Source organism: Stegostoma tigrinum, chromosome 13 (assembly GCF_030684315.1).
Source record: "Stegostoma tigrinum isolate sSteTig4 chromosome 13, sSteTig4.hap1, whole genome shotgun sequence".
In the NCBI taxonomy this organism is placed as follows: Eukaryota; Metazoa; Chordata; class Chondrichthyes; order Orectolobiformes; family Stegostomatidae; genus Stegostoma; species Stegostoma tigrinum.
The window spans coordinates 10,544,097-10,688,275 of NC_081366.1; the positions used below are offsets into that span (position 1 = coordinate 10,544,097).

The 144,179-nt window shown below is 43.3% G+C and overlaps 2 protein-coding genes across 3 annotated transcripts in view; one reads left to right on the forward strand and one right to left on the reverse strand.

Moving 5' to 3' along the window:
• The window catches only part of LOC125458180 (calcium/calmodulin-dependent protein kinase type II subunit alpha), a 230,534-nt gene extending 220,531 nt beyond the window's left edge, over positions 1-10,003 (forward strand). The window contains exons 15-18 of the mRNA XM_048543163.2: positions 2,407-2,482; positions 2,996-3,090; positions 5,180-5,408; positions 6,218-10,003. Of these exons, the coding sequence (XP_048399120.1) occupies positions 2,407-2,482; positions 2,996-3,090; positions 5,180-5,408; positions 6,218-6,221 (404 nt within the window). The 3' untranslated portion in view covers positions 6,222-10,003. The remainder of the gene's footprint in view (positions 1-2,406; positions 2,483-2,995; positions 3,091-5,179; positions 5,409-6,217) is intronic.
• A 33,926-nt stretch (positions 10,004-43,929) lies between these two features.
• On the reverse strand, positions 43,930-102,297 carry cdx1b (caudal type homeobox 1 b). Of its 2 annotated transcripts, none has more exons than XM_059650559.1 (3): positions 101,741-102,297; positions 53,266-53,411; positions 43,930-49,950 (listed from the first exon to the last, which is right to left on the reverse strand). In XM_059650559.1, exons 1-3 carry the CDS (start codon positions 102,171-102,173, stop codon positions 49,744-49,746), a joined length of 786 nt encoding a protein of 261 aa, XP_059506542.1. In that variant the 5' UTR covers positions 102,174-102,297; the 3' UTR covers positions 43,930-49,743. The 2 variants fall into 2 exon arrangements, with proteins under 2 accessions (XP_059506542.1, XP_048399600.1); XM_048543643.2 differs by having other exon boundaries at positions 53,266-53,414.
• Between the last annotated feature and the right edge of the window lie 41,882 nt (positions 102,298-144,179).

The window sequence follows — 144,179 nt, forward strand, 5'->3', positions numbered from 1 at the left end:
ACCTTGATTACAGCTCACTTTACGCTGCACTGCGCTGATATTTTTAACACAGTTTTCTCAGTTTTGGCACCACTGGAATGTAAGATCACGGGAGATTTTCCACAATTTGATTTCAGTACCTCTCAAATGTCTGTAAACTTTTGCGCTAATTTAGAAAAATCACCCAAGCAATGGGCCCCATCCTCACAAATCCAGTTTACAAGGATAAGAGACTTTAGTTATGGGAACAGATTGAAGAAGTTGGGACTGTCCTCCTTGGGGAGAAGAAGTTTGAAAGGAAATTTTTTGGAGGTTTTCAAAATCCAGAGTGGATTGTGTCGATGGGGTGAAACTGTTCCTACTCATACAAGGAAGAGATCAGGAGGTCAAAGACTTAAAGTGGTTTGCAAAAGACACAGCGGTGAAGGGAGCAAAAAGTTTTTCATTCAGCGAGAGGTTATGGTGTGGAAGTTTGATAGAGACAGGTTCAACTGAGGCATGCCAGAGGGCAGTGAATGATTATTGGATAGAAATAACATGCAAGGGTATGGGGGGAAAAGCAAATGGTTCGCATGAAATGATGATACTCAATAACTGAGCCGAATGGCCTCCTCCTGCTCAGTAAACTTCTGTGATTTTGAAATCACAGAAGTGATTTTGAAATTTTGTCCATTCCATCAGGGTGAATTCATTAGCATCGCACATTCTGATAACGGTCCATGTTTTAGGCCTTTGATGAAGGTTCAAAGATTAAGTTAAATATTTTGGGTAGAGCATGTTAATTTTGAAAGGTATTAATCTTTCCTTTGATTTACTAAGGAACTGATTAGTCGCATGAGAAAACGATTTGGAATTTTTTTAAGATGTCACTTTCAAACATTTGAAATTGACTTACTCAAGGGTAGTTGAGCGGTATAAAAAGCTTATTTTTTTTACAACAAATCTAATTCCAGCTGCATTAATCAAAATTTATCAAATTAGTAATCTTCAGAAGGAATATTATCAAAGCAATGAATTTTTTGAAAAGAAAATTATATTTTGAAGTGCAATATGATAGTTTCATGGCAGCCTTTGCAAATGGATCTGAGTGGAAATTCAGCAGAGGAAGAAAACTGTTTTCAAAACAGGCTTGGTTTTGGACTTGGAGAAAACACTGTTAAGAAAATAAAATTGACTAAACTTGCTCCCCCTGTCTACTGCAGTGTACAAGCCCTTACTGGCATGACCAAGACCTAATTGTCCTAGAGTTAAAATGTCTTGCACACTCTTTCAAATTCATTCACATGCTAGCCAACATTTAATGCCCATCCTTAATTGCCCAGAGGGCAGTTAAGAGCCATGCTTAAGCCAGACCAGGTAAGGCTGGCAGTTTGCCTCCCTAAAGGACATTAATGAACTAGATGGGTTTTTCTGACAATTTGCAATGAATTCATTATACCCTTAATTCCAGTCCTTTATTGAATTGAAATTCCACCATTGGCTATGGTGAGATTTGAACCCAGGTCCCCAGGACATTACATGAGTCTCTGGATTAACAGTTGGCGTAATGCTGCTAGGACATCACTTCCCATTTCAATGACGCCACCTGACCCTGGTGATTCTTTTAATTCAGTCCCCTCTAGACTGGACAGGCCTCCTGCAGCTGAGCTACTGCTGGGGACTTGAAGCCTAGGTTTTACTATTAAGTACTGCTGGAAAAAGGAGGCATTTGGCAAAACTTTTCAACTTGCACCCATCAGGACAGAGAGAAGAATGTCAAGTTTCAAAGGGAACAACAATTTATACTGCAAAAGAAAGAAGTGTTGATAGGTTGGCAGATCATCTTCAATTGTTTGAGGTGTGCCATACGGAATGGACCAGGCATCTACTGTTCCCCATTAGAGCTATTGTTTCTTACTGGTCTAGCACACCTTCTGATTACAGAATGCTTTGATTACATGCCCTTTGTCAACAACGCTACTCAAGTTCTCCCCTGTTATTTGTTACTACTGGGCTCAGATGCGCTGAGTAATGAGAGGACAATCTACAATAGGCACCAAGTGAGACAGGTGGAGAACGATGGAGATCAAAGGACTAGGGAGAGATGGAGGCATGTTTGGATAAAGAGAGAAATCCATGGACAGGAAGAAAAGGAAGTGCGGATAGTGGGAGGAATCAATGGAGGAATTGATGATGGGAGGAATGAATACAGAGAGCTGTGAATGGATGGAGGGAGAGACAGCAAGAGAAATGGCTGACAGTTATAGGGATATATTAATGGAAAAATGTAAGGATGATTTATTGGGATTGCAAGGAAGGGTTGGAATTGTTCTAACCTCAAACCCTACAACTCCAGTACACAGTATGTAGAATGCACATCTTTTAAAGGTAATGTGTGTGTTGTCAATGAGTGTCATTTCAGTCTTACTCTTTCTGTGCTAATTGCAGTGCGTAAACAAGAGATTATCAAAGCTACAGAACAGCTGATTGAAGCCATTAGCAATGGTGATTTTGAGGCATACACGTAAGTTACTTTCCCAATCAAAACATTTGCTTTTGTTTTAAACCAATTATGCAAAAGGTTTGAAATAGTCATCCGAACAGAAACCATGGATCAATAATGCTGAGAAGTTACAACTGGGATCTTATGTTAAATTGGTCAAATGTAGATTTTCAATTCTCTATCCTATCCTGGTGCTGGAAGGCTACCATCCATCACTATCTTCTTTACTACCATTGTCCTCTTCTATCTGTTCCTCCCTTCTATCCATTTTACACCTCCCATCCCTCATTTTTGCCATCCTCTCATCTTTTCCTTTATCTGATCTTCCCTCCATGCCTCCTTCTATCCTTGCTTTCTTCTACCTCTTCCTCCTTCCTGTCACTATGACAGATCATAGCCAATGTTTATCACTTCCTCTCAACATCGTTGTGTCATCTTTTCAATGGATGCTGATTGGTGTACTTCCAACATGGTCTGCTGGTTCCTTTGCCAAGAGAGGTGAACCCTCACTGTTTCAATTTGTTGATCTTTCAGGAAGATGTGTGACCCTGGGGTCACTGCGTTTGAACCCGAGGCACTGGGAAACCTGGTGGAGGGACTCGATTTTCACAGATTCTACTTTGAGAATTGTAAGAAACCATTCTTGTTCCATGTGAGTTAAATCAATGCATTTCAGCTGTTCACTTCAATACGGGCCAACAATAAAAGTCTTTAATGATGTCCAAGTCAGTAAATTCCCAACCCATTGTGATACCGAGCCCTTACAGATTTGGTGAAGCCCCTACTGAAGCTCTGCTCTGTAATGAGCGCCATGTCTTAATTCCTGCAGTTTTTAAAGGGTGTGAAACACAGAAACATAGAAAATTGGAGCAGGAATAGGCCATTCAGCCCTCTGAGTCTGCTCCACTATTCAATATGATCATGGCTGATTGTCCAACTCAGTCCCCTATTCCCACTTTCTCCCCATATCCTTGGATCCCTTTAGCCATAAAAACTATATCTCAATCCTTCTTGAAAACACACAATGTTTTGGCCTCAACCACTTTCTGGGGCAGAGAATTCCACAGGGTCTACACTGACTGAAGAAATTTCTCATCATTTCAGTCCTAAATGACTTGCTCCGCATCCTTAGAGTGTGATCCCTGGTTCTAGACTCTCTGGTCATCGGAAACATCCTTCCTGTGTATACCCTGTCTAATCGTAATAGAATTTTACGGATTTCTATGAGATCCCCACCCTTGCTTCTAAACTCCAGTGAATACAGTCATAACCAATCCTGTCTCTCTTCATATGTAAGTCTTGCCTCCTAGGAGTCAGTCTGGTTAACATTTGCTGTGCTCCCTCATTGCCAAAACATCCTTCCTCAGATAAGGAGACAAAACTGCACACAATACTCCTGATGTAGTATCACCAAGGCCCTGCATAATTGCATCACGACATCCCTGACCCTGTACTTGAATCCTCTTGCTTTAAGGTCAACATACCATTTGCCTTCTTCATCATCTGCTGCACCTGCACACTTAATATCAGCAACTGGTGAATGAGATCTTATTACACCTCCCTGTTTCCCAATCTATTGCCTTTCAGATAATCATTTACCTTCTGGGTTTTGCTGACAAAATGAACAACCTCATATTTATCCACATTATATTTAGCCTGCCATGCATTTGCCCACTTACTCAAGTTGTCCAAAACACACTGAAACTTCTCTGTATCCTCCTCACAGCTTACCCTCCCACCCAGCTTTATGCTATTTGCAAACTAGAAGATTTATATTTAGTTCCCTCATCTAAATCATTAATATATATATACATTATAGCTGGGATCCAAGCCCTGATCCCTGCAGTACCCTACTACTCATTACCTGCCGCTCAGAAAAAGACGTGCTTATTCTTACTATTGGTTTCCTGTCTCCTAACCAATCCTCTAAACATGTCAGTACATTACCCCAATCCCATGCCCTTTACTGAACATGTCAATCTTTTTGTTGTGGGACCATATTGAAAGCTTTCTGAAAGTTCAAGTAAAACACATTCATTCTGTCCTACTTATCAATTCTATGAGAGGCATCCTCAAAAAATTCCAGTTGATTTGTGAAGTACGATGTCCCTCTCATTAATCCCCATGATGTTGGTCTGATCCTTATGGCCTGGCGTCATGGCTGAGTGGGTAGCACCCCATCTCTGCAGTCAGTGGGTCAACTCTCAGCCTAGAGACAGACTGACACTCAGCACTGAGGGAGTCCTGCACTATCACAGGGATTATCTCTCAGATCAGACATCAAATTGAGACACCAGCTGACCTCTCCAATCCCTTTACACTATTTCTTAAAGGAGAGCGGTGGATTTCTCCAGGGTGGCGAAAATATCCTGATGGCCGATGTTTATCCCTGACCCACGTCATTAACAATGAGAGAGGTAATCTGGCTGTTACCACCTCGCTATCAGTGGAGGCTCACTGTGCACAGTGTCCAGCAATGAATATACATCAGAAACTAATTTATTGACAGCTTGCACCAAAGTCCTGAGACATACATGGCACTATACGAATGCAGCCCTACATCTCTATACAAGTACACTATATTGTTGCTGTCTTGTTTGGAGGGCCACACAACATTCTGTGTCAACCTCTCCCCACCCTCCAAGCTTTCACTAGGTTGATTTTGAATTCCCAGCTGTGTGCTCACAATGGCTGACAATTCTTTATTTCGGTTTCCAGTGTGGTCCAAGAACAACAAGCCAGTGCACACTACCATTCTGAACCCCCACATCCACCTGATTGGGGATGAAGCTGCCTGCATTGCCTACATCCGCATCACACAGTACATAGACAGCAGCGGGATCCCACGCACCGCCCAGTCCGAGGAGACACGGATCTGGCACCGACGTGATGGAAAATGGCAAATTGTCCACTTCCACCGATCGGGATCTCCATCTGCTCTGGCCAAGTAAGTATTCAATCCTGGGATTCTGTGGCCAGGGGTCCTGAGCAACTATACCTGGAATTACAGACTGGCAATGAATTGGAATCGATGGGATTGAGAGGGGGGGAATGAAGGGGATTGGCGTAGACTGGGACAAAGTTTCCGAGTGAAGGTACCTCCTGCCTTTCTTCCCAGCTCCCAGCCAGGCTCTCAATGCCTTCATTCCGACATAAGGGTATTTCTTCTTGTCTTCTGGTTTCTGTCCCTGAAAGGGTTTGCCCTGTAAATGTTGGCTGTCCCCAGCACTTTAAGTGCCCAGGTCAGGCTGGCATTACCCACTGAGAGACTGCTGCCCAGGTGAGACATCAAACTGATGGATGTGGAAGTTGTCACAGGATTATTCTGTGTAAAAACAAAAATTTCCAACACAGTGTCCTGTCTCAATATTTATCCTGTAACCAGCATCTTATTTCTATGGATGCTGTGTACCCCACATAGCATCTGTGACGGTACAGACGATAGGTATGAAGCTGGAAAAGCACAACTTCAGAGGAGCAGGAAAGTCAACGTTTTGGGTCCAAGCCCTTCATCAGGACTGGGTCTGTGTCTGTGTACATTTCCTCTGGGTGCTGCAGTGTCCTCCCACAGTCCAAAGATGTGCAGATCAGGTGGATTGGCCATGCTGAATTGCCCATGATGATCCAGGGGATGTGCATGCCAGGTGGGTTAGCCATGGGAAGTGGCGGGCGTGCGATGCTGCGAACATCCTGAGGTGGTGAAAGGATGCTTAGAAGTACTACTTTCTTTCTTCTTTGACCCAATTCTGTCTGCAGCTGAAACTCCTTCTCTCCAGTCTCCTGCTGCTATCCCTGACTGACTTGCACGCAAGGACAATATCTCCTGTGTAACCTCACTGCTGAACTCATGTCTCCCCCCCACCGGACAGAGAGAGAGGTGGAATGCTTGGCGGAATCACTGCTGGGTTGAGTAATCAGTTCCTCCGCTCATCACCCGCGTGTTTGCAGGGAGAATGATAAATTTCATAACTGATCATCCTTTTTGTATCCTAAGAGGCAATATCTGTCGTTCTGGCATGTTTACAGTGATATCTATGATTCCAATCAGTTTACGGTGTAGTTGTATTTAAATTTGTGATAGTTAAGTGATGACTTTATAACTTGGCTGCGATGCATGTTTTTTACTGTATTGCCGGGCGCAAAAAAAATATGAAAATTACGGGCGTTTGCAATCTCAACATGAACTTGGGGAAGGAGAAAACAGGCATCAAAATTGTCGACATCCTGTCATTGGGATTATTCATTGGAGAGCACGAGGAGCAAATGGGATGGTAGGAAGTGCTAGTCTAGTTAAGACTGGGCTCGGCAAGGGAACAGTCCTCTGTGGGCTTAACAGAGGCTGGAATCAATGTCTCTGAGGTGAAATTTTAATGTGATTAATGTGCCCCTCCTTAACCACGACTGCACTTTGAACCAGTTGGAAGCACTTTGTGATATGTTTGAGGGATTGACTATCCTGTACTTTGGTGTGATTAATAAGAAGGGAAAACCTTCCTCATCTCAAATCAAAACAACGGTCAATAAATGACTGTTTTGCTCTAAGAGGGCTAATTAATGCATTGCCCAATTTGGCCGATTGCAGTTTGAAAGCAATGATTTTGAACACTGTTTGTACGTTTTTACATGGCAGTCCGTCCACATGAGCTTCCTTGGATCTTTTGTGACACTGGCTTTACTGAGACTTGCGATCGTTGGGGGTAAATTGCTTATTTCTCTTGTTCTCACAAGCTGGGAGTGTTGTTTGGCTTTATAAGGGTTCCCAATGGAAACTTCAGGCAGAGGATCCTTACCTTCTACCAGACCATGGCACTAAATGCCACTGGCATAATCTGCACTGGCATGATTGAGAATGAAACATTCAGACTCATTGAGTTTGAGCTCAATCCTTCAATTATGACTGAATCCCATTGGAGGCCTCACAAATGCACAGATTGCACTAACCTAAACAAGGGCTTTCTCATCTTTGCAGCAGATGTTGGCCCTCCAGCTACGTCTGTGAATTTCCACTTTTTATCCCGCTCCTTCTTCCTCACATAGACACACCTCCCCATCCATCCCCCCCACCCCCATATCTTCCCCCTAAATCCCCTCATCCCCCGCCAAGGACACAAATCCCAAAGCTTCTGCTTACATGGTTCCTGTCACTTAATTGTTACCAATTCAGCACAGAAGGCGGCCATTTGGCCCATTGTGTCTTCCACACCCACCCCCACTTCAGGTACCTCTTTCCATATCATGGCAACTCGCTATGTGAAAAAAAATCTGTTCATCTCCTCGCTCAGATTCTTATGCTGATTGTCATAAATCTGTGTCATCTGGGTCTGACCTGTGATACCCAAAGCAAGTTAGATCCACAACATGCTCCTAATTAAGATCTTTCTGAAGCGTTGGTGAGGACCCTGACATTTCCCCATCTCTCTGTCTAATGGGTTAAGGAAATCTGACACCACTCTTGCCCACACAACTCTGCTGTATTACACAGAATGAGCCAGAATATGTTGTTGACTGATGCCAATTCCTCTCCCTATTCCCCATGCAGCATCAAGACACTCTTGCTGGAGCTCCCCAGCAATGACAAGCTTCCCATATCCTCTCACTTCCATGGGAAAGGCAATTGGACTCGAAAAAGAACAGGGTTGTGGGAGAAAAAGGAGGGGGATGCAAGATTATGTTAATAATGGTCAGCTCTTCCAACAAATCAGCACAGGCCTGAGCAGTTGAAGCATCACCTTCTGATCACTCCTGTGGTATTCAGCAGCCACTTCTTTCTGATGGTCATTGGTGACCACTCTGTTGACCCTTAGCAACCTACCCATTCCTTACGGTTCTTAACAACTCATCCCTTTACTTGACTTTTTGCAATCAGTCCATTGACCCTCACCAACCTGTCTCTTCTCGTGACCCTCTGCAACCTATCTTTGTTTGTATGGCCCTTAACAACAGTCTGTTAGTCCTCAGAAAATAGCCCTTTCTGATGGTCTGTAGTACCCTGGCAATTGACACTTAGCATTGTGTCTTTTTTTATGTGGACCTTGACAATCATCCCTTCTCTTAACTCCTTTGATGCCAAGAAATGAGTCCAATGACCCTTAGCAACCAATCCCGTCTCATGACCCTTCACAACCAATCCCTTCTTATGAATCCTCAGCAACCATTCCATTAGCCCTTGGCAACTAGAAGACGCTTATGGTTCTCAGCATCTTGACAATTGACTCATAGAAACCTGTTCCTTTTCAATTGGTTCTTAGCAATCCATTCTTACTCTGACCATTAGTAACCAGTCTCTTGGCCCTTAGAAACCTGTCTATGGGCTCTTAGCAACCTGCCCCTTTTCTTAGCAACTTGTCCCTTTTCTTGACTTTTTGCAACTAATCCATTGGCTTTTAGAAACTAGCGTTTCCTTTGCAATCTATCTCTTGGCCCTTAGGGACCAGTCACTTCTCATGGTCCTTGCGAACAAGTCCATTGATCCTCAGCAACTGTACCCCTAGTTCTTAGTTACCTGTAGTTTTTCATAGCCCTTAGTAATTAGCCCTTGGTCCCTAGAAACCAGTCCATTGGCCCTTAGTAATCAGTCCATTGGCCTGTATGATCAATCCCTTCCCATGGCCTTTGACAATCTGGCTCTTGGAGCTTAATAACTAGACTTTTAGATAGCTGTCCCTTTTCATGATCCTTAGAGCCAATCCCTTGATCCACAAGCTAACCAACACTGAAGATAGAGAGAAACCATTCACAAGTTGCTTTGAAGAATTGACACTTTTTTTTCAAACTTGTCAGGAACAGTGTGCCCTCTTTGGGCTTTGAGGCTGTGGTCCTCTGACTTACAAGGCAGCTTAGTAACTCATAAAATACTGCACAGGTCACATACAAGCTATCTCCTTTAAGATACTACTTGGGTGAGGCCACACAAAGAAAGATTAGGAGACCATGGATTTAAATGAATAGACCACACACAAGACACTGAAATTAGAGAGGACATTACTGCGAGGCTATTCAGCTCTTGAACCGGTTTCATTGGGACAGGAGGAGGCCATTTCAGCCCCTCGAGCCTGTTCAATTGGAACAGGAGGAGGCTATTCAGCCCCTTCAGACTGTTCCACAATTTAACCAGGAAGCTACGCTTGGATGAGGGTGGGAATGGAAATGGGTTGTTTGCTGTTTTTGTATCACAAACTAGGAGAAAGAGTCATTTCATCACTTCTGCTTGCTTATTTGAGAAAGTGAATCAATCAGACAATCATGCACCATTTCTAGTGTTGGTTTCTTTGCTAGCCTGAGCCTTTGCACTGGACTCTGGACCTCACCAGAGATCTGCTTTCGTACCTCTGTATTGTATTGCCAATTAAATCGATGCCTTTCTGTACATTTTCGTAAGTGACTTTACTGTAAACTGTTGTGACGCTGAAGAAATTAATGAATTGAGTAAAGCTTCTGACCTTGGAATATGGTTCAACTCATAGGTAAGGTTGCCGGTGAATGACTTGTGAATATTTTAATTGGTGTTTCACAAATAAAGAGATTTTATCAGTTTGTCTTGAAGGAAGTGTGTTGATTTATTTCATTCTTCAGTGGAGAGAAACAGGCCATTCTTCCTAGTACCCATGATCTACTCAGTACTGCACTTCTTATTCCTCACGTCACTCTGTCAATGATATGGACCAGAGCAGACCCATTGTAAATATTTTAAGAATGTAGCCTAGACCCTAACGTTTTCTTATTTTAAAGGCAAATGTGTTCCAGATGCAATTCAATTGGTCAAGGGAATGGAACGCTTTGCCTGCAACGGTAGTAGATTCACCAACTTTAGGTACATTTAAGTCATCATTGGACAAGCATATGGACGTACATGGAATAGTGTAGGTTAGATGGGCTTGAGATCGGTATGACAGGTCGGCACAACATCGAGGGCCGAAGGTCCTGTACTGTGCTGTAACGTTCTATGTAATACTCGATTTTAAGCAGGACAGAGTTTATTTGAGCACTATTAGTTAAAATACAACAAAAGAAAGAACTTAGAATAACAACTCTATTGGAAAACTGAACAGAATAATAGATACAATAACTATTACTAATTAACTGCTCCAATACATTAACATCCCATAAACACACCCCTTGGCAAAAAGGCAAACTCAGAAATATAGATTTGCCTCATAAGTAATCCAGCAGCCCAGAAGGAGAAACATCAAGAAAAAACTCAGAGAGAGTGGCAGCCAAGAGACATTCGCTGAAGCTTCCAACCCTGTTGAGTCCCCAACAGCAACTGCTTAAAGGTCAAACTAAAAGAGAAACTAGAAACCCTGATCTGTGAGAACTGGCCACACCCATCCAAGATAACAAAGTGTGGAGCTGGATGAACACAGCAGGCCAAGCAGCATCTCAGGAGCACAAAAGCTGACGTTTCGGGCCTAGACCCTTCATCAGAGAGCACTGTTTCTAATGTTCCAATTTAAGAAAAGCCCAAGGCCTCACAGTCTGTTTTATTTATTGGCTTGTCCAGTAGGCAACTCAATACTTCTGTCTTAAAACCTCTCTTTGACAAAAAAAAGGACAAAATAATGAACTCTTAAAAATCAGCATTATCACAATCAACAAACCCTGTTGTTCCCTTCTGCTGCTTGTAATCACCAGGTCTTGCCATATCACAAGCATGCTCTGGGCTGGAAATGTTGGGGGTAAGAGTATGGATGGTAATGTTCTGGGCCAGTAATCCAACTGAGGTTAATAATCTGAGGCTTTGTTCAAACACTACCCCAGAAATTTCAACTCAGTAAACTAAATCAATGATTAAAAGGTTGTGTGTCTTTGGAACTCCCTTCCTGAAGATGTTGAGGAGGCAGAAATCATTCAGAGGCCCATCAAATCCTCGTTTACTTTTAAGGTCAAGATGGATAGGTTCTTGCAAAGAGAGGAGCTGAAAGGTTATCGCACTATGTGGGAATGGGGATTTGAGATTGCATGCAGACCTGCCATGCTCTTGTTAAATGGTAGAACACACATGAGGGTCTGAATGGCCTACAGTTGCTCCTGACTCTCATGCTTTTTTCTGGAATTATAAAGCTGATCCTTACATAACTATCACTATAACTTCTCAAATTCACTAATATCATTCAGCGAGGGAAATCTGTCGTGCTTCCCTGGTCTGGCCTACATATGAATCCTGACAAATGGGATTGTCAGGTGGCTCACAGTGAGGTTGAGTGTCTTGGGCTACAAGAAGCTTTAAACGGGATGGTCAAATGGGCAGATAAGTGGCAGATGGAATTTAAACTTAGAAAGTGTGAGGTGATACACTTTGGAAGGAATGATTTGACAAGGAAGTATTCAATGAACAGCATGACACCAGAACAATCTGTGGAATAAAGGAACCTAGGAGCGTTTGTCCATAGATCTCTGAAGGCAGAAGAACATGTTAGTAGGGTGGTGAAAAAGACATATGGGGTGCTTGACTTTATCAGTTGAGGCATAGATTACAAAAGCAGGGAGGTCATGTTGGAGATAACATGGTGTGGAGTTGGATGAACACAGCAGGCCAAGCAGCAACAGAGGAGCAGGAAAGCTGACTTTTCGGGTCTGGATGCTTCTTCAGAAATCATGTTGGAGTTGTACAGAACTTTGGTGATACCACAGCGCCATTTCTGTGTGCAGTTCTGGTCACCACATCACAGGAAAGAAGTGATTTCACTGAATGGGGTGAGAGCAGATTCATTGGGATGCGGTCTGAGATGGAAAATTTCTGTTATGAAGAAAGGTTGGATAGGCCCTGGGTTCTTTTCATTGGAGTAGGGAAGACTGAGGAGCAATGTGATTGAGGTGTACAAGATTACGAGGGACATGGATAGAGTGGATAAGTGGCGGATGTTCCCTTGGTTGAATTGAATTAAATTGAATTGAAATTACTGAGATATCATTGCATATATTTAACAAATAAATGCAGTGAAAATTGCAAAATGTCGTTATGCTCTGGTGCCATTTTGACTCACAGAAGATAATAAGATTTAAGACTGAAATTAAGATACAAGACTTAAATTTAAGTAAAAACAGTTCATCTTCGTCCTTCTCATGCTCCGGTCAACACTGAGTGTCGCGGGGGGGGGGCGGGGGGGGGGGGGGGGAGTGGGGATCTCCAGGCCCACTAACACCCTCTGCCCGCATCAGAATCCATTCCAAGAGTATCAATCCAGGCCTACCCCATCACTGAAGCCCTACATGTAATTCCGACACCAAACATAGATGCTGCCTTCTCCGCCACAGGGTCAGTCATGAAAGGACACAAGTTCAAGGTGCGGGGCAGGAGGCTTGGTGGGGTGTGGCGGAAAAAATGTTACTCAGAGGGTGGTGACATTCTGGAATGTGCTGCCTGGGCGGGTGGTAAAGGTGAGTTGCCTCACACCCTTCAAAAAGTACCTGGGGATGTGCACTTGGCACGTGATAATACTCCAAGGCTGTGGGCCAAGTGCTAGTAAATGGGATTAGGATGGAGGTCAGGTGTTTGTCATGTGTCGGCGCAGACTCGATGGGCCGATGGGCTTCTTCTGCGCCATATGATCCTATGGCTCTAAAGATGCTGTTGATTCTTAAAAACTCCTGACAGTCAAGTGCCTGCTAACTCAACCTGAAAATATATTCGGTGACCCCACCCACACTGCTCTTTGTGGAAGAGAATTCCACAGATTAACATGCCTCTGAGAAGAAACAAAATTCCCCTCATCGCCATCATTTAAGTGGGAGACCCACAACTTTTAAACTTAGTCCTCTAGGTCTAAACTCTCCCACAAGGGAAAGTTTCACCATTTTGCTGGGTTAGTCCCAATAGTTTCTTCATACACAGGATCTGGGCATTGCTGAATAGGCGAACATCTGTTGGCCAGAGGACAGTTGAAAGTCAACCACATTGCTGTGGGCCTGGAGTCACATGTAGACCAGAGCAGGTAAGGGTGACAGCCTTTGGGCCCCATATCTCAGAAAGGATGTATTGGCCCTGGAGCAGGTTCAGAGGAGGTTCATGAGAATGGTCCCAGGAATGGAAATCTTAACAGATGAGGAAAGTTTGAGGACTCTGGGACTATACTCATTGGAGTTTAGAAGGATGAGGGGGGGATCTAATCGAAACTTACAGAATACTGAATGGTCTGGACAGAGTGGATGTTGGGAAGATGCTTCCATTGGTAGAGGAGACCAGGACCTGAGAGCACAGCCTTAGATTAAAGGGAAGACCTTTTAGAACAGAGATAAGGAGATACTTCTTCAGCCAGACAGTGGTGAATCTATGGAATTCTCTACCACAGAAGGCTGTGGAGACCAGGTCATTGAGTACATTTAAGACCAAGATAGATAGGTTCTTGATGATCAAGGGGATCAAGGGTTTCGGGGAGAAAGTGGGAGAATGGGGCTGAGGAACTTATCAGCCATGATCGAATGGCAGAGCTGACTCAATGGGTTGAATGGCTGAATTTCTGCTCCTAAGTCTTGTCATCTAATGGTCTTATTTTCTTCCCTGAAGGAAATTAGTGGCTCAGATGTTTTCACAAAATCAACGGTGGTTACTTGGTCACCATTAGGACAGCTCTTTCTTCCAGATTTTATTAAATTCAAATTTCACTGCCTGGCTTAGTGGGATTCAAAGAACGCTGACCTGGGGCCCTGAATACTGTCTCTAGGCCATTGCCTTCCTTTATACAGGTTCAATAGGATCACCTCCCAGTCTTCTAAGTTTCAATAGATACTGACACAAATCTCCCAAACTGTCTTCGTAAAATAAGCCCTTCATCTGAGTAATGACTCAAGTGAAGCTTCTCAAAACTACTTCGAAGGCAATGATGAAATAAAAACATAAGTTGTTGGAGAAATTCAGCAGGTCTGGCATTATCCGTGGAGGGAGGAAACAACTCCAATGACCCTTCTTTGGAACTCAGATAACTCTGAAACATTAAGTCTGCTCCCTCTCCACAGATGCTGCCAGACCTGCTGAGTTTCTCTAGCAATTTCTGACTGTTTTAGATTTCCAGAATTCACAGCTCTTTGTCTAAAGCAGTTATATCCTTTTTCAATAAGGAGACCCAAACTGGGTACAGTACTCCAGATGTGGTCTCACCAAGGTACTGTACAACTGCTATGAAATATTTTCACTCTGTATTCCAATCATTGTAATTAATGTCATGTCACAACTCACTGGGGTAGTTCGTTGGAAGTCAAGTCCTGATATTTGCAGAAACATCACAAAAGTTAAATATTTTAAAGTCAGTAAATAAAATCCCAGAAATTTCTGAAGAAGGATCCTGACCTGAAATGTTAACTTTCCTTCATAATTTTAAAACGGACAAAATGTAAGGGCAAAATCTTTGAAGCCAGCGTTCTATTCGCTTAACTGCTCGCTTGACATTTTGTGATTAATGCACAAAGGGACACGGACCTCTCAGGTACCATTGGAATCTCCCATCATTTAAATAGCACTTTGCTTTTCTATTCTTCCAGCCAAAGTGGACAAATGTACATTTCCACATTATGCACCATCTCCTAAATGTCTTTTAGATTTCTTTGCTGAAGTTTTCCCTTCTGTTGACAATTTTGTAGAATCACACGGTGTAGAAGAGGACCATTTGTCCCATTGTGTTTGTATCTGCTCCTCAAACACCATATTTACCTACTGCCGATTTCCTGCTTTCTTCCCATATCATTAGATGTTATTTCTATCCATGTAATCATTCGATGCCCTCTAGGATCCTTCAATTGAACCCGCCTGCACCAAATTTCCAGGCAGTGCATTCCACACCCTAACTAAACGCTGCATGAGAAAAGATTTTCCTTACATTTACTCTTCCTGAAACCACTTTACATCTGTTCTTGATTTTGGTCCTTTATCCTATTGAAAGGGTGAGCAGTTTCTCCCACTTTTCAGCCCACTCATGACTTTGCAAACCTCTACCAGATCTCCTCTCAGCCTTGATAACAAAGTGTAGAGCTGGATGAACACAGCAGGCCAAGCAGCATCTTAGGAGCACAGAAACTGACGTTTTGGGCCTAGGCCCTTCTCAGCCTTCTTGTCTCCAAGGAGAACAGTCCCAACATCTTCAATCTATCCTAATAACTGGTGTTTCTCTTTCCTGGAACCATTCTTGTAAATTGCTTCTTCCCTCTTTGTATTACATTGGTATTTTTCCTATTACATGCTGCCCAGAGCTATGTGTAGTATTCCAGCCGAGGTCAAACAAGCAGCTTATGCAAGTTTAACATCACCTCCCTACTCTTGTACTCTACGTCCCTCTTAAGAAAGATAAGAATAGTCTATGTTTTGTAGCTGCTCCCTGTATCCGCCCTGCTACCTTCAATAATCTGTGCAGATGTATACCCAGAGCCCTATCCTCCTGCACCCTCTTTAAAACAGTGCCCCATAATTTGTCTTGTCTTTTAATGACCAATGTGCATTGCCTCATACTTCTCTGCATTGAACCTCATGTGCCACATATCTACACATTCCACCAACATGTCTTTGACTTTCTGTTGTCCTATGCTTTCCTCCTCACTGGTTACAAATCTTTCACGTTTCCTGTCATCTGCACACTTCGAAACTGTACCTGCACACTTTACTTCCCTACCTATCAGTTAATTTAGCTCCTGTACCTTCAATCCTTTCATCCAAATCATTGACATACGTTGTGAATAGTTGAGACCCCAGCACTGATGGGGGTCACCCTCTGATATTCCACTCATTACAGCTTGCCAACCAAAACAAAATTATCCCTAGTGTGTACTTCCTATTGGCCAATCAATTGTTTGCTAATACACCAGCCCCTACATCATGTACTCTTGGACAGTAAACATTGACATTGCACTTTATCAATGCCTTTCAAAAATCCAAGTACTTTAGATCTACAGGTTCCCCCTTATTCAACTTATTTGTTATTTTTTTCATCACTTTATGATCTTCTAAGTATCCTGCTATAACACCTTTGCTAGCAGATTCTAACAGTTTCCCAATGACAGATATTAGACTAATTAGTCTGTGGTTTCCTGCTTTCTGTCTCCTTCCTTTCTTGAGTAATGTTCTTACTTTTGCCACTTTTCAGTCTCCTGGGACCTTCCAGCATCAAAGGAATTTTGCATGATGATAACTAATGCAGCAAATAACTCTGCTGCTGCTTCATTTCAAATTCAAGGATGTAGGCCATTCAGTCCTGGGGATATGTCAGCCATCAGATCTTATCATTTCCTCAGACACTTTTCCCAGTGATGGTAATTTTTTCAAGTTCCTCCCTCCCATTCATCTCCTGATTGTCAAGTATTTTTGGGAAGTTCTCGAAGTCTTTTAAGTGAAAACAGACACAAATACTGATTCAACATCTCCACCATTTACTGGCTTTCCATTATCAATTTCCTAAATTCACGCTCTTGAGAAACAAAATTAGCCTGAGTTACTTTATTCCGATTTAAATATTTGTACAAACTCATTGTCAGTTTGTATATTCCCGGCTAGATTTCTTTCGTATGGTTTCCCTGTATTTCTTTCAACCATTTTTTGTTGGTCCTTAAAATCTGACCACTGTTGTGATCTATCACTAACCCTTGAAGATCTGTAATGTTTCTTTCAGTTTGATATATCCTTAAATTTTCTTTACAGCCATAGATGTTCATCTCTTTTCTCACTGGGTTAAATCTTTGCTGAGAGCTATTAAATATCACCTTAATAGTCTGTCTCTACATCTCTGTAGACTCTTATCTCTTAACCTAGTTTCTAGTTCACCTTCACCATCTCAGCCTTCATATCATTAGTTACATTTATTTAGTTTATACCACTAGTCTTAGATCGATATCTCTCTTCTCCACACTAAACATGAAATTCTACTAAACCATGACAGCTATTACATTGAGGTTCCACTACCATGATGTTATTGATTAATACTCTCTCAATCATTATTGCCAGAACTTGAAGAACCAGTTGTACCACCCTCTGGCTAAAGAATTTCATCCTCAACTCAGTTCTAAAGAGTTATCCCTTCACTCTGAGGCTGTGTCCTTGCGTCCTAGTCTCTCCGACTAGTGGAAACGTTTTCTCCACATCCACCCCATCTAGGCTTCTCAGTACTCTGCAGGTTTCAAGCAGATTATCCTTCTAAACTCAATGGAGTATAGACCCAGAGTCCTGCTCCTCATATGAGAAGCCCTTCAATCCCAGAATCATTCATGTGAACCTCTTTTTCCAACACATCCTTCTTAAGATACAGAGCCCAAGACAGCTCACAATACTCCAATGTGGTCTGACCGCACTTATACAGCAGTATATTTCTGCTGTTGTACTCTCTAAATGAATGCTAACATTGCATTTGCCTTCCTCATTGCTAACTGAAACTGCATATTGACCTAAACCAGGGCTCCTAAGACACATTGTGATTCACAAAGCCTTTCCTTATTTAGAAAATAATCTAGGGCTCTATTCATCCTACCTAAGTGCATAACCTCATGCTTTCCCACATTGTATTCCATCTGCCATTTCTTCTTCAGCCTCCCACTTCCTCAATGCTACCAGTATCAGTCTTATCCCTCTGTGTCCCCACCTTAATGAATTTTGGGCATAGCATGACATTGAGATCTCCTTCCATCATCTTCGCCTCTGGGCCCATTTCTTTAGGCGAGAGTCCTCTCCCCATCCCACAGACAAGTTTATCCAGCTCCCACACCCCCCCTCGATCTGGACCCCTCTCTCTGGCTTTTTACCTGCTCTCGATCTGTTCATTGAGAACTATCAACATGATTTTAGTTGTTTCAATTTCTCTGCATCCCTCACCCAGTCCAACCTATCTCCCTCTGAACTGACTGCACTCCATATGCTTAGATCCAGCCCTGGCTTTGTTATTAAGCCTGCCGATAAGGGTGGTGCTGTTATAGTCTGGCGTACTGACCTCCACATTGCAGAGGCTGAAGTCCAGCTCTCAGATACCTCCTCCTATCTTCCCCGGACCATGACCAGGCTATTGAATCCACGATGGTCACTGACCTCATTTAATCAGGTGGTCTCCCACCTTCCCAGTGCGTCCAAGCTGATAGCCCCCAGTCCTGCACAGCTCACTTTTACCTCCTTGTGAAAATCTACAAACAGGACTGCCTAGGCAGACCAATGATTTCCGCCTGATCCTGATCCACAGAACTCACCTCTTCCTATCTCAACTCAGTCTCTTCTTCCCTGTTCTAGTCCATGACCATGTACATCTGCAATTCCTCTGACACTTTACGACAGTTTCAAGGCTTCCAGTTTGCCAGCTCTAGCTGCTTCCGCTTTACCATGGACTTGCAATCCCTTTACACGTCCTTTCCTCACCAGGAAGGCCTTAGGGTTCTCTGCTTCTTCCTGGAGCAAAGCCTTGAGCCATCCTCACCCACCACAACCCTTCCCCGCTTGGACGATCTTGTCCTCACCCTCAACAACTTCTCTTTTAACTCCCCTCATTTTCTTCAGGTAAGAGGAGTTGCCATGAGTACTGCATGGGCCCAAGTTTTGCCTGTCTCTTCGTGGGGTACATGGAACATTCCCTGGTCCAGTCTTACTCTGGTGCTAACCCATAACTCTTTCTCTACTATATCGATGGTATCATCGGTGCTGCTTTCCCCTGTCATCCAGAATTGGAAATATTCACCAATTTTGCTTCCAATTTCCACCCCACCTTCACTTTCACTTGGTCTACCTCTGAATCTTCCCTTCCCTTCCTTGATACTTCTGTTTCCATTTTTGGGGATACACTGGCCACTAATATCCATTATAAACTCATCATCTCCCACAGCTACCTGGACTTTACATCCTCACACCCTTCTTACTGTAAGGACTCCATCCCATTCTCTCAGTTCCTTCGTCTCCGTCTGTTCCAAAGAGGCCAACTTCAACAAGGGAGACTCCAAAATGTCTACCTTCTTCAACCGAGGAAGATAGGGCTCTCAACTGGGACTGACCATCTCCCAGACTTCTGCCCTGATCCCCTCTCTTCGTTCGCATACAGTGATAGGGTTCCCCTTGTCCTTACCTACCGTCCCACCAGCATCCACACCCAGAAGATCATTGGCTGCCATTTCCATCATTTCCAATGAGACGCCACCACCAAGCACATATTCTCCCCCGTATCTTATCCACCTTACACAGGGGCCATTCCCTCTGGGACACTCTGGTCCACTCCTTCTTCACTCTCAACAGCACCCCCCACAGCACCTTCCTGTGCAACCACAAAAGGTGTTAAACCTGGCCACTTACCCCCTCCCTCCTCACTATCGAAGGGCCCAAACATACATCGCAGGTGAAGCAACACTTTACCTGCACTTCCTAGAATCTAGCCTACTGCATTCGCTGCTCACAATGTGGTCTACTCTGCTTTAGGGAAACAAAACACAGACTGGGTGACTGCCTCACAAAGCATCTATGTTCTTTAGCGCACCACCCTGATCCCTGGCCAACATCTCTGCCTCAGGCTTGTTTCAGTGTTCCAGCAAAGCTCAGCACAAGGTGAAAGACCAACACCTCATTTTCCCCTTGGGGACCCTGCAACCCTCCGGATTCAATATTGAGTTTAATTATTTTAGGGCCTGAACTGTCCCACGTCCCAACGACCCCCCCCCAACCCCCACCCCCCACACACCAGGCCTTGTTATCACATAGTCGGCCATTACGCACCACTTATTGTTAGCCACTAACAGTCTCCATTAACACTAATCACCCTCCTAGCCAGATCATAATCTACTCATTTGCCGAGCGAGTTTTGAGAAGATTTGTAGCTCAGGTTGAGGTTCTGGATGTGAGTTTGCTTGCTGAGCTGGAAGGTTAGTTTTCAGACGTTTCATTACCATTCTAGGTAACATCATCAGTGAGCCTCCGTCTGAAAACTGACCTTCCAGCTCAGTGAGCAAACTCACATCCAGAACTCATTTGCCTGTCCATCTGTTCTTCTCTCACTTTGGGCTCTATCCCCACCCATCATTTACACTCTACCACCTCCCCCTCCCTATCTTCTGCATATAAGCTAACATTATCCCAGCTGCCATCAGTCCTAAGGGTTGCCAGGCCTGAAGCATTAACTCTGATTTCTCTGCACAGGCGCTGCCAGACCTTCTGAGCTTTTCCAGCAACTTCTGTTTTTGTTCCTGATTTACAGCTTCCGCAGTTCTTTCGATTTTTATTGCATTGTGTAAGTGTTTATCACTTTTAGCTGTGGTGGTTCAATGCATAGTCTTCATGACATTTCAAGCACCCCTCGCCTCCAGGGAGCTGAGCTCGTAGTCCAGGCTGACACCCCAGCTGCCAATACTGAGGGAGTACCATACCGTCAGTTTTTTGGTCTTTCCAATGTACTATTAAGCCAAGTCCCCAGCTACTCTATCAAGCAGATGTAGAAAAAAACCATGGTATTTTTCACAGGGAAACATAAGAAACTTCTCCTGGTGTGTTGAACAACACCTGTCCTTGATCCAACACAGTTCTTGCTGTGTGTGGAAGCTTGAAATGTGAAAACTGGCTGCCATGCCTGTGCTGTATTGTTATATGTTCTATGTCGCCAAATTTAAGTTCGAAAAACTAGTGAGGCTTTTTTGTTCTGAGTGGCCGGTATTGTGTGTAGGTAACTGGTGAGCCAGGAGGTGGAGCAGTTGTCCCATCTCTGGAGTTTATGAATCAGGCAGCTGAATTGAAGAGGAACCTGAAGTCGGGATTGAGAGCTCAATTATTAACTTGAGTTCTGGGAAGGTTGTCAACGCTCAATGTGGACTTGGGAATGTAAGTCTTCAGTTGATTCTATCCATTTCCTTCATTCTCAACGACTCAGTAAGTAAATGCTACATATGCTGAGTTTTGATCCCAAAAACTTCTGCATTGCAACACTTCAGCCATGAGAGGGTTAGGCAGATTTTTAGGCAGTAAGGGAGTAGAGCAGCATGGGATCAGACAGCAAAGTGGATTTGAGTGTTATCAAATCAGCCATGATCTCGTTGAATGGCAGAGCTGACTTGATGAACTGAATGGCCCACTTCTGCTCCTGTAGCTTTTGGTCTTTTTCCTTTTTTTTATAGGTGTGGGCGCTGTTGGCAAGACCAGCATTTGTTGCCCATCTCTATTTTCCACTGACTTGGTGGGGCAAGGATATGGGCCAAGTGCTAGATAGTGGGCTTAGAATAGTTAAATGGTTGTTTTTGATGGGTACGGAGATAACGGGCCAAAAGGACTTTTTCTATGCCATAGACTTCCATGAGTCTATGACTGTGACAGTCATGAGTCACACACATTGCTGTGGGTCTGAGGCCTCATATAAGTCAGACTGTGAAATGATGTAGGTTTCTGTCCATGAAGGACACCAGTAATTCAGATGGTATTTTATTTTACAAAACAATGATCTTAGTCATCATCATTGAGAGTAGTTTTCCGTTCTAGATTCATTAAGTGAATTTCAGCAGCTGTTATGCTGGGATTCAAACCCATATACCCCATACACAAGATAATAAAATGTGAGGCTGGATGAACACAGCAGGCCCAGCAGCATCTCAGGAGCACAAAAGCTGACGTTTCGGGCCTAGACCCTTCATCAAAGAGCAGAGGTCTAGGCCCGAAGCGTCAGCTTTTGTGCTCCTGAGATGCTGCTGGGCCTGCTGTGTTCATCCAGCCTCACACTTTATTATCTCGGATTCTCCAGCGTCTGCAGTTCCCATTATCTCCTCTACCCCATACACAAGGATTATTAGCCCAATACACCACCATCTCATCCAAGGAAACAGCACAGGCTGGATGGGCCAAATGGCTTCTTTCTGTGCTGTGAGCTTCGACAATTCATGCAGCAGGAAGGATTCAAGTCCCAAAAGCATGAGATAGAGAGAAGGTCCTTTAAGAGCGAGAGAGCAAAAGTCAGAAAGGCAAACAAATTGTTATATGTATACTTGAAAATGTGCCAGCAAAGGGCCTGCCAATCCCAGTTCCCCATGGTATAGTTCCTCTTGTGCTTTTTTTATTGATGTCAGTTTAATGAGTTGCAGGGACGAGGAGATAACAAGTACAGATAACAATCTTTATCAAACACCATGCCTGATGATGCCTTGGAGACGTGGGGCAGTCAGCTCCCCATGTGACTGCCAAGCTGACACTAACTGACACTGCTGGAGTATAAGCCTTTGAGCTTCAGTTTCGAGTTACAGACTGATGATAAGAAAGCCACAGATATACACATGCAACCACATCTTTATATCTTCAACTTCCCACAAGGAGTTAACCACCATTGCCCCATAAACAATAGTGAAAGCTTTACTAATGTCCATCAGCCCTTTGGCTTGGAGAGACTCAAGTGAGAGCCTGGCGTCTGCTGTCCAAGACATCACGACCTCTGTCTCTTTCTCTCATTAAGCAATATAACTCCTGGTCAATTCAATAAAGAAAGTATTTGTATAGTGACATCAGGATGATCCAAATCACTTTACAGCCAATGAAACATTAAGTGCGGACGTTGGCATAATGTAGAGCAGCTAGGACAGCCAACCTGTGCACAGTAAGATCCCATACGGTGTATAACAATCTGGGGAGACCTCCCCTGTTTTTCTCTGTGAACCTGCAAAGGAGTCTCCAGAAACTGCCTGATGTGGATTGTCAAGTTTGATGTACCATCCAAAAAGGATGACAATGAATTTAGTGCTCTGCATGACAGATCATTGCGCAGCGTCCCACCTCAGTGAGGTGCAATAGGTTAACATCAAACTGCACCAGTGCCACATTGTCTGTGCACCATCAAACAGAATGCAGTTACAGCTTTTGCATCTGGAAGCCAAATGTTTCAATCGATGTCTAGCCAGCCTCCTGTCCTCCGATCTCATCCACACTAGAATCCCTACAGTGTGGAAGCAGGCCATTTGGCCCACTGAGCCCACAGTGACCCCCCAAAGAGCTTCCCACCCAAACATAACCCTACCCTACATTTCCCATGGCTAACCCACCAAGCCTGCACGCTGTGGATGATTAAGCTTGGCCAATCCACCAAAGCTGCACATCTTTGGACTGTGGGAGGAAAACCCACACAGACACGGGGTGAATGTGCAAACTGCACACAGTCACCTGAGGCTGGAATCGAAACCAGATTCCTAGCAATGCGCGACAGTAGCACTAACCACTGAGCCGCTCTGCTGATAACAAGGTGTAGAGCTGGATGAACACAGCAGGCCAAGCATCATCAGAGGAGCAAGAAAGCTGACGTATTAAGCCCTGACCATCCAGTCACCCTCTGTGTTCACTGGCCTATATTCCCTCTTGATCTGGCAACATGTTGATTTTTAAAGCCTTCCTCATCTTTGCAGTCTCTCTATGGCCAGAGCTGAGAACGCCGGTCAGGTACAATGCCTTCTCCAACATGGAGAGATTAACATGGATTACATTCGAAAGTGTAGATTTGCAGGAGCACAGAAAGTCTCAGAGGGTGTGGGATTGGAGGAGATTACAGAGTTGAGGAGGGGGGAGGCTGTGGAAGGATTTGCAAATGAGGATGAGTATTTCATATTGTGGTTTTTGTTTAAACACAAACCAGCTCAGGCAACTTAGAAATGGTAGGTGAATAGGCTTGATGCAAGTAAGCACATGAACAGGAGTATCTTGGATGGCCTCTAATATATGGATTGCGAGAGTCTAGCTGGGAGTTCAAGTTGTCCATTCTAGACATGAATGAGTGTTTCAGCAATGGCATAATTATTTGTCTTTTTCTAATTTCAGTGATTTATCATTGTCCTGTCCAACCCCAATCAATATAGACTCATTTTCTGATTCAGGGCATCTTTTTAGCAGATCAACCAACTCCATGAATCAAGTCATGGCAAATGATCAAATTTGACTTGAATCAAATTGCAATCAAAAAGTTTATTATAAAGGATTGGAGTTGAGAGAATAGCTAAGGGGAAAATCTGGAATTTATTGTGGAGTTGGGTAGTTTTATTGTGGTGGAAGTACATGCTTTCGGTGGTGGCATGGATAGATCGGTAGAAGCCAGTCTGGAAGCACATCAGCCATGCCTCACAGCTTTGTATCTCTGTAACTTCTGTGATCATTCTTGTTCTCATTTATTCGCAGAATGTGGGTATCATTGGCTGTCCAGCATTTATTGCCCATCCCTCGCTGCCCTTGAGAAGTTAGCGGTCAGCTGCTTTCATGAATGGCTTGAATCCATTTTGTATCGGTTGACCCATAATGCTGTTGGGGAAGGAGTTCAGGATTTTGACCCAGCGACAGTGACGTAAAGTTGATACATTTCCAAGTCAGGATGGTAAGTGATAATAGGAACTGCAGATGCTGGAGAATCCGAGATAACAAGGTGTAGAGCTGGAGGAACACGGCAGGCCAAGCAGCATCATGGGAGCAGGAAAGCTGATGTTTCAGGCCTAGACCCTTCATCAGAAATGGGGGAGGGGAAGGGGGTTCTGAAATAAATAGGGAGGGAGGGGGAGGCAGACAGAAGATGGATAGGGGAAAAGATAGGTTGAGAGGAGACAGACGAGTTAAAGAAGCAGGAGCCAGAAAAGGTGAGTGTATGCCTTTACTGGCTTCATCCATGCCTCTTTGACCTGTCTGTCTCCTCTCCACCTATCTTCTCCTCTATCCATCTTCTATCCACCTCCCCCTTTCTCCCTATTTATTTCAGAACCCCCTTCCCCTCCCCCATTTCTGAAGAAGGGTCTAGGCCCAAAACGTCAGCCTTCGTGCTCCTATGATGCAGGATGGTGCGTGGCTTGGAGGGGAGCTTGCAGGGGGTGGTGTTCCTATGTGTCTGCTGCCCTTGTGCTTCTAGATGCAAGAGGTTGTGGGTATGGAAGGTGCTGTCTGAGGATCTTTGGTGAATTTCTGACTTCTTGAGTGCCCTTAGTGTTAATTGTTTCCTCACTGTTAGCAGTGAACCCCAAGTTTTGGAATTCCTCCTTAAAACTCCTGCCCAATCTTCTAACAGTCCTTAAAATCTATCCTGTTTGACTAAGCTTTAGGACATCTGCCTTAATCTAATGGAAGGTTTGAGTTAAAAGGAGGGGCTGGATAGGCTGGGACTTTTTCACTGGAGTGTTATACACTGACAGGTGACCTTATAGAGGTTTATAAAATCATAAGGGCCATAGATAAGGTGAATAACAAGTGTGTTTTCACTAGGGTTGGGGATTTCAAGGCTAAGGCACATATTTTTAAGTAAGGGGAGAAAGATTTTAAAAAGATACCAAGAACAACTTTTTTTACACAGAGAGTGTGGAATCAACTTTTAAAGAAAACAAAAACTGAAAGAACTGCGGATGCTGTGAATCAGAAACAAAAGATCAAAGTTGCTGGAAAAGCTCAGCAGGTCTGATAGCATCTGCGAAGGAAAAAGTAGAATTAGCATTTCGGGTCCGGTGACCCTTCCTCTGCCATCTGATGAAGGGTCACTGGACCCGACATTTTAACTCTGGTTTTCTCCTCCACAGTTGCTGCCTGACCTGCTGAGCTTTTCCAGCAACTTTGGTTTTGTTCCAAAGAAAATGGTGGATGAAGGTAAAGTAACTATTTTGAAAAGACATTTGGGTAAGTTCATGGATAAGAAATGTTTGGAATGATACAGACCAAATGCAGGCAGGCGCAGTTTGGGATTATGTTCAGCATGGACTGGGCTGGATTGAGGGGTCTGTTTCTGTGCTGTATGACTCTATGACTATTACCATGGATTAGGTGGAGATTTTATTCGGTAATGTTCCTGTGAAATGCCTTGGGATGTTTTGCTGCGTTTGACATGCTGCAGGAATGCATGTTGTTGTTCAAAATTGCAAACAGCTAAACCAAACTGAAATGTTCCTCATACCACATTGAATTTCACTGGAAATTCAGCGTCACCTGCAAGGCCAGCATTGATTCTCTTAATTTATTCCTCTGTGAGATGTGGGTAGCATTGGCAAGTTAAGTAATTGTTGTCCAGCCCTAATTGTCCTTGAACTGAGTATCTTGCTGTGCCATTTCTGAGGCCATTCTCGCCCCTATTGGTGTGGGTTTGGGTCGTATATAAGTCAGACCTGGTAAAGGCAGCACATTTCTCCTTCCCTAAAAAACATTGGTGAGCCAGTTCGGCTGCGATAACAAACAAGGTTAATTTTGTGGTCACCATCACTGAGAGTAGTTTTCTGCTGTCATGCTGAAACCAGAGCCCATTTAACAAAGCATTAGTCTGAGACCCTGGATCACTCAGTTTGTGACAACACCACCTTTTCTCTCTTACTGGAGGTCACTGCAGGCGACAGTCAAGAGTCAGCATATGGCTGTGAGCCCGGAGTCACTTAGAGAGCCAGACCAGGTAAAGTGAGCAGGGTACATTCTCTAAAGGACATCAATTTAGGTTCTTAACAACAGTCTGATTATGCTGTGGTCTCTTTTATTGATAAACAAACAGCATGGCAGTAGCATGGTGGTACAGTGGTTAGCATTGCTGTCTCAAGCACCAGGGGCCCAGGCTTGATTCCACCCTTGGGTGACTGGCTGTGCGGAGTTTGCATTTTCTCCCCAGGGTCTGTCTGGGTATTCTGTAGTGTGAAATGCATGGGCGTGTGGAATGCACTGCTGGCTATGGTAGTAGAGTTGGGGACTTTTAAGTGACTCTTGGATAGGCACATGGAGGATAGTAAAATGCAGGGTAGATTGATCTTAGTAGGATAATAGGTCAGCACAACATTGTGGGCTGAAGGGCTTGCACTGTTCTATGTTTTAGGTTCAAAGTTAGATGGATTGGCCATGCTAAATTGCCCGTGGTGTTCAATGATGTGTAGATTAGGTGGATTATAGGAGAATGGGTCTGGGTGTGATGCTTTAGGGTCAGCATGGGCTTGTTGGGCCGAAGAACCTGTTTCCAAACTGTCGGGATTCTATGATACATTACATCAGAAGAAGTAAAGCTACCAATGACTACAGTATGTTCACAACCTCATGGTCTCCCAACGTCTTTCCTAGTTATGCGAGATATCGTGATGTGCAGTCACTGTGTCCTGCCAAATAAATTTCGCTTTCCAGATTTTCGAGTTGAATTCTCAAATTCCCATCATGGGATTCAAACTCAGGTTCTCTCGATTATTAGACCGCACCTCTGCATTAAATTAAAAGGTAATGACTATCTGATTGCACCTCAAGTATGAGGCTATATGTTGTGAGTGATTTGTAGGAGTTGGGCATTCACAGCTCAGAAATGTCACCCACACCTCCACCCTACACAGACTTTCTTGGAGGGACCCACCAATACCGGCTCAAGGCAACCACAGAACAGACAATAAATGCCAGCTATGCCAAGGGGGTATATTCCTGGAATGGACATTGGGGAAAAAATTCCAAAACGTTGCTTTCACCTCTCGGTAACATCCGACCCACACTCCCATTTCTCAACAACGGTGGCTGCAGTTGTGGGAAAGCATTGCTCCTCGCTAAGCAGGCTGACGAGGCAGTCACCTGGGTCATAGTCAAGGACAGTACAAGCCAATCAAGGTAATATATCTTTACAACCCCTCAGCCACCCCTATAAACTAACTTTCCATAAACCATAAATTTATTAGGAACTTTGTAATCATTAACCGTGTACTCAGAGATCTGGTACCAGAATTACCATCAATGTTTAGTTGCAGACATGAGAATCATCCACATTGTCCCAGGAACCACACCCGGACGATCCTGTGCAGCTTTGCTGTCCATTCCAAACAAAGGATACACTTGCCTTAGAGGGAGTGCAGCAGGGGTTCACTAAGCTTGTACCAAGGGATGGCAGGACTACCCTATGACACTTCCCTCACGCAACTCGCATTTATGTGAGCTTTGAAGGGTGAGAAGGAATTTAGTTGAAACAAATAAAATTCTAACAGGACTGGAGGATGTTTCCCTTGGCCAGGGAGCCTAGAACCAAGGGAGACAGTCTCAGGAGATGGGGCAGACCATTTAGGACTGAGAGGAGAAAATATTTCTTTGCTCAAAGGGTGGTGAACCTCTGGAATTCTCCAGGACAAAAGGCTTTGGAGGCAGAGTCATGGAATAAATTCAAGAAAGAGAGAGTTTTTTTTAGCTTTTAAAGGCAACAAGCAACATGAGGAGAAAGTAGGCATACAACATTGAGGTAGAATATAAATTTGAATAGCAGAGTAGGCTTAAAGGGTCGAATGGTCTAAGTTTCTGAGTTTCTTTAAACTGTGAGTGTCTGGATCAACTTGTGATTGAGCTGATTAAAACATTTGGGGATCAATTAGCTCAGTTGGTTAAGGTGCGGTGCCTTGGTGTAGCTTCAGTCCTCTCTCGGCTATGATAACCAAGAAATCCTGCCTCCTTGCTTTGTCCCACACTTAGGGAGCACAATATCCCTGAAGCTGCCTTTTGGAGAGATGCCGTCAATAGGCAGTGGCTAATTACCTGATTAATTCCCAAATTTAAAAATTGTCAGGAGAGTAGGAATTACCAGAGGTCAATTCACCCTCCACCACCTCATGGTAATTGCCTGATACAAAGATAATTAAGTTATTGACTGATCATAGCAAAGAACAGAAAGACTGAAATTTCTAAAGTGCTTCTAGTAACTTCAGAAGCCCCAAAGTATTTCTGAAACACGATCACATGATTTAAATTGTGTGGGAAAAGTGGCAGCCATTTTGAGCAGTCCCACAAACAACATTGTGATATGATCAGAGATATGGCTGAAAGATTAATATCAGCCAGGATACTACCAAGTGGTGGCTTGCACCTAACTGTGAGGCCTCAGTTTAAGTTCTCCTTCTGACAGACAGAGTCATCAGGGAATGGAGCCATGTTGAGCCATCAACCTGAATGATGGACTCAAGTCTTTAGAGCCTTGCTTGAATGTGTGATCTTCTGATGTGAAGTGAGAGAGAATGCTACCAACTAAGACATGGCTGACACAAACCAAAGCGCAAAACAAGTTCTCTCCGATGTTCTGACCCAGTTTTACTCCCTCAGATGACTACCTAAACAGATTACCAGTTCATTATCATATTGTTGCTTGTGGGAGCATGCTGTGCTCATATTGGCTTCTGTGTTTCCAACATCACAGCAGCACTGACATTTGATTGGCTCTGAAGAGTCCAGAAACTGTGAAGAAAGAATGCTCTTTCTGCACAGAATCCAATTGTGTAGAAAGAAGCCATTTGGCCCATCAAGTGTACACTGACCCTCCAAAAAGTGTCCAACATACACACAGTCCCTCCCTTATCCCTGTAACCTCACATTTACCAATTTACCTAACCTGCGCATTTCTGGACTGTGAGAGGAAACCGGAGCCGGTGGGAGAAACTTACATAGACACAGAGAGAACATGCAACCTACACAAACACAGTCACTTCAGGCTGAAATCAAACCCAGGTTCCCGGCACTAGGAAGTAACTGTGCTAACTGCTGAGCCACCATGCCACTTAAGCTACACATTGCTTCATTACAAGACAATTGTTGAAATGTTTCCAGTTCTCAGCAACTGTACAATTATTTGTCTTCTAATGGATGGTTTATGCTGCAATTTCAGCGATTATACATTGCTCTATCCTACTCCAATCAATATAGTGTTCTGATCCACTGTGTCTTTTAAACAGAGCAACCATCTGCGTAAGCTGAGTAATGGAAAAGGATCAAATTTGACCAAAGTCAAATTGCCAATCAAACAAAGTTTACAAAAGAGTTGGAGGTAGGAGGATCGTAATGGGGAAAATCTGGAATTTATGACCTTGTTGGTGACACAGGCAGATTTCCACATGTGAGACAGACCGAAAATAAAACATCTGTAGAAGGTTTTGCAGTCGCACGCAGGAATTACAAACCAGCATCTGTTTAGATTTGAAAATATCAACAGGATTTTACCTGCATTGCCGTAGTTCAGTTCATGTGCCAGGACTTAGCTTGCAGGGTCTCCTTGCTTAGCCATCCTAACACACCATCTTATCTTAGTAACTAGTAGCATGCAACATTCCCTGTGTGTTATGGAAGTGACAGCAGAGTGGTATTATCACTAGATAGTTAATCTGGAGGCCCAGGAAATGATTTGGGGACCCAAGTTCAAATCTCCACCAAGAAAGATGATGGAATTTGATCCTGGGGAAGATCTGGAATTGAGGCTAATGGCCATGAAATGATTGCTGGAGAAAATCCCATCTGATTTACTAATAACCTTTAGGGAAGGAAATCTGCCATCCATATCAAGTTTGACCTATGTATGACTCTCGATGTGGTTGATTCTTAACTGCCCTGTGGACATTTAGGGATTAGCAATCAATTTTGGCCAAGGCAGTGATCCCCACAATGTGTGAATGAATTCAAAAAATGTTCACTAGGAGCTAGTTACTATGAGAAGAAATGTCTGGGGGTGCCACATTTAGCTGCAGCAGAAATGAGCTGAGCAGAAATGTACCTGTCTAGAAGCCACACTTGATGAATCACACTTGATTTCTGAGGAAGGGTCTAGGCCAGAAACGTCAGCCTTCCTGCTCCTCTGATGCTGCCTGGCCTGCTGTGTTCATCTAGCTCTACGCCTTGTTATCTCACATTCTCCAGCATCTGCAGTTCCTACTATCTCTTGTTAAAGCTCTTGTACGTTTTGAGTTTAAAACATGGTTGTTTTGAACTTATGATAACAAAAAGCCATGCCCTAGATCTGATGAGAGATACAAATTTATGCATTCATGGAAAATGAAGAAAGGACAAATATGATGCAAATCCTACACTTTGTCAAGTTCACCTTTACACTCTGCTCATTCAGACAGGGGATACAACTGGCTTATGATTCACTTCCCCCCTCTAATGGATCTTGACTTGCCGTGATGGTAAAGGACGGAGATAGAGTCTGCTGACATGGGAAAACACAAGCTTTATTTAAGAACCATCTTACTGTGACTTCATATGGCCATGAAAATGTGACAGTTGCAATACATTGCATCATTTTCTGTGATGAGGTATGTCGTTCTCCCTCATTAGCATAGGACACAGTCAGCCCTAATCCCTTACATTACACGTCCCCTAACTCTTTGATTTGACCTGCTGTAATATAGCCAAAAGATAATATTATTTTCTATGGTCTCATAATACACCTGACAAGCGGCACTGACTTAACCTCAGAGCTCCATAGCTCAGGTTGGCATTCATAGAATCCCTACAGTGTGGAAGGAGGTCATTCAGCCCATCAAGTCCACTCCGACCTTCTGAAGAGTATCCCACCCAGACCCACCCCAACCCTGTAACCCTGCATTTTCCATCATTAATCCATCCAGCATGCACATCCCTGGAGACTGGGGGCAATTAAGCGTGGCCAAACCACCTAACTTGCACATCTTTGGACTGCGGGAGTAAACTAGAGCACCCAGAGGAAACCCACACAGACATGGGGAGATGTGCAAACTCCACACAGTCACCTGAAGGTGGAATCAAACTCGAGTCCCTAGCACTGCGAGGCAACAGTGCTAACCACCGAGCCACTGTGCCACCCCTAGCTCAGCACTGAGCGAGTTGCACACATCTAGATGGGCCAAATTTCAGACAAGGTGCTACATCCCTGCCCCTCTCAGTCATGTTATGAGCTAGCCCTGGGATCCATGTCAATATTTACCCTCCGGTCCAGCAATATCACCAGCACAGAGTGCCTGGTCATTTATCTTATTGCTGTTTGTGAGAGCTTGCTGTGTAAACTGGGTTTCTTGTACTACAACAGTGATAACACTCGGAAACCAATTAGGCTGTAGAGTGCATTGGAAAGTCCTGAGGTTGGAAGAAGTGCTATCAAAATATAGGTCTGTTAGTCTGTCTTCCCAGAGAAGCTCAGAATTGGAGAAATTCAGCTGAGATCAGTGCCAGATTCTGGAACTGATTTTTAGTGGAGGTGATGGCTTATTAATGTTCCTCTCAGTACTTAGTCAGCTCCTGATGTATTACTGTTTATGCTGCTTCATTTCTCTTATATTGCCAGACACTAATGCACAGTAATGTTCAGGAAGATTTATGTTACGCTGTGCATAGCTAACACAATTTTTAATAACAGCTGGTGGAGTCACTATATCATTTTAATTGATAGTCTCTTGGTGGGGAGGAGCATGTTGTGTTTGGCAAGCCTATGACCAACCCCCACCCACTAAAGAATTAAATTCACATTTTGCCAATGCCTAACAATGCAAATCCATAAACAAAACATGAAATGTATATATGGATCGTCATATTCAACATTGACTGTCTCTGAAATATCCAAGCAGCACATTGTCAACCCACCCCTCCCTCATCTTCCCTCAAATCTCTATTTGCCCTGCGACTTTATAGAGGAAACCTTACTCTGTATCTAACTTCGTGCTGTCCCTCTCCTAGGGGTGTTGATTGGTCCAGTGTAGAGAGAACTTTACTCTATATCTATCCCAATGCTATCCGTGCTCCATGAGTGCTTGATGGGGACAGTGTGGAAGGAGTTTTACTCTGTATCTAACCCCACTCTGTGACTGCCCTGAGAGTGCCTGATGCAGTCAATGTAGAGAGAGCTTGACTTTGTATCTAACCCTGTACTGTCCCTGTCCTGGGAGTGTCTGATATGGACAATATAGAGGGAGCTGAACTCATACATCTAACCCTGAGCTGCTACTGTCCTGGGAGTGCCTGATGTGGACTATATAGAGGGAGTTTTACTCGTATATCTAACCCTGTGCTGTCCTGGGAGTGCCTGATGTGGACAATATAGAGAGAGCTTTACTCATATATCTAACCCTGTGCTGCCCCTGTCCTGAGACACTTGGCCCTTAGGCTGTATCTAACCTATGCTGGATCAACCCCGGAGCATTTCCTATTTTTCTGTGCTGTTTGCCTGATGTCATCGGTAAGTAGAAATTGATCAATCTCTGTGTTGAACCTGCTCAACGACTGAACCGCCACTGCCCTTTCCAAAGATGCACCACCCACTGAGTGAATAAATTCCTCCTCACCTCAGTCTTCAATGGGTTTCCCACTTTTCTGGGATGCTGACCTAGTCAAGGGAAACATTCTTTTGTGCACGTCCTCTGTCTATCCTTTAATAGATTTTATAAGTTTCTTTGAGATTGCCTCCCATTTTTATAAACTCTGGAAAACAGAGGCTCACCGTCAGCAGTCCATCCTTGAAGGACTATCCCAGCATCCCAGGAATTAGTGTGGTTTACACTCTAGTAAATATATTCATCCTGGGTACAGGAACCAAAACCTGCCCACATTATTCCAAGTGTGGTCTCAACAGTGTTCTGTACAATTGAAGTAAGATTTATTTGCCCCTGTGCTCAAATGAGGGCCTACATAACATTCGGCTTCCTAATTCTTGCTGCACATACATGATCATTTTCAATGACTTATGAATAAGGACACTTTGGACGTTGAACCTACAGAAATATTCTGACATCACCGTTCCTCCAGTGAAGTGGATAATCTCACATGCATCCACATTACATTCCATCTGCCATGTCCTTAATCCCTCACTGATTTCGTTCAAATCCCCTTGAAGCCTCTTTGCATCATCCTCACAAACCGCATTCCTGCCCAGTGTTGTGTCATCTGCAATTTGACCTCCATATCCAGATCATTAATATAGATTATGAACTGCTGGGGCTCAAGAACTGATCCATGTGGTACTTGATTGTCCACAGCTGGCCAACATAAGAATAACTCATTTATTCTATCAACTATAAACATCCTGGGGGTTATCATTGACCAAAGACTCAACTGGACTCACCACATAAACACAGTGGCTGCAAGAGCAGCTCAGAATCTAGGAATACAACGGCCTGTAACTCAGCTCCTGACTTCCCAAAACCTCCTGCGAGGCACAAGTCAAGAGTGTGATGGAATATTCCCCACTTGCCTGGATGGGTGCAGCTCCAACAACACTCAAGAAACTTGGCATCATCCAGGACAAAGCAGCCCACTTGATAGGCACTACATGCACAAATCTCCCTCCATCCACCACCGACACTCAGTAGCAGTAGGATGTACTATCTACAAGATACACTGCAGAAATTTACAGGCAGCAATACATGGGAAAATTGTCACCTACAAGTTCCCCTCCAAGCCATTCACCATTCTAATTTGGAAATATATATCACTGAGTCAAAATCCTGGAATTCCCTCCCTAATGGCATTGTGGGTTAACCCACAGCAAGTGAACTGTAGCAATTCAAGAAGGCAACATACAACCATCTTCTTAAGGGCAACTAGGGAGGGGCAATAGATGTTGGCCAGCCAGCAATGCCTACATCCCATAGCTGAATGTTTTAAAAAACTTCCTTACTACAGTTTTCTTTCTGCTAAATGCCCTCAGTCCATGCCAGTATATTAGTCCTTATCCCATGTGCTTTCATTTTGTTCACTAACCTCTTGTATGAGAGTTTATTATTATGTTACATTATAGAATGTCCAAATACATTACATCCACTGGTTCTCTCTTATCAACTCTAACGGGCTTTATTACCATTTCATAAATCCATGTTGTTTCGGCCTAATCAAATCATTGTTTTGTAAGTATTCAGTATCACACTGCTAAAGTAGATTCTAATATTTTCCCTACTGCTGGCTAACAGGTCTGTAATTCCCTATTTCCTCCTTCCCTCCTTTCTTAAACAGCAAAGTTACACTTGCAACCTTACAATCTGCAGGCATAGTTGCAGAATCAATAAATGTTAAAAGAGAATCATCATTCACCCATTATCTATGTAGCTATCCCTTTTAACATCTAAGATCGAGTGCAGGCTTTTGTCAATTTACAATCCCAATAATTTCTCGAATAATATTTTCTGTCACAAATGCCAATTTCTTTCAGTTCCATGTTGTTTTTCTGTATTTTTGATTATGGACTGAAATGGGAAAAGAATTTTGCAAAACTCGAGGATTGTTGAGGGATTGCTGCATTTTGTTTTGGAAACACCTCTTTGTAACTTTTGTTTACACCATTGCTGCTTCATGTACTGTTAGGCGGTTTGCGGATGAGCTGATGCAAAGGTGTATATAAAAATGGAAAAAAATAGCTAATTTGTCTGTGGAATTGTGACTAGTTATCGCTGACAAAGATCTTCTGCCTGTCAACAACTATAATTCACTCCCAGGTAGCTGAACAGTTCGAGCTTGAGGACAACTTAGTGAGACGCCATTAGGTCCCTGAAAGATCAGGAGCTGTTTTCTGCTGAAAGAAAAAAATACACTTCAAGCCCGAAGGAAACTACATTATTTTTCCTTCAGCAGTTACTATAAGCTGTGGCTTTTAATTAATAAGTCAAAGAGCTTTATGGGTGTGAACCAGTCGCCCTGTGCCTGCAGCAAACAAATGAAAGCATCCAGAGAAGGAAAATCAAGAAGCTGTATTCTGATCCACAAGAATCAATTCAGCAAATCCTATAGGCAGTGATCCTTGAACTGCATTCATAGTCTTTACTTTCATTCATAACACCCATGTGTTTTTCCCATCTATGTTTATCTGTAAGTGTTCGTAAAGGGGGAAGATTATAGAGGGGTTAGGGCGTTAACAAGCAGAGTTATAGAACATAGAACATAGAACATTGAAAAGTACAGCGCAAAACAGGCCCTTTGGCCTTCGATGTTGCGCCGACCTGTGAACTAATCTAAGCCCCTCCCCCTACACTATCCCATCATTATCCATATGCTTATCCAAGGACTGTTTAAATGCCCCTAATGTGGCTGAGTTAACTACATTAGCAGGCAGGGCGTTCCACGCCCTTACCACTGAGTAAAGAACCTGCCTCTGACATCTGTCTTAAATCTATCACCCCTCAATTTGTAGCTATGCCCCCTTGTACAAGCTGAAGTCATCATCCTCGGAAAAAGACTCTCACTGTCGAGTTAAATGCTGAAGGTTCATAATTGTTTGCCTGTAGCTAATCTACCTATTTGAAAGCATTAATACTCATGTTAAGTACAAAAAACTGACAACTTTCTGTCAATCCGGATCTGATAGTCAGGTCAACGAGGGAAATTGTGCACTTTTAAGAATATTTACCCGTTATGACGACTCCAGGAAGAGCACTAACTTTGTGAGGTATGACTACATGTATATTTAGTCCCTTAGATCTCTATTATCTGTGGAAACTTCTTTGTATCTTCATCCCTGAAGACAGACACAAAGTAATTCTTTAGCTTCACTATTCCCTATTTATCTTTACAAATTCTCATTTTTGTAACTGTAATGGACCCATATTTGTAATTTCTAATCTTTTCCTTTTCACACACTTAAAGAAACTTTTACTGTCATTTTTATGTTCCTCGCTAATTTACACTCATATATACTTTCATCATCAGTTTCTTAGTCCTCCTTTGCTGAATTCTAAAATGCCCCCAATCCTCAAGCTCACAATTATTTTTGCAACTTTATATGCTCCTTCCATTCATCTAACACAAACTTGGGTGCTGGACATGAGGCCAGTCAGTTTTTGTTTATTCACTCATGGGATGTGAGCATCACGAGCTGGCCAGCATTTTTATTACCCTTACCTAGTTGTCCTTGAGCAGGTGATGGTAAGCCACCTTCCAGGACTACGTCAGTCCACCTGCTGATATCACTGGACAGAGGCAGAGAGGACAAAGTGCCATCACTTAATTGTAGAGCCAAGAATCTTGAAACCACTACTTAACTACTAATTAGTTGACATTACCAGCATCATCCACTTAAGGGACACAACTTTCCACCATCCACTCTTCATAGGCCCCAGAGACTGATTCACTTATCTTTTGTAATAGTTACCTTGTTACTCAATTCATGCTTATAATCTGTGCGTATGCCTGAGGTGTTCTCTGATCTTAACCCACATTTGATAGCTTATAAACTCAATGTTTCTTTAAGAAAACCTATTTAAATTGGATCCTTTTAAAACATTGGGCATTAAAACAAGGGATTGGAAGGCAGGGCTGGTGGGGTGAACAAAGTGAAGAGCTAGTTGATCCTCCTTAGCTGGGCGTATAACAAATTTTGAAATATTATGTTTGATCAATGTGATGTATAACAATGTGATATCCTCATTCTGGAGGGCTGATGAACTGGGAGGAGCTTGCCTGGGGACTGGATGTAACAAGTTAATTGACTCATATACCTTTGATTTACTTATTATTAAATATATTCTACTGTAATCAAGTGAGAATTGATTGTAAACGGTTTTTATATTGCACTGTTCAACTTTAAGCGCCAGTATAGTGTTGTTTTACAGAATTAAGTTGTGAACAGAACGTTTTACTTGATGCTGCCATCTAGCTGTGTTTCTCAAATTTAATTCATTCATTCCAGATCTTTCATTCTGACTAGATTTCTGTCAGACTTTTCTGAAAAGTGCTGCCTTGAATTTAGGATTAGGGTCAGAATTAATTGTTAGGTAGGATTCAGTTTATTATTAATGTCGGGGACAGGGCTAGCACCAAGGCTACAGATAAGCTCATTTTTAGAGCTAGTGCAAGGTTAGCTTTAGTGAAGGGCTATTGTCTGGCTTAGGATCAATTTCGAGCTGGGGCCAGGTTTCGGCTTAGTATTAGTGTTAGTATTGGAATTAAGGTTAGAGATAGATTGGAGGGTATGAGCAGGAAGGTGATTGCCTCCTGTTGTGCTAATTTCTCAAAAGTTGTTTTATCTCACTGGTGCCTGTCACTTTTATTTGGCTCATGTGTCACAAATAGGGTTGAGATTCAGGTCAGTGTTAAAATTAGAGTTCACTTGGCATCAGGGGAAGTGTTAGGGTTTTGTTGGAGCCAGAGCTTAGTTTGGGGGTAGGGTTAAAATTGGGGTTAGGGCTTGGCTAAGTGTTAGAATTAGGTTTTAGTTTGGGTTAACGTTTATAATAGTGCTTAGGTTAGGGTTAAAGACAGCATTTGGATGAGGTATAAGGAAAGGTTTTGAGTAAGAATTTGAGTTGAAGTTAGGACTCAGGTTCTGTTCTGAGTTATGGTAAGGATTGATGTCTGGGTTTGCTCATGGTTAGGATCAGGATTATTAATGGGGCCAAGATCATGGTTAAGGTCAGACTCAGGCCCAGGGTTTTACCAGTCATGAGAACTACCCTTAGAAAAAATGAAAAAGACTTAGGAGAAAAACTTAGCACCTAACCCTGTTTATGTGACAAGCCTTCTCTCAATGAATGCATTGAGCCTTAAAATGGGAATTCTCTCATGAAACCTAAACCGAATTCCAAATGCTTTACAGCCATTTTAAACACGGTTAAATAATTTCTCCATCAGGCTGTAGATTGAGAGATAAATGATTGCTCAGAGTGGCACTGAAAAGTGTCCTGCTTATCTTCATTACAAAACTTTTCCTTTACAATATCTTTAGCAATAGTGAAGGAGCGGTGATCTATTTACAACTCAGGGTGGTAATCGACTTGGACAAGCACTTTCTGGTGGTTATGTGCCCATGTATCTCTTCACCATCTCTTACCTAGACGGTAATCTTCATGGTTTTGGAAGCTGTTGTCTAAGGAGCTTCGGTGAGTTTCACTCGTCAAGTGAATCTTAAAGATGGTCCACACTGTGCACCTGTGGTGGAGGGAGTAGAGTTGTAAGACAGTGGATGTGCTGTTGGCCAAAGGGTTATGTTTTTCCTTAATAATACTGGGCTTCTTTAGAATAGTTGGAGCCACACTCACACAGACATTTCAGGAGTATTCCATCGCATTCCTTACTTGTGCCTTGCAAACAATGGACAAGCTTTAGGGAGTGGATTACTTATCGCAGAGTTCTTAAACTGTGATCTGCTCTTTTAGTTATTGTATTTATATGGCTGGGTAAGCTCAGTCTCTGGTCAATTGTAACCCTCAGTATAGGGGACAGTCAGTGATGATTATGCTATAGACTATTAAGGGAAACATTTACATTTTCTGCCGATCATTGCCAGGCACTTGCATGGCACAAATATTACTTGCCATTTGTCAGCCCAAACCCAGATATTGTCCAGGTCTTGCTGCATTTGAACATTGACTGCTTCTGTATTTGAGGAGTTAGGAATTGTGCTGAACATTGTGCAATTATTGATGAACAGCCTCACTGCTGACCTTATGATGGGAGGGAATGTTATTGATGAAGCAAGTAAAGATGGTTCGGCCCATGATACTACCCTGAGGAACTCCTGCAGAGCTTTCCTGGAGCTGGGATGACTGACTTCTAACAACCACAGCCATGTGCCAGGTACAATTCCAACCAGTTCAAGAGTTTTCCCACTGACTGCAGTTCTGCTTTTCTTCCTCAAAGTCAGGTCTAACTGAGAGGGCAGGCAGCGTTCATTCAAAAGATGGAAGAAGAGCTGGTGAGCTAAACATTATTCCTCAACCAATCCCACAAAAGCAGAGCATCTGCCCATAAGCGCATTTTTGTTTGTGGAGTCTTGCTGTGCACGCATTGGCTGCTCGGTTTCTACAAAGCAACAGCGACTTCACTCGCAAAGATAGAAATTGCTAAAAAAAGCTCAGGGTCTGGCAGAATCTGTGGAGAGAAATCAGAGTTAATGTTTCGGGTTGAGTCAGCTCTTCCTCAGAACCCAGTGTTGTGTCACTGGGCCCGAAACATAATCTCCGTTTTCTCTCCGAAGACGCTACCAGACCTGCTGAGCTTTTCCAACAATTTCTACTTTTGTTTCTGATTTACAGCATCCACAGCTCTTTCACTTTTTACTTAGTGATTTCACTTGATTGGCTGTAAAGTGCTATTGGCTGACTGGTGGTCGTGAGGCTATTTATATAAATGCAGGTCTTTTTCTCTCAATGCAATTTCTTGTAGTTGTTGACTAAATCAGGTTGGGAGTGAAACATATTATTCTATACTTCATGGTAGTAGCTATCCAGAAAAGCCGCCAAGATGCTGAGCATTTCACAGCTCATGTAGTGAGAAACAATGGGGCCAGGAAACTGTATCTGTCATTTATAACTCAGTTAGCACTAACACCCATTGACTGTGTTCTTGGTATACAACCTCTGTGTGTATTTAAGAATTAAATTATGGCAATGTGCTGTAGGTTAACGAGGAGTGAGTGTGATATAAGTATACCAGCTTGTTTAAAAGTGCTTCATAAAGTCATCCTTGTAACAGCTGTAATAGACCTTAATTGTTTGCAACTTTAACCTGAATTAAATGGCTTTGTATTCAATGTTGCGGGAGTTTTGCAGCATTTAATGTAATGCCTTGTTCACATTACTGTGTCATGCTGATTGAGATATAAGCTCAGAACTCTCTATCATGTGCAACCCTGTTAATGTTTCTCAGGCAAAGGGAAATGAATTCCACAGCTCTTCACAAGTTGCTATGTGATAGAAAATAAATAACTTGTCAATGCCTGGCACATCTCATGACCTCAGGAAGTCTACTCAATTAATCAAATTCTTTTCGGAAATGTAGCCACCATGGTAATGTTGGGAAGCATGGTAGGCAGTATGTACCACGCTGGTTTAGTGTAAGGTGTTTTTGCACATTATATGTTCATGGGATAAGGTCATTGCTAGCTAGGCAGCATTTACTGTCCATCCCTAATTGCCCAGCGGGCAGTTCAGAGTCAACCACATTGCTGTGGGTCTGGAGTCACATGTAGGCCAGACCAGGTGAGAATGGCAGTTTCCTTCCCTAAAGGACTTTGTGAACCAAATGGGTTTTTCCGACAATCAACAACGGATTCATGGTTGTCATTAGATTCTTAATTCCAGATATTTTTATTGAATTCAAATTCCACCATCTGCTATTGTGGGATTCAAACCCAGGTCCCAGAACATTATCTGAGTCTCTGGATTAACAGTCCAGTGACAATACCACTAAGCCATCACCTCCCCATCATGACGCTACACTCTGAGTTTGAGTTCAGTACAGACTGGTTGAGGAGAAGGAAATATTAAGAGTTGTCTTCACGCTTAAAATTTAAAGTTTGCAATCATCTCAAATACTTCTGCACGTAATATCATGGATATATCAGGTTCTGACTTATGGTCAAAGTTAATAATCTACCTTCTTTCTGTGTTCATGTCCATGTGCTCATATGAGGCTTCCAGAAACAATGCCTGAACTCCACCTACACTAGGCTGTTGATGCTAAGGGATGTGCAAGACCATAACATCTTCACAATGTTGCTTCGGGTCCTAAAGTGCTTACATAACAGCAGTAGTATCCTATGCACAACACAAATGGCTGGATTATCCAAAGTTTCAGAGCTCCCTCAGCACTATGCTGGCAGTGTAAGGCTGGTGTATGTGTTGAGTCTTTGAACTTACAACTGTAAAAATGAGAAAGTGTTACCAATGAGTTACAGCTCTTATAATAACCTCAGCAGTATTTGACACGTACATAATATGAGGAGCTCGTCATAAGCAAACAATGGAATTTCTAATGCCTGATTGCTTTAAAAACAATATGAGTTGATGTGGTTGTGTTGGTAGGAAGTGAAGTGAAGTTGGAGACATTAACGTGGTCACCTTCTGTTAATGAGACTGCTGTCATTGATGATGAAAACCTTCAGCAATCCTCAGGGGTCAGTTTTGTCTAAACCATCCCAACAGTTGGGTGCAGCCTGTCAACTACTTGCAGAATGAGAAGATGTGAGCAGGATCTAACCTAAAGGGCTCATTTCACCATTCAGTGAGACAGGACGGTGTCCAAGAATGGTGATCATGTGTAATATTCATCAGTCTCCAAAGCAAACCTTGGGTCTTCTTCAATTAAACTAAATGCCATCAGATCCAGTATTTCATGCAAATAGAACTTTAGATTATCAGAACCACAGACAATTCTCAATTATAAAACTCATTTGTGTGTTGCCTTGCGTCATCCTTTGGACCTGAAATTGGATAGAAACTAAATACACATGTACTTCAGTGCTTGCTATTAATGATCATTAATGGTCACATGCACCTTCTCTTCATTGAGTGTTCCTGCACAGAACCAGGCCGTTCAACCCATCTGGTCCATTCTGGATCATGCTCCGTATGTGACTGCTCACTGCCCGATTCACCTCACTCCCTCTAACATGACCATGAATTTAACCCGCACCCAGAGAACGGTGAGCTTGTGGGATTCTCTGCCACAGAAAGTGGCTGAAGGCAAAACATTGAATATTTTGAAGAAGGGGTTAGAGATAGATCTTAGGCCTAAAGGGATTAAAGGGTATGAGGCAAAAACAAGAACGGGGGCCTGAGTTGGATGATCAGTCATAATCATGTTGAATGGTAGAACAGACTTGAAGGGCTGAATGGCCTACTCCTATTATTTTAGTAGCTGTTAACAGTGGGGGAGCTGGAGTGGGTTGTCAGAGTGAGGATTGGGTGTGGTGTAGTATATCAATTGAAAATTTCGAAACTGCCATTGATAAATGTTTTGATACAGAGGGATAATAAAAGTTGGGCAACCCTCAGCTGGTAAATGGACAGATATTGAACACAATGTCATTGAGTGGGAGAAGGGGCCGCAGGATATGATGGCCTTCTCATGTTCCTGGGGAGAAAGAATAAATAATCTAATGACCAAAATATTTGGATAGGCCATTCAGTCTGTCAAGTCTGCTGTGCCAGTCAGTCATGGCTGGTATGCTTCTTAATCCGATTCTCCTGCCTCCTCCCTGTAACGTTTGATCACCTTTCACAAATCTGTTTTCTCTGTTTAAAATACACTCAATGACATGGCCTCCACAGGCCTCTGTGGTAATGGGTTCAACAGATTTGCTACCCTCTGGCTGAAGAAATTCCTCCTCGTCTCAGTTCTAAAGTGTTATTGCTTCACCGTAAGACTGTACACCCGGATCCTAGTCTCTCCTACAAGTGGAAACATCTTCTCCACATCCGCTCTATCCAGGCCTCTCAGTAGTCTGTTATCCTTCTACACTCCATTGAGTACAGGCCCAGAGTCCTCAACAAGCCCTTCATCCCCAATATCATTCTCATAAACCTACTCAGACCCAGTGCATCTTTCCTTAGAAATGGAGCTCAAAAATGTTAACAACATTCCAAACGCAGTCTGACCAGAGCCTTATAGAGCAATATACCACTGTTCTTGTTTTCTGGCTCCCTTGAAATGATTGCTAATATTGCATTTAGCTTCCTAACTGCCACTGAAACTTCATGAGATAATGGGAACTGCAGATGCTGGAGAATCCCAGATAACAAAGTATGAAGCTGGATCATCCAGCACCATGCCTTGTTGTAACTGAAACTTCATGTTAACTTGAAGAGAGTCTGGAGATAGGACTCCCAAGTCCCTTTGCACTTTAGATTTCTGATGACCTATCCTGTTTAGAAAATATTCTACACTTCTGTCCCTAAAATGTATAATCTCATATTTGCCACATGGCATTTTTTCTGCCACTTCTTTACCCACTCCTCTTGAATGTTCAAGTCCTTTCTGCAGCCTCCCCGCCTTCCTCAATATTATCTTTGTGTCATCTACAAAAGTAGTAACAATGTCCTCAGTCCCTTCACCCAGACTGTACAAGCCACAAGCAGGAAAGACTGACTGAAAATGTCTGTTTAAACAGTCCAATGAATAAAACACTATCAGATCAGAGAAAGTATTTTATTTTAAAAAAAGACACCAGCCCGTCTTACATGCAAGGCTTAAGAAACACAGTGATTTTCAAATATAATCCATCAGAGACCCTCCTGTGAAAAAAACGGCTCTGTTTCAAAGCGGCAGTTACAGTCAGTAGAAGAGGAATTAACTTGAATTTCTAGATCGCCTTTCATGAACTGTGGACATGAAATCAATGAAGTACATTTGAAATGTAGTCACTGTTACAATGTAGGACACACACTGCCAATTTTGACACTGCAAAATCACACAGACAGCCACAAGATAATGACCAGTTGTAATCTGGATCCTTAGTGATCTTGTTTGAGGGACAAATACTGGGTACACCACTAGATGAGATTCCTTTGCTCTTCTTTAAGATGATGCCGTGGAGTCTTTTGCCTCCACCTGAGAATGCAGAGCCTATTATCGTGTAAATGTTTACAAGCAGATTCTTCTTGGTAGCAGATTGGTAGAATGTACCCATGCATTCTCTCAGGCCAATCACCTTAGCCAATCATAGTCCACTTGCCTTCTAATCGGCATTCTCCTCTCCTGCAACATAACTGTCAGTTTCCCTGCTGTGTTGGTATTCTTGTGAAATATCCTGATGAGTTCAGGATGAAAACCCATTTTCTTTCTGAATCATAAACTATACGTTACCAAAACCTGGCATCTGGCTTACAACCGTGTGTATAGGACAGCCATGGAAATGAGAAGATGCCAATTTCTGAGTAAACCTGTACAGGGATATGGCACAAAATCCTAGTTTTTCACAGACTCTGATGTACCCTCCAGTGTAGAGCAGAGTCCTCTCAAACATACGCTCAGCGCAGTGAGAACAAAATTGTGCTTCTCTAATAAGCAAGGCATTCTCAATATTGCAACAAAATATCAATTAAACACCTTTTTTCTGCAAAACTGATGCAAACTTTAGATCCTCCATTTTGCTGATCAGAGTTGCTATGCTTCACTTTGTCAGACAGACAATAGCTGGTAAAGTTGTCATAGTCCTGCTCATTAGAGATGGTAACTAATGGTGCTTTAATCTGAGGGTCACCATACCTCAGGCAAGGGGAGAAGTTGAGAAAGAGAGCCCTTCAAGGTGACATCGCAAACCAGCCATCCAGCCAACTCAGCTAACCAACCCCCAGATAAGTGTTACCAGCTTCAAGTAGAATCATATTTCTATGAAACCATTCATGAGCAGAGTGACGATTTTATCTCTGCTCATCGTGACAGAACAGACTACCTCCATTGCAATGGCAGTGTGGATGTTTCTATATCAGTGGCACATGTGCACTCAGTCTTGCAACTCAGTGTTTTACTCATCTGCAGTCCTGAGGCAACTTGGTCCCTTTATCAAAATACTAACCAGATATGACAACAAGGCAAAGAAAGGACTTTCATTTCTGTAATGCCTTTCACAACCTCAGGATTTCACAAAACACCTTCAAGAATAAAGTCATTCTAAAATGTGGTTGCTGCTGTGATGGAAGAAACACACCAGATAGTGCACAGCAAGCACCTACTAAATAGCAGTGTGATAATGACCTGATTATTGCTAACATTGATCGATGGATAATTACTTGCAAGAGGTTGAGGGAGAAATTCGCTTCTCCCCTGAGAGAGCAGATGGTGCCTCGGTTTAACATCTGATTCAAAAGATGGTGCCTGTGCCGGTGTGGCACTCCTGCAGTTATGCACCGGGGATTGTCAGTCTGAATGTTTCTGATCAAATCTCTAGAGTGGGTTTTGAACCTACAACCATCTGATTCAGAGGCAGGAGAGATACCCACCGTGAGAAAGGAAAAACAAAGAGAACAGACTTGCATTTACAGCAACTTTCACAACAGTCAGAATTCCTTATCATTTGAAAGCTGATGTTTTGAAATGTTTCTTTTTCATCAATCACAAGATGTGGATTCAGCGGTTGGACCAGAACTTATTGTCAAACCCAAGTCGCCTTTGAGAAGGCCTTGGTTTGCCTTCTTCTAACCTGCCGGGGTCCCTGCGGTGTAGGGAGATATTCAGTGCTATCAAGAAGGGAGTTCCAAGATTTTGACCCAGCAGCAGTGCCGCAGCAGTGACATAGTTCCAAGTCAGGCTGGTGTATGACTTTGGGGAGAATTTTCTTTCAGTGGTTTTCCGATGTATCTGCTGACTCTTCTCTTTCTAGGTGGTATAAATCGAGAGACTGGAAAGTGCTGTCAAAGGGACCTCAGTGAGTTGCATTTTGTAGATGATAGACACTGCTGCCACTGTCCGTGATGGAGGGAGTGAACATTGGATTTCATGGATATTACACTAAACAAGCGGCACCCTTTGGCCTGATGCTGTCAAGCTGCTTGAGTGTTGTTGAAGCTGCACTCATCCAAGCAAATGGAGAGTATTCCATTGCACTCCTGTCCTGTTCCTTGTAGATGATGTCAGGTTTTGGGGAGTTAGGTGGTGCATTGTTTGTTGCAGCATTCCCAGCCTCTGACCTGCATTTGCTGTCACAATATCAATATAGCTGATCCATTTTAGTTTCTGGTTGATGATTACCCCAGGACATTGGAATAAGGAATTCAGTGACAGAAATGCTATTAAATGTCAAGCCGTAACCATATTTGAATCCACCACAATCAAAATTCTGCATAGCCTGGCATTACCCAGTTAATTGACTTGTGGCCAACTCCAGAATATGTTGGCACATAAGATGCTTGCTAATGAAATCCAGTAGGAATTCAGGAGAAGTGAGTGAGTGGTGAAAATGTGGATCTCATGACCACAAGCAGTAGCTTTTATTTATTCATTCAGCCATGACCTAATCAAGCTCTTTAAGATTATGACAGGGTCTGATTGGATTGTTATAGAGACAGACCAAAATCATAAATATAATCTGGTCAGTAATAAATCTGATTAGAATTAGTGATTAGTGATTAGACCCAGGTGGATCTTCTTGATTATGAGTTTCTTGATTGGAGTTGTTGACCTAGGCCGATCAGGGAGTCCTGGATGACAGATAGAAACAGCGGGTTCAGAGTTTCCTGTCTTGCAGGGACTGACTGTGAATGGGCTGGTCACAGCCAATGTACTGTGCAAAGGTAAATAAAGGGCAACTTGATGATGGGATACCAGCCTCCATGCAGCCATTTCCAAATCCATTGGCAAGTTCAAGAGGAGCATCATTACCAGGACAGTGGTAAGAATGTGAAAAACGCTGCTGTAAGGAGCAATTGTAGCAAATTGTCATAGAGGTCTACATCATGTTTAAAGGCCTTTCAGCCCATCAACATCGTAAGGGTACATTTAAGGGGAACTTCGATAAGAAATGATTTGAAGAAAACACTATGGTCATAGGATGTGATGAATATAAGTGAGATGAAGGCTCACATGGAGCTGGAACTTTGGTGTGGCCCAGCTGTACTGAACAATATCTTTCTGAGCTCTACATCCTATAAAATTCTCAGTGTGGTCGTTTCGTTCTTCATTCATGGGATTTGGGTGTCACTGGCTAGGCCAGCATTTATGGTCCACTGTGGGTCGTGCTTGTGATTCATAGGAAGGTAAAAGTGTAGTGATTATATCACTGGACTCATAATCCAGGCCCCCAACATAATGTTCTGGGGTTGAATAGGTTTGAATCCCATTATGGCCAAAGGAGAAATTTGAATCCAATTAAAACTTAGTCTGAAAGTGACTATGTGTTCATTGTTATAAAGATTATCTAATTCTCAAATGTCCTTGCAGGAAGGACACCTACCAGCTTACTTGCTTTAATGGACTCTTAATTGCCCTCTTGGGTATTTTCAAATGGCCAAGAGCACGGACCTGGCCAGCTACATGTAAAGATTTGTGTTCCTGCATTCCTGCTTTTGTTAGCTATCTGTCTGTTCTCACATACCAATATTTACAAAGATTGGGCTATGGCCTTCCATTGGACAGGCTTACCTCGATGATTAAAGTATGGAGATAGCAAGAACTACAGATGCTAGAGCCAGAGTTGATACAGTGTGGAGCTGGAGGAATGCAGCAGGCCAGGTGGCATCAAAGGAGGAGGAAAGTCAATGTTTTGGGTCAGGACCCTTCATCAGGGTCCTGTATTGATCAAAGTCCTACGGCTGTTTGTCAATGCCTATGGATGCTCTCCTGTTCTTACTACCTATCATCAGGGACATGGGAAGGATTTACAGACTGATAATCAACCAGTCTGGCCACATTGTAAGCGTACCATCTGGCAGGGGTGTGATAGTGGCTCAGTGGTTAGCACTGCCGCTTCACAGCATCAGGGACCTGGGTTTGATTCCGACCTCAGATAACTGTCTGTTTGGATTTTGCACATTCTCCCCGTGTCTGCGTGGGTTTCCTCCGAGTGCTCCGGTTTCCTCCCACAGTCCAAAAATAGAACAGTTAGGCAGATTAGCCATGCTAAGTTGCCCATAGTGTCCAGGGATGAGAAAGCTAGGTGGCTTGGCCGTGGGAAATGCAAGGTTACAGTGATAGGGGATGGGGTGGGTGTGGGTAGGCTGTTCTAAATGGCCTGCTTTCACACTGTAAGGTTCTTATGATTCATGGCCATCAAGCCCAGGTGTGGAACTCAAACCTAGAAATTCTTCATCAAAAAGAAAACCACTAATTTATTATCTACAGACTCTAATTGTTCAACAGCCCACTGTCTGCCCTCTTATCTTCCTCCTCCCATGATCTTGACCTCATCCGAAATTTTCCTGCTCACATCCTAATTCACTGAGTTCCGCTGATTCATCTCCCTAGCCAGGCCATTAACACCAAGATATAAAATTCACATCCTTGTGTCCAGATTCTTCTGTAGAATAAAAAGTCCATCCCGTGCCGCATCCCCAAGATCTCTGTAAGCTCACTAAGATCTCTATCTGCTCTAACCCAGCCTCTTCCTCCTCCTGGATGTTAGTCACTCCATGATTGGTCAGCCCCGCCCTCAGCTCTGAAATTCCCTCCGTTAAGCCCTCTACCACTCCCTCTCCTCTTGTACAATGCTCCTTACAAACCTCACTTTTTGACCAAGCTTTTAATCACCAGTCCCTGATACCTTCTGAGATATCTTGGGTGTTCACATTTACCGTGGGGACATTTCACTTTGCGAAAGGTGCTATATAAATGCAAGTTGTTGTTTAACCACTTCTAAGTGATTCCTGAGGACCGAGGCTATGGAACAAAATGTGAAAAGCAGCAAAACTGAAGAGTATTCCTTGCCAACAAACCATTTTTAGAAGTCCAATTTGAAAATGTTGTGAGTTTCTGGTGTAATACAACATTTTAAACAATATATTCTTTCTTAAAAAATAAACAAGCCCTTAACCACAAGAAATATATTACAGCCTATCCAAAAACAAATTCAACAGCATTCACAACAGCAGAGAAAGATGCTTGATGAAGCAACCCTTATCCCGCTTGGAGCCCCATATTGTTACTGAATGCAGCCTTCAGAAAGATACACTGCATACAATAAGTCTCCATTTCAAGACAGAAGTCCTCCTTCCATTTCTGTGTACCCCCCACTTCCCAGGTTTTTCAATGTATTTTCATCCACCACAAAGCAGAGGTCAGAGTTCAAGCCTTGATCCCAAATGCACTGGCCCTTCCTTCCCCCTTGCCACCCTCACCACCCTCTGGAGGTGTTGAGGGGGGGGAGAATGAAGGCACCACTCCTGAGGGTTAAGTAGTGTCACTTCCTGAAGCACAAAGCTTCAGAGACAAGTCTTTTCTTTACTCAAACTGTGGTGTAGCCAATCCAGAATGGAGTGGGGCATCTTGTACAGGAGGTGTAAGGAGAAGAGTTGAGTTAGGACAAGTATTCTTCTTTGATAGTCAGTGGAATGGATTGGGAGACAAGGTTACTGCTACTGCTGACCAGGCCAATGGCTGGTGCAGTGCCAGGGACTCCAGGTGGAGTGGGTGTTGTCGTGCTGGCTTGTTGGGACTGTTGCTGCATCTTCTTTTTGTTGATTTTTCTCTCTTTTGCTCGTCTATTCTGGAACCAGATTTTCACCTGGAACAGAGCAAGAGAAGAGAATACTCAGTTTTCATCAAAACATTCTGCACCACTTCATGTTAAATAACCAGACGTTTCTTCATATTTTGACTGTTTGAATCAAACTAGGAACGCAAAACTCTGGCATTTTTAGCAGGGGGTAGATATAAAGCTTCATCTACACTGTCTGCAGTAAACACTCAGCTCAGATACAGCTCAGGGTTAGATTCAGAGTAAAGCTCTCTCTACTCCTTTAAACTGAATGGAAAGCTCCAACAACTGTCCCTGTCAAACAACCCCAAGACAAGTACAGCAAGGGATTTGATACAGAGTAAAGCTTTCTCTACTCATTCTAACTGCAAGTAAAGCTGCCTTTGACACTGTCCCTCTCAAACACTCCAGAGACAGGGACAGTGATAATGGGAACTGCAGATGCTGGAGAATCCAAGATAACAAAGTGTGAGGCTGAATGAACACAGCAGGCCCAGCAGCATCTCAGGAGCACAAAAGCTGACGTTTCGGGCCGAGACCCTTCATCAGAGAGGGGGGTGGGGTGAGGGTTCTGGAATAAATAGGGAGAGAGGGGGAGGCGGACCCAAGATGGAAAGAAAAGAAGATAGGTGGAGAGGAGAGTATAGGTGGGGAGGTAGGAAGGGGATAGGTCAGTCCAGGGAAGACGGACAGGTCAAGGAGGCGGGATGAGGTTAGTAGGTAGGAAATGGAGGTGTGGCTTGGGGTGGGAGGAAGGGATGGGTGAGAGGGTAAAAGCTGTTTTTGTGTAATAACTGATCAAAATGTTTGTAACAGTTTGTCTCCTGTTCAAATGGAAGGAAACGGAATCAACAGCACTTTTCAACATTTAAACATCAAGGACCAATTAAAAAACACGTTCCTTGTGGAAATCTAAAATGAGGTTGTTTCAGTTCTAGAATACTCAGAACAGCTTTCAAACAAAAAGTCGGAAGATTCAGTTTGATGTGGCAAGAAGAAGTGAGCCTACTTGCAGCTTGAGGACCTTTAGATTTTATTTTGCTACTGATCTGTCAGAAATGTGGCATTAAGCAAAAATAAATTGTCACACGGCATATCATAATTGAACCAATTATTTAGTTTATCCTTCAGTTTGGTGTATAATTAGCCTTTTAAGCAGCATTGGATCCATGTTGGTTTTAGTTTGTTTGTTACAGTATAGTATTTATGAAAACTTAGAACATAGAACAATACAGTGCAGAACAGGCCCTTCAGCCCTCGATGTTGCGCTGACCTGTGAACTAATCTAAGCCCCTCCCCCTACACTATCCCATCATTATCCATATGCTTGTCCAAGGACTGTTTAAATGCCCCTAATGTGGCTGAGTTCACTACACTGGCAGGCAGGGCGTTCCACGCCCTTACCACTCTCTGAGTAAAGAACCTACCTCTGACATCTGTCTTAAATTTATCACCCCTCAATTTGAAGCTATGCCCCCTTGTACAAGCTGAAGTCATCATCCTCGGAAAAAGACTCTCACTGTCCACCCTATCTAATCCTTTGATCATCTTGTATGTCTGTATTAAATCTCCTCTTAGCCTGCTTCTCTCCAATGAGAACAGACCCAAGTCCCTCAGCCTTTCTTCATAGGGCCTGTGCTCCAGACCAGGCAACATCCTGGTAAATCTCCTCTGCACCTTTTCTAATGCTTCCACATCCTTCCTGTAATGGGGTGACCAGAACTGCACGCAATATTCCAAATGAGGCCGCACTAGCGTTTTGTACAGTTACAGCATGACATCACGGCTCCGGAACTCAATCCCTCTACTAATAAAATCTAACACACCGTAAGCCTTCTTAACAGCACTATCAACTTGGGTGGCAACTTTCAGGGATCTATGTACAGGGACACCAAGATCCCTCTGCACTTCCACACTACCAAGAATCTTTCCATTGACCCAGTATTCTGCCTTCCTATTATTCCTCCCAAACTGAATCATCTCACATTTATCCGTATTAAACTCCATTTGCCACCTTTCGGCCCAATTCTGCAGTTTATCCAAGTCTCCCTGCAACCTGCAATATTCTTCCACACTGTCTACCACTCGTGTCATCTGCAAACTTACTAACCCATCCACTTATGCCTGCGTCCAAGTCATTTATAAAAATGACAAACAGCAGTGGTCCCAAAACAGATCCTTGAGGCACACCACTAGTAACCGGACTCCAGGCTGAATATTTTCCATCAACCACCAGTCATTGCCTTCTTACAGAAAGGCAGTTTCTAATCCAAACTACTAAATCTCCCTCAATCCCATGCCTCTGTGCTTTCTCCAATAGCCTACCATGTGGAACCCTATCAAAGGCTTTACTGATGTCCATGTACACCACATCAACTGCCCTTCCATCATCGACATGCTTGGTCACCTTCTCAAAAAACTCAATGACGTTTGTGAGACACGACCTGCCTTTGACAAATCCATGCTGACTATCTCCAATCAAATTGTTGCTTGCTAGATGATTATAAATCCTATCTCTTATAACCCTTTCCAAAATTTTTCCTACAACAGACGTAAGGCTCACAGGTCTATAATTACCTGGGTCATCCCTACTGCCCTTCTTGAACAAGGGCACAACATTTGCAATCCTCCAGTCCTCTGGTACTAAACCTGTAGACAATGAGGACTCCAAGATCAAGGCCAAAGGCTCCGCCACCACCTCCCTAGCTTCCCAGACAATCCTCGGAAAAATCCCATCTGGCCTAGGGGATTTATCTACCTTCACACCTTCTAGAACTGATACACCTCCTCTTTACTAACCTTAATCCTTTTAATTCTAGTAGCCCGTAACTCAGTCATCTCCTCTACAATATTCTCCTGTTCCTCAGTGAAAACAGATGAGAAACCTCTCCAATCTCCACAGGGTCCACACGCAACTTCCCACTTCTGTCTTTGACTGGCCCTATTCCTATTCTAGTCATCCTCTTATTCCTCATGTACTTGTCCTGCAGTTTTTTTTCCAACAGTCAGGAAATTAACACACTCACAGAGACACACACAAAGACACATACACAAATACAGACACATACATGCACATATACACACAAACACACCCGCACACAAACACATACATACACATACACAGAAACACGCACACGTGTACGCATGCGCACATACACACACACACACACATTAACACCTCCAGGTAGGTCAGTTTAATGAGGCCATTGTTATCCACAGTCACGGGACACAATTTTGTGAGTTGCTAGGCCTCAACACCCCAGAGCACTACTGATGACTCACACCTCCAGCATGCTTCAATCTAATTCCATCTAAGGTTACACAGTACTGAGGCCCACTCACCTGCCGTTCAGACAATCCTAATGCAATTGCCAGTTCTGACTTCCTGCGAATGGTAATATATCTGCTGTAGTGAAATTCCTTCTCTAACTCCAGCCTTTGATGGTCAGTGTACACCACTCGGTACTTGTCTTTCGTTCTGGTTTTGCCTGCTGACAACAGGAAGAAACAATCCAGTTTATTACATGGGAAAGCATGACCTTTAACACATGAAGGAAACTGAGATGCTGGGTGTAATGGTAACATCACTGGACTAGTAATGCAGACAGTAAGATTGTGGGACAAAGGTTTAAATTCCACGGTGGCATTTTGCAGTATTTGAATTCAGTAATTACAGCTGGAATATAAAATGAGTCTTAGCAAAAATGAGTTTACGATTATCGCTGATTGTCATAAAGACCTATCTGGTTCGCCAGTGTTCTTTAGGGAGGGAATCTGACATCCTTTCTTGACCTCGCCCACATGTGACTCATGACTGCCCTCTGAAATGATGTTTGCAAGCCACGCAGCTCAAGGGCAATTAGAGATGAGCGGTGAATTCAGACTTTGTCTGTGACACCACATCGCATAACGAAAATAAATGTACAAGGATCTCTGGCACACAAACAATGAAACATACCCAAGGTCAGCACTGTTCCACACATTAGTCTTCAGCCATATAGTTCTAATTGGGAATCCAGATCTGCCTAAATGCATTTTGACACTTAACAATCAAAAGAAGACTATTCAGTTTCTCTAGCCTGTTCCAGCATTCATCAAAATAGTAACTGATCCAACATCTTAACTCCTTGTATGTATGACTATAAGAACAAGGAATAAGACTGAGCCCTTGACCTTTGAGCTTGTTCTACCATTCAACACTGTCATGGCTGAGCTGAATTTAACCTTAAACCCCACATTCTAGTATACCCTGATTATCTTTCATTCCCCTTGGTAATCAAGTATCTATCTACCACTGCCTTGAGAATAATTGCACACTTCATGTCCAAGACTTCTGATATTCATTCCCCAAAACATTTCTGATTAACAAATGCTGAATGAGTTAAAAACTGTAACCCAGAGGATTGTGAATACATAATCCGGGAGAGATCAATGGTGACATCGATAGATTTTGGACTTTAAGAGAATCAAGGGATAAATGGATAGTATGGGAAGTGGAGTTGGGATCAGAGATCTGTCATGGTCTTACTGAATGGTGTAGCAGCCCTGAGGGGCTTATCTTCCTCTTTATGTATGTTTTTTATGTTCTTATGAGATCCAAATGCTCACATTCATGCACAGTGTGATTGTCATCAATAAAAGGGTGCACATCCTTTTCAGTTGTTGTGGTAACTGAATGGTGGCAGGTACTTACATCAGCTCACAAACATGACATGAGTGCCTGTGAGGTGCTGTCTCCTCAAGTAATGCGTTGCCCAGCTGCCATTTGTTGGGCAAGATTGACCTGGTATTCAAAGGGAGATGTGTATTTCTGTGTCATTGTTGATGTACTGGAGCTTCTGAAAATGCTTCAAGGCCAACAAAACTCCCTTTGCAATGTAGTCACTAAAGTAATTATAGGAAATGCGACAGCCAAGTTGTACACAGCAAGATCCCACAAAATGGAAATTTGCTGACAGTCATTGCTTCAAGATGTTGGCTGAAGGATAAACATTGGTTTGACACCAACTGTCAACTTTGAACTCTTTGCTTCCCTTCAGGTGAAATCTTGTACGTCCACCTGAGAGGGCAGAGGTTTAATTGAGGGTATGCCATTACCTCTGAGGCTGTCATTTATTGCCTATATGTGGTTGCCTTGAGAAGGTGGTCATGGGCTTTCTTGAAACACTGACTTGGAACAAGCTTCGGGGAGTCAGGAGGTGAATTAAGTGCCACATTATTCCTAGCCTCTGACCTGCTCTTCTAGCTGCAATATAAATAGCATTTATATTGTGAGTCCATTTGAGTGTCTGATCAATGGTAACCCCCAGGATGTTGACAGTGGGGGTGTCAATGTCAGTAACACCATTGGATGTAGAGGGATGGTCATCAGATTATCTCTTACTGAAGATGATCTCTGCCTGGCATTTGTGCGGCACGAATGTTACTTGCCACTTGTCAGCCCAAACCTGGATATTGTCCAGATCTTGTTGCATTTGGACACAGATTGCTTCAGTGCCTGAGGAGTTGCAAATGGTGCTGAACATTGATCAAACAGCAGCTAACATCCCCACTTCTGACCTTATGATGGAGCGAAGGCCATTGATGAAGCAGCTGAAGTTGGTTGAGCCTAGGTCATTGCCCTGAGGATCTCCTGCAGAGGCGTCCTGGATCTGAAATGACTGACTTCTAACAACCACAGCCATTTTCCTATGTGCCAGGTGTGACTCCAAACACTGGAGAATTTGCCTTCGGATTCCCGCTGATTCCAGTTTGCTGGGGCTCTTTGATGCCACACTTGGTCAAATACGGCCATGAAGTCAAAGGCTGTCACTCCCATCTCACCTCGGGAATTTAGCTCTTTTGTCCATGTTTGGACCAAGGCTGTAATGAGGTCAGGAGCTGAGTGGCCCTGATGGAACCCAAACTGGGTATCACTGAGCAGGTTATTGCTGAGCAGGTGCTGCTTGATAGTACTATCAGTGACACTTCCCTCTATCATCACTTTACTGATGATCGAAAGTAGATTCCGACAGTAGATGGTTAGATTTGTCCTTTTCTCATGTGTACAGAACATTTCTGGGCAATTTTTCACATTGTTGGGTAGATGCCAATGTAGTAACTGTACTGGAACATCCTGGCTAGGGGAGCGGCAAGTTCCGGAGCACAATTCTTCAGTGCTATTGCCAGAATGTTGTCAGGGCCCATAGCCTTTGCAATATCCAGTGCTTCTGATCATTTCTTGGAGTGAATTGAATTGGCTGAGGACTGATATCTGTGATGCGGGGGACCGCAAAAGGAAGCCGGGATGGATCATTCAGTTGGCATTTCTAGCTGAGGATCGCTGTGAAAACTTCAGCCTTACCGTTAGCCTTATGTTGGGCTCTTGCATCAATGAGGATGGGGATATTTGTCGTACATCCTTCTCCAGAGAGTTGTTTAATTGCCCACCACCATTCATGACTGGATGTGACGGGACTGCAGGTCTTAGATCTGATCTGTTGATTGTGGGATCGCTTAGCTCTGTCTATCACTTGCTGCTTTCGCTGTTTGGCTGCAAGTATTCTTGTTTGGTGGCTTGACACCATATTTTCAGGCATGCCTGGTGCTGCTCTTGGCATGCCTTCCTGCACACTCCATTGAGCCAGGGTTGATCCCTGGCTGAGTGTGGGATATGCCAGCCCATGAGTTTGCACATTGTGCTGGAGTACAATTCTGCTGCTGTTGATGGCACGGAGCCCAATCTTGAATTGCTCGGTCAGCTTGAAGTTTGTCCCATTTAGCATGGTGGTAGTGCCACACAACACAATAGAGGTTATTCTCAATGTGAAGATGGGACTTTGTCTCCACAAGGATTGTCCAGCGGTCATTCTTACCGATACTGCCATGGACAGATGCATCTGCAGCTGGCATATTGGTTACATGAGGTCAAGTGTGTTTTTCCCCTCTTGTTGATTCCTTCACCGCCTGCTGCAGGCCCACTCAGCAGTTATGTCTTTTAAGAGCCGACCAGCTCGATCTGTAATACTGCTGCTGAGCCACACTTAGTGGTGGACATCGAAATCTCCATCCTGAGCGCATTGTGCCCTTGCCATCTTCAATGCACCCTCCAAGTGTTATCCAGCTTGGAGAAATACTGATTCCTCAGCTAAGGGCAGTACATTGCAATCAGTACGAGGTTTCCATGAGACTTCATGGAATCCCAGTCAATGTTAAAGACATCCAGGACAACTTCCTCCAGTTATGCTGCACTGTTCAGCACAAATATCACTAAATAGTCTGCAATATAATGCAGTGTCAGCCCAGAGTATGGGTTGCATCTTGACATTGTATCATATTGTGAAATGGAGGCTGTTGTGTGAGTTCTAACCCCCTCCTCAGTTTTATACCTGTCCCCTTTCTTCCCTAAAAAGAAAGCACAATATTTACTGTGCTTCTGTTTGCTTTGTTGTTGAAAGGCGTACAAAAATAAACAGGGCTTTCCTGCTTGCGTGCAAATGGGGCGGGTGGAGTCCGTGAGCAGCTCAGCAATCAGTGGAAAATATGGTTGTCTGGCAAAGAGCAAACCACAGGCAACCAGTGTGAGTCATTACTTGGTGAAGCAGCATGGTGCCTGAGTGCGTTAACTCAAGTTAAGTCCAGAGGAAGACAACAGCCTGAATGCCAAGTGTGTCAATTACCATCTACAGCGGCATGTTCATTACATTTTACATCCTATCTTGGCACAGCAAGAAGGGACAACATGTCGCCCTATCCTAGAAAAAAGTCATTTGGTCCAACATGCCTGTGCTGGTTTTTTGTGTCCTTCCCCCCATGGCTCTGTAAGGACTTCCTCCGTAAGGAATTACTCTTTTCAAAGTTACTATTCTATCAGCTTCCACCAGCCTTTCAGACAGATCATTACACCTCGCTATGAAAAAAACTCTCTTTTCTCACCCTCCATTCCTCCCTGGGTGGAAGATAATTCCAAAGATTAACAGGAGAAATTCCAGCTCATCCCTACCTCAACTGGGAGAACCCCCATTTTGAAGTAGTGTCCCTAAATTCTGATTCATTCACAAAGGAAACATCTTCTCTGCATTCACCTTGTCAAGACCCCTCAAAATCTTACATGTTGGCTAAGTTAATGGCTCTGAAGGTTTAAGGTTCATGTTATATTGGCTCCATCCTTTCCACTGAAGTCACACACAGTCTGCACATGGAGACAAGGAGTTCTGCCGTAGTTTTCAAAGGGAGCAGATGGATCTGTACCAGCTCTCTAAGGCCCTAGTCAATGTGCCTGATCAAATGGAATTTTAATTATCGGTATATACTTTAAGCCTTCTTGTTATCTAAGAACAGAGCCTCTTCTGTAAATACTCAACAGTGCTGTATTCTTTGCCACTAATCACTAGATAGATCCAAGACAAAGCAAAGACAAGAGAGGTTTGGTGGTAGTGAGGGCTCTCAAACACCCCTAACCCAGCACCACGTACTGACAAAGGTGGCAAGCACCACAATGTGCCAGCAATGGTCTTCTGGAGAAGTTACATTAATTTTTTTAGAAAATATGAGGTTTAGCCTCATCTGGAGCAGATCCCACCATGGCAGATGATGGAATTTGAATTCAATTAACATCCAGAGTTAAGAGTCGAGCGATGACCATGAAGTTGTTGTCAATTGTTGGGAAAACCCACATCAGGCTCCTTAGTTTCTTCTAAGAAGAAAATCTGCTCTCCTAATCTGCTCCAGTTTCTTAATTGTCCTCTGGGCAATTAGGGATGGGCAATAAATGCTAGCCTGATCCAGCGATGCCTGCATCCCTTATGTGAATTGGGGCAGAGCTCAAAACAGACAGCCCTTGGATATGTTGGGCAGTGAAGACGCTCCAATGTCATTTTGATGTGATCTTTAACTGAGATGTCAGAATAAAGCAAGGCATCACTCTGTTGTAACGTTTGAAATGCCAGAAGCTTGCCAAGGATTGCCTATGACATGGCCTGCTATAAAACTAAGGAAGGAGGCCGTGGGTACCAGGAGCCCATGTATGCTGCCAACATTGCTTCGGGTCAAGACTCAAGTGGTATATCTGTGCAAATCTTTGTTCAACAATTTGGATCAAAATTGTGTCTAAAAGCAGTCTTTCAACAGTGTGTCTTATTGGTGCGCACTCCATTCGACACCTATTTTCAACCTCTCATCCTCCAGTGTTTTTACAGCCAGAGCATCTGAGGATTACAGCATAGCTTGAGGCCACTCCGCCCATCAACATGGTGCTAGCCCGTTGTTGGAAAATCCATGACCTACCTACGCACTCAGCCATCCTGTGCACCCTACCCCCACTCTGCCAATAACCAGAGCCTTTTGCTGTTTCAAATTATAGTTGCTTTGAGTTAAAACCAATGATGGTTTCGCTGTCAACCACTCCCTGTGACAAAGCATTCCATGCTTGAACAATGCTCTGTGTAAAATTATTTTCGATAACTTTGTTCCTCACTCAATTTGGGACAAAAGTCCCCAAGATGAGGAAAGAAAATCTGGTGAAAACATTTTATGATTTGAAAAATATTTTGTTAATTCCCCAAATAGCCTTCTCTACTCTAGGGCACACAGTTCCATTAACATGCAGTTCAGGTACATGGTAGAGCACTGGTCTTTGCACTACAACTTGTATTTTTAGAACATTTTTATGCCAATGAAACATTTGAGGTGTTTCAAAGGACTGGTAAAGAACCATTGGATGGTTGCAGTACAGGAGGAGACCATTCTGCCCATCGTGTTTATGCTGTCTGTGCACAAGAGCAATAATGCCACTCCTATGCCTTTTCCAAAAACCCTGCAATATTTTTCCTTTCTGATAATGAAAAATTCGTTTTGAAAACCACAGTTAAATCTGCCTCCACCACAGTCTCTGGCAGAACATTCCAGATCCTAACCACTTGTTGCAAAAAAATGTTTTTCAACATCTCACAATTGTCCCTTTTGCCAGTCATCTTAAATCTATGCCGTTTGGTTCTCGTACTGCAAACAATAGAATTGTCTCCTGCTTTCAGACCCCTCCTGGTTTTGAATATCCCTGTCCACTCTCGTCACCGCCTTCCTTTCTCAAGGAAAATAGCCCCAGATTGTCCAACCTATTTGTATAACTGAGATTCCTTCTCCTTGGATCCATTAGACAATGGTTTCCCGCACTGTCTCTAAAGTGTGGCACCCAGAGCTGCTCCAGATGAGGCTAAACCTCATATTTTCTTAAAAAATTAATGTAACTTCCCAGCTTTTGCACTGTATGTCCATATTTAGGAATCCAGCACCATTATGCTTTAATTAGCACTTTCTCAACCAGCCCTTTTACCTTCAATAATTTATAAACATATGCACCCAGGTCTCTGCACTTCTTCACTCCCTTCAGAATTGTACTCTGGCATGGTGGCAGAGTGTTTAACATTGCTTCCTCACAGTACCAGGGACTTGGGTTCAATTACACCCTCAGATGTTTGTGTGGAGTCTTCACATTCTCCCCACATCTGTGTGGGTTTCCTCTGGGTGCTCCAGGTTCATCCAAAGATGTGCAGGTCAGGGTGGATTAGCCATGCTAAATTGCCCATAGTGTCCAGGGATGTGCAGGCTATTGGATTGGCCATGGAAAAGGCAGGGATACAGGGATGAGGGGAGTCTGGGTGGGATGCTCTTTTGAGAGTCTGTGTCAATTCGATGGGCTGAATGACCTGTTTCTACACTGTAACAATTCTATAATTTTGCTACTCTCTTCCTTCCCTGTCAGAATACAGTTCCTAATTTCCCCTGCCTCTTGTCCACCCATATCTCCAAGCTATCTTCATCCTTTGAAATTTAACACAATCTTTCAAAAGTTCACAAACTTTCTAGATATATACCATTTCCAAATTTTAAAACCATGCCTTCTGAACCCAAGGGAGAGTTTGTGTAGTCATGGTGAAATCAGACTCGATCATTTGGAGGACTAAAGATGCATATTTCATTTGCTGTGGAAACTTAAGTGGCCAAATGTTTTGAATAATCTATCCAGAAATTTAAATTAGAGGCAAAATATTAGGATTATTCAGATTACAATTTGGTACCATAACACAGTCATTCAGATGAGATTACACTGCATTCATTGCTCACGATATAGCTCAGAACCTGATATGATGTAATAGTCACAACAATTTATACTTTTAACATGCTAAGGTGAAAGAAAAGAAATAAGGAACTTTTATGTAGTTCTTTTTGCAACCTCGATGTGCTGCAAATCATTGTGTACTCTTTAAGACGTCCTTTGAAATGAAACACGGAGTTTCATCCATCAATTTGCAGACAGAATTGTCAGACAAGTAGCAATGAGATAACCACCAGACAATGTGTTGTCAACCAGAATTTGATTTTGAACTGTGCAGTAAGATATTAGGACAGACGACAAAAAGTTTGGTCGTTGAGGTTGGTTTAAAGAGGAAAGAGGGAAGAGAGGTAGAGAGGCGCAGATGGTTTGGGAAGAGAATCCAAATTTTAGGACCCAGGTCAGCTGAAAAGTTAGGGGAGTGATTAAATTCAGATAATAAAATGTGAGGCTGGATGAACACAGCAGGTCAAGCAGCATCTCAGGAGCACAAAAGCTGACGTTTCGGGCCTAGAGCCTTCATCAGAGAGGGGGATGGGGTGAGCGTTCTGAAATAAATAGGGAGAGAGGGGGAGGCGGACCGAAGATGGGGAGAAAAGAAGATAGGTGGAGAGAGTATAGGTGGGGAGGTATGGAGGGGATAGGTCAGTCCAGGAAGACTACCTAGAATACAACTCCTCCCACCCACCCTCCTGCAAAAATTCCATCCCCTATTCCCAATTCCTCCGCCTCCGCCGCATCTGCTCCCACGATAAGACATTCCACTCCCGCACATCCCAGATGTCCAAGTTCTTCAAGGACCGCAACTTTCCCCCCACAGTGGTCGAGAACGCCATTGACCGCGTCTCCCGTATTTCCCGCAACACATCCCTCACACCCCGCCCCCGCCACAACCGCCCAAAGAGGATCCCCCTTGTTCTCACACACCACCCCACCAACCTCCGGATACAACGCATCATCCTCTGACACTTCCGCCGTCTACAATCCGACCCCACCACCCAAGACATTTTTCCATCCCCACCCCTGTCTGCTTTCCAGAGAGACCACTCTCTCCGTGACTCCCTTGTTCGCTCCACACTGCCCTCCAACCCCACCACACCCGGCACCTTCCCCTGCAACCACAGGAAATGCTACACTTGCCCCCACACCTCCTCCCTCACCCCTATCCCAGGCCCCAAGACGACATTCCACATAAAGCAGAGGTTCACCTGCACATCTGCCAATGTGGTATACTGTATCCACTGTACCCGGTGTGGTTTCCTCTACATTGGGGAAACCAAGTGGAGGCTTGGGGACCGCTTTGCAGAACACCTCCGCTCAGTTCGCAACAAACAACTGCACCTCCCAGTCGCAAACCATTTCCACTCCCCCTCCCATTCTTTAGATGACATGTCCATCATGGGCCTCCTGCAGTGCCACAATGATGCCACCCGAAGGTTGCAGGAACAGCAACTCAAATTCCGCTTGGGAACCCTGCAGCCAAATGGTATCAATGTTGACTTCACCAGTTTCAAAATCTCCCCTTCCCCCACCGCATCCCTAAACCAACCCAGCTTGTCCCCTCCCCCCACTGCACCACGCAACCAGCCCAGCTCTTCCCCTCCACCCACTGCATCCCAAAACCAGTCCAACCTGTCTCTGCCTCCCTAACCTGTTCTTCCTCTCACCCATCCCTTCCTCCCACCCCAAGCCGCACCCCCATCTACCTACTAACCTCATCCCACCTCCTTGACCTGTCCATCTTCCCTGGACTGACCTATCCCCTCCCTACCTCCCCACCTATACTCTCTCCACCTATCTTCTTTTCTCTCCATCTTCAGTCCGCCTCCCCCTCTCTCCCTATTTATTCCAGAACCCTCACCCCATCCCCCTCTCTGATGAAGGGTCTAGGCCCGAAACATCAGCTTTTGTGCTCCTGAGATGCTGCTTGGCCTGCTGTGTTCATCCAGCCTCACATTTTATTATCTTGGATTCTCCAGCATCTGCAGTTCCCATTATCTCTGATTAAATTCAGAGGCTGCTGGAAGTGCCTGAGTGAAAGGAGTGCAATATCTTGGAGGTTTGCTCTGGGGAAGATTGCAGAGGTGTAGAAGAATAAGACTCTGTAAGGAATCGAAAACATGCATATAAAAAACCAGGAGTCAAAGTAGGTCAATAAGCAAATGGATAAGGGAGACTTGATGTAAACTAGGACATGAGTCTCAGATTTTAATGGCCTCAGGCTTACAGAGGGTAGTCTGTGGAAGGCTGGTCAGGATTGTGTTGCAATGGGCAAGCCTAGAATGTAAGAAAGAGATGGATGTGGCTTTCAACAGCAGATGAGTTGAGATAGGAACAGAGGTGACTGAAAAGAATATAAACAAGTAATAGCAAGTCAATAGAGACACTGCAAAATATCCAGACAAGGGCAACACCAGACTGAGATCAGAAAAGGTTGAAACAGTCCTCCTAAAAAATAAGAAGGCTGAAGGTGAGCATACAGATCATCTTAAAATCATGAAAGGTTTTGATAGATAGCCATGAAAAGATGATTCCATTTGTGGAGGACTCCAAAATTGGAGTCTTTAAATATGTCTAAATCATTAACAAATCCAACAGGGAATTCAGGAGAGACTACTGGGAATGTGCAACTTGCGAGGTGAGGTGAATAACAAAGCGTACGAGGCAAAAGTCAGACAAACAGATGAGAGAAAAAGAAAAGGCGGGGTGTGCAGAAACAATGAGATGAAGCATCACTGAAAGGGGGCTTGTGTGAAGCATAAGGATCTGTATGAACTGTATCTATGCTGCGATGTGCCACTTTTCATTTCTATTTTCCTATCCGACATGCCGTTAGTGAAACCATATTGTCTGCTCTCTACTTCTTTAATGTCCTATCCCTAGAATGTTACCCCAAATAATATTCTGATAGTTTCGGTGGGTAAGTTTATCATCACCCCGTTGCTCTGTTCTCAACACCGCATTTAGAAATCCCAGAATGTTATTAGCTTTTAATATCTCTCTTTACCGGCAGCATCAATTTTGAAGGATTATGTAATTGCAATCTCATTAAACTGGTTCATTTCCCCACACCTTTCTACTCAATGAGACTCAGTAAAGTTTGTCAAAATGCACTATAACTGCCACCTGAGTGTCCCATCTTAAGATACAGTCTATTATGTTGCAAACCGTTGACAGTTTAATGCAACATGTGTCAGATTAATTTTTATTCTTAAAGGTCTATTGGTGTGGTGTCCTGGAGGATGTTGGGCTACATTACTGTATGAAATCAATGTGTCTAGAGTGTTAGGACTTTTCAAAATAATTCTTGATTGACACTATATTAACTAATTGCATTCTAACTCAGCACAAGGTTTAATCTGTTGTTCCTGTCTTCAAAGCTCCTACATTCTCATGGGAAGATGGCTGTTATTGACACAGTTTCCCGTTTGCATATCCAAGGGTTAACCCTTTATTCTCTACAGCTAATACATATGCTTTACAAAAAAGCACCACATGTAGGGTTTAACTCCCAGAGGCTCCCACAACCTATATACTCTTTACCTTATCATAGATACTACATGATTTCCTTACAAGCAGATCCTCTATTTAGTACTAGCTCTCTGATGAAGGGTCTAGGCCCGAAACGTCAGCTTTTGTGCTCCTGAGATGCTGCTTGGCCTGCTGTGTTCGTCCAGCCTCACATTTTATTATCTTGGAATCTCCAGCATCTGCAGTTCCCATCATCTCTGCCTTTTAAATGTTGTAATTTTAACAACCTCTACCACTTCCTCTGGTAGCTCATGCATCACTCTCTGTATGAAAAGGTTGCCCCTTAGGTCCCTTTTGTATCTTTCCCCTCTCAGCTTAAACCTATGCCCTCGAGTTTTGGACTCCCCCACCCTGGGAAAAAAACTTATTCACCCTATCCATGCCCTTTATGATTTTATAAGCTTCTATAAAGCCACCCCTCTGCCTCTGACTCTCCTGAGCCTATTCAGCCTCTCCCTATCTTTTAAACATCCTAGTCATCTGCACTGACGCTTTAAGGCAGTAATGAACAGGAGGTTCATGACTACAGGTGAGGTCTCACACTAAGGTGCTACCGAACCATTCAGGAGAAGGTGAAAGAACATATTACTGAAGAACTTGGGAATTGCTGAAGGGAAAAGGACCAAGTTCAAACTAATTTACCTTCTACCACCTTGTTAGCTCATTGAGCCAATTGCAAGAACCAAAAGCATGGGAAAGAAAAACTTTTTTTATGGAGCATGTTTAAAGAAAGACTCTGCCTAAGAAATAGATGGAGACAATATTCAATCGTGGCTTTCAAAACAGCATAGAACGTAGAACATAGAACAGTAAAGCACAGTCCAGGCCCTGCGCCCCACAATGTTGTGCCAACCTATTATCCTACTAAGATCAAACTACCCTCCATACCCTACATTTTAATATCCTCCATGTGCCTATCCAAGAGTCACTTAAAAGTAACTAAAGTGTTTGGCAGGGCATTCCACACACACCACTCTCTGTGTAAAGAACTTACCTCTGGCATCTCCCCTATACCTTCCTCCAATCACTCTAGGTTAATTATCTGAAGAGAAACAATTGCAAAGCTACATGTAAATGGGAATGGGAGTTGAAAGCTGTCCTTCTAGATAGTCAGCATGGTTATGATGGGTTGAAAGTCCTCTTATGGTGCTGTAACCATTCTGTGATTCAATAATTCTGTGAACAATAATGCAGTTGCTGAACATTCACAACTATTAGCCCATATTAGAGAGTCTACAACAGATGCAGACTTGAGGTGAGAAAAATCCATGGTGTCTGAGTGCTTTGAGAACCAAAAGTTTCTCAGTATCACATGTTCTTCACAAAAACATGACACTCACCATGCATCATAGCTCAAAGTTATTCAGTGATTGGATTCCAAAATGGTGTATACTAGGAGAACGCTCACAGTGTACTGAATATTTGTCCTTCAATCCAAGAGATGATTAGTCAACTCAATGTCGATGTTACTTTGTGGGATCTTGCTGTTTATATAATGGCTACCACTTCTTGCCACAGAAGACAATCACTACACTCATTCATTTATTGTAAGTGAGTCTCTATCTGAGTGGTATGATAGGTAGCTGTTTAGTTCTTTGGAGCTGAGAGGTCTAAGTGCTGTTTGATAAATTAGAGATCAGGCAGACATGTTAATCAGAGTCCAGGAATAATTCCCACAATTTGAATTCGCACAGTTGTCCTACTCTATCCTCGCTTTTGCACTATGTTTTGGCTGTGTACTCCAATCGAACTTTATTACCTGGTGAACACCAGTTATCTATCTTTCTTGTCAACATAATTGAAGGCCAATTGCACAATGTCTCCACTGACAGAAAGTTTATGATGAAAAATCGTTGCCTCTGATAGCAATTCTTGAGAGTCCCGACTTCAGTTTTTGATAAGAAGCTTATCTTGGTTAATAAGTAACATGAGGATTTTTTCAATTCTCCTGACAGAATTCAACAATAGGTCTTTGGTTTTCCACAGCTCAGGGCCAATGTTGAACCATCCTCCTTGCAGCTATCCAATCAAAATATTAAAATCACCAGCCCACATTCACTGACAAAATGTCCAGATTAAAGGAAAATAGTTTCTAAAGTATTTTACAGCACTTCAGGGTGCCTCAGAGCATTCTAGAGAATAGAATCCAACAATATAGTTTCAGAATTCATGGCTCAAAAACAAGCCATTCAGCCTGATTGTAACATGCTGGTATTGATACTTCACTCGAGCCTTGTCCTCTCCTTCCTCATCTAACCCTATCAGAACATCCCTCTATACCTTCCTCTCTCATATGCTTAGCTTCCCCTTGAGTGAGTTTATGCCGGCTATCTCAACTGTTTCACATAGAAACAAGTTGTATATTCTCAGCACTCTCAAGGGATAGAAGTTTCTTTCAAAGTCCCTATTTGTTTTGTCAATCATTATCTTATATTGAGCATCCGGTTACACTTTTCTTCTGAAGTATATTCATTACTGTAAACTCAGAATGATGGTAACCAATTTTCACACAGCTTACTCTACCAACAGATAATGGCCAGAAAACATACATGTAAATTTATGTATATGGGAAATATCAATATCATATCAAGCAAAATTGTTTTAATATCATATAATCTCGTTTAACGCTGAGGAGAACACCTCTACTTTTCTTCTAAATATGCTATGGGATCTTTGACGCCTAGGAATTAGATATGTCCCTAGTTCAAATTCTCAACTAGAAGAGAGGACCTCTCACTCACTCAGTATTGCACAGGCGTATCAACCTGGATTGTATGTTCGAGTCTTTGATGTGATATTTAAACCCACGTTTTTCTCCATGAATGGTAACTTTGCAATCACCTTCAGTTTTAGATCCCCACACCCTACTACATCTGTGGCCTCTGCCAACTCCCACCTCCTGGATTTCTTGATTTCAGTCACTCAACAAGACGTAACTGTGCTTCAGCTGCCTAGGCCCTAGGTCCTAAACTTTGACGTGCCACCTTTAAGCCTCTCTGCTTTTCCATCTCCCTCTCTCTCTCTCCTCTGATAAAGGTGTTTCTTAAATCCCAGCTCTTTGACCAGGCTTATGGTCACTGCTGTTCTCATTATTACAAGTGAATACGTGTTAAATGTTGGTGCACTATCGTCCGTTAAAGCTCTTAGAAGATTTTGTTCCTTCAGAGGTATTATAGTCGCTATAGGTGTTATAAATTGTTTTCCTGATGCTGCGGCAAGGGGTTGCAGAGGAGAGTCGCCAAGATGTTGCCCGGGATGGAGCATTTCAGCGATGAAGAGAGGCTGAATAAGATCAGGTTGTTTTCTTTGGAGCAGAAAAGGTTAAGAGGGGATCTGATCAAGGTGAATAAGATTACAAGGAGCATTGAAGGGTTACGAACAAGAAGGGGGGGGGCAATATTTTAAAGAGGGTGATGGGAGTCTGGAATGCACTGTCTGGGCGGGTAATTGAGGTGAGAAACTTCACAACATTGACAAAGAAATTGGATGAGCATTTGAAATGCCTTAAGGCTCTGTGGGCCTAGTGTGGGAATGTGGGACGAGTATGGGTAATAGTATATTTTTGACACTACAGGTTTGATAGGCTCCCAAACTGTATGATTCTATATTGCTCTGATTTTATGAATCTTGTCCTGTGCCGACTTATGAACGGGCTGGAAACTGATTTTTCTCACATCGACAGCCTTCAGCCTCTTTCCATCACAACACCGTCCTCTTTGATTTCATCAACAATACTTGGAAGTTCTCTCCGGAACCTTCCACCTTCCCTAGTCATATTACACCTCCCTGATAATACGCTCTTCCTTCCATTTAACTAACTGAAACTCATTGTGTTTTACCCAAATCAAAGTCACTCTTTCACAAACTTCAGCATCTCTGAATCCCATATTTTCCCCACTTCTGGTGAATCCCTGAGGACTTTAAACTGAGCTAAGCCTCATCCTCCCTTATACTTTTGTTACAAATGGTAAGGTTGGAGATATAATGTATCTTTAATGCAGAGCTAGACGGACTCTGGATACACAAAGGGATAAAAGTTTATTGAGGAGTAGGTGGAGATTATTGAATGGCAGAACAGGCTCAAGGCGCTGTGACCCTACTCCTGCTCCTAATTTGTATCTTTGTATATGATATGGTGTGTTTTAGCTCTTTAAGTGTTAAAATATTTGATGAAGAAATTCTTCCTGACACCATTGCCAAGTTTAAGGTTAGAGCTAATTTCCCCCTAAATACCCCATTGCTTTGATCATCTTAAACATTTCATGTGTGTTGATCTCCTATGCTTGAGAGAACACACATCTAGCTTACCCAATATTTGGATACCCAATTTGGAAATTGGTAAAGCTGGTAAGAGAAAGTCGAAAACTGACAAGTGAAGTTAGTAAAAAGATGGGGAGTGCCAACTAAGCTTTGACATTGGAATAATGTCAAAAAGTTAAGGGCATTCTATCTACATGCAGTATTAGAGCAAGCTTTTTTATTTATGCATTCATGAACATTGCTGGTTAAGCCAGTAATTATTATCAATCCCTAATTGAGATTTAAGTGTCAACCACTTTTCTATGTCTGGACTCACATATGTACAATTTCAATGAAGACTTTTCTTCCCCAAAGGACATCAAATGAACCAGATTAGTTTATACAACAATCAACAATGGTTAGGAGCAAATTACTGCAGATGCTGGAGATCACAGTGGGCCAGGTAGCATCCATGGAGAGACAGCAAGCTAATGTTTTGAGTCTCGGTAACTCTTCATCAGATTAGACTTGAAGTGTGGAAGGGGTAGCAGATTGTGAACCCATTCCTTCCCTTTCTTTTAGCTTTACTTGTTACATTGTCTGTCGCCATGTCCTCTCTCCCCTCCTCCAACTCCAGTGGGACTGTCTGTTCTTTCCAGTCTGGCAGTTGGACACACCATTGTTCTGCCATTCTCACATTCCAATCACTTAATTTGCTCTATCAACACCCTTTCTCCCCCAGCACTCCCCCCCCCCCCCAACCGCCACCACACACTATTCCATAAATTCTGCTCCCTCCACACTTCTCATCAGTTCTGATGAAGAGTCATCTAGACTTGAAATGTTAATTTGCTCTCTCTAACATGCTGCCTGGCCAACTGTGATTGTCAACATAATAAAATGTGAGGCTGGATGAACACAGCAGGCCAAGCAGCATCTCAGGAGATTGTCAACATTTTCTGTTTCAATCAGCAATGCTTAAATGGTCATCATTAGGTTAGCTTTTAATTTTAGATTTTTAAAAATTAAGTTCAAATTTTAACCATTTTCCATGGTAGGATTTGAACCTATCATCCCAGAAGGTCAGCTGGGGCTCTGGATCACTCGTTTACTTTACTACCACTATGCCACTGCTTCCCTTGATAAGGTATATAATCTAAAGACACAATTAGAGGTAGATAGCTATGATTTCATTGCCATTATGGAACCGTGGATACAGAGTGACCAAGACTGAGAATTGAAAGATATTGAAAGATACTCAATGTTTAGGAAGGCCCAGGCAAATAGAAAAGCACGGGGTGTTGCATTGCTAGTAAGTGATGGGGTGAATACATGATTAGGAGAGGAATTCCTCTCTGTTTGTTGACAGGATGTGTTCCAAGTTGGATGATCGGCCATGTTCATATTGAATTGTGGAGAGGCTCGAGGAGCTGAATGGTCTATTCTGCTCCTTTTGCCTATTTTTCTACAGGGGGCTATTATGTGTAGAAGGCATTAAAGTGGATAATCAGCCGTGATCCAAATATATGGTAGAGCAGGCTCAAGGGGGTGAATGAGCAGGAGATGGCTATTACATCCTTAAAATTTGTTTGTTATCCATTAAGAATGTGGAAGATCAATATCTACCCACCTGGCAACAATTCCTTTCTAGCATTTGTCTACTAAAACATTTAATGTATCTATTGAGTTATGCAGAGACAGCTCCATATTATTACCATGCATTGCATGAGTAAGTATTGGTCTTAACCTCTCTCCTGAAAGCGCTGGCTATACTGGGAGGCTGGTGGGTGCTCAGATCACAGGCCATTTCCTGCCTGGTCTCTTCCATACATTCCCTCCCTCAGGTTTCCTTCTACCTCAACTCCAATAGTACAATGTTCCAGTTATCTTCTCTGGTTGCAGTAGTGATAGTTTGACCAAGATGGCACTCCATGCCATTCTCAAGCTCTGAACCCATGCCTGCTTGTCAATCCATTTCTGTTAGATACACCGCTACTGCCATCTATTCATGGAATGCAAGTATTGTGCTGGACCTTCCTGCCTGACTGCAGTCATTACACCCTCAAAGGTTGAGGGGGCAATTTTGGAATTTTTTTTACCATTTTGTGGTCTGAGCTTTGGTGAGGGGGCTAACATTCACTCTTATGAACACTGGTGATAACTATGGTCAGGTGGTATGTTAACCAGAAGTCCAAAGTCATGGCCAGACCGAACCTCAGGAGCAGGAGTTCCCAGCTTATATAATTCCTTAAAACCAATCTCTTGCATAAAGTTTTTAGTCGCCCTTCCTAATATCACCTTAAGCTCAGTCTCAGCACTCAACCATAAGACATAGGAGCCAAAGTAAGCCATTCAGCCCATCAAATTTGTGCCTATATTCAGTGAGATCATAGCTGATCTGATAATCCTAAAAGGTAGAGACATGAGGAGGCCATTCAGACCTTTGTGCAAGATCCATCATTCACTTGGATCGTGGCTGTTAATTTTCTTAACTCCTCCACTTGCTTTGGCTATATTACCCTTAATGCTTTTACTAAGAAAAAAATCCACCAATCACAACTTCAACATTTTAAATTTCCTCAAAATCCTATTTTGGGAAAGACTTTTCAGACATCTCCCGATTCTCCAATATGAAAAGTGCCATGTGAATGCAAGTTGGTGTTGTTTCCTGTCCTTATGTGGTAGTTGAGCTTGGAATATATGGATGGCATTTCCTCCTCTTTTAAGCAGAGAGCGCCCTATGTTTCCTCAGTTGGTCCAAAGGCCCTTTCATTTCCATCTGAAGAGAGTTCATGGTTAACTTTTGACCTTAGTCTAAGAAGGTAGCTCCAACACTTCACTTCCTGGATATTACTCATCCAAATCCTGGATTTGTGATTGAGCAAACAATTTCAGAGGAACAGGGTTAGGCCATTCGGCCCCTTGAGCCTGTTCCAACAATCAGTTGGACAAAGGCTTCTCTACTTTCGATCTTATCCCCATCAATTTTTGATTCTCCATTGCTCCCCTGGCATAGTAAAAACACTGTCAATGCCAAATTTCAATAATGCTTGAAAATCGAACTAGTAACTAAAAGTGCAGCAAGTACTCAGCTGATCTGGCAGCAGCTGAGGAAAGAGGAACAGATTTAATGCTGCAGGTGGTGACTTTTCATCAGAACATGAAAATCTATCTGTCACTGTTCTGACATTTTCTATGACACTGGCGAGTGTCAATTGATGCACCAGCCTCAAAAACATTCTGAAGGGGGGGAGTTCCAGATTTTCACAACCTTTTGTGTAACTTCCTAATATAGCTCCAACTTTGAGACTTTGTCCCTTTGTTCTAAGGTTGCCACAAGAAGAAATAGTTTTGCATCATCCATCCTTGATCAACTCCTTGAGTCACTTTAAACACACATGTACGTTCATTGCTTAGCAGTCTATGTTCAAGGGACTGTAAACCTGGTCTGTGCACCTTGTCATCATAATTAAGCTTCTTAACCCCGGTATCATCCTGGTGAAACTGCAATGATCAGTTCCTTCAAGGTCAATTACCTTTGAAAAGTGTAAGGCGTTTTACAACCAATAAAACTGTGAGGTGTGGTATTATTTTGTTCATTCATGGGATGTGGACACTCCTGGAAAAGCCAACTTCCCTTAAAACGGAAGCATAGAAAAGAAAAAAAATAGGAGCAGGAGGAGGCCATTCGATCCTTTGAACCTGCTCTGCTGTTCAATACAATCATGGCTGATCATCCGACTCAGTGTCCCGTCCCCCTTTCTCCCCATACTCTATGATTCCTTTAGACCCAAGAATTTATTTGACACCTCCTTAAAAACATGCCATAGTTTGGCCTCAACCACTTTCTGTAGCAGAAAATTCCACAGGCTCATCACTCTCACGGTGAAGTCACTTCTCTGTATCTCTGTCTAAAATGGCATACCCCATACCCTTAGACTGTGACCCCTGGTCTGGACTCCCTGGTAATTGGGAACATCCTTCCTGTATTTATCCTGTCTGGTTGTGTTAGAACTTCATAGGTTTCTACGCAATCCCTCTTCATTTTCCCAAATTCCAGTGAGTGTAGTCCTGACTGATGCCATCTCAGAAGTTAGTCTCAAGAAGATTCCTTATCAAACCACCGCAACTCATGTGGTGGTGGGGAGGAAATTCCAGGATTTAAATTCAGGGACAGTGATATATTTCTAAGTCAGGGTTGTGAGTGGCTTCTGGGGAACCTTGCTTATGATGGCGTTCCCATGTCCTTTGCCATTGTCCTTGGTGGTGGTGAAGGCTGCAGATTTGGAAGATGTTGACATTGTAGTCTTCATGAGCTGCTGCAGTGCATCTTGTAGATGGTACACGCTGCTGCTACTGTGCATTGGAAGTGGAGGAGTGTATGCTGTAGTTCATGGATGTGATATCAATCAAACAGACTAGTTTATTCTGGATGGTGTCAAGCCTCTTGAATGTTGTTGGAGCTACACCCGTCCAGGCAAGACGTGAGTATTCCATCAAACTCCTGACTTGTGTCTTATTATCACTGCTGTAATGATGGCAGGCATTTTATATAAAACATGGGCCCACAAACAATAACGTGATCATGACTAAGCTAGTTTTAATGATAATGAAATGTGAGGCTGGATGAACACAGCAGGCCAAGCAGCATCTCAGGATCACAAAAGCTGACGTTTCGGGCCTAGAGAGAAGGGTCTAGGCCCGAAATGTCAGCTTTTGTGCTCCTGAGATGCTGCTTGGCCTGCTGTGTTCATCCAGCCTCACATTTCATTATCTTGGATTCTCCAGCATCTGCAGTTCCCATTATCACTGATATAGTTTTAATGATGAGATAATGGGAACTGCAGATGCTGGAGAATTCCAAGATAATAAAATGTGAGGCTGGATGAACACAGCAGGCCAAGCAGCATCTCAGGAGCACAAAAGCTGACGTTTCGGGCCTAGACCCTTCATCAGAGAGGGGGATGGGGAGAGGGAACTGGAATAAATAGGGAGAGAGGGGGAGGCGGACCGAAGATGGAGAGTAAAGAAGATAGGTGGAGAGAGTATAGGTGGGGAGGTAGGGAGGGGATAGGTCAGTCCAGGGAAGACGGACAGGTCAAGGAGGTGGGATGAGGTTAGTAGGTAGATGGGGATGCGGCTTGGGGTGGGAGGAAGGGATGGGTGAGAGGAAGAACCGGTTAGGGAGGCAGAGCCAGGTTGGACTGGTTTTGGGATGCAGTGGGTGGGGGGGAAAGCGGAGGCTTGGAGACCGCTTTGCAGAACACCTCCGCTCAGTTCGCAACAAGCAACTGCACCTCCCAGTCGCAAACCGTTTCCACTCCCCCTCCCATTCTCTAGATGACATGTCCATCATGGGCCTCCTGCACTGCCACGATGATGCCACCCGAAGGTTGCAGGAACAGCAACTCATATTCCGCCTGGGAACCCTGCAGCCTAATGGTATCAATGTGGACTTCACCAGTTTCAAAATCTCCCCTTCCCCTACTGCATCCCTAAACCAGCCCAGTTCGTCCCCTCCCCCCACTGCACCACACAACCAGCCCAGCTCTTCCCCCCCACCCACTGCATCCCAAAACCAGTCCAACCTGTCTCTGCCTCCCTCACCGGTTCTTCCTCTCACCATCCCTTCCTCCCACCCCAAGCCGCACCCCCAGCTACCTACTAACCTCATCCCACCTCCTTGACCTGTCCGTCTTTCCTGGACTGACCTATCCCCTCCCTACCTCCCCACCTATACTCTCTCCACCTATCTTCTTTACTCTCCATCTTCGGTCCGCCTCCCCCTCTCTCCCTATTTATTCCAGTTCCCTCTCCCCATCCCTATCCCCCTCTCTGAAGGGTCTAGGCCGGAAACGTCAGCTTTTGTGCTCCTGAGATGCTGCTGGGCCTGCTGTGTTCATCCAGCCTCACATTTTATTATCTTAGTTTTAATGATGTTGGTTTAGGGAATGAATATTGTCACAGGCAGAGCTGAACAGTCCTGCTATATAATAACTTTGGGACAGGTTGTGGCCCCTGAGGGGACAAAAGCAGGGTTTGAGTTTAACATTTCATTCAAAAGATGTGAGCTCTGACATCGCAGCAGTCCCTCAATATCAAACTGAATATCAGTCTGCATTGCATATTGTGAAGTCGAGAGTCCTGGTCACTGAGCTACAGCTGGCAATCTGACAATTTAGAAGCTGATAGATCTGTATACTGACTGAGAATGAATTGACCATTTTCATCAATGCCAGACATATATTATACTTCACATTCTGCTGTTTCTACGAGTTGTAATCATCACTGGCGCCTGTTCCACTTGGTATGATTCTCGTGAATGATTTACAGAGATGACTCATGGCGAAGTTTGCATCTGATCCCATCCATTTGCTTTCAGTTGCTAATTGCACTGTGTCCAAGATAACCTGATCATCCAGTTATGTGTGTACATTTATATCTCACTTCCACCTGCCTGATGTCCAATTCAACTTGTGGGCTTAATGCAGATGGATGTTGAGGGGATAAAGGAGCAAATCCTCATCCTTGTGCTCAAATCCCTCATCCCTTTCCACCTCTGCAACCTCCTTCAGCCGCACAACCCTCCGAGATCTCAGGAAACCTCCATTTCTGGTCTCAAAGCCCCTTTGTCAACATTCCACAGTACGAGTGGGGGTCAGGCACTTGAATCTTGACCCCTTGAGTTGCCTCCCTAAAATTCTCCATCTCTCTACCGCACTCTCCTTTTGGTTTTCTTTGCTCAAAATATGGTGAAAATCTGGAACTTTCTACCCTCACCGATACTGGGGCACAAGAGAGAAGATCAAATGAAAATGAGAAAAGTGAAATTGATAGCTTTTGTTGCAAGGAGAATCAAGAAATACAAAACCATAGTGGCTAGATGGAGTAAAGATATAGAGCAGCCGTGGTCTAACGCTCTAATGGGCTTGGCTTAGAGGGACCAAATGGCCTAACCCTGTCCCTGTGTTTCTCAGAGACAATCACCAGCCCAGAATTTGTACTGGCAGTGCAATCCCTAGAGTTTTGAAATGCCATGCCTCAGATTGTCATCTAATCTACACCTTCAAATTCCCCATTTGATGAAAGTGAAAGGTCCCTTGGGAGCAACTGAGAAAACACATGGAATTCTCTGGTTGAGAAAAGGAGGGGTTTCCATCATCTATTCCAAGGTGAAACAGCACCTAAGGGCAGGAACAACAACAACTTCAATTTAGGTAGCAGCTTTTATGTCGCATAATGAGGTCTGGAAACTCGCTCGACAAAAGACAATCGAAAATGTTAATACCGAGATATAGAGATTTTGATTTCGTAAGAGGATTGAGGGTGATAGAACAAAGATGGGTAGATAGCATTAACATACAGATCAGATAGGATGACATTAAACTCACCTGAGGGGCTGAATAGCCTCCTCTTGCTCCTGTTTACCCAGGGCATGCCTTAATGTCAGTCTGCTTGACCAAGCCATCCTAATATCTCCTTACATGTCTAGGTTTTCAGTTTCTGTTTGATAACACTCATGGAAAGCCCCTTGTGGTGTTTTCTAGGTTAAGGCATGATCGAAATGCAAGCCCTTGTTATAGTGGTAGGGAAGCAATGGCCTAGTGGTATTTTCACTGAACTATTAGTTCAGGTGATATTCAGGGTACCTGCGTTCGAATCTCATCAATGCAGATTAATTTGAATTCAATAAAAATCTGGAATTGACGATGACCGTGAATGCATTGCCAATTTTTGGAAAAATCCATCTGGTTCACTTATGTCCTGGAGGAAAGTAAACAAATGCCCTTACTTGGTCTAATCTACTTGTGACACCAGACTCAGAGCAACATGGTTGACTCGGAAATGGCTTAGCAAGCCCCTCAGTTGTATCAACTGCCTGAAAACAAGAAAGGAACGAAAACAGGTGGACCTCCTGGCCCTCCCTAATGATGTTGTCAGTCTATCGACAGCACATGCACTGCAGCGGTTCAAGAAGGCAGCTCACCACCACCTTCTCAAGAACAGCTAGGGACAGGCAATAATTGCTGGGCCCAGCCAGTGATGCCCACATCCCACAAGTGAGCAAAAATTGCTCCAGGATCTCTACACAGAGAATCAGCACAAGTCATGTGGAAAGTGTTCTTGCAAAGAAAAGGGCAATGGAACGTAACCATTCACTGACCCAGGTTGGGGGAAAAAAAGGATACATGAAGATCTGCCAATTTTTACTGGCTCCTGCTTCAAAACAATGACCGACCCTGCCATCGACTCCAAAGCCAGTGATGAAAACATAGCACTAACTTCTGCAGTCAAAGGCCACATTCCTTAAAGAGGTGAAAATAAGCAGTGACAGTGCTCTATTCCAGTATCCTTTCCAAAAGCTTCAGGGCAGTGACTTTTGGAAAGCCTGCATCATAAATTCACAATAATGTTACCAAAGGGTTATTGTTTATTACCAAGGCTTAGATTTTGGGGGTGAGATTGAGTTGCCTAGGTTTGTATTTAACATAGAAGGTTAAGGGGTAACTTCATTGATGCTTTTTTGGTGTTTTGAAAGGGGTGAACAAAGAGAAACTTCGTTTCTGCTGGTATGGAAGTCTGAAACTGAAATCACCATATCAGAAATCATATCCTGCACAAAACAACAATGAAATATTAGTGAGGCTGGAAATCTAAAATGAAAACTGAAAACTCTGGGCGAGTCAAGGGGTCAGGCGGCATCTGTGGAGAGAAACAGGATTAACATGATTGATAACTCTTCATCAGGACATTGAAGTTTGACTACAATGCAAAATATCTAACCTCATCAAACACTCCCAGCACAGATACAGCACAAAGTTAGATACAGAGTAAAGCTCTCTCTACACAGTTCCATCAAACACTCCCAGGATAGGTACAGCATGGGGTTAGAAGCAGAGTAAAGGTCCTTCTGCACAGTCCCTATCAAACACTTCCAGGACAGGGCCACCACCAAGTTAGAGACAGACTAAAGTGCCCTCTACATTGTCCCCATCAAATAGTCCCGGGCAAAATACAGCATGGGATTAGATACAGAGTAAAGCTTCCTCTACACTGTTTCCATCAAACAGTCCCCAGACAGGCACAGCATGGGATTAGAATATAGAACACAGAATATATAACACTACAGGGCAGAACAGGCCCTTCGGCCCTCAATGTCGCACCGACCTGTGAACTAAGCTAAGCCCCTCCCCCTACACTATCCCATCATCCATATGCTTATCCAAGGACTGTTTAAATGCCCCTAATGTGGCTGAGTTAACTACACTGGCAGGCAGGGCGTTCCACGCCCTTACCACTCTCTGAGTAAAGATCCTGCCCCTGACATCTGTCTTAAATCTATCACCCCTCAATTTGTAGCTATGCCCTCTTGTACAAGCAGACGTCATCATCCTCGGAAAAAGTCTCTCACTGTCCACCCTATCTAATCCTCTGATCATCTTGTACGTCTCTATTAAATCCTCTCTTAGCCGTCTTCTCTCCGATTAGAACAGACTCAAGTCCCTCAGCCTTTCTTCATACGACCTTCGCTCCAGACCAGGCAACATCCTGGTAAATCTCTTCTACACCTATTCCAATGCTTCCACATCCTTCCTGTAATGGGGCGACCAGAACTGCACGCAATATTCCAAATGAGGCCGCACTAGCGTTTTGTACAGTTGCAGCATGACATCATGGCTCTGGAACTCAATCCCTTTACCAATAAAACCTAACACACCGTAAGCCTTCTTAACAGCACAATCAAACTGGGTGGCAACTTTCAGGGATCTTTGTACATGGACACCAAGATCCCTCTGCACATCCACACTACCAAGAATCTTTCCATTGACCCAGTATTTTGCCTTCCTATTATTCTTCCCAAAGTGAATCACCTCACATTTATCCGCATTGAACTCCATTTGCTACCTTTAAGCCCAATTCTGCAGTTTATCCAAGTCTCCCTGCAACCTGCAACATTCTTCCACACTGTCCACCACTCCACCGACTTTAGTGTCATCTGCGAACTTACTAACCCATCCACTTATGCCTGCGTCCAAGTCATTTATAAAAATGACAAACAGCAGTGGTCCTAAAACAGATCCTTGAGGCACACCACTAGTAACCAGACTCTAGGCTGAATATTTTCCATCAACCACCACTCGTTGCCGTTTTATAGAAAGCCAGGTTCTAATCCAAACTGCTAAATCTCCCTCAATCCCTTGCCAGATTAGATAAGGTTCTGTCTACACTGTCCCCATCAAACACTCCCAGGACAGGTACTGTATCGGTTTAGATATAATCTGGTATTTTCCCAAATAATCATCCCTTTTTTGCCACCTCTGACAGTATATGGCGGTGGGTCAGGATTGTTAAGGTAGTTTGCTGCCACCAATCCTCCTTTGGCCTATCTGATGATTACCGACAGACCATTATCACAGTGTACCCATGATGGTCTTAGATAACAAAAAGGCTCATTGCATGATAACAATAAGTACACCAACATTTAGTCAAGCATCAGGCTTTAGCGAGCCAAAAGCCAGAACAGAATTCCTCATCTTCACATATAGGCATTGTTATAGATCCAGTACTTAATCTGAAGGGCCTTCATTCCCTGAATTTCCATGGTAGAGGAACTTTTCTCTGCTGACCTGGTTAGTGGCCCTTTAAGATTTTCTGGGGGCATTTAACCTCATGAATGTGCATCATGGAAGACAGCTGCTCCACTGAAACCAGTATAGAACAGGGTCAGAACTTACCAGCTCACCCAAAGGATAAAATCTCCAACAGTATCTAACCCTGAACTATCCCTGACCTGGGAGCATTTGATGGAGACAGTGTAGAGGATGATTTATGCTGTTTAGGGTTAGATACAGAGCAAAGCTGTCTCTACACTGTTGGAGATTTTATCCTTTGGGTGAGATGGTAAGTTCTGGTCCTTTGTTGTGTGTCAAAGAAAATAAATAATCCCAGAGCGCTAAATTGAAGAATTTTGTGGGGAAAGGGGCATGTGACATCCTGCGTTCTGGAGTAGGAACTGATCCATTTCATATCGCTAAAAAAGCTGATCTGGTCATTACCTCGATGCTGTGTGTGGGAGCTTGCTGTGCACAAACTGGATCAAAATTTCAATCATGACTACATTTCAAAGCTACTTCACTGCATCCTGATATTGTCAAAGCTGTTTTAATGATAACTGAGTGATAAATATTAGCAGTCTGGCAGCATCTGTGGCGAGAAATCAAAATTAATGTTTCAGATCCAGTGACCCTTCTTCAAAACGCTGAGAACCCAAGCTTTTGGCTGCTGCAAAAAGAGAGATGTAGCAACTTCCACAAATCCAACTGCTACTGAAAGCTAAAACTAAACATCCTGGTTCTGTGGGAGCAAGACCCCACCCATTCAGGTTGCTTCTATTGTTCCGCTTTCAAAAAAACCCAAGGTCTCGCAACATGTTTGTGTTACTGACTTCAAGCAGATCGCTCAACACCTTTGCCTCAATTTTTCTTCATCAATGAAACCAGACCAAAATACACCTCTTAAAGCCATAGTACCATCACATGGGACAGAAATAATGGATTGAATGTAACCCTGTTCCACTTCAATTCCACTACATCATGAGACATCCCATACTGTGCCCAGAATCTGTGAGTCATGAATAGGCCTGTTCAGTCATCCGAATTTGATTGATTGATTTATTGTGTCACATGTACCAAGATACAGTGAAAAGTGTTGTTCTCCATGCTATACAGGCGGATCATACCATACAAAGTGCACCAAGGTAGCAGAACAGAGTACAGAATATAGTGTTACAGCCACAGAGAACGCGCAGACAGACAGTTCAGAATTAACATTTGAGAGGTCTGTTCAAAAGCCTGGTAACAGTGGGGAAGAAGTTGTTCTTGAATCTAATTACACACTTAGAGAAATTTCTATATTTTCTACAGGTGAAAGAGGGTGGAAGACATTATAACCAGGTTGGTGACAATAATCAATTCCAGTATAAAGTCTCCAGCAGGTCAACAACAGCCTAGTACACAGAGTAATTGTCATCAAGTCATTTCTGTACTTCATTTAGAGTTGGACTGTTCTTTTGTGATACATAAGAACACAACAGAAACTCTATCAGCAGTTTCAACTCAATGATACCTCCACGGGAGAGATAAGTAGAGGGGAAAGGTCAGCGCGAAAATATTACAATGACATCATCATGTGACTTCTCCTTAGCTCGGACTCTTGACCCTTTGGCAGACATGATTGTGATAAACCATTTTATCTTGCACCAGAAACATAAAATAGCCAGCAATAAATCTGAATACACTTGAGATTTTCTGGGTTAAAGTTACTTTCAGTCTCAAAATGTCTGTCTGAATAACACCCATTGTTGAAGTGCAAAGTGAACGCAGTGGGGATTATTCCAGTTACCTTTTTATAATGTGTAAAATAACCTCTAGACAAGCAAGCACTAGTCACAATTCTACATCCTAATGGCTCACTAAAAAGCCCTAACCAAACTGTGTAAATCGCTGCACCCTGCCTTGTTATTGGTCTGTCTCCTATTGCCGATACCTCAAGACTCTAGCACAACTAGGATAACATTAAGACAATTTACATCCAGTAGTATTCCAATTTCTGCAACAACAGTGACCACAAAAGGAAAGGAAAGTTGACAGAACTCAATAGAAACCTTCAAAGGTTTAGTGGGATAAATGTGAAGAAGCTGCTTCCATTTTCCAGTTTTGCCGTACAGTACAGGAATTTAGAAATACTGTCAGACTCGACTTATATGAGGAAAAGACTCAAGGAAGCATGGAAACTTTGAATTGGAGTGCAAACAGGCCATTCAGCCCTTTGGATCTGCTTTGTCATTCAACATGATCATAGCTGATCATCTAACTCAATCTCCTGGTCCCATTTTCACTCCATACCCTTTGTTCTCTTCAGCACTAAAACTTTCCCTAACTTTTTCTTGAAAACTTTCAATGTTTTCACCTCAACCACTTTCTGTGACAGAGAATTCCACAAGCGCACCACTCTCTAGGCAAAAAAGTTTCTCCTCATCTCAGTCCTAAATGGTTTATCCTGTATCCTTAAACTGTGACTGCAGGTTCATTACTCCCTGGTCACTGGGAACATCTTTCCTCTGTTGACCCTACCCAATACTGTTTGAATTTTATAGGTCTCTATAAGATGCTTCCTCTTTCTTTTAAACCCCAGTAAATACATTCCTAGCTCAAGTCTCTCGTCATATGTCCGTCCTGCCATCCCAGCATGAGTCTGATAAATTTTCATTGCATCCCCTCCACAGCCATAACATCCTTCCTCAGATAAAGAGACCAAAACTGCACACCATACTCCAGGTGTGCTCTCAGCAATTGTACAGCTCATCAATGTTTGAATCAATCAGACTGAGACAGCCATATTCACTTGACACACTGACCTGACACCATGATGCCAGCACCCTGACCCTGACATTGTGACCCTGACACCATGACGCCAGCACCTTGACCCTGACACCATGACCCCAGCACCCTAACTCTGACCCTGACACTGTGATGCTGACACCATAACCCCAGCACACTGACCCTGACACCTGTGACCCTGACACTGTGACCCTGACACTATGACCACGACACTGTGACCCCAGCACCTGACTGTGATCCTGACATTGTGACCCCGACACCGTGACCCTAGCGCTGTGACCCCAACACCATGACCCCAGCACCCTGAGCCTGACACCATGATCCTGACACCTGTGACCCTGACACTGTGACCCTGACACTGACCCTGTGACCTTGACACCATGGCCCCAGTACCCTGACCCTGACACCGTGAACTTGACACCCTGACCCTGACCCTGACACTGTGACCCTGACACTGACCCTGTGACCTTGACACCATGGCCCCAGTACCCTGACCCTGACACCGTGAACTTGACACCCTGACCCTGACCCTGACGCTGTGACCCTGACACTGTGGCCTGACCCTGTGACCCTGACGCCATGACCCTGACACTGTGACCCCGACACTGTGAACACAGTACCCTGACCCTGACATCGTGACCCTGATGCTTTAATCCTGACACTGTGAACCCAGCACCCTGACCCTGACACCATGACCTTGACCCTGTGACCCTGACACCATGACCTTGACCCTGTGACCCTGATGCTGTAACCCTGACATTGTGACCCTGACACTATGTCTCTGACCCTGTGACCCTGACACTGTGACCCGAACCCTGTGATCCCAGCACTGTGACCCTGACACCATGACCCTGAGCCTGACCCTGTGACCCTGACATTGTGACCCTGACACTGTCTTTGACCCTGTGACCCTAACTTTGTATCCTGACATTGTGTCTCTGACCCTGTGACCCTAAGTGATCCCAGCACCGTGATCCTGACACCGTGACCCTGAGCCTGACCCTGTGACCCTGACATTGTAACCCTGACGCTGTCTTTGACCCTGTGACCCTAACTTTGTGATCCTGACATTGTGCCTCTGACCCTGTGACCCTGACCCTGTGATCCCAACACTGTGACCCCAGTACCCTAATCCTGACACTGTGATCCTGGCACTGACCATGACACTGTTCTGCACTGTGACCTTAGTGTGTGAGGATGACACTGTGAATTGGCACCATACCCTGACATTATTACTCTGACACCATCACTGTGTCCTCAGTTATACCATCAGCTACCAGACAGAACTTGCAGAACTGCACTTTCACTTTAAGACCACGAACAGGGAGAAAGCACAACAAACATAAACTAACATACACCAGCCCTTACTGTTAGCAGCATTATTACCTGGTCCCCTACTTGTCCCTATGTAACTAGATAGATAAGAACATCTTTCAAACAACAAAGATGGCATTAGCATTGAGCAAAGATTACTTGTCTTTGTTTTTTTCTCTTTGTAGCTCACCATGCTCAGTGATCATTAACCCTTTCTTTTCTCCCATCAAGCTCCAAGAGTCTAGCTTTTGGGTCATTGTTATAATTGACACTGTCAGAGCCTCCCAGCACCATTCTGATTCAGTCTTTAATTCCCAGTCATGGACTCATGTCACAGCATGACTATTCATTAACATTTTACTGGCCAGCTCAGAATATAATCCAATTTAAGATGCCCTAGTCTATTATTAGGTACTGGGTATGAAGGTGTAGACCCGCTGAGTAAATTCAATATAACCCTTGTGTCCAGTGAGTGTGAATAATCCACCTCTCCCATCCTCTTATCCTGTGATTTGTTGAGGCCCATATAAACCCTTTTTTAAGGTACCCAACCTCTAGTTGGTCAGAAGAAAGGGTGTCAAAGCTCCATCAGATTCAGCCAATCTATAAATTCTTCCACTGAATCACCTGGCTGTTCAAGTGACGATATGAAGACAACCAACTTTAGATTTTTTTTTGAGAACTGTGAATGGACACTGTCAGTTAAAGAAAGCATTTACAAACTGCTTCTTTCTGAAGTGTAGTCACTGTTGTTGCAGAATTCACTGAATCATAGAAATTTTCCAATCCACACATTTACACAGCCCATCATGTCTGTGCACAGTGTCCAAAAGAACAGCTAACACCATTCCCGCGCCTTCCCCTGCAACTGCATTTCTTTTTCAGGCAACAGTCTAATTCCTTCTAGAAAGCCTCTCAGGCAGTACATTCCAGATCTTAACCAATTGCTGGTTATTTTGCATGTGTCTTTTGCCCTTTGCTTTAAACCAGTGCCCTTTTATTCTTGGCCCTTTCATGAGTAGGAACAGTCTCTCCCCATTTACTCTGTCCTGACTTCCAATGATTTTTGAATACCTCTTAAGTCTCCTCTCAACCGTTCTTTCAAAAAGAGTTCCAACTTCTCAAAATTATCTTTGTAACTCATAACTCGTAACTCATCCTGGAGCCATTCTCAGACCCTTTCTTTAATAACAGACCCTTCTGAGGAAGAGTGACCGGACCCGAAACGTTAACTCTGATTTTGCTTCACTGATGCTAAGCTTTTCCAGCAACTTCTGTTTTTGCCCCCTATTTTTATACTCCCTTCCCTTTGCACAACACTGCCAAGTTTGAAAAGTTTGAAGAGTACACACAATAAATTAATTTATTAATGTCAGGCCAAAGTCCCCACCAGCTTCAAGAACATCACCATCATCTCTGTACCTAAGAAAACGCATACAATGTGCCTTAATGACTACCACCCAGAGACTCTGACCTCAATAACAATGAAGTGTTTTGAGATGCTGGTCACGGCCCACATCAGCTTCAGTCTCCCAACCTGCCTCGATGTCCTACAGTTTGCCTACTGAATAACAGGTCCACAGAGGATGCTACATCCCCAGCCCTGCACTCATCCCTGGAACATCTGGACAACAAAGGCACCCACATCAGACTCCTGCTCATTGACTACAGCTCCACCTTCAACACCTTTATAGTCTCCAGACTGATCTCAAAACTGTCTGACCTTGGTCTCAGCTCCACCCTCTGCAACTGGATCCACAGCTTCCTGATCCACAGACCATTAATCGGTGAGGATAGGTAACTGCACCTCCTCCAGAATAACGCTCAACACTGGAGCCCCCCCAAGGATGCTTCCTCAGCCCCCTACTGCACTGCCTGTAGCCTACCTCTGCGTTGCCAAATTCTGAACAAATATCATCTACAAGTTTGCTGATGACACCACCGCCGTGGGACGAAACTCTTACAATGATGAGTCAAACTACTGAAGGGAGATAGAGGGCTTGGTGTCATGGTGAAATGATAACAACCTCTCTCTCAATGTCAGCAAAACTAAAGAACTGATCATTGACTTCAGTAATTAAGGAGAAGAACACGCCTCCATCAAGATCAATGGAACTGAGGGTGAGAGGGCGAGAGCATCAAGTTCCTCAGGGTGATGGTAACCGACAACCTGTCCTGGACTTCCCACGTAGATGCGACCAGAAATTGGCCATGTCCATAAGGTCACTCACCAACTTCTATAGATGCACCATTGAAAGCAAACTGTCTGGGTGCATAACAGCCTGGTACGACAACTACTCTGCCCAGGACCGGAAGAAACTACAAAAGGTTGTATGGACAGCCCAGACCATCACGGAAGCCAACCTTTCATCCAATGGATGGTAGGATCTGCAGATGCTGGAGATTCTGATAAAACAAGGTGTAGAGCTAGATGAACACAGCAGGCCGAGCAGCATCAGAGGAGCAGCAGTGCTGACGTTTCGGACCTGGACCCTTCTTCAGATAAAGGGTTAGGGGTTTATGCCCGAAACGTCAGCTCTCCTGCACCTATGATGCTGCTTGGCCAGCTGTGTTCATCCAGATTTACACCTTGTTATCTCATTCATCCATGGACTCCATTTACACAGCTCACTGCAGTGGAAAGGCTGCCAACATCATGGAAGACCCATCACACCCCAGGAATGATCTCCTAAAACCTCTTCTGTCAGGCAGAAGATACAAAAGCCTGAACACCAGCAGGTTCAGGGGCACATTCTTCCCAGCCATTATTCGGCTAATAAATAGACTCTCTACCCTCAAATAACACTGATCTTGCTAATGTTGATCTCGTCTAGTGTATGTCCTGTGTAATGTAACCTGTGTGGCTGTGTCAAAGTCTTTTTGATCAGTATATCCATGCTTACTATGAACAAAAACAAAGTTGCTGGAAAAGCTCAGCAGGTCTGGCAGCATCTGTGAAAGAGAAAACAGAGTTAATGTTTCAGGTCCAGAACTCTGTACCCGATATGTTAACTCTGTTTTCTCCTTCACAGATGCTGCCAGACCTGCTGAGCTTTTCCAGCAACTTTGTTTTTGTTCCTGACTTACAGCATCCGCAGCTTTTTGGTTTTCATGCTTACTATGATCTGCTTGTACCACTCATAAACAAACCTTTTTACTGTGCTCCAGTACACGTGACAACAAATCAATCAATCAATCAATCTCAAACCTGCATTTTCATGGGCAGTTTTATTTTCATTTTCAAGGCTGGGCCCATTTTACTTTGATCAAATGGTATTTCATCTTCTGTGAGCAGTTTGATCCAAATGAGGGATTTGCTAGGCGCCCCCCACTTTGGTCCACTTCAAACAGTTCCGGTATAATTTATTTATTTATTAAAGTACATTGGATTGATGCAATAAATAAAAACTAGGCAGATAAGAGTCTTTGTGCACTAAACTGATAAATATACTGAGAAATGAAGCAGTATTCCTTCCCTAAGGAAATTAGGAGAGGTCTAGGGAAGGATTTCCATTACTGGGGGTCTAGGCAGCTGAAGGCCTGGCCACCAATGGTGAAGGGATGGAAATCTGGGAATGCAGGGATCTTGTAGGTTTGCAGCACTGCCAGACATAACAGGGGTAGGAAAGGGTAAAGCTCAAGAAGGGACTTGTACACCAGTCTGAGAATTTTAATACTGAGACCTTGCTAGAAGAGCCATAGTAGATCAGTAAGATGGAAGGCTGCAGAAAGTGGGAGGGGATGGGGTTGATCAAGTGGAACTTGGTAGCCATTAGGAATGAGACAGCAGAGATTTGGACAAGTTCCAATGTGTTGGGGTAGGGGGTGATGGTAGAAGATGGGACTCATCAGGAGAACGTTGGAAAAGTTCAGACGACGGGTAACAAAAGATATTGATGAGGGTTTCAGCAGCAGATGAGATGAGGCAGGCGTGGAGTTGGATGATGTTATAAAGGTTGAAGAAGGCTGCGTTTTTCCAGCGATTTCTGGTTTTGAAGTCAGCAGTCTTGGTGATGACGAGGATAAGAGGTTGGGAAGACATTTCAGGTCAAAACTACTACGAAAACTACTACCAATGGGTTTAAACTCTAGAGGGGTAATAGTGATGGGGATGATGGGGGAGGGCTGAGGTAGGCATTAGGGGGTGCCTGCTAAAGAGCAAGTTAGAAACGGAGGTAAATAATGGTGGAGAATGCAGTGAGAAGGGACTTTGTGTAGTATAGAGTCATATATCTTACACAAGAGATGAAAGTTCAACAGAGCAATGAGGCAATAAAATCTTCGCCAACATTAAATACAATATAGATCCAACAAATTAAAACTATTAGTCTCCATCCTGTTTGAGGCTCAGAGTCCGTAATGCTTGAGTCTCATTATGAACAGGCACTGGATGCTGCTTCACCTCCAAGTCTACTTTGTTTTTGAGGAAGCCTTAATTGCATTTAGCCAAATGTGGTTATTCAAAGAGAGAATATTTAACGTAAGGATTAACTGGTGTGTATTGGAATAACTGTAGGATGTGTGCTCACTCACACATGCTCACAAATATAAACTTGTACTCTCATAAAAATCAAATATTCAGAAAATACACACAGACACAAGTGCATTCATAGTCACACGCACGCACAGACATTCTTACACAATCACAAAGTATGCGTGCACACTCACATGGAAACACACTTGGAAGGCTTGACAGTGACAACACAGTGTGGAGCTGGATGTCTGGAAAGTATGACATGACTGAGGACATCAACTTTGACCCCCGACCTTCCATTGTCAAATAGAAGATAATTTTAAGAAAACGAGAGTAGGTGGTACTTATTATGCCCCTATTTTTTCAAACAAGAAAACTGCTTTGATATGCATTTACGGTGAGGGGACAGAAATGTATAAACAGCATTTTACAAACACTGAGAGAAACAGAAAGCCTCAGAGGCAGATCAAAGGACAGGACTGCATGCAAAGAGGCTCCATTGAATCTGAAACTCAAACTGACACAACCGCAGAAGAACAGCCTCTCCTGTTGTTCAACATTACCCCAGTTTATATCTCCACCTCCACATTTCAAGTACATTGACTTTATTGTTGTAGAAGATAACGAAGGAATTCTGTTCAAAGACTGCAGGGAGCTCCATCTCTATCACTATCTCCCTTCACCCCCCCTATCAACATGGACCCGTTAACATATTGCTTTGACAATAGAATCACAATACCATACGTTACTGAATCATAGTTTTATCACAACACAGAAAAAGGACATTCAGCCCCTTAATACCTGTACCGGCTAAACAAATGAGCATTATTTCCTAGTGTCAATCTCCTGATTTATCCCTGTTCCCTTGCATGCCATTTCTATGCGAATAATCAGCCAATGCTCTCTTGAATTTCTCAATTGAAACTCCCTCCACCACACCTCTAGGCAATACTTCCCAGACTCAAATGACTCGCTGAGCAAGAATGTTTTTCTAACTTCACCCTTACTGCTTAAACTATGTCCTTTTATTCTGTGATAGCAGGAACCGCCAATGCTGGAGAATCTGAGATAACAAGGTACAGAGCTGGATGAACACAGCAGGCCAAGCAGCATCAGAGGAGCACTAAGGCTGACGTTTAGGGCCTAGACCCTTCCTCAGACCCTTTTCATGAAGAAGGGCCTAAGCCCAACACATCAGCCTTCCTGCTCCTCTGATGCTGCTTGGCCGGCTGCGTTCATCCAGCTCTACACCTTGTTATCCCTTTTAGATTAGATTAGATTCCCTACAGTGTGGAATCAGGCCCTTCAGCCCAACAAGTCCACACCGCCCCTTGAGCATCTCACCCAGACCCATCCCCCTATAACCCTATCTGAAAAGGAGATCATTTGCAGGAGAGCAGCAAGAGCCATTCTAATTGGATAGTGCTTTCAAAGGGCCAACACAAGTACAGTGTGCTGAATTGCCTCTATGATTATTGTCTTCTGAAGTAGACTCATATTTGATTTGAGATGTCAACTTTGTTTCTGTGAATACAAGTGTTGCCAATCTTGTTGATATTTACAGCTCTTTAAAGAACGATGGAATCATAGAGTCATCCAGCACGGAAATAGAACCTTTGATCCAACAGTCCATACTGACCATAACCCCAGACTAATCCAGTCCCACCTGCCTGCACTTGGCTCATATCCCTCCAGTCATTTCTTATTCATGTACTTATCTAAATTTCTTTTAAATGTTATAACTGTACTCAAATCCACCATTTCCTCTGGAAGTTCATTCCACACATGAACTACTCTCTGTGTAAAACAATTGCCCCTCATGTCCTTTTGAAATCTTTCTCCTCGCACCTTAAAATTATGCCTCCTAGTCTTGAAATCCTCCACCCTAGGAAAAAAGACATCAGCCATTGACCTTATCTATACCTTTTTCTCTGTTTTTAATTCAAATTTCTAGCATACACAATACTCTATGATTAGTTAATTGACAATGATATCATTGTGATTTTATTGCATCCAATGCGGACTGGTGATTTAGCTCTCCACCTCTGTGGTCTTTCACACAGTTTGCACAAAGTGAAGTGAATGCCTGGGCGCATTACAGAATGCACAAGATAGAAACAGTCCATTCAGCCCAACCCGGCCATGTTATGACAAACAGTTCATAACTCCAGTGTACACTCTAACTTTTAATTTCAAGATGTGCTTTTTTTAAGCAGATTATTTCTGTGGACAAATAAAGTCGGCAGTGTAAATTCAGTTGCTGGCTGGCAAAGTCCTGTGGGGGGCCCACATCAGGTATGAGGAAACTTCAGGAAGGGAGAAACGTAACAGCAGGAGATAACCAGGGGAGGCTCGCTATCTGGCCTCCTCTCGGCAGAAAGTGAGCTCTTACACAGATTTTCTTGCATCTTGCCCTGTGTTCTAACCAGGCCCTGGGCGATGCTTCCCAATTTGTTATGGTTCCAGAAAGGATACTCCAAATTGCTAAGCCCTTGGGTGAGGAAGAATGAATTTGCTCCATTTCTTTGTTCGCATGCTGCTTTGGTTGGTCTCAACAAGATCAATGTATTAAAAAGACCCTTCCCTTGTGGATACATTTTTCCCCTGATCCAAGTGAGCTTTTTTTTAAAGGATCAGGCTTTTACAAAGACACTGACTTTACTAATAATGAAGAGAAAAAGAAACACTCGTGCAACACAGATACTAGGAGCTAGGAATGGGGGGTGACCAACATTCCCTCCAGCTCTGATGTTCGATGTGTGGTACTCATCATCCTAATGAGGATCGCAGCATTGACCTCCAGTTCCAAAGTCACTGCCATGGACAGACCAGACCTTAGAGATCTGTGCAGAAGGAAAAAACACTTAGACGGATGCTGGAAGTGAGTCCAAAACAAATGGAAGTGAGCCCAGATAGATAAATGCTAGAGAAAAAGATATATGGATCAGTCTCCGAATTGTTCTTGAAGAGTAGAGTAGGTGATGTGGTGGCACTAATACCCTTGGCGTTGGCGATTAAACAGTCAATTTTGAAATTCTTGGGTTTGCAAGTTGGCAGGAATTCTGGTGTTCGGATCCCTTTGAACAGTATTCCAGCATTCGGAGTGAGAGATAGTCTTTTCTGTTATGTTACCTGCTGTGCAAGGACTTTTGAAATGACTGTTTCTGAAAATAGTGATTTTTCAACCATTAGTTCACACAACAGAACATCTGACCAATAACACACACAGACTAGTGTTGCAGTCATTTTAACACCTATTCTGTATATTCATGGTGGATAAGATATACATGTCTTCAAGGGGTGGCTTTTTGCTGAGTAAAGAAACAGTCGCCCCCCTCCCCCCCCCCCACCCCCATTATCTCCTCTTGTGAAGTCTCTCCCTGTTTGAAATTTCCCTTACACTGTCCAGATGCAACATTCCATGGTCTTTATATCGGCATTTGCAAGACAGTCACTGAACCTGCAGTCCTTTCCTGGAGCAACTGTCTTTTAAAACGCCCATGTTGAAACTAAAATGATAAAACATCTATCGAAACTGTACAGCTCTGTTGCTTCATCAAAATACATTTCAGGAAAATTCAAAAAATATTTAAACTTAACTGCTGACCTGTTCTGTGTATGCTATTAGGAAAAGATGTATTAATGGTACAAGGAAGCTTTCCCTGAGTTCCCTATTACGAGTGGCCATTTGATTTTTTTTATACAAATTCATGAGCTATTAGGCATTGCTGGCTGGACCAGCATTTATTGCCCATGCCTAATCACCCTTGAGAAGGTGGTAGTGAGCTGTCTTGCTGAACTGCTGCAGTCCTTGTCTTGTAGCTGGGTACACAAGGGAGGAAATTCCACGATTTTGACCCGGCAACAGTGAAGGAACAATGCTATATTTTCAAGCCAGGATGGTGAGTGGCTTGGAGGGGAACTTGGAGGTGGTGGTGTTCCCATATATCTGCTGCCCTTGATCTTCTAGACGGATGTGTTTGTAGGTTTGGAAGGTGCTGTCCGAGGATCTTTGGTGAATTTCTGCAGTGCATCTTGCAGATAGTACACACTGCTGCTACTGAGTGTTGGTGGTGAGGATGGATGTTTGTGGGTGTAGTGCCAATCAAGTGCCTTGTTTGGTGTCAAACCTCGTGAATGTTGTTGGAACTGCACCCATCCAGGCAAATGAGGTGTGTACCATCACACTCCTGCGTTGTGCCTTGTAGTTTTGAACAGGCTTTTTGGAGTCAGGAGTTGAGGTGATCTATCCCTCAGGAGATTCCACAGATATATTGGCATCTCTTTTTCCAGTGCTTTGTGAAATATTTGCCTTTGGACATTTTGCAAGTTTTAAGGTACCACGTAACCACCAAGTGCTGCTCCTTTTGCCTGTCTGTCCCATTAATTCACTACTCTCCAGCCAAGATGGCCCAGCAACAGCTTCTGAATCACCATTGTCTGAATGGTCACAATTCAGCAACCTCAAGGCTCTTCAGTGAGAAAGTCAAGAAGCAGCTGGCGAAGAATTCAGACATTAAAATCAGCCCAGAGATTTTAATTCATTCATAGTATGTAGGTGTTAGTGGGCTGGGCCAGCATTTGTTGTCTATCCTTAGTTACCGTTTAAAAGGTGGTGATGAGCCACCTCCTTGAACTGTTGCAGTCCATGTTCTGTAGGTAGACCCACAATGCCCTAAGGGAGGGAATTCCAGGATGTTGACCCAGCGGCAGTGAGGGGATGGTAATATATTTCTAAGTCAGGATAGTGACTTATTTACCGCAGTCTTCCCAACCTCTGACCTGCTCCTGTAACTACTGTGTTTATGTGGTGAGTCCAATTGAGTATATGGTCCATGGAAACCTCCAGGATGTTGATAGTGGGGAATGCAGTGATGGTAACTCCATTGAATGTCAAGGTAGAGTGGTTAGATTGCCTCCTATTGGAGATGGTTGTAGCCTGCATTTTGTGTGACATAAATATTACTTGCCCTACATGTTATGGCCTTTCATATTGTAAAAAGTAAAGTTGCCAAGACCCCAGAGGACCATGAGGCTGCTCTCTCATTAGAGGGAAATGACTGGTGTTAGTTTAACCTGAAAGCCACCACACCACCTCACCCATAAGTGACAATGTCACCGAAAAAAATTGAATCCAATTACGTGCTGCCAGTTTTAAGTCTCTGTAAACCTGAGCAATGGGTTCAAAGTTGCTAAATGTATGGCTTCTAGATTGTCTGGTCTGCATTAACTGCAAAGTATTGAAGACAATATGCCATGAAGCAAGGAGCAGGGACCCCAGGCTCAGTTTGTAGAGACCTGTGGACTACAGTAGGGGAAAGATGAGGAGTGGATCTTCAGATCTGGGAGTGATTGAGACAGATTTATTGCATGGTGTAATTAAATCTTTTGTCCTGCCTGATGGGAGTATGTATCAGACCCTAGGTCAGATTGTTTTGGGGAGGCGATAGTCAGATGGGCAATTTAGCATGGTCAATCCACCTAACCTGCACATTTTTGGTAGGAGGAAACCGAAGCAACTCCATGCAGACACAGGGGGAATGTGCAAACTCCACACACTGCCACCCAAGGGTGGGATTGAACCCAGGTCCCTGGTGATGTGAGGTAACAGTGCTAACCACTGAGCCACCGTGCACTGAATTCTATTCTCTTGTCAGCAAATAATATTCCATTTATTTGCTAATCACTTGGTTGATTTTAACCATCAAATTCCTCTTATTTCATTCAGATTGTACAACAGTTCAAATTGCTTTATTAAGAGACCTGATCTGTGTGATTAGGAACAACTTGAAATATAGGAATCATGGGCTGCAATGTAGCCATGTGTTTCAAACCTTGCTGTCAGGATAACTGCTGGATCCTGAATCAAAGCAGCAGCGTGATGTGCTGATGTTACATTGAAAGGCTAATTAATGACCACATGGCTCACTGACATCCAGTTAAGGAGGGTAGGTGGACTCCAGAAGCTGAAGGGACATTCAGGCCCCAAATGAAGGAGCTGAGTTCAGCCCACGCTGGTTAGGGAGAGAGTGGGCTTCTCCAGAACCTCTAAACACCCTGTAGGTCCCTGGTAAGTTTGTAAATTGGCTACAGGGAAATGGGCAATGCTCAAATAATTTAAAGGATTGCTGGCTTCTCCCTGTTCCACTGAGGCAAGACTATATCCCTAGCCCCTGTGAAAGAGACATCACATTTGATTAGTTTATTTGAGTTTTTTGTGACAAGCAACATGGAAAAAGAGGGATCTATGGATGTAGTGAACTGTGCTTGGATTTCCAGAAAGCATTTCAAAAGGTGCCACACCAAAGGCTAATGCAGAGAATAAGAACTCACGATGCAAGAAATAACATGGGTAGGGGATTGGTTAGCTAACTGGAAACAGAAAGTAGGCATTGTGGGTTGTTTTTGGGTTGGAAAGATGTAACTAATGCTGCAGTGGGATCAGTGCTGGGGACAATCTACATCAATGGTTTGAATGAAGGCACTGAATGTGTAGTTGCTTATTTTGATAATTAAACAAAGATTGGGGAGACCAGGATCTGAAGAGGATCTAATAACCTGCAAAACACATGGATAGGTTGAGTCAGCAATAAGTTGAAAGGTGGACTATAAATCGGAATAGAGTAGAAAACCTCGCATGGTGATTACAGAACTCTGCAGTACAGAGGAATTTGAGCATCCTGGAACATGAAACACGAAAAGGTATTATGCAGGTATAGCAAGAGATTAGCAAAATAAATGGAATATTATTTGCTGACAAGAGAATAGAACTCAGTGCATGGTGGCTCAGTGGTTACCTCACATCACCAGGGACCTGGGTTCAATCCCACCCTCGGGTGGCAGTGTGTGGAGTTTGCACATTCTCCCTGTGTCTGCATGGAGTTGCTCCACAACCAAAAATGTGCAGGTTAGGTGGATTGACCATGCTAAATTGCCCATAGTATCCAGGGATCTATGGGTTGACATGGGGAATGCAGGGTTATGGGGGTGGGGAGGGGTCTGGCATGGAATGTTTGTCAGAAGGTAGGTGTGGCTTGATGGGCCAAATGGCCTGCTTCCACACTGTGGGGATTCTATGATTCAAAGGTATAGAAATTTTGCTACCATTTTATGGGGCATTGGTGAGACCCCATCAACATTCCAATGTACAGCTTCGGTCTCTTTAGGAAAGGACATGATTGCATTGAAAGCATTTCAGAGAAAGTTCACTTGACTGATTGCTGAGGTGAAGGTTTTCTCCTTTGTGGATAAAGGAACACTTTGGTCTCTGACAACTTTAAGCGGAATGAGAGGTGATCTTATTAAAATACAAAAGACGTTGAGTGGATTTGACAGAATGAGAGGATGTTTCCCCTGTGGGAGAGACAAGAACTCAGCAACATAGTTTAAAAATAGGCTCTCCGTTCACATCAAGATAAGAGATAAGCATCCTAAATGGTGAAGCACACTGGAGGAGCAAAATGTTCTTCTCTTGCTCCTAATTCAGTCACATTTTAGCCACTGCCTGCTCATTGGATAATTCTAGCCAGTACAAAGAGGGGCCTGAACAATCCCTCTAATTTCCTGGGTCAGAGGAAGGACTCTGCTTGGAAACCGACAAGCTATCCAGTGCCTGGAAACTCTGGAATGCCGGACTCTGTTCCCACCACTGGAACTGATTGAAAATTCAGTCCAGCAATCCTCCAGAAGGTGATGTGGTCAATCATTATCGGTTCAGCAAGAAAATGAAATCTCAATGCTTTCAGAGGGAACGTGGTTCGGTCAGAAGTACTTTATTGAGTTCTGCCGAGTTTGCGTTCAATCTCTCAATGAGGCCTCGATTCAGAAATACACAACCACTCCCAATGCTTTTAACTTTGGGACATTCAAATCAAACACAACACAGGTCCTATTTTTACCGTTGTTGCTACAATATATATGACACACCTTGTGAAAATCTCAATTAGTTCTGAACATCAGGCCTGGTGTGGCCTCAGTGTGGACTTCCAGCCTCAAGCTGATCCCAGAGCGGTCTGAAGTCAAGGGCCCACACAGGCTATAGGTTTGGTGCAAGCATGAACTGGGTTGGAAGGATCGTTATTCTGGACTTCTTATTTCTTTATTTTTCTAACTTTTTTCTCCTAGAAGAATTTGTACTTAGAATCTTTGTACCTAAGATGGCGCGGTAAGCGGCAACCTGTCAACTTCTCACTGTGCTTGTGAGAGTACATGACAATAAAACTAATATAAAATCAGGCAGCATCACATAAATTATTCACCACAGCTCCCTATACCACTACTGAGATTTCTTTCATCATGAACAGTTCTCACACATAAGACCATAAGACACAGGACCACATAGGCCATTCAACCCATTGAGTCTGCTCTGCCATTCAATGAGATCAACTCCACTTTCCTGTCCTTTCCCTAATAACTTTTGACTCTTTTACTGATTAAAAATTTGACTACCTCAGCCTGAAATATAATTAATCAATCCAGCCTCGACAATCCTGCACAATAAAGAATTTCACAGCTTCACTACCCTCCAAGAGAATAAATTCCTCATCATCTCACTGTTGGAACGTTGAGTGAACCCCTTATTCTGAGATGATGCTCTCTGTACCTAAACTCCCTGAAGGGAAAGCAACCTTTCCACATGCAACCTGTCAAGTCGCTTAAGAATCTTCTATGTGTCTTCCTCTCATTCTTCTTTATTCCAATGAATATTTCTAGACTCAACCACAGCGAGGGAATCTTGATCTGCTTCCCACCTCCACCATCCACAAATTTGGCTTGTCCGAAACTCTGCTGGCCCTAATTAACACATGCCAAATCTTGTTCACTCATCACCACTTGTGCTCACAGATCTACAATATCCACCAATGCCTCCATTTTAAAATATTTGTCCATAGCCAACTCTGTAATCTCCTCCAACCCTACAGCAAAACAAAATCCCTGCCTTCTGTTGCACGTCATTTCAACTTTCAGCTCCATGGGCCCTAAAATTCCCTGCCTAAACTTCTCTCTATCTCCTTCTCCTTCCATAAGGCACTTTTTAAAGCCTACACTTTTGATGAACCTTTCCATGTTTCGTCCAAAGAGCTCCTCACATGATCTAGTGTCAAATTTATTTGCCATTTTCATCACTGAAGCACCTTGGTGCTTTTACAATGTTAAGAATGTTAATTCAATGGGAGTTGCTGTGTGATGTCCAGTTAATTGAGCTGTGTATTGTAAAACGCAAGCCGATAATTTAAACATATTGAGACTCTCGGAGCTCACTGTTGGAAAAGTGGGGTTCAGGGAACATTATGTTTGAGATTCACATGACCACAGGCACACAGTCTGCTCCAAAACTCAAAGGCAAGTGTTTGGGCCAGTAAATTCTAGAGATATGTCGAGAACTTTTCCCAGGTCTCGTAGGAGGCTTTGAGTTTGAGAAGGGGCCTTGACAAAGTGATATCAACAGTCGCTGTTAAGAGGGAATGCGAAGAAATACACATTTTTCCTTTCTCGAAGCACCTCGCTGTGTTGCAAACATTTTGCTTGCTGCAAAAAGAGATTACTCACTAAACTACCTCTTGACCACGAAAGAGCTTTTTAGTCCAATCACCAGCAACCCAAACTGAAACTTGGAGCGCTTCATGTTCCTGAGTTGTGTGATTTTAACGTGGAACTCTTTTATTGAGAAACAACTGCACTGGAACAACTGAAACTTTAAACACAGTGAAACATCCCAAGGGAGAAAACATTATCTCATCAGGACATAACAGGACAGATTACCAAAAAGCTTTGTCAGGGAGGAAGGGTTGAAGGAACATAATGGAAGGTAGGAAGAGAGGTGGCAAGGTTTAAGGAGAGACAGTCAAAGCCATGGGGCCAGGCAGGAAAAAGCATGGTGGTCAAAGGGGGAGTAATTAAAATCAGGAACGTGCAAGGGGCTAGAATTAGAGAAATGTGGAGATCATCATAGATCATATCATAGAATATCTAGAGTGTGGAATCAGACCATTCAGCCACCAAATCCATACTGACCCTCCAAATCGCATCCCACCGTAACCCATCCCTTACATTTCCCTTGGGCAATTCACCTAACCTGCACATCCCTGAATGCTATAAGCAATTTAGCATGGTCAGCCCACCTGATCTGCACTTCTTTGGACTGTGGGAGGAAGCCGGAGCACCCGAAGGAAACCCACGCAGACACAGGGAGATCATGCAAACTCCACATTGACAGTCGCCCGAGGGTGGAATCAAATCCAGGCCCTGGTGCTATAAGGCAGCAGTGCTAACCACTGAGTTACTCGGCTGCCTCCTCAGAGGGTCGCAAGCCCAGATGAGTCTGGTGAGAGGGGTTAGGAAAACAATGATGTCAATTTTAATACTCGATTATCAATCGATAATTTCCTCCCTGCTAAATCTTTTATTCTATTTTTACGTTTTGCAAGGCATTAGATCCCGTAGGATGTAGAAGCACGCAGTGTTGAGGAAGGCCATTCAGTTCATTAAGCCCAGGTTGCCTGCTAGCTCTTTGACATGAGTTACATGTTTGTGTCCCATTCTGCTTCACAGTCAGGGTAATAGGTTGAATGATTTGAGCAGTGTTCAAACTGAGGATGACAGTATAATATGTTCTCTGAGAGAGGACAGCAGACCTAAGGGACACAACTATCACAATAGTCATAACTAGATCTAACTGTGATTCAGGAGAAAGCAGGTAATAAGAATTGATGATATCGTGGAACTTGATACACCAGGAGTAGTTGAGGTGAATAGTATCGGTGCATTTAAGGGGAGTCCAGATGAACACATAAATGGAAACAGGACAGTAGGCAATGCTAACGGGTGCACTAAACAGAGGTGGATGGAGGTTAAGCACTGGCATGAAGTGGTTGGGCTGAATGGCCTATTTCTATGCTGGAAATACTATCCTATTGATAAGTGTCATGGCTAAAATGGTAGCATTCTTTGCCCTTGGTTCAAGGCTCACACCAGGGCTTGAGCACAGAAATGAAGGTTGACTCTCCAGCACAGTACTAAGGCAGTGAATCATAGAACCACTACAGCGTGGAAACAGGCCCTTCAGCCCAACAAGTCCACACCGCCCCTCAGAGCATCCCACCCAGACCCATCCCCCTATAACCCACCTAATCTACACATCCCTGGGAACTATGGGCAATTTAGCATGGCCAATCCACCTAACCTGCACATCTTTGGACTGTGGGAGGAAACCGGAGCACCCAGATAAAAGCCACACAGACATGGGGAGAATGTGCAAACTCCATACAGACAGTCGCCTGAGGTTGGAATCGAACCCAGGTCCCTAGTGCTAACCACTGAGCCATCCCCATGATTGCACCATGGTTGCAGTCTGTCGTCTTTTGATAAGACAGGAAGGTGAGACCCCATCAACTAGAATGTATAAAATCATGAGGTGTATAGAATAGGATGAATTGTGGGTGCCTTTTCCCTATGATGGAGGATTTCAAGGCTGGGGTGGGACATTTTTAAGGTGAGAGAAGGGAGATTAATAAAGAAATGGGGGCAATATTTTGACACAGAGGGTGATTCATGTGAGGAAGTGGTGGATGTGGACTCAATTACAATATTTAAAAGACATTTGAATAAATACATGAATAGGCACGGTTTGGAGGGATATGGGCCTGGAGCAGGTAGAGGGGAACTAGGTTAGTTTGGGATTATGTTCGGCACAGACTAATTGAACCAAAAAATGTCTGTTTCTGTGCTGTACGACTGTATGACTCTATGATTCTAAGAGCAAGGTCTCCAACACGCTGTCGAATGCCAATTCCATGATCAACATCCTGAAAATAACAGATTATCTATCCAGTTATTACCATTTTGCTGTTTATGGACTCTGGCTGTGCACAAAGTAACTGCCACATTTCCCACATTGCTACACTTCAAAGGGCATACAATTGGTTGAAAAATTCCTTGTGACATTGGAGGGATTGGGGTGTGAAATGCCTGTTAACAACCACTTTCCTCCCCTTCAATCTCAGTTGCAGCGTCAATTTTGCTGAAGAAAAATTTCGATAAATTCACAGTCAGTGAGTCTGAATTTCCTCAGACTCTCTGGAGCTGCTGCCGAGCATTTAGAATTTTCAAACACTTTTCCTCAGATTTCTGTTCCGACTGAAACTCCCTGTCGGTCCCTAAATCATGAGTTGTGCAGGCGAGGGCGGATCAACAGACTGTTTTAATTCCCAACTCCATTACAATTCCCACTTTTCACATCCATTTTGCTCTGTCACGCATAGCTTACAACATGTAAAAGGCATTTGGATAAGCATGTGAATAGGAAATGTTTGAAGGGATATGGGCCAAGCTCAAGCAGGTGGTACCAGTTTAGTTTGGGATGAGGTCAGCATGGGCTGGTTGGGCCGAAGGGTCTGTTTCTATGCTGTGTGACTCTATGGCTATGACTATGACATAAAGTTAAACAGCAGTTCTGTAGGAAAGTCACACCAGAGTTGAAACAGTAATCCTGTTTCTCATTCCACAGATGCTGCCAGATCTGCTGAGTCTTTGCAGCATTCTCTGCGTTAGTTTCATAAGCTGCAGTCACCGTCTCACCAACTGGTTTTGCACCTGAAGGAATGACAATGCAACCTCTCCATCACTTTCTAATATTTAATTGTCACGAGAAGCCATGGTCAATCAAACCTGACCTTGTCTGATTACCTGTGCAACAGGTTATAATTTAAATCATTTTGACGGGTGGGGGGTGAAAGTGGCCGTGCTTTATTGTTTTGTTTTGTCTGGTAAATGTTGGTCGTGAAGGATTTTAAAAGCTAGCAGTGAAGGTGATGAGCATGTGGATAAGCATATGGACGTACATGGAATAGTGTAGGTTAGATGGGCTTGAGATCGGTGTGACAGGTCGGCACAACATCGAGGGCCGAAGGGCCTGTACTGTGCTGTAATGTTCTACGTTCTATGTTCTATGTGAAAAGAGTCACCAATTAGTGACTGCAAATTTCAGTTTAAAATGCTTGGAAATAAAAGGGAAGAACAGAGCGATTGAGCTGAGGGCTTGGGGGGGTGGGGGGGGGGTGCCTGCGACAGACTGCGTTTGAATAAGAGCATGTCGGGTAAAGATCCTGGTCCGCACGGTGAAACAGAAGATGTATGAAAAGGCATTTTCTAGTTTCAAAGGAAAAACTAAGAGGAAGGCCCAATCAATTGCAATCCAAATTCTCACACCTTATCTATCCCTTCATTTTTAAAACTCTGAGTGGCCTTTTCCCTGTCTAGACCTCTTTCAACACTCTGCTCAGCCCAGTGATCGACAAAGGTTCCCATTCCTTGGGGAGACAAGATAGTCGCCATCAAACACCATCCCTCCCTGCTTCGACTGCACTTTTCACCAGCCCCAGGCCCGACACCCCAGGGCCTTTCTAATTCTCGTGCTTTAATCCGCCAGCTTGCTAACTCTGCCCTGCACAAGATGTCCCCCTTTGGAAATTCACTGCGAGGCAGTGGCTTTGAACTCTCTCCGCACTGCCCCAAACTTCAGCACTGAGAGTTATCTGCCTGCCGACAACTGTGACTGTACGCCACAACGGTGCCACAACAACAACACTGCATTTATGCAGTGCCTGCAACGTCGCGAAACCATCCTGAGGCAATTTGAAAGGACTGCAAATCACCTCAGCTTCCTTTTCTTCCACCTGGGCTCAAGCTCTGCCGCATGTACCCAAATGCGCAGCCCCATAGCACAGCCCCGTCAGAGCGAATCCATGGAGCGACGCCCCTCGCCCATCTTACCTTGCGGATTGGGCTGAAGACTGCGCCTCATCCAGTCGTAAGGATTCCGCCTCGGAGAGCTGGGGGAGAGTTGGGGTCCCAAGGTGCTCATGGAGGGCAGCAGGCCAGCGCCACCCTGGGGCTGCACAGGGGTAAAGTCGGACGGGCCGAACGCCAGCTGCCCTGGCGAGGTGGTGACGGTGGGGGCACCTGCCCCATAGCTGTGCCATTCATCCCGGGGTGGTACGTAAGGGGAGCTCCAGGTGCCAGCGGTTTGAGGGTGGTGAGGGTCCGTGCTGATCCCGGAGACATGATGGTGGTAACCGGCGAAGTCAGAATACTGTGGAGGGGGAGGAGGGGGTGCAAAGTTCTGGGGGTTTAGGTTCAAGCTGGGGTGCCTCACCGAATTAGGATACATGCTGCTTTCTTTATCCAGGAGGTAGCTGATGTACATGTTGTCTGAGTTCAGCCACGGACATGCTGAATCTCCACGAGCCTGGAAAGGGCAGTTTTGGTTTTCGCTAACAGCTCGTAACACTCCTCCCTGACACACACTCACACACACACAAACACATACACACACACACAAACACACACATGGTTTCTCATTAACCATCTCTTACTTAAAACTCACCCTGACGTCACAGCCTGGCTCTCCCTTCACTAATTTGCATTGAAAGAATTTTTTTTCACTCCCAGAGATTAGAGATCGGAGAACTTCAAACAGAGTAACCAAAGGTTAAAGGAGGAGGGATATTCTCCTCAGTCCACCTTGTCCTATTTCCTTGCATTGGGTGAAGTATTGAGACAAAAAAAAGCATCAGGTTAAGAGAAATAGAGAAAGGCTACAAACAGCTTAACAAGTTTATTGAGCACTTTCCCCAGAAAATTATTCTTTTTCCAAAGTTCTACTTCTTGCATATTCAGGTAGAATATCTGGAGCATTAAAGTAGGGGCAGATGTTGGCCCCCTCAAGCCTGCTGCATCGTACAATCAGATCATGGCTGATCTGTTGTGGCCTTAATTCCACTTTCCTGTTTATTCCCCAAAATTCTTCACTTCCAAACAATTAAAAGCCTCACTTACTCAGCCTTGTTTATATACAATGACATGGCCTCTGTCTATTCTGGGGAAAGAGAATTGCTGAGCCTCAAAACATAAATAGAGGCATAGAGTGTAAAAGCATGGAAGTGATGCTGCACCTTTACAAATCATTGGTTGGAGTGTATTTGGAGTATTGTGCTCAGTTCTGAGCGCCTTATTTAAGGAAGGATGTTAAAGCCCTGGAGAAAGTGCATAGGAGATTTACTTGAATGATATGATGAATGGGGGATTTTAGATACAAGGAAAGGTTTGAGAATTTGGGCTTATTCTCCTTGGAGCAGAGAAGACTAAGAGGTGACTTTATTGAGGTATGCAAAATTACGACCAATTTAGATAGGATAAAGAAGGATATTCTGTTTCTACTTGTTAATATGTCACTAACTAGCGGTTATAATTTCAAGATTGTCAGCTATAGGGCTAGGGATGAGATGAGGAGAAAGTTCTTTACTCAGTCAGTTGTCAGGATTTGGAATGCACCGCCTGGGAAATTGGGAGAGGCAGATTCCATAGGAGGTTTCAAAAGAGAGCTGGATTATATATTTTAACATGATGATGATAGAGGGCTATGGAGATAAGGCTAGAGAGCGGGACTAGCTGTGTGGGTCTTTCAGGAGCCGATACAGACATGATGGGTCGAATGGCTTCCTTCTGTACTGTAAAATTCTATGATTCTTATTAGGATTGACCAATAATGCTGGCCTAACTAGTGATGTCCACTTGCCATGAACAATTTGAAGCATTTTAATTGGTTGCACAGCAATTAGAGACCACTCGAGCTCACGGGAAATGAAAATGCAAGCCTTTGGTATTCAATAATGCCATTTCCTTTTCTTTATTCTTTCACAGCATGTGGAATCATTGACAGGGCCAACATTTCTTGCCCATCCCTAATGATTCTTGAGCTGAGTGGCTTGTTTGCCATTTCAGGGGGCAGTTGCAGCAGATGTGCAGTCACATGTAGATCACATTGACTTAGGACAAAAGATTTCCTTCCTCCAGGGCATTAGTGAATTCGATGAGTATTTCGAACATTTCTTACAATTCCAGATTTAATGAAGTGAATTTCAATTCCACCACCATCCCACCCTGGCTCTATTCTCCTCCAGCCACTTCCATCAGGAAGAAGGGACAGAAGTTTGAAAATCCGTACCAAAAGATTCAAGAACAGCTTCTTCCCCGCTGCTATCAGACTTTTGAATGGGCCACTCATATATCAGAGTTGATCTTTCTCCTCACCTTCTCTGTAGCTGTAACACTATGTTCTGCATTCAGTTCCATTACCCTTATGTACTTACATAAGGTATGATTTTCCTGTTTAGCGTGCAAAGCAATACTTTCCACTATATCTCAGTACATGGGATAATAAAAAAATCAAATCAAAGTAAAATATGTAGAATTTGATCACTTATCCCCGGACCATTATCCTGGCTCTCTGGATTCCAGTAACATCATGTCCTGTCGCCCTTTGTCTCATGTGGAGACATGAATCCAAGGCTGGCTTCACCCCTACAATTCCATTCAGAGAACCACAAAATTCCATTGTTAACCTGGTTGACAATTACCCCTCAATAAACAGCAGCAACATCAGACATTGATCATGTTTGCTGTTGCTGGGATCTAGCCATCCATGTTTACTTACAAACCACTGACTGTGTTCTGAGACAAGGTCTTTCCAGTTACCTTCTCAATGGTAAAATCCTGAAAAGAAACGGTAAAAAGAAAGTTTAATTTTTGGCTTAATCTCTCCTTAATCACAGGCTTGGCCATGAGCAAGCGAGTTGCATGCTAGGAGTCTGTCTTCACAATCACTTCCCCATGTTGCTTCTTAATTCCTCTTATTTAAAATGGCATGATCGGATGGGCATTTCAACCCCAATTGGAAGTTTAGTGTTAATGTGATAAGGGGCCAATAAAATAATAAATCTCTCAGAAGACTGTCGGCTCTTTTCATACTCGCTTACAAAGTTATGGCAGATATTACAGACTGACCTTCGTACCATTGATCTCTGACCTTAAGATTTGAGGCAAATGGAAGAACCATGGGTTGGTTTTAAATGGCAATCTTAAAGGATTAAGCCTGCCTTGCAACGTTTCAATGCTTTTGGTTTTTAACACTCAGAAGCCTATAGTCACAGAATTGTTACAGCTTGGAAGGAAACCATTTGGCCCATCCTGCCTGCACCATTTCTGTTACCTTGTTCAAATCTCCTGCCTTTTGTCCATATCCCTGCACTTTCTATCCAGTGTAATCATCCAATACCCTCCTGAATGCGTCAATTGAACCTGCCTCCATTACGTTTCCAGGCAGTGCATTCCAGACTCTCACAATTCGCTAACTGAAAGAGCTTTTCTCTAGAATCATCTTTTTAAAAAAATGCATGTCAATGTCCAGGAATCCATGTAATCATTCTTCCAAGGAATATCCATTTCAATTATAATTATCCATCAAAATGTAATTGATCATACGTGCAGCTTCAGTAACACTCCAGAACTTGACACCATTCAGGACAAAGCAGCCCACTTCACTGTCACCACATCCACAGGCATCCACTCTGTCAACCACCAATACTCTGTCATAGCAGTGTATTATCTACAAGATGTATAGCAGAAATTCAGCAAGGATCCTTAGAGCACACGTTCCAAACCAACAGCCATTACTATCTAGAAGGACAAGGAAAGCAGATATATTGGAATACCACCACTTGAAAGACCCCCTCCAAGCCACTCACCATCCTGACTCGGAAATATATCACTGTTCCTTCACTGTCATTGGGTCAAAATCCGTCTCTCCCTAAGAGCATTATGCATCAAACTACAACATATGGACTGCAGTGGTTCAAGAAGGCAGCTTACCACAACCTTCTCAAGGACAACTAATAAATGCTGGCTCAGACAGTGACATGATAATCCCACAAGTGAATAAAAAATGTATTCTTCCAGAACTCTAGCACTTTAAACAAAAGGTGAAGAAAGACCTTTCTGAAGGAAGGTCATTGGACTTGAAATGTTAGCTCTGTTTTCTCTCCACAGCTGTGCCAGATATGCTGAGTTTCTCCAGCAATTTCTGTTTCTGTGCCAAGCAAGGGAATGAATTTCAGCATGGAGGCTAGACAGTGGCACAGGTGAGACCATGGTGTGGTTGGCCAGGGATATCTATCGGAGTGGGTGGCACAGTGGAGTGAAGTGGGGTGGGTCTGATTTCCTGAGGGTGATAGGAACAGGTGGGCAAGATAGGTAGCTGAGAAGCTTAATGGGTGGTGTCAATACTGCCCATATTTTGGCTGTCAGAGTATTGGCTGGCAAAGTGCTCAATTTTGCCTACTGTGATTTTTTTTAACAATGCCCTTTACAGTTCATCCACCATATCACACAGAGAGATGAGTCCAACATTGGACAATTACAATAAATATTCAAGAAAGAGCTAATGCAAAAACTCAACATTGTCTTCTTCTATAAGAAAGGAAAATGTTCTACCTGCCTGGAGCCATTAATACATACCAATCAAATGGTAAGCCAGCATATTCAATAACCCTCTGACCAAGCCAACCTTAGTGCTTGCAGAAGTCTTATATTAATGAGAGGCAGCAATGCTATGAGACTATAACAATTGGAGGAGGCTATTTAGCCCATCGAGCCATTCATACAATCATGGCTGAAATAACAGTTCAACTTGGCCCATCCCCGTAACCCTGTATGTTATTGGTAATCAGAAATCTATCAATCTCTGCCTTAAACATACTCAAAGACTAAGCTTCCGCAGACCACTCTAGTCAAGAATTCAAAACGTTCTCAACCCTCTGAATAAAAAGATTTCTCCTCATCTCATCTCTAAGAGACAACACACTTATTTTAAATCATTCTAGACTCCCCAACCTGGGGAAAACATGTCACCTACATTTCCTTTATTTATCCCTTTAAGTACTTCGTATATTTCAAAGAGATTACTTCTTGTCCTTTGAAACTCTAGAGAATACAGATCCAATTTGTCCAATCTCTCTACTTCAGGCAAAACTGAGATCACAGGAACCATTCTGGTGAGACTTTGTTGTACTTCTGTATAGTAACAATATCTCTTCTGAGATCATGAGGCCAAAACTGCACAAAATTCTCTAGGTGTGGCTGAACCAAACTTCTCGGCAATTGAAGCAAGATTTCACTACTCCTGTCCTCAAACTGTCCTGCAATAAAGGCCAACATTCCATTCGCCTTCCAGTAGCTTCCTGCACCTGCAAGTGCTTAATGACATATTAACAAACTTTGTACATCCTTCCACACTTTCGAACCTCTTACTATTTATGCAACACTCTACACATCTATTCTTCCCATCAAATTGAAACACATTATATTTTTCCACATTACAGTATATCTGCCTTTCTCTCGCTCAACTACAGAGCCTGTTCCTATCCCTCAGCAGACTTTTTGTCATCCTTACTGCCTACCTTCCCAACCATTTTAATGTCATTTGGAATTATCTATTGGATCATTGAAGGTTGTGACGGTAATGAAGGACCTCCCTGTTTGCCCAGGAGCTTTTTTTTTATATAGCCCAACAGTACCTGCTGCATTGTCAGCACACAGTGGGCTTCACCAATACTGTTGGCGATTTTAACTTTAATTCAAATCACGTGGGAACTGGCAAAAAAGAAGCGAATGGAGATGGTGCATGTTTCTGATTATACCCCGTCAGGAATGACATACCAAATTAAGTAATGAATTATGGAACTTCCAGAAACTAGTTGTAACACCGACCACCATCAGCATTCACTCGCTTCACCACCATCACAGAGTGGCAGCAGTGTATCGCATATTAGGTGCTCTGCAACAATTCAACAAGGTTCCTTAGTCAACATCTTCAAACCCTGTGAGGTCCACCATCGGGAAGGACAAGGATGATAGATACTTTGGAACAACGCTACCTGCAATGTCCCCTCCAAGCCACTCACTATCCTGACTTGGACATATATCGCCATTCATTCAGAGCCATTGTGTCTCCTTTTCTTACAGCATTGCGGCCAACCTACATCACACAGACTGCAGCAGTTCAAGGTGGCAAGTCACCACCACATTCTCCAGGGCAATTACGGATGGACAATAAAATACCTGCTTAGACAGCGACACTCATACCCTGTGAATGAATAAAACAAAGTTGGTCACCAACACATCGATCATCATGTGCCTTATCTTTCCACAACCAATCAGGAAGTGAACATAAAATAAAACAGGAAGTGGCGAAGACATCAGCAGGCCTGGTAGGATCTGTGGAGAGAAAAACCATTCAGCAGAACACTGGACAGGACTCGAAAGGTTAACTCTGCCTTCTCTCCACAGATGCTGCCAGACCTACTGAGTTCTGCAGCAATTTCTGTTTTTGGATCAGATCTCTAGTATCTGCAATTCTTTCTTTTTATTTAAGGGAGTGCGCACATTCGTCATGATTCTTGGCTTTAAGCAAATATTTTGCTCTTTCCCATCTGTGATATCTTTATAAATGACAGACAAAATCCTGAGAATTGGAACCTGACAGGAAGTAGGGGAGATTTTTTCAGTGCCTGCAGAATTTTGTGGGAAATTAAAATGATGCATGAATAATCTGGACTTCTGTTTAATTACAATCGAACAGGAAGCATGATTTATATCAAACTGAGCATTGGTGATCAGGCTATTGATGTGCACCTGCCATTTGATAACAGTGTGAATGACACATTCTGCAAACGATTCAGAAAAAACTGACAGGCAATAATTAGGTGGAATGGATTTGTTCTGCTCCTTGTCGACGGGACAGACTTGGACAATTTTCCACGTTGTCAAGTAAACACTAGTGATGTAAGTCTATGGGAAGAACTTGTACAGAGACACTATGTTGACATTTAGGCCTACACATGGTGGAGTGTAGAGGAACAAGAGGATATCTAATTGGGGTATATAAGATGCTAAAGTGTTTGACAAGGTAGGCATAGAGAGGATGTTTCTCAAGTGGAGCAATTTATAACAAGAGATCATTGTTTTAGGATAAAGGGTAGGGGATTTAAAACAGAGGTGATGAGAAATTATTTCCCTCAAAGGTTCATGAATCCATGGAATTCACTATCCTGGAGGGTGGTGGATGCTGGAACACTTTAAGGATGGCATACATAGAGGTTGAGGTTGGTTGGCTGGCCGAGCTGGTTTGTTGTTCAACAGACGTTTCATTACCCTGCTGGGTAACATCATCAGTGCAGCCTCCGATGAAGCGCTGTTGTGTTTTCCTGCCATTGTTTAAACTCTGGGTCCGTTGAGCTGGGTTACCTCACTTCCAGCTTTCCTTCGCAGTGGAGTGTATATACAGTCCAGCTCTATGTGCTTGCTGATGGTCTTCTTGGTGGAGAACCAGGCCTCTAGGAATTCCCGTGCTGTCTCTGTTTGGCCTGCCCCAGATACCTGAACCTAGTTGTTCAGGTATCTGTTATCCTTGAATACTTGGAAGAGGTACTGTCCTTCGTTTTGGCATTGTTCTGTGTTGCTGCCCATTTAGAATTTTCACGCAACTTCATTTGTGTGTGTCAGGATGGTGCTGTTGAAATTCAGTACTTGGTCAGTGTGTGCAGCTTCCCTGTATACATTTGTTAGGAATTCCCCATTTGTCCTGTGTCCCACCACCTCGTCCAGGAATAGGAGCTCTTTGTTCTTTTCCTCTTCTTTGGTGAGTCTGATCCTGGTGAGAGTGTTGTTTATTTTTGAGTAGATTTGTAGCTTGTTGTGTGGATGTTGTGGTTCGTTGGCTCGCCGAGCTGGTTTGTTGTTCCACAGATGTTTCATTACCCTGCTGGGTAATGTCATCAGTACAGCCTCTGATGAAGTGCTGTTGTGTCTTCCTGCCCGTTGTTTAAACTCTGGTGTCCCTTGAGCTGGGGTACCTCACTTCTGGTTCTCCTTCGCTTTGAAGTGTATTCACCAAAGAAGAGGAAAAGAACAAACAGCTCCTGTTCCTGGACATCATGATGGAACATAGGAGTAGCATCAGAGCAGAACACAAACCCACATCAACCCTACGCCAACTGCTAACCTGAACCAAAGACCCATTACCCACTATGGACAGGACCAACGTAATATATAGGATTCCCTGCAAAGACAGCAACAAACCTTGCATTGGAGAGACAGGAAGAAAATTAGCTACAAAAGTACATGAATATCAACTAGCAACAAAGAGACACAACCAATACATACTCATCTCCATCCCCATTGATAAGGAAAACTACCAGTGTGATTGGGACATCAGAATTCTAGGACAGGCCAAGCAGAGACAAGCACAGGAATTCCTAGAGGCCTGGCTCTCCACTACAAAGGCCATCGACAAGCACACAGAGCTAGACCATAGATATAGTCCACTGTGAAGGAAAGCCAGAAGTGAGGTAACCCAGCTCAACAGATCCCAGAGTTTAAATATCAGACAGGAAAACACAACAGCACTTCATCGGAGGCTGCACTGATGATGTTACCCAGCAGGGTAATGAAACGTCTACAGAACAATGACCCAGCTCGGCAAGCCAACCAACCACAACATTCACAACCCGAGCTACAAATCCACTCAAGAACCTTAGGGATATATAGATTTCTAATTAGTAATAGGTTAAATGGTTGCTGGGAGCAGGCAGGAAAGTGGTGCTAAGGGCAAGATGAGATCAGCCTTCATTGTATTAAATGGTAGAGCAAGCTTGTGGGGCTGAATGGCCTTTTCCTGCTCCTCGATCTTATGTGGTGGAAATTCATGAGATGTTATTATTAACATTTGGAAACATGAGTTCTAGAGCCGATGGAGCCACATACAACCCTAAGTTTGATCAGCACCTCTATTTTGCGTGAGTTAAGAAAAGGAGGCCTTCATTTTAGTGGAGGAGTGGGCCAAAATTTTACAACTTGGTCAGGAAATAGCTGGTTGCTTAGGTATTAGAAAAACACAAACTAAAATACTAAAATACCAAATTTTCCCAGACTTGCCAGGTAGAGGGAAAACTCCAACCATGCATATTTAGTTCTATTAACAACTTTCAAAGAAATATTTCTTGGGGCTTTAAGAGATTGAATGGGGCCTGTACCTAAAACTACGAGTGGGAATCAGTAACCTTAATAACAATGATAGATGTTTCAACAAGATTCCCTGAAGTAGTGTCTTTGGGAAAAAATATAGCACAAAACAGTAATGAGAGATTTAGTTCAATTATTTTGTGAAAAATAGATTATCCCAAAAAGTACAAGCAGATCAAATTTCAAATTTTGTGCCACAGATAGTTATTGAAATCATGAACAGAATGGAAATAAAACATTTCAAATCTTCTCAATTATCACCACCGTCTCAAAAAGCATTAGAAACATGGCATCTAACTTTAAAGACCATGTTTAGAACATATTGTCTTCATAATAAGGACAGAGAAATTCCCTTGTTAGTGCTTTCCATTAGGGATGCCCCTGATGAATCCACAGGATTCAGTCCTTTTGAAACAAATTCCAGACACGAGTTGAGAGGACTTCTAAAATTTATCAAAGAAAATTAATAAATTGGAGCTCTGAAACTAACTTTTCAAGATAAATTGAACTAAAATGTGAATTGTCCAAAAAAAATCTGAAAAGCACTGAACAAACAATGAAAATTGAACAGATAAAAAGGCCAAAGTATGGAGTTTATTTCTGGAAGCTGGGTGTTAGTCTTGTTACATATCTCTGGGAAACAGTTAAAGGCAAGATTCATGGGTTCTAGCAAATCAAAAAGAAACTTGGTGTGAATTGTGTAATGAGTACTCCAGGAAGGAGAAAAAATCATAAAATGTGTCATATTACTATGTTAAAGTATATTATAACTGAGAGGCTTTTCAGCAGAACATTGTATTTATAGTGCTGTGAAAATTAGGAATGTATTTATTACATATATATATAGATATAGATATATACATCTATAGAGTGATTGGAGAATAAATCATAAATTGAAAGTTCAAGCATCAACCCTCCAGTAATCAGATTGAAGAATACAGAAATGCTGAAAAAGTTAGATGGAATAGTTGCTACCTTGCAGAAAACAATTGAAGTAATTTGTGAAAGCTATTACAGACTTATGAATCTATTTCTGTACATAGGCGAGGAAAAAGTATTTGTTTCTCATTTATGCAAATGATATGGATGAGAATATAGAAAGCCTGACTAGTAAGGTTGTGCATGGCACCAAAGTTGACAGTTTAGTGGATAATGAAGAAAGTTATCTAACAGTATATTAGTTTCATGATCAGCCTGGCCAATGGGCTGAGGTGTGGCAGATGGAGTTTAATTTAGATAAATGTGGGGTGTGGCATTTTGGAAGGCGAGCCAGAACAGCTAATAATAAGGCCCTGGGGAGTGTTGTCAAACAGAGAGATCTGGGGTTTCGCTTACATAGTTCCTTGAAAGTGGCATCACAGGTAGACAGGGTGATGAAGAAGGCATTTGGTATGCTTGCCTTCATTAGTCTGAGCATTGAGTATAGGAGTTGGGAGGTTATGTTGCGGCTGTGTAAGACATTGGTAAGGCCAATTTTGAAGTACTGTGTACAATTTTGTTCTCCCTGCCACAGGAAGGATATTATTAAATTGGAAGGACTGCAGGAGAGATTTATAAGGATGTTACCAGGACTGGTGGTTTGAATTAATAAGGAGAGTCTGGATAGGCTGGGACATTTTTCCCTGGAGTATATGAAGTTGACAGATGACTTTATAGAGGTTAATAAATCATGAGGGGTGTAGATAGGGTGAACAGCCAAGGTCGTTTCCCCGGTGTAGGGGAATTCAAAATTAGAGGGCGTAGTTTTCAGATGAGAGGGTAAAGATTTAAAAGGGGACCGACGGGCAATTTTTTCACAGAGAGGGTGGCCCATATATGGAATGAACTCCCAGAGGAAGCAGTAGAAGCAAGTACAGTTACAACATTTAAAAGATAATTGGATACGTGCATGAATAGGAAAGATTTACAGGGATATGGGCCAAAAGCAGGCAAATGGGACTAGTTGAGTTTGGAAAACCTGGTTGGCATTGATGAGTTGGACTGAAGGGTTTGTTTCTGTTCTGGAAACTCCATGAGTCTATGGCTAAACATGATGTTAATATAGGGGATGAGTTACTCATAAAACAACATTATTACAGATACATCCAAGAGAAATGATCCAAAGTATAGGAAAAAATCAAATTTAATATGGGTAGGGACATTATTGAACCAAGTCATGATAGATGAATCTTACCTATTGTGATGGAGCCAAAATGAGGTGGATCACAATTATTATAAAAAGATTATCAAAAAAACAAACATGATAACAAAAGCAGAATTACATCTGATTTCATGATTAGAGAACTGGGTTGAGAGGATTGGGCAAGCTCGGGTTTTGTTTTACAGAAAAATGTCTTGTTAAAGGGATATCAGCAAGTTCCGTCCATGGATACTGCCAATGAAATATCAGCTTTTGTGACACCAGATGGTGTTTATCAGTGTGAAGTCACACAATGCAAAAATACATCAGCAACTTTTCAATGATTAACTGACAAGTTCATCAAAGGATTATGTAATTCTGTTACACAGTTGGATAACTTGACTGCAGTCAGCTTTACCTAATAGGAACATTGAAAATACTGGAATGAATTGTTTCATTATATAGAGCTAACTTGATCATAAATTTGGCTAGAGGTGAATTTGGCAAAGGAAAGATGACTTATGCTGGTCACACTGCAGGACATTTCCAAGTAGCCCCCAGGAAAGCAAAAATATTGGGATTTCCCAGGCCTCCGACAAAACAGGAAGTTTTGCGATACATGACACATGGGGGAATTTTATTGGAGGTTTGTTCTGAACTTCAGCACTATACGCATTCCTTTATGAATGGCAATAAAATTTAACGAACAGTAGGAGGTCAGGTTTTGACAACTTAAATTCTGCGCTGACTACCATGCCAATTTTAACAGAATAAATTATGCTAAGCCATTTAATTTGGTTGTCGATGTTAATGACATTGATTTTGGTGCAGTGTTGTCACAAGAAGATGTGGTGTTATAACGTTCTTTATTCATGTTGCAGTCACGTAAAGGGGCTTATTACTGAACTAAAACCATGGGATTAGGACTAACGATCTTAAATGAACCTGATGCGGAGGTGCCGGTGATGAACTGCAGTGAGCAAAGTCAGAAATCACATGATGCCAGGTTACGGTGATTTCACCTGACGAAGGAGCAGCACCCCAAAAGCTTGTGATTTCAAATAAACCTGTTGGACTATAACCTGGTGTCATGTGACTTCTGACTTAACTGAGCCTGAACTCAGATCCCTCCCAATCATTGTGGAAATTTGAAATTTAGCCTTATAAATCTTGAAATAAACATTTGTTTCTGTAAAAGTGACTGCAGAGCTGTTGAACCTTCATTGAAACTGATTGGTTTACGAATCGGCTTTACCTTGTCTGGGCCCACATGACTCTAATCCCTGGGCAGTATGGTTCGCTGTGAATCATCTTGCAAATTGGCCTAGCAAGCCATTCAGCCAGCATTGAAGCCAATTTCAGTCATGGTAAACAAGTAACCACTGTTATCAAAATCCATCTGGTTCACTAATGTCCTTTCAGGAAGGGAATCTAGCCGATATGTGACTCCAGACCTCCAGGATTGTAGTCCTCATCTAATTCCTCTCTGATGACACTCAGTTCATTGAGATACAGTCAACAAAGTCTGGCCTTGCCAGTGACACCCACGTCACGTGGAATCACGGAATTGTTATGGCACAGAAGCGAGCCATTCATCCCTTCATGCCGGCACCGTTTGCACTAGAACCATAGAAGGACAAAAAAAAATGAGTTTATATTGAGTTGCCAAGCAGAAACACTGCCAAGGGGGAAGGGGGTGGGGAATGGGTAAGCAATGTAGCACTTGCCCACAACATCCACATCACAAAAACAAATCTTTAAAAAATTGCACGCAGGGATTTGTAAGTGAGACGTCCAAAAGGCTCAATCTGGTGAGTTTTTTTTCCTTCTTTGTTTGAGTCTGTGTTCTGTAAGGGCCCATATGTCTGGTTATTTTCGGAATACAGCTGGCTACAAAGGAAATGATGTGGTTTGGTTGAAAGTTCCAAGTCAACATTATTTAGGAAAAACAGTTTTCAGGGTCAGGTTCAGAATTGGAAAATTCAGCCAGCCCACTCTCGCAGACTGATACAGAAAGTTGGTCACAGACAAGGTCAGTGTACTTTTTATATACAAACAACCCTCAATTAAGATTGTTGTAACGATGAAATTGGCCCAAAATTTATCTTTTTGCCTATCTCTTTGACTCAATGGGTGGAGATGTGGAGAACTGGCAGAAAGCTCAGCACTGGGCAATGCACAGCCAACACACCAGAGGGAGTGGATTCCATAACAATTGTCGAAAAGAACTGCACAAATATATGGTGTGTAAAAATATACAAGCTATAAAGACATAGAAAGGGAGTGCAGGTCTTTCAAAGAGCCAGAACAGCCACAATAAGACAAATGGCTCTGACTCAGCTCTATTAATCCATGACTCTGTGATTTTGGAATTTCCTTCTAAGGCTTATTGGTTACAATATCCAATTAAGAAACCTTGCTATTGCTCTCCTCGATCCCTTTTACATAATTCTGAACCCGTCAGTTCAATCATTCCTTAACCTTTCCTGCTCGAAGGAGAACAATCCCAGTCTCTCCACAAAACTAATGCCCTTTGTCCCTGCCAGTAAAATGTCCCAGCATCTTTTCCAAGCTCCATGCCATCGTTCCTGAAGTGACATGTGGAATGGACACAGTAGACAGAATTTTTCCCTCCCGGAAGTGGAAGGGGCAATGACGGGGAACATGGCAAGATAAGTCAAAAATAGAAAAACAAGGGTCTAGGCCCGAAACGTCAGCCTTTCCTGCTCCTCTGATGCTTCTTGGCCTGCTGTGTTCATCCAGCTCCACACCTTCTTATCTCTAAAAGAGCGCATGTGTTAGGAACAGGACCAAGGCAATTTGGTTTCTCAAGCCTACCCCACCGTTCAAGAAGACTGTGGCTAATATGTTTCATGTTTTCTAAATTCCACATCTTGGATAATTCTTGATTTCCCTGCCGAACAAGAATCTATCACACCAAAAATATTCAATGATCCCCCACCGATACCAGCTTCTGAGGCAAAGAGTACCCAATTCGGACATAACTCTGAAAAAAAAACATTCTCCTCACCTCAATCCCAAACAGTGACGCTAATTTTGAAGATTCCCCTTGTTCTGGATTCTGTACATCCACTTTGTCAAGACCGTTCAGGATCTCAAATACTTCAATCAACTCATCCTTTGACCTTTTGAACTCTTGTGGAAACAAACCCCATTTGTCCAATCATTACTCAACATCAAGAAAGATTTTTCTGGTTTTCCTGAAACTTTAAGCAGCTGCTTTGTAATCTCACTATTGAATGGTGACGATCTTACTTCCACATATTTTCATGGCATTAATAGCCCAACTGGCCTTATTTCTACATCAATTCCAATTCTTCTCCATCAAGAAGCCAGTCGACATAAACTCTTCACCTAAGAATATACAATTTAGGAGCAGGAGCAGGCAAATCAACCCCTCGAGCCTGCCATGACATTTACTACAATCACAATTGATCTCATCTTGGCCTCAATTCTACTTCTGCACAGACCCCATAGCCATTCAAGCCATTACTAATTAAAAATATGTCCATCTCCTCCTTAAATTTATTCAGCATCCTGACATCCACCACACTCTGGGATAGTGAATTCCACAGATTCATGACACTTTGAGAGAAATAATTCCTCCTCATCTCTGTTTTAAATCTGCCAGCTGTTAGCCCAAAACTATCGTCTCTCGTTCTAGATTGAGCTACAAGGAGAAACATCCTTTTTACACCCACTTTACCAATGGCCTTTAGCATTTGATATATCTTAATTAGATCTCATCTCATCTTTCTAAACTCAAGTGAGTATAAGCCTAAACTGCATAATCTCACCTCATGAGTCAACCTCTGGAAAGAATCTAGTGAATGTTTTCTGAGCGATAAGTCAGAGTCAGCACCTGGTGACTACAGCTCACCAATTGCTTGTCCCAACCATCATCCAACTGTGTCTTCAGCAAAATGTTACTGGCTACATTGGCCTACGAAGGTCAATTCCACCTCCTGGAAACATTGCATGGTTGGAAATGTGGATCTAGGATTGGACTTATCAGTCTTGCAAGGACCCACAGAATCCATGAGTTGTGATGTGGATTTCCCAAGGTGGACAATCATACCCTTTAGCGAGTGATTGCCAATGATGACTACATGTTCCATGGGCACTATCCTCCACACCTCTTCATCTCTGCAAGTTGGCACTGTCAAAACACCAGCCTTACAAGATCATCATGTCTGCTGCTGGGCCAATTCACACACTACTTCAGTCCTTCAACTTTGGTGTTCAGGGAGACCTGTGACATACAAGCTTCTGCACAGGGACAGACACAAATCCCTTATGGTCCTTAACTTGCTTTCTTAATGTTCATTCACTTTATATTACTGGGTCACTATGAGTTTCGACGCACTTTTGCTTTCTTAGCAAGAAGGGAGAGGCCAGCAGTTTGCCTTGGGGGAGAGCCAAACAGTCAAAAGAGCAGATATGTCATTGTGCAGCACAGGCCTACAACAAACTGTCACCTGCAGCATGTGACCCTAGCTAACATACCAAACACTGTACATGCCTCAAGCAAATGTTCATATCCAAAAGTCAAAGGAGGTCCAGAGAAACCAGTTTGTCAGTGATTACCTTGTCTGATTCCGGGCCAGGAGCTTGACCACATTTAGTCAGAGGGTCCTACCAGAGTCCAGGCTCCTTGTCCGTGCAGTTTGTGAGGTCAAGGGGTCTAGGAACTACGGTTGGATCAGTCAGGGTGCTATCAGTCAGAGGTGTGGGTCACTTTTCCCTGCAATGAGGCAGAGGGAGGAATTGATATGATAGTAGTGGATGGAGGAGCAGCTCGTGGAGATGCTGGAGCAGAAGAGGTGGTGATTTGTCAGCATTAGTAGTTTAAAAGACGAGGCCAGTGAGAGCCATAGAAGTGGAGCAGAAGTAAGCTATTGAGTCTTTCAATATCCTAATCTTGCCCTCTGCCCATATCCCTTGATTCCTTTAGCTACAAGAGTTATCTCCAACGCCTTCTTGAAAATTCACAACATTTTGGTCTCAACTGTTTTCTGTGGTAGTGAATTCCACAGGCTCACCTCTCTCTGGGTGAGGATATTTCTCCTCCGCTCAATCCTAAAACCACTTACCCTTAAACTATGACTCCTGGTTGCAGACCTTCCCACTACTGGGAAAATCCCTCTTATGTATAACCTGTCTAGTCCTGCTACAATTTTATCGGCTTCTATGAGATCACACCTCATTCTTCTAAACCCCAGTCAATACAATCCTAACTGACTCAATCCTTCCCCAGACATCAGTCCTGCCATCCCAGGAAGCAATTTGGTAAATCTTCACTGCAGTCTTATAGCAAGAACATCCTTCTTCAGAGAGGAGACTGAAACTGCCCACAATATTCCAGGTGTGGCCTCACCAATGCCCTCTATAATTGCTGCAAGATATCCTTGTTCCAGTACTTGAGTTTTGGTGCTATAAAAGGCAGCATTCAATTTACCTTCTTTACTGCTTGTTGCACCTGCATGCTTACTTTCAGGGACTGGAGCACAAGGTCTTGTTGAATATTCTCATCTCTTGATTTATAGTCATTCAATAATAATCTGCCTTCCTATTTTTGCGAACAAGGTAATGCACCTTATTGTACATCTGCCATGAATTTTCCCACTCTCTCAGCCTGTCTAAATCACATCGCATTATCTCTGCATCCTCCTCACAGCTCAGTCTGCCATCCAAATTTGTGTCATCTTCACATTTTGAGTTGTTACATTTAGTTCCTTCATCTAAATCATTAATCAATATTGTGAACATTTGGGAACCTAGTATCAATCCCTGCAGTGCCCCACTAGTCACTGCCTGCCTTTCAGAAAAAGAGCTTATTTATTCCTTTACTTTGTTTCCAATCTGCTGAGCAGTTTTCTGACCATCTCAATATATCACCCCAAATCCCAATCGCTTTAATTCTGTGCATTAATTTTTTTTATGTAGGCTTTGTCAAAAGCCCCTGGAAGTTCATATAAACCACATCCACTGGCTTCCACAATCAATTCTACTAATTATATTCTCAAAGAATTCCAGTAGATTTCTCAGGCATGATTTCTCTTTTGTAAATCCTTACTGTGTCTGATTCTACCACTGTTTCCGAAGTGCTCTGTTATAAAATTCTTGATAATGGGCACTAGCATCTTCCCCACTACTGACATCAGACTCACTGGTCTATTAATCCCTGATTTCCCTCTGTCTCCCTTTTTAAGTCATGAGGTTACATTAGCTACCCCCAAATCTGCTGGAACTGATCCAGAGTAAGACTCAAGTTCTGAATTCTGAGGCAGTGTTACTGGACCTGAAATGTTAATTCCTGATTTCTGTTCACAGATACTGCCAGACCTGCTGAGCATTTCCAGCAACTTCTGTTTTTATTTCTGATTTGCAGCATCTGCAATTCGGTTTTTATTTAATGTGACCACCTTCCTTTCATATTTAATGCCTCTAGTTATCGAGCCAAGGTTCTTGTGTGTCCTTTCAAAAACATTCTGCAATCTTCAAACATCTGTGCACATATGCCCTCTGGGCTGAGTTTTACCAGAAATTAGCTAAATGTCAGTTTCAGTGGTTTTCGAGGTCTCTCTCCATTAACCCTAGCAGGTATTCTCACATTATCTACCTAAATTTGTTTCATTAGTGTGCACCGAGCCTCTCTGGCATCCAACTTGTCATATTCTGCTACTCACCACCATCAGGATCCCGCAGGAATACTCCGTCAAACACTGGCAGATTCCAGCTGTACTTCATGGGCTCCTGTCAATCTCCTGGACATGTCAGGTAGACTGCAACTGGCATCTTGTTTGTCTGATAGAGTCCTGGATATCCTGGTAAATCAGGGCAGGTGGAGGGATGGAGTGTGTCTGGAGATATTGGTAATTGGTGTCCAGGGTGGAGACACATTTGGATAAATACCTGGCTCAAAGGTAGAGAATGGTAGTAGAGGGTTGTTTTTTGGGTTGGAGGCCTGTAACCAGTGGTGCACCGCAGGCATTGGGGCCAGATCCACTGCTGCTTCCCATTTATATAAATTGTTTGAATGTGAATATAAGAGATATGGTTAGTAAGTTTGCAGATTGGGAGGGAATGGTCTAGTGGTATTATCGTTGGACTGTTAATCCAGAGACCCAGATATCATGATGTAGACCCAGGTTCGAAACCCTCCATGGCAGATGGTGGAATTTGAATTCAATAAATATCTGGAATTAAGAATCTAATAATGACCATGAATCCATTGCCGATTATAAGGAAAAAACCCATCTGGTTCACAAATGTCCTTTAGGGAAGCAAACTTCAATCCCTACCTGGTCTGACCTACACGTGACTCCAGACCCACAGCAATATGGTTGACTTATAACTCCCCTCTGGGCAATTAGGGATGGGCAATTAATGCCATCTAACCAGCGACACCCCTCATCCTGTAAATGAATTAAAAAAAACTCAGACCCACTTGTAATAATCAACATACTCCCAGCCCCCCACAAATATTAACACACTCCCAGCGCCCCCCCCATAAATATTAACACACTCACAGAACCCTCTGTAAATATTAACACACACAGGTCCCCCCTGGTAAATACAACACACTCATAGACCTGCCTGTAAATAGTAACACACTCACAGATCCCCCTCCCCCAAAGTTAATACACGCACAGGCCCCACCCGCCCCCCCGACCCATAATTTTAAATTTTAGAAATTTTAGAAAAGAAATTTTAAAGAGTTCAAGGATGGAAACTGGAGAGTCAATTGCATAGTTTTCTTTAAGTTTAGAAAGTGAGGAATTAAACCTCATCCTTGGTTGGCTTTTAGTGTCACATAGGAACGCTGGAAGGAGGAGCAGGGAGCCGTGGGAAAGGGAGCAGTGGCCTCGCTGCTGGGACAACCAAAAGCTGCTTAATAGCTCTGAGAGCTGGAGAGAGAACGAGCCATGGGAACACTGACAATGAAGCTGCCTGACCCTGAGCACTGAAAGTTGGAATTCAAATTCGAGTCAACATGTGGGATAAAATAGATTATACAGCACACACTCAGGCCAATCGACCCAATGAGTCCATGTGGGTTCTATTCGGGGATGTTCGAAAATGGTTGAACATAAAGCAGATGGGTCAGATGGTCATCTTCAGGATACAAGACAAATATCAGGATAATCCCAGTTCCCAACTACCCAACACTCAACCCCACAACCCAGTGAACCTCACCACCAGCACCACCGAGCTTTATCCATCAATAATATGCACACTGCAGTTTTTGAATGATTGACGAATGAATGGCCAGAGGTGGAATTTGGGATTTATTTAAGTCTCACAGGAGGTTGGCAGCCCCATAGGAGACCAGGCCATTCATCCCTTCAAGGCCGCTCAACCAGTCTCTAAACTCGTTAAGATTTTGATTTAAATTCCTGATCCCCTCTGGAATGTTTGCAAGCTAATAAAGAGAAATGGACAGAGTTGCTGGACTGGGGAGGGGGAACGCTTGAGGCCGCAGTATTCAAAGTGTAGATGTGGCAGGTAGAGCTGTCAAATAACTCCTCACATCAGCACTCCCCAGCCTCCACCCTACCCTCACACAGGGAGGTCTCCACCAGTGTCTGTCATGTTCCAGTCTCAGCATGAGGCCCACAGGCCGAGTGCGAAATTCCACTTGGTACCTGGTCATTGGCCTTGCCTGTACTGCGCTGTAATGTTCTATGTTCACAAGGCATACTGCTGCTAGTGAAGGGGTAATCTACCTCCTTAAAAAATGGCCCACAGGCAGGAAGATTCCAGCATCACAGCTGGCACATGGATAACCCAGGCCCATTCACCTCTGTTCCCAACACTGGACAAATGCCTCACTCAATAAGTCATTATGAACAGATGTGATGCGGCCAAGGAAGCAAAGGTGGAAACTGGGGGGCTTTGGTAATTTTCATCTAATCCTCATTTGTTCAGAGCCATAGTGATGCCACACCTGGAGTACTGTGTGCAGTTGTGCTCTCCATAGCTGAGGTGGGATGTTCTGGCTGTAGAGGATGTGCAACAAAGGTTCACCATCCTGAACCCCGGGATGGCAATACTGACATATAAAACGAGATTGGATCAGACCATGAAGAAGAATGAGGAGAGACTGCATAAAAAAACTGATAAAATTCTGTCGGACTGTACAGAGTAAACACCGAAAACATTTCATCATTTCATCTCATCATTTAACTCTCGGTTGGAAAATGGGACTTTTTGCTCTCTTTGGCTGGAATCTCGTTATTGCTGATCTACTGTGATTCTCCCAACTTTCTCACCATCATTCATATTGCTCAGTGGCTAGGAAAATTCTTTGCTTAGTTTCTATTCCAACAGCTCCTTCAATATTTTATCAGGTCACCTGAGACCCACCTATAATTATTAACATACTCACAGACCCTCTGCAAATATTAACACACTCGCAGACCCCTCTGTAAATATTAACACACTTACAGACCCACCTGTAAATATTAACACACTCACAGCCCGCTATAAAGATAATACACTTACAGACCCACCTATAAATATTAACACATTCACAGGAAGGATGTTCCTGATGATCAGGGAGACTGTTCACAGTCTAAGGATATGGGGTAAGCCATTCGGGGTGACATTTGGAGACATTTCTTCACCCAGAGACTGGTGAGCCTGTGGAACTTGAATGGCACAGAATGCAGTTGAGGCCAAAACATTGTTTTCAAGAAGGCGTTAGAGATAGTTCTTAGGGTTGAAGAAATCATGGGGTAGGGGGAGAAAGTGGGAACAGGGTACTGAATTGGATAATCAACCACAATCATAGGCAATGATTCAAATGATAAATGGCCCTACTCTGCATCTACTTTCGATGTCTCTATATTTAACATATTGTTTTTGAAGGCGGGGGATAGGTAACAGAATATATAGACAGATTTTAGAAGGATGCAAAAACAGCAGGATTGTTGTGGTGGGTAATTTTAACTTAATCTGTACTGACTGGGACACACTTCATGCTAGGAACTTGGATGGATCAGAATTTTAACAGCAGTCCCTGGGTGAAGGTGTTAAACTGGGACAAGGTAACCTACGACAATGTTAAACAGGGATTGAAGATTGTTGCTTGTCGTTTGAGGGTAAATCCACATTGGGCATGTGACGGCATTTCAAATGGCAGTTGATAAGAGTTCAGGAATGGTACATTCCTGTGAGAATGAAGGATGGATATGGGCAATTTATGTGAACCTTGGATGACCAGGAATGTTATGACCTTGGTCAAAAACAAAAAGGAAGCATAAGTAAGGTCTAGGAAGATGGGAACTGACAAAGCCCTTGAAGTACATAAGGAAAGGAGGAAACAACTTAAGCAAGGAATCAGAAGGGCTACTAGGGCTCATGAAATGTCATTAGCAAACAGGATTAAGGAGAATCCCAGGGCTTTTTATACACATATAAAAGCAAGAGAGCAGCCAAGGAAAGGGTTGTCCCACTCAAGGACAAAGGAGGGAATTTACATGTGGAACCAGAAGAGGTAGGTAAGATCTTAATGATTAATCTTAAATGATTACATTGTATTAGTATTCTCCAAAGAGAAGGAATTGGTGGAGAATGATCTCAGGGAAGGGAGTGTTGAATTTTTAAGCCAAGTTGCTATTAAAAATGAAGCGGTGTTGTGCATCTTAAGAAGTGTTGAGATAGATAAGTCCCCAGATCCCGAAGGGAGGGATCTATCCCAGAATATTGAGGAAGGCAAGTGAACAAATTGCTGGAGCATTTACAGACACCTTTGTATCCTGTTTGGCCACAGGTGAGGTCTCAGAGGACTGGAGAATAGCAAATGTTGCCCCATTGTTTAAGAAGGATAGCAGGGGTAATCCAGGAAAGTACAGGCCTGTGAGCCTCAAGTCAGCGGTAGGAAAATTATTGGAAAAAATTCTCAAGGACAAGATCTGTAAGGATTTTGAAGCAAGTGGACTGATTGGTGATAAACAGCACAGTTTTGTCTGAGGAAGGTCATGCCTAATTAACTTGATCGAGTTTTTTGAGGAGGTGATGAAGATGATTGATGAGGGAAAAGCAGTCGATGTTGTCTACATAGACTTCAAGAAAGCCTTTTACAAGGTCCCTCATGGCAGGCTGTTACAAAGGTGAAGTCACATGGTATTGGGGTGAGCTAGCCAGATGGATACAGAACTGGCTTAGTCATAGCAGACAGCGGGTAGTGGTGGAAGGATGCTTTTTCAATGGAGGGCTGTGACTAGTGGTGTTCCACAGGGATCAGTGCTGGGACCTCTGCTTCTTAGTGGTCTACATAAATGAATCAGAGGAAAACGTAGCTGGTCTAATTAGTGGGTTTGCAGATGATACAAAGATTGGTCGAGATACGGATAGTGAGGAGAATTGTCAAAGGATACAGTTGGAGGCATGGGCAGAAAAATGGCCGGTGGAGTTTAATCTGGACAAGTGTGAGGTGATTCATTTTGGAAGGTCAAGTCCATGTAGAAATTATACAGTGAATGGCAGAACCCTTAGGAATATTGATGTGCAGAGGGATCTGGGTGTCCAAGTCCACAGATTACTAAAGGTGACAGTGCAGGTAGATAAGATAGTAAAAAAAATGGCCTATGGCATGCTTATCTTCATTGGAAGGGGCACTGGGTATCAGGACAGACAAAGTTATGTCAAAGCTTCATCGAACTTTAGTTAGGCCACATATTCTGGTCTACACACTCTCTGAAGGATATGGATGTTTTGGAGAAGCTACAGAAAAGGTTTACCAAGATGTTGCCTGGTATAGAGGGTTTTAGCTATGAAGACAGGTTGAACAGATTGGGCTTCTTTCCACTCGAATGCAGGAGGTTGAGTGTGACCTGATAGAAGTTTATAAGATTGTGAATGGCATAGATAGAGTGGAAAATTTGAGGCATTTTGCCAGGACGCAGGGTTCAATTACTAGGGGTTGAAGGTGTGAGGGGGCAAGTTTAAAAAAAGACGTGTGAGGCATGTTTTTTACAGATGGGGTGACAAGTGCCTGGAACGCACTGCCAGTGGGAGCTGTGGACCCGATAACAGCATTCAAGATGCACCTGGACAAATACATGAATAGGAAGGGAATAGAAGGATATTGATCCCGTAAGTGAAGACAGTTTTAGTGTGGAAGGGCAAAATGTGTCAGTGCAGGTTGGAGGGCTGAAGGGCTTATTTCCTGTGCTGTATTGTTCTTTGTAATTGCAAATCTGGAACATCCGTGTTGAAAAATGGATAGCTTAGCAATTATAGGCCAGTCAGTTTAGCTTGGTGGTAGAGAAACTCTAGAAACAATAATTAAGGATAAAGTTAACACCCAGTTGAACAAATGTTGATTAATGAATGAAGCTAACACAGTGTCGAAGAGGAACAATCATAATTAATCAATTCAAAGCAAAATATTTCAGATGCTGGAAATCTGAAATAAAAACAGAAAGTGCTGGAGAAGCTCTGAAGGTCTGGCAGTATTTGTGGAGAAAGAAGTAGGGGTATAGTTTGAGCCTAATTTAAGTCTTCTTCAAAATAGTCTTTTTGGTTTAATAATGCAGAGCTTTGGATGAATGTTGTGGGAACATGGGTTCCAATCCCACCATAGCAGATGGTGAAACTTAATTCGGTAAAAATCTGAATTCTGCTCTCATTGGGATCATGTATACGCTGTCATTTGTGGTAAAAGCCCATCTGGTTCACCAGTGTCCTTTAGGGAAGGAAATCTGGTCTGGTCCACAGTGGGACTGACTCTTAGGAATGTGCAATAAATTCTGGTCTAACCACTAATGCCCACATCTCATGAACCAATTTAAAAAACTAATTTGTTTGAGTTTTGTTAATGAGAAAAGGTACTATACGTGCTGTTAAACTGAGCCTACACTTCACCATTTGATAGGTTTGCTGTCACCTCATCTGCAGGGTGAGGAGGACCCGAATGTTCAACCTCATCCTCCCAGATCCTAAGCTGTCATGCCTACAGGTTCATACAGCATCACCATAAGGGACAGTGCTTGAGACACTCCGCAGTATTAATGCTTTCAGGCCCTTCCAGACTCACATGCAACATCTTTCTCCAAACTTCTCTCCTCATCATTAATAATGTCATTGTGTATGTACTAACGTCTTTTAGGGAAGGAAACTGCCATCCTTACCTGGTCTCGCCTACATGTGACTCCAGACCCACAGCCATGTGGTTGATTCTTAACTTCCCTCTGGGCAGTTAGGGATGGGCAATGAATGCCAGCCTAGACAACAATGCCTTTGTCCTGTGAATGAATTTTTAAAAGATTACATTTAGCATTACTCTACCTTCCCCCGAGACTCTGATTTTACAAATTCAGGCGATGTGGAGCTTTCACAATTTCCTCAGAATACAGACTTGGAGACTGGCAATGACAGAAGTGTTTGATTCTCTTCCTGAAAGCCTGAGAGTTGTGGGTCCCTGTAAACTGGTGCACCATTAAACCAAGATAACAAAATGTGGAGCTGGATGAACACAGCAGGGCAAGCAGCATCTCCGGAGCACAGAAGCTGACGTTTCGGGCCTAGACCCTTCATCAGATGCTCCCTGATGAAGGGTCTAGGCCCGAAACGTCAGCTTTTGTGCTCCTGAGATGCTGCTGGGCCTGCTGTGTTCATCCAGCTCCACACTTTGTTATCTTGGATTCTCCAGCATCTGCAGTTCCCATTATCTCTGCACCATGAAACCATTTGCTTTGTTGCAGAGAGGACACCTCTCCCACTGAAAAAAGGCAACTCCTTCTTTGAAGCATCTTGACTCATTGGCCACTGATCAACTCTTCACTGGGAAGCCAATGATTTCCATACAGTTGTATGCATCACACCTTGTGTCAGCAGATGTATAATTCCTCAGCTATGTGTGGATTGGTATTAACTTATGCAGACTCTTTCTTTAAATTTGTTAATTGGTTTAGGCATTCTCATTTGTCCTTAAATGACCGCATTATCATTGAAACCAATATGCTTCCTTCCTCAATCCATTGATTTGAGGTTTATTCTGGTTTAGCATGTTCTCAGTCATAATTGCTGAGTATCCATGTTGAGAAAATAAACAAGTCAAATATTTTGCTTGAAATTGGCTCTTTTAAGTCACTTCAACAGTGAATATCAGAGTTGAGACTGACACAGCCATTTGTTCACCAAGCTGTGTTACACTCTGAACTGTATCAATTACAGGTTCATCAGATAGCTCAGGTGGGGCATCCTGCTCATTGGCTATCTCATTATTTGTGTTTCTTCACTAACGCTGCTGATTCTTGCAGTGTGATTTCCCTTCACTGTTGATCGTGGTGGAACACTTCCGTCAAACCAATCTAGTCACATTCTCAGTGGATATCCACCATGGTCTAAGGTATCCTATGAAATCCTTTATCAACTATTCCTTGAACCTGGTTCATTGACTGGCTGTACTTCAAGCAGTTGTTCTAGACTTTGACAAGATTAATTCTATCCAACATGTGAAGAAGATTGAGGTCAAGACATGCATTCCTACTCAATCCTGAGAATTCTTGATTATACACTATATATCTGGTGTTCCTTATCTTGTAAATTTCTCCATTAATTTTAAACGCTTTGCCTCCTGGATCAGATTGTTGCACTGTTGTCAGCCATAGACAGTGTTTCCTCAACTATAGTTCGGTGTCTGACAATACAGCGACACAAGCCTCAACGCCAAAATCGAAATCGAACGATCATTTATACAAATATCAGTTTGCCAAAATGATAGTGCGAGATTGTTTATTTCTCTTTGGAATATTTTTGGCTTTTAGCTGTGGTTGATCATAGATCTTTTTGAATGGACAGTTCCTTGACTCCTTCCTCTTCTGTGACTGTGTCCTACTTGGCACATTTTCTGAAAGTGACCGGTAAGGCATTTACTTTGAGAGCTGGGCACTGTCTGTGCCTGTGAGGCACATTTGCTCCACAGAGCTGACACATACTTTTCTCAGCTGGTGATTGTCCTCGCACTCTACCAGTTTTCACACTGGTCTTTTGTAAGGGGACAATTTTGTGCCACCCAACGGTATGGCACTCTCCCACCTCCATCTCATCCCTTGGCCACTTTCAGAAAGGTTTCAAAAGGGGTGAAATGCTTACCTCTCCACAAGGGGCAGGGTACTTGTAATGGCCATTAGCTCTCTAATTAAGGCCATCAATTAATGACATAGATAAAAACATAGAAGATAGGAGCAGGAGTAGGCCATTCAACCACTTTAGCCTGCTCTGCCATTAAATATGACCGCAGCTGATCATCAAGTTCAATATACTAATCCTGCCCCCCACCCCATTCATTTCTCTTGATCCCTGTATCCACAAGAGCTATAGCTACAATCTTCTTGAAAATTCACAATGTTTTGGCCTCAACCATTTTCTATGATAGTGAATTCCGCATGCTCATCGTTTTCTGGGTAAAGAAGTTTCTCCTCTTCTTAGTCCAAAAAGGTTTAGCTCTTACCCTTAAAATGTGCCCTTCGTTCTGGGCACCCCCACCAGTGGGAAAATCCTTCCCGAATATAACCTGTCTAGTCCAGTTGGATTTTTGTAGGTGTCTGTGAAATCCCTCCTTATTCTTCTAAACCCGAGTGAATACAATCCCAACTGACTCAATCCCTCTCCGTACAGCTGTCCTGCTATCCCAGGAATCAGTGACTAGTATAGAAGCACTACAGGTAACCGGGCACAGCATCCTGGAGGCAAACAGGACAGAGTGGGTCAAAGACCCTACCTCTCCCTGGCTGCCCTGCGGAGGGGCAGCCCATCCTAAATGGCCACCTAACAGCCATGGTCAGTTTTTACTCATTAAGTTTGAACGGGGCAGGAGGTGCACCTCACAACGGAGGCATCGTCTCTCTCTTTCACTGCAGGCTACTGCAGCTCTTTCAGTTTCGCAAGTTCATCCACCATTCCACGTTGGACAGTGGGCATAGTGTCTAGCCACTGCGTGGTTAATTCAGAAAAAATCGATGCAAAGTCACTGTCCCAAACACAGGGCCGGGTCCAGACCCAATGTCGCTTCACTCTTCCCCTTTCTGAAGCTGTTGTGTGTGATGATGTCACTCCGTGATCGCCAATTAAGACCCATATGGAAATGTTGCTGCTCCATCGAGCCTCTGATAGGTGGCCTTGTCATGCTGTGGTAGTGTTACTACCTCTGAGCCAGGAGGCCCATGTTCAGGACCCACCTGCTCAAGAGGTCGGTAATGAGATGATTGTCCTTCCAGACAATCAGGAGATGCAGCATCCTGGGGAGTAGAACAGAGCTTCACCACTTTCCATGAGAAGAAATGCTGCTTAATATCTATTGATTCTTAATGGCAACTGGCAATGATGTTGGCCACAGTCCAAGTCCTGATGTGGGTTTCACAGGTAAAGGCAGTGAAGAGTAGCATTTTGCTGCCATCTGCTGGACAGGTAATGGCATTACCTACATGTGGTAAATAGGGCAAGTTCCCGTGCAAATGTAAAACAAGGCTTGGTTTTACAATACCCAACTTGCAGTTTTCTTGAGCTCTAGGTCAGATGTGTCACATTAGCCATGTCTCAGTGAGGAGCACAATTTATACTGATTCAAATCTCATTGAAGAATCAAAGAAAAGACACTCTCACTGCCATAACTGGGGAGTTCTGCACCGTCAGAGGCTCAGTCGTGAGGAAGTGCCACACTGTCAGAGAGCCATATGGTATTTTCCTAGATGACCACCCCAGCCCTCTGTGGTTTTTGCCACCTCCACCAGCACCTGATAGTGGGTAAAGGTTGTTTGAGGTAGTTCACTGCCACCAATCCTCCTCTATCATTGCTTTGTCTTGCTTCTATCTCATGATTAGTGACAGGATACAGCAACTTCAGAAGAGGCTCTGTCCTTAGATGACAAGATTTATTGCATGATATCAAATGCTGGCCTAGGCAGTGATGCCACCATCCTGTTAATGAATCTAAAAAAACATTAGCTTGGTCAAAGAGGAAGTCTTTAAGTTTTGTCTTAAAGGGGCAGGGAGAGAGATGGAAGGGAATTTCAGAAGGATAACTGAAGACACACATTTTGGTCAGATATAATCAGTAGCACTTTAGGGAGCTGGTACAGATCCATCTGCTCCCTCTGAAAGCGAGAGTAGACTCCTTGTCTCCACCAGGCTGTGTGTGATTTGAATGGAATGGGTGGAGCCAATGTAACAGGAACATTAACCCCTTCAGAGCTATTACTACCTACAACAACTTTTGCTGTAACTGAGTGATTTGCTTGGGCCCTCATGTGGCTGTCAATTGCTGACGGGTCAGGGAGATTACCCATAGACATCATCAAAGTGGAAGAGGGAGGGCAGTGCGGTGGGGTTTCCCTCCCAACCACCTTCTTATCTGAAATAGCGACAGCCTGGTGTGCAACCTATCACAGCAGAGGGATAGCAATCCAACAACCTGAGCCCCACCCAGGTTTTGTGCTTTGTACTCTATATAGGCTTCAAAAAGGTATTTCATATCTCATAGCGTACCTTGAGACATCTTGAGATCATGAAAGGTGCTACAACAATGAAATGCTTTGATCATCACCTGATGATAGCTATTGGAAACATCTGGAATTCCCTCCCCCTTTAGAACAAACTTTAAAGACTTTCTCTTAGACTAAGCTGCTTTACTTTCACTCATTCACAGGATTATTATGCCACAGGCTAGGTCAGCATTTCTGGCCCATCCCAGAGGGCAGTTAAGAGTCAACCACATTGCTGTGGACCTGGAGACACAAGTAGGTCAGAGCAGGTAAGGGTGGCAGTGGACCTTCTCAGATGGGTTTTTCCTGAATGTTGGCAATGGTCACCTTTAGACGACTCCTAATTCCCGACTTTATTGAATTCAAATTCCATCATTTGCTGTGGCAGGATGCGAACCCCGGTCCCCAGAATATTAGAGATAACAAGGTGTAGAGCTGGATGAGCACAGCAGGTCAAGCAGCATCAAGGGAGTAGGAAGGCTGACATTACGGGCCTAGACCCTTCTTCTTTCTGTAGAAGGGTCTTGGCCCGAAACGTCAGCCTACCTGCTCCTCTGATGCTGCTTGGCCTGCTATGTTCATCCAGTTCTACACCTTGTTATCTCAGATTTTCCAGCAGGTGCAGTTCCTGCTCTCTCCCCAGAACATTGGCTGGGTTTCTAGATTAATAATCCAGCAGTAGCAGCACTAGGGTCCTCTTGGCTGCCAATTTCCAAAATCTCCTTTGGTTATGAGCTCACTCCTCTCACACCTTAAGGGCCTCTTCAAGGGATTTCTTTCCCCTTACACTACAACACAAATTGTTGATGCTAATTTTATATTTACTTGGGTATTGCTTGCAAGCCAGATGCTGAGGAGAATACACATAAACCTCATGTCTACTGAGCGTTGACATTTCCAAAGACTTGGCCAGATGTAAATGGGTGTATTAATTTCACAGGAAGTGGGTTGGCACAATTACTAAGCAAAATTCTCGGCTCGGACCATCATGCCAAATGATCTTCAGCACAAAGTTTGCAACCTTGCTTTATTTCAGCAAAGCACACACTGAGTAAGAGTGTTAAAAGACCATAAGTTGTCAGAAGGTAAATGAAGTGTTTGGAAGGTGAGATGTGCTGAGACTTGAAGGACTCTGCATTTTCGAGTTCGTCTCCAACCTCAGCAAAGATAGAGTAGAATATCTGGTTTTACTCCATACTGTTATTTCCCAACTTGTTTACTTGTGTGGTTTGGATCACGTGGGACACTTGTCGGCCAAAGGGTGGTTGACTGGAGAGAAATCACGTGATCACAACAAGATCAACACCACAGTCAACTGGTGCAGAAGCCATCATCCTATCATCAGCTTTTACCATCAAAGTTAGCCCCACCCTCTCACCTCTGAGATGGAATTTTATGATTCAAGTCTCGCTCCAACACTTCAGCATGGAATCTAACAAGGGACTGAGGGAGTGTTGCACTGTCAGTGGTACCATCTTTTAAATGAAATATTAAGCCAGTGGCCATCTTATCACTGAAGTGCACTGGGTAGAAAAAGCAGCAAGGAGCCCTTGGAGTTGTGGTGGAGAAATATTAATCCCTTAACCAACATCATGGACAACATATCACCTGGTCAGTTCCACAGTTCAATTTGTCAGACTTCACTGGACGTAAAAAGACGGTGTATTTGCCAATAATCCCACTGGTTTAAATGGAGGCATTTTATCTGTTTGCAAGGTTGGATAATTGCGAGGTAGGGTATTGTGGGTCAGCCTACAGCGGGTGCGCTGCTGCAGTTCAAGAAAGGCAGCTCACCACCCCCTTCACAAGGGCAACTAGGAATGGGCAATTAATGCAGGCTCAGCCAGCGATATACATGTTCCATGTGTGTTGACTCCAATGTTATCGCTCCCCACACCATAAAATGACAGATGGATTGGAATGGGCTGGCTGTTTGTCTTTCTAACCATTTAAAACAGTGGGAAGGAAGGGAGTTACTGCCATTGGAAAGTACTCCTTAGCCATTACTGGCAGGAAGAGAGTACCCCGTCTCTGAGTTTCTGACATCAATAATTTTCAGGCCAATGTTGCATCTTAGCATTTGTACTTTTTTTGAACATTAATGTCAACATCCAGTGTTGTACCCTTCACACTGTGAGATCTGTCTGAACCTGCTGGCTCAGCTGACCTCTCTAAAGATTACTGAGGGCATTTCTGAGGTCATTCTCCCAAAGCCTGGTACAGATTCCGGCAGCTACCGCCCTGAGACAGGCCCACATGTGGGCAGCACTGACACTGACCTTTAGGGCCCTCACTTTTTCACCCTGACTGACCATGTTTCCCTCCCCCCATTCTTCCCATTTCACTCCTCCATCCCCCTGACCCTGCTCCTCATCACCCTCCACCCCCATCACCACTGATTCCCCCATGTCAGTCCTGCCATTCTCCTTACCCCCACTCTATAACATAGAGTTAAACAAAGAAAACCTTTGCTTCAGATGCAGCTGTGCAAAGCCGACTGGTACTCACTGCCTTCGGACAAAAATGCACCTGGTGCCAAGGGATTTATGTGTGCGTCACTGACTTTATCTTAAAGTTGGACTTTCTTTAAATAATGTTTTACAGTAATGAGTATTCATGGTATGCAAAGTTATCACAGATGGTCTCCTGCTGCAAGTGTGAGGCTCAACTGTAATGATTGGAACAAGCACCAAGTGGATCTCATTGAGAATGAGATCCTTGATTGGGGTTCTCAATTGGCCCCAATTTACAGCCTCAATCTAGGATCTCACATTCAATGAGATCCACTTGGCCCTCATTCCATTCACGAGACCAACCCACCGCAAGTATGCCATGGACTTTTTTTTTGCATTAGGAAATGCTGAAGGAAAATCAAGATTTCAGCTCCCACTTAATGCAGTCACCCCACACTCCCACCTCTGTAAACCACATAAAATACCCCTTCTATCTCCAAACAGGTTCAAGTCCCACCATCAACCTTTTAAGGATCTAAATTCAGCTTTTAAATAGTCTGTATTAAAGTGTCATTCTCTGTAAAGGCGACCATGAAATTGTCGAATTGCCGTAAAACCCCAATTGGTTAACTGATGTCCTTCAGGCTTGGATACCAGCTTAATGGGACCTTCCACACAGCACATGGCAATAGTGACGGAGGGTGCTGAGCTTTTGAGCTCAACAGTTCACCGTGTCCTTCACCAGCAGGTGGCGATAGCAGGGGAGGGAAGCTGGAGCAGTGGAATAGATTCTGGTTAGAAAAAGGGCTGATGGCAAGGGTGAGCATGTAGACAACATATTTGACAGATCAATGTAATGCACAAGTTTCATTCCATGTCAATAATGTCAATAGTTCCTATTTATCCTGAATATCCCTTACCGTCCGTAATAACCTGAATGCCACAGTGGACTAAAAACAAGTTCCTGTTCATGATCTTTGGGCCATTCATCTGCATGTTACGTTACATTGGGCAAAAGAAATGTTCAAAAGAATGTTGACACTTATGTCAGCGATTATTTTTTCTTCCAACTCTTTCCATTGGTGTCAATGCTTTTTCCAGACATTAACGTGGTGGTCCTGACTCAGTACGTAACACTCTCATGCTTCTGATCATAATGTTGTGGGCTGTAAGCCGCACTCCAGAGACTGAAGCCAATAATATAGAAAACATCAACAGCTTTAATTCAAATGGTGACAGTGGAATTGTTGCACACCACAGGAGACAGCAGCTTGGGTAACAGTTTAACCTTGAAAAACAAAACTTCCCAAATGCACATTCCTTCAGCACTCCTCCAAAACATTCTCCTTATGTAGCACTCTGTGCTGATTGAGCCACGAGTAAAATGTGACAATCTTGCAAAGGTCCTGGTCCGCACCTCATTTAACGACAACATGTGTTTTGCTGAAGAAATTGGAGCACAAGAAACAGGAGTAGGCTATTCAGCTTTTCAAACCTGCTCCCTCACACAACGAGATCATGGCTGATCTTCTACTTTAATGCTGCCATTTTGTCATGCTATCCTCATGTCTTCATTTATTTTAAGTTATTATTCTTTCATAGATTGGGGGCTAAGGCCATCACATGTTGCCCATTCCTAATTGCTCTTGAGTGGGTTAACTAGGTATTTTCAAAGGGCAGTTAAGATTCTGGAGTCGTATATAGGCCAGACCAAGGGTCTAGGCCTGAAATGTCAGCTTTTGTGCTCCTAAGGTGCTGCTTGGCCATCCAGCTCTACACTTTGTTATCAAAGTAAGGACATTAATGAGCCAGACAGATCTTCACAACAATCAGTGGGAGTAGGTCAGGTTACCATCATTGAGACGAACTTTTAATTCCAGATTTTATTAGCTAAATATAAACTCCATCAATGGGTCCATTGTTCATTTTGAGTCACAGTGTATTAGTCTTGGGCCTCTGAATTACTAGTCCATTGCCATCGTTCTGCCTTCTCCTCACATTTATGTCTTTAATATGTAGAAATATTGAGAAATTTAACAATTTTTGTCCTGAATATATTCAATGATTGAGCCTTCATGTCCCTATGGAGTAGAGAATTCTAAAGATTTACACCCCGCAGAGTGAATGAATTAGTTCTGCCTGGTTCTCAATAACCCCCACTTTCTGCACATACCCCTAAACTGTAGAAGCCAGGCCCAGTCCTCTCAATCCTTCCACATCAGATAATCCATCCATCCCACAGATCAGTCTGGTGAACCTCCATTCCTCTCTTGGTGGATGAGATTATCATATGTGTTTTTGCCTTTCTTTGGGACATGGGCATCACTAGCTGGGCCAACATTTATTGCCCGTCCCTAGTTGGCATTGAAAAGGTGGCAGTGAGCTGCTTCCGTGAACTGCTTTTTCAATGTGGTTTAGACCAATCCAACATGCCAAAAGCGGGGAAATTCCAGGATAATGATGCAGTGATATTGGAGAAATGGCAATATATTTCCAAATCAGGATGGTGAGTGGCTTGGAGGGAAATTTGCCAACATTAGCACTTCCAGATGTCTGGGGACCTTGTCCTTTTGGGTGGTAGAGGTTATAGATTTATAAAGTGCTTTTGTAGGACCCTTGGCAAGTTGCTGCTTGGGGAGAGAGAGAGCGACACATCCAGAGTAAGAATCTATCCACAGAGTGTCCCTACATTCGTTAGATCTTGGCATTGGTCTGGATCTCATGCCCCTTCAGGGCCATTAATCTCAGAGGCTTGATACTTCAAGACACCAGAAGATAACTTCTTGTGGAGAGTGAAGGAAAGGACATCTGGTTAACATAGCTGTGTTCCAGCTGGCTAAAGTTTAGTTAGTTAACAGTTCATATCAGTCTGTGTAGAGTGGGAGTTGAGATGGCTGTAAGTTAGAGTGCCTAGTGATTATAAAGAAAATTATCTGACAATGCATTTCCAAGTCAGGATACTGACTAGCTTGGAGGGGAGCTTGCAGGGGATGGTGTTTCCATGTATCTGCTGCTCCTGTCCTTCTAGATAGAAATGTTCATATGTTTGCAAAGTGCTATCTGAGGATCTTTGGTGAATTTCTGCAGTGCATCTTGTAGATAGTACACACTGCTGTTACTGCGTGTCAGTGGTAGAGGAAGTGAATGTTTGGGATGCAATGGCAATCAAGTGGGCTGCTTTATACTGGATAGTTTCAAGCTTCTTGAATGTTGTTGGAATCACACTCTTTCAACAAGCTCAACTCACATCCAATATTAACTTACATATGGTGGTTGGGCTGATATTTTCCAATGTAACACCTAACAGTGTATTGGTCAGCTGAGCTCAGCAGGTGGTGTGTTGGTCATCTGACCCATATTAAACACACCACCCATCCACACCCCACCCCCAACACCCAGAAGATAGCCCCAGCAGGGGGCACATAACCTCCAGCTTATTGTGTCTTCCACAATAAAGAAAATTACCTCAACTCACCTGTGTTCATCAACCATGAAGTGTCTCCCTCGCTCCACTTTAGAAAACTGTAAGGGAAAGTGGAAAGCGGCAGAAAAAAAATCCAAATACATTCAGCATTTGCACCAAGAGAAACAAATGGAGAGCGCTGGTAGAAGTAAAAGAGGATGATTCAATTGGCATTAAGGATAAGTGGCTGCAAGGTGACCAAGCCTAGAAACTGAATGTTAAAGGATACTCAACATTTAGGAGAGATAGATGGAATAAGAAGGAGATGGGACAGTACTGATAATAAGAGATGGGTTCAGTGTATTAGTGAGAGAGAACCTCCAATCAGAATGTAAAATCTGTTTGGGTGAAGCTCAGAAAAAGTAAGGAGCAGCAAACATTAGTGTGAGTGTTTTATAGATCAGCAAACAATATTGGTATTGTAGGGCATGGTATAACTATGCCTCATGAGGAATGGGAATGTAGCAATCATGGTGGCATTAATATGATCCGATAGCCATTTCAGAGGCATGGCCGCAGGATGAAAAGGATTGGGTCCTGAATATTGAGGAGCACCTGACATTCAGGGAATGTAGGAAACCAGGTAACGTGCAGGGATAGCAGTAGTTAGAGATGATCCCGGTTCAGGAAATCCAAATAAAGAATCAGCTTGGAACGGATAAATTCTGACAAATCATCAGGACCTGATAATCTAAAACCCAGAGTGCTAAAGCAAGTGGCCCTGGAAATATTGGTTGCACGGTGATCATTCACAAAATTCTGTAGACTCCAGGGTGGTTCCTACAGAATGGAGAGAGCCAACTTCAACTACACTATTTAAATAGGAAGGGAGATTAAAAAAATTACAGAAAATTACAGATTAGTTGGTGTCATATCAGGAGTGGAGAAAATGCTGGAGTCTATTATAAAAACTGAACATTTGGAAAAAAGTAAAAGGATTGGACAAAGCCAGCATGGGTTTATAAAAAGCAGATCATGCTTAACAAATGTACTGAAACTTTTTTCATGATGTAACTGGTAGAATAGATAAGGAAAATCAGTTGATGTGGTGTATTTGGGCTATCAGAAAGGGTTTGAAAAAGTCCCTCATAAGAGTGGCCAAGGTTAAAGCACAGGGGATAGTGAGTAATATATTGACATGAATCAAGAATTGGTTGACAGACAGGAAACAGAGAGTGGGAGTAAATGAGATAACAAGGTGTGGAGCTGGATGAACACAGCAGGCCAAGCAGCATCAGAGGAGCAGGAAAGCTGACATTTCTGGCCTTCTTCATAAATCAATTAAATGGTTCTTTCTTCGAGTGGCAGGCAGAAGCTAGTGAGTTACCATAAGAGTAGGTGCTTAGGCCCCAGCTTTCACAAAATATACAAACATAGAACATAGAACATTACAGCACAGTACAGGCCCTTCGGCCCTCGATGTTGTGCTGACCTGTCATACCGATCTCAAGCCCATCTAACCTACACTATTCCATGTACGTCCATATGCTTATCCAATGACGACTTAAATGTACCTAAAGTTGGCGAATCTACTACCGTTGCAGGCAAAGCGTTCCATTCCCTTACTACTCTCTGAGTAAAGAAACTACCTCTGACATCTGTCCTATATCTTTCACCCCTCACTTTAAAGCTATGCCCCCTCGTGCTCGCCGTCACCATCCTAGGAAAAAGGCTCTCCCTCTCCACCCTATCTAATCCTCTGATTATTTTATATGTTTCAATTAAGTCACCTCTCAACCTTCATCTCTCTAATGAAAACAGCCTCAAGTCCCTCAGCCTTTCCTCCTAAGACCTTCCCTCCATACCAGGCAACATCCTAGTAAATCTCCTCTGCACCCTTTCCAAAGCTTCCACTTCCTTCTTATAATGCGGTGACCAGAACTGTACACAATACTCCAAGTGTGGCCGCACCAGAGTTTTGTACAGCTTCACCATAACCTTTTGGTTCCGGAACTCGATCCCTCTATTAATAAAAGCTAAAACACTGTGTGCCTTCTTAACAGCCCTGTCAACCTGGGTGGCAACTTTCAAGAATCTGTGTACATGGACACCGAGATCTCTCTGCTCATTTACACTGCTAAGAATCTTACCATTAGCCCTGTACTTTGCCTTCCGGTTACTCCTACCAAAGTGCATCACCTTACACTTGTCTGCATTAAACTCCATTTGCCACCTCTCAGCCCAGCTCTGCAGCTTATCTATGTCTCTCTGCAACCTACAGCATCCTTCGTCACTGTCCACAACTCCACCAACCTTAGTGTCATCTGCAAATTTACTAACCCATCCTTCTACGCCCTCATCCAGGTCATTTATAAAAATGACAAACAGCAGTGGACCCAACACCGACCCTTGAGGTACACCACTAGTAACTGGTCTCCAGGATGAACATTTCCCATCAACTACCACCCTCTGTCTTCTTTCAGCAAGCCAATTTCCAATGCAAACTGCTATATCTCCCGCAATTCCATTCCTCCGCATTTTGTGCAATAGCCTATTGTGGGGAACCTTATCGAACGCCTTGCTGAAATCCATATACACCACATCAACCGGTTTACTCTCATCTACCTGTTTGGTCACCTTCTCAAAGAACTCAATAAGGTTTGTGAGGCACGACCTTCCCTTCACAAAATATACAACAATCTGAATAAGGGAAACAAATGTGGCATTTTCAAGTTTGCTGATGACACAAATCTGAGTGGGATTGTGAATTGTGAGAAGGAGGCTTTGAGGTGATTGGGAAACGCTGAGCGAGTGGGTGACCATGTGACAGATGCAGTTCAATGTGGTTAAATGTCACATTATAAATTTCAGTGTGAAAAACAAAGGAAAATCTACGTCTAAGTGGTGATATAGGTAGGTGGAGCAAAATGTGCAAAAATGTGAAGTTGCTCATTTTAGCAGGAAGAATAAAAAAGCAGAGTATTCATTAGACAGAGAACAACTACAGAATTCTGAGGTGCAGTGTTCTATTGCATGATTCACAAAACCTCAGTATGTAGGTATAGCATGTAATCAAGAAAGTTGATGGTTGCAATTGCTCATAGCAAGAGGAATTGAACATAAAAGTAGGAATGATATATTTTTGTTATACAGGACATTGGTGAGACTATATTTTGAATACTGTATGTGGTTTCAGTTTCCTTATTTAAGCGAAGAAGCAATGTATTGGAGGCCATTCATAGGAGTTTTACGAGATTGATACCTGGACTGAGTGTGTTGTATTTTGAGGATAGTGGGTACAGTCTGAGTTTGTTTCTATTGCAGTTGAGAAGAATGAAGGGTGACTTGACTGAAGTATACATGATCCTAAACAATCTTGACAAGGCGAATATTGAAAGGATGTCTCCTCTAATGGTTGAATCCAGAGCTAGGCGACACAGTTTTAAAATTAATGGTCACCTTTTTCAGACAGGGATGAGGAGATTTTGTTTTCTCTCAAGAGCTGTGGAATTGTTTGGAACTTTGTGTCTCTGAAAGCAATAGAAAGGGAATCATTGAATATTTTTAGGTTGTTAGGGTGGTTAGTTTCTTGACAGGCAGGATATGATTAGATTAGATTCCCTACAGTGTGTAAATAGCCCTTTGGCCCAACTAGTCCACATTGCCCCTTGGAGCATCCCACCCAGACCCATCCCCCTATAACCCACACACCCCTGAACACTATGGCCAATTTAGCATGGCCAATCCACCTAGCCTGCACATCTTTGGACTGTGGGAGGAAACCGGAGCACTCGGAGGAAACCCACGCAAGACACAGGGAGAACATGCAAACTCTGCACAGACAGTTACCCGAGGCTGGAATCAAACCTGGGTCCCTGGCGCTGTGAGGCTGCAGTGCTCACCACTGAGTGACCATGCCACCTGATATCATGGGTGATCTGGGTTAGGTGGGAATGTGGAATACAATGCCAGATTCCCTTCCCAAAAAAGCATTAGTGAATCCATTAACAATCAATGATGGCGTCATGGTCACCATTACTCATGGTTTAATTCCCGATTTAATAGCAATGAAGTTGGATGGGAAAGTAGTGCGATGATGAAAAGCCTCCCTGTTTGTCCAGGAGGGTCTTTCTAACCTGGCCCTACCTGCTGCATTGGAAACTGACAGTAGTTTCTCCGATGGAAGGATTGCCCCTCCGTGGGATCACCACATGTCTCTCAGTTGAGCTGCCAGCTCTTCCGATTTTCATAGAATCCCTACAAGCTGGAAACAGGTCATTCAGCCCATCAAGTCCACAATGGCCTTCCGAACAGCATCCCACCTAGACCCCACCTCCTACGCTATCCCTGTGACCCTGCATTTCCTATGGCTAATCCACATAAACTGCACATCTATGGAACAATTCCAAGGAAGGGTCGCCGGACCCAGAATGTTAACTCTGAATTTTCTTCACAAATGTTGCTAGATCTGCTGAGCTTTTCCAGCAACTTCTGTTTTTGTTCCTGCACATCTGTGGACTGTGGAAGGAAACCGGAGCACCTGGAAAAAATCCCATGCAGGCACAGGAAAAACATGCAAGCTCCACACAGACAGTCGCCCAAGGCTGGAATCGAACCGGGTCCCTGGTGCCATTAGGTAGCGGTGCTAACCACTACCATGCCACCAATTTTAATAGCAAAAGAACCAGCAACAAGAAAGAGGGTGCAAATGGCATACAGTGGCCAGGGTTATAATTTCAGCTGTGTATTTTTGATCATGCTTTTAGTGAAATAAAAACAGAAATTTAAAAAAACCTGGTCATCAGTAAAAGTAACCACAAAGCCGTCAGGTTTACACAAAAACACAACTGGTTTGCCAACGTCCTTTAAGGAAGGAAGCTTGCTGTCTTTCCTCGGTCTGGGCGTATAGGTGACTCCAGTCCAAAATCTGAACAGCCTGCTCAAACAGCTGAGCCAACTTGCATTCAATGGTGAGGTGATGGCTGAATGGTATTGCCACTGGACTTGCATTGCAGTGACCCAGATTTGAATCCTGCCATGGCAGATGATAGAATTTAAATTCAATAAGGATCTGTAATGAAGAGACTAATTGAAATTTTTGTAAAGACCCATCCGGATCATTAATGTCCTTTAAGAAAAGTAATTTCCCATAAAACATGCCCAAATCATTTTCAAGAAGTCAGGTACAGTTCTTGGGGATCAAAGGGTTTGGGGAGAAAGTGGGAACTGAGTTGAATGCCCCAACCATGATCATGTTGAATGGTGGAGCAGGCTCGAAGGGCTGAATGGCCTACTCTTGCTTCTAATTTCTATGTTTCTATGTAACTGTGATCCTCACCTGATCGAGCCACACATGACTCCAGACCCACAGGAACCTGGTTGATTCCTAACTGTGCTTCGGGCAATTCGAGACGGGCAGTAAATGCTGACCCAGCCCCTAACACCAACATTCTACGAGTGAGTTTATATTAAAAAAAACAAGTGTTTTGAGAAGGCAACTTGCCATCACCTTCTCACAATAAATACTGAACATACCAACAAGGTTCACATCCCGAGAATGGGAACATTTAAGAATTGCCAGGAGGGAGCCAGGAATGGCTCGTCCCTCCGACTGGAGGTGAAAGTTGCAAGCACTGGGTCAAAGGTCACTGGGTAGCAATGCGAGCCCTGGGCTGGGAAGAGCTTTTCAAATAATACAACATGTGTTTTATGTAAAGGGTGGGGGGTGGGGGTGGGGTTAGGGGAGGATCCAGGTTTCATGGAAAAGATTTGAAAAACAATCAAAACTTAAATCGCTGGAAGACAGCCCAGAATTTATTTAAAGTATGATTTCCTGTATGACAACCAAAGCCTCATGGCAGAGTGTTCGCTTCCCAAGGCAGGGCAGTGGAGCTCCTGGGGGCTTCTTATTACATTAAGAACAGGTGGAGGCCATTCAGCCCTTTAAGGCAGTGATAAAAAAGAACAGGAAGAAGCCATTCAGCCCTCCAGTATTAAAGCAAGACTGATTTGCATCTAGTTCCCTGGCTTGCTTGCATCAATTCAAATTTCCTGATCCAAGCCGAGACTACAAGATCTGCACCACCCAATTGATCTTAGTCCGAACATTTTCACCTAGCCTTCAGCCACAGCAGCTATTTGGAAAACAGTGTGCCCTTCACCCTTTGAGTGACAACATACCTGATACATGTGTATCTCAAGGTAATACTCCCCTGTTGCAGACACTTCCACGCTCACCACCACCTACCCACCAGAGAAAAGACCTTTTGCTCGATATACCCTATCAATGCACTCAATTATCTTAAATGCTTCAAATTGTTCATCCCTCAATCTTCCACATTCAAGAATAAAAGCTTAATCTGTGTAATCTGTCCTCACTTTTGTCACAATATCCTCACTCGTGCATCTAACCAAACCTGTCACAATTTTACACATTTCAGTAGGTTCCTCTTTCAACCTTAGATAACAAAGTGTGGGGCTGGATGAACACAGTGGGCCAAGCAGCATTTTGGGAGCACAAAAGCTGACGTTTCGGGCTTTGACCCATGAAGGGTCTAGGCCTGAATGTCAGCTTTTGTGCTCCTAAGATGCTGCTTGGCCTGCTGGGCTCATCCAGCCTCACATTTTATTATCTCGGATTCTCCAGCGTCTGCAGTTCCTATTATCTCTCCTCTTTCAACCTTCTCAGCTTTATCGAGAAAATTGAACTTCCACCAAGTTGGTGGCAAAGCTTTACACAAAGTGTGGTCAGCAGGGGGTAGTCAGAGCTTGTGGTACCAGACCCCCACATGCAATTCATCAGAATGGGGGAGGGTAGAGAAATTCAGGCTGTATCTGCCAAAGTACTTATAACTATATGATATACCTACCCTAGAGGGAGCGCAGCAGAGGTTCACTCGGCTGACACCAGGAATGACAGGACTGACCCATGAGGAGAGATTGGTTCATCTGTGTCAGTTCTCATCAGAACTTCAAAGGCTGAGAGTGGAACTGATTGATCTATATAAAATTTCCAGCCTGACACCCCTCCACAATCTCTACTCTCCTCTGACCCTGACCTCTCGTTCACCATCGTGCATATCCTCACCATACATTGCTCCAGTATCGTAGTTGTGCTTTCATCCATCCAGGCATTAGGCAGGGTGACCCTCAGGTTAAACCATCACCATCTCTGTCTAATGAGACAGCAGCCCTGTGAGCTGCTAGGATAATGGTGACTTTACTCTTTCACACCCTAGAATTCTCTCCCCAAACCTTTCTGCCTCCCTGTCTTTCTTTAAGATTTTCCTTAAAATTTAGCTCCTCTCAGTGTCAACGTTGGTCTGATAATACTCCTGCAAATAACCTTGGGCTGTTTTGCTATGTTAAAAGTGCTATATAAATATAATTTGGCATTGTTGCATCATAAGAACAATCAGTATTTGAAGGGTAAAAAATAGTGTTGACCTTCCTCACAGAGGATTCTGGAATTTGTCAGGGTGCCAGACAGCAAGACAGAAAAGGAAGATAACACGAGCTCTGTTTTCGTTTGCATCAGTTTAGCTTTAAGCCTGTTCCAGGCCAGTCTTTTGTTAATCAACTGTGACTGGAGAAAGAGTGCTGAACTCAGGGGAGTGAAAAGAAACCATGCCAGTCATCAATGAGATCATTGTGCTTTTTGAACAAAGCACGATGGAAAATGAAAATGTTCAACTTTCCGAGAAACAGAACATTGGAAAAGAAAAGAATAATAGGTGTAATTGTCTCTCTGTATAATAAAATCTAGCACAAAGAATACAGAATGGGCAAAACCATTCCAACCAATCCC

Bases quoted from the DNA above. Each gene is read 5' to 3' on its own strand.
- cdx1b (XM_048543643.2), bottom strand. From the start codon at position 102,173: ATGTACATCAGCTACCTCCTGGATAAAGAAAGCAGCATGTATCCTAAT. The intron at 53,415-101,740 runs GTAAGATGGGCG...TCCTGTTGTCAG, and splicing joins TCTTCAGCCCAATCCGCAAG to CAGGCAAAACCAGAACGAAA. The intron at 49,951-53,265 runs GTGAGTGGGCCT...GCTCTGTTCCAG, and splicing joins TAGGATTGTCTGAACGGCAG to GTGAAAATCTGGTTCCAGAA.